The sequence below is a fragment of the Myotis nattereri genome (genome assembly GCF_964212035.1).
Source record: "Myotis nattereri genome assembly, chromosome: 12".
Taxonomy (NCBI): Eukaryota; Metazoa; Chordata; class Mammalia; order Chiroptera; family Vespertilionidae; genus Myotis; species Myotis nattereri.
This window is the reverse complement of record NC_138087.1, coordinates 76,355,955-76,496,460: the sequence shown is the minus strand read 5'-3', so window position 1 is coordinate 76,496,460 and position 140,506 is coordinate 76,355,955. Positions and strand designations below refer to the sequence as shown.

General features: G+C 55.3%; 1 protein-coding gene and 1 long non-coding RNA gene across 4 annotated transcripts; both read right to left on the bottom strand.

Moving 5' to 3' along the window:
- Positions 1–13,020: 13,020 nt before the first annotated feature.
- On the bottom strand, positions 13,021–18,164 carry LOC308528201. Its single transcript, XR_013996680.1, has 3 exons — positions 17,860–18,164; positions 14,767–14,903; positions 13,021–13,107 (listed from the first exon to the last, which is right to left on the bottom strand). It is a non-coding gene; the product is annotated as an uncharacterized lncRNA (long non-coding RNA).
- Positions 18,165–56,294: 38,130 nt separating this feature from the next.
- On the bottom strand, positions 56,295–130,145 carry LMX1B (LIM homeobox transcription factor 1 beta; the record flags this gene model as incomplete). 3 transcript variants are annotated; one of them, XM_081103741.1, is made up of 8 exons in its annotated part: positions 56,295–56,452; positions 56,758–56,901; positions 58,364–58,466; positions 58,593–58,670; positions 58,840–59,021; positions 59,614–59,846; positions 128,986–129,172; positions 130,007–130,145. In XM_081103741.1, the coding sequence occupies 8 exons, from the start codon at positions 130,143–130,145 to the stop codon at positions 56,295–56,297; spliced, it is 1,224 nt and encodes a 407-aa protein (XP_080959867.1). The 3 variants fall into 3 exon arrangements, with proteins under 3 accessions (XP_080959867.1, XP_080959868.1, XP_080959869.1); XM_081103742.1 differs by having other exon boundaries at positions 56,737–56,901; positions 58,400–58,466; XM_081103743.1 differs by having other exon boundaries at positions 58,400–58,466.
- Positions 130,146–140,506: the final 10,361 nt, after the last annotated feature.

Here is a 140,506-nt window from a genome sequence, read left to right as displayed (position 1 = left end):
TGTTTTTTTGTTTTTCTCAAATCCACTAGGACTTCTAGTTGAGTACACCCCTGAAGTGCTTTGTCGCTTTTATTTTCTTCCTGCCTCTAAGCCAGTGGTTCTCAACCTTCTGGCCCTTTAAATACAGTTCCTCATGTTGTGACCCAACCATAAAATTATTTTTGTTGCTACTTCATAACTGTAATGCTGCTACTGTTATGAATCGTAATGTAAATATCTGATATGCAGGATGGTCTTAGGCGACCCCTGTGAAAGGGTCGTTCGACCGCCAAAGGGGTCACGACCCACAGGTTGAGAACCGCTGCTCTAAGCAGACCTGAAGGTTGGAAGTTCAGTCACTATCATGTGCTTATGACATGACAAGCAAATGCTAAGGCCAGCAAAGCAGAAAGTGTGAGAGCACCTAGGTCTCATATGACATTAAGCTACAGTCCCAGGTTTGAGCTGCTTAGGCCTGGATGTTTTGTTCTTTGATCCTCATAAACTTCTTGGACTACATTTCTAGCAATATTATATCTGCAAATACCTGCAAATATAACAACAACAAACTATAAAATTACTAGGAGAAATATTGAAAACACCCTTTTCAATGCATGGACAAACTTGTGAGAAAGTCAGAAAAATCATCTGAGGCCAGGAAGAAAGCAGAAACACAGGCCTAGGAGGTTACACAAAGTTGATATTCAGAAGTTATGCACAGGTACCATCTGGCCAACTTGTCCCGATTGGCTGGTCCATGGCTGAGAAGTATTTTGAAAATCATTTCTGGAGGTAGGTAAACTATGATGCTGCTGCCACCTGTAGGGGTATCTGCTTGGGTCCAGGCAGGATGAGAGCCAAGAAGGAATATATCTTCAAGGGAAGGATAAGCTATACAAAAACCAACAACACCGTTCAACCGTGGTGGCTCAGTGCTTGAGTGTTGACCTATGAACCAGAAAGTCACGATTCGATTCCGGTCAGGGCACGTGCCCAGGTTGTGGGCTTGATCCCCAGCGGGGGCGTGCAGAAAGCAGCCGACCGCTGATTCTCTCTCATCATTGATGTTTTTATCTCTCTCTCCCTCTCTCTTCCTCTCTGAAATCAATAAAAATATATTAAAACAAAACAAAAAAACCAACAACACCAACATTTTCCTCGAGAGGTAAGCAGCAAGGAAAGTTGTCTTTCTCTCTGCCTTGGCTCTGGGTGAAAGGGTAAAACATTTCCCTAGTAGATACATAGCCAAATTCTGGCCACACCGTTTGCATGGGCCAAGACCCACAAGCTGAAGATTTCAATCTAAAACGGACCGTTTTCAATCTAAACGGTAGATAGTATCTATGGGACTTGGCGAAAGCAAACACAAGTCCTCTCTGGAAGAACTCACTGTCAGCATAGGTTTCATGTAATTCCCACAGATAGGCTTCCAAAGGAAATTAAAAACCACAAAACCCATGGGGAAATGAGCAGAGAAGACACACAGCAGAATCAGATCGATTGTAAATGTATAGCTCATTGGAAGGATTAAATACCAAATTAGATACAACTGAAGAGAAATCAGTAAATTAAAAGGTAGATTTGAAAAAAAATAACACAAAAGGCACCCCAGAGAAACAAGAAAATGGATAAGACAGTCCATCATATGCTTATCAGTTATGTTAGAAAGAGATAATAAAGTTGTGAGCAAGGCAATCCTATATAATAAAGAGCTAAAATGCTAATTAGACTGAACAGCAGAATGGCCCTCTGGGCGACCTTCCAGACGAAGCTGGGGCTGTGAGGGCCAAGTCCCTTGCACAAATTTCATGCATCGGGCCTCTAGTTGTCAAATAACGATGGCTGAGAATTTCCCAAAATCTATGAAAGAACCTCAGGAGACACAGTGAATTCCAAGTAGGATAAGGAAAAAGAAAGCCCAGGTCCAGTGCAGAACACCAAGGCACAAGAGCTGCTTTTAAAGGCAGACGGTGAAATGACAGTGACACCAACCCCTGACTGTTCAACGACAAGAATGGGAGCAACAGTAACAACAACAGAATGAAATAACAGCCTTAATGCGGTGAGAGAAAATAACTCTACCTAGAATTGTATACTTAGCAAACAAGGTTTCAAGAATGAAAACACAATACTTGACAGATCAACAAAACTAAAGAGTTACCACCAACAAAATTTAACTGAAGGATCTTCTAGAAGATATATTTCAGAAAGAAATAAAATGATTCCAAGAGGAAGATCCAAGGAACAATAAGGATTGGTGGGCAAATAAAATAGCAAATGTGGGTAAATATAAACAAACATCAAGGGCAAAAACCAAGAACGGTTTATAAATGGTGGGATTCTAAAAGGTAAAACCCAAATAATGGAATGATAGTATGTAAGTATAAGAGGATGGTTGAAGTTAAAACATTATAATGTATGCATCGGTTATATATTGCATAACAAGTGGCCACAAAACCTCAGAGGCATGCAATTATACTTGTTTATTGCTCACGTATCTGGCATCTGCTTGGGTGGGTTAGGAAGCTCTGCTGAGGTTGGCTGGGTTTGCTTACAAGTCAGGGATCAGCTGATCTATAATGGCCTTGGCTGTGGGCCTTGACTTTGCTCGATGGGTCTCTTACTCACCAGCCAGGTAGTCTGGACAAGTTCTCACGGCAATGGCAGGGACACAACAGAGCCAATGGAAACGCACAAGCACATTCCCAAGAGTCTTCTTACATGTCATGCCAAAGCAGGTCACGTAGCTGAGTCTAGAGTTGTAGTAGGAGGGAGCTGTGAAGGATTATGGCAAAGAGTTTGCACTCAGGGAAAGTGAAGCATTGGAGCCATTAGTTCAATCAATCTAACGTCTTTGTACTGCCCATAAAAATATTGATTAGCGCTAGACTTCTAATGAAAAATGAATGTTAAGATATTTGAAGTTTACCAGTGAAAGAATAATTATTGTCCAAACCCGAAGAAGAAAAAATAATATTTTTAAAAAGAAGGAAAAGGGGAAAAAAAGGAAGGAAATAAAAGCAGAAAAAAAAGAACATAAAAACTGAAAAGAAAAAAAAAATACAGCTCAGCCAGTGTAGCTTAGTGGTTGAGTGTCAACCTATGAACCAGGAAGTCATGGTTGGATTCCCAGTCAGGGCACATGCTCGATCCCCAGTGCAGGGCATGCAGGAGGCAACCAGTTGATTCTCTTTCATCATTGATGTTTTTATTTCTCTGTCCCTCTCCCTTCTCTAAAATCAATTTTAAAAAAACTAAAAAAAATACAAAGCACAGGAAGAAGTGGAAAAATAAATTCAAATGTATCAGTAATCACAATCCTATATAATAAAAGCCTAATATGCTAAGTGTCCAGTCGTCCATTCAACCAATCAAAGCGTAATATGCTAATGATATGCTAAGGCCACTCAACTGCTCACTATGATGTACAGTGACCACCAGGGGGCAGATGCTCTGACTGGTAGGTTAGCTTGCTGCTGGGATCTGGCTGATCAGGACTGAGCAAGAAGGGCTGGACATGCCCTGGAGCCCTCCTGCGGTCCCTCCCTGGCTGGCCAACCTCCCACATTCCTCCCCAGCCCCCATTGTGTACCGGTGGGGTCCCTCAGCCTGGCCTGCACCCTCTCACAATCCGGGACCCCTTGGGGGATGTCAGAAAGCTGGTTTTGGCCTGATCCCACAGGCCAGGCCCAGTGATCACACTGGTGCATGAATTCATGCACCGGGCCTCTAGAAATATATATATTTTAAAAACCCAAAACTTTCTAGTTAAAAGACAAATTGTAACATCAGATTTTTTTAAAAATCAAACTATACACTGCTTAAAATACAAAGACAGAAAAATTGAACTGAAAGAATGGTAAAAGATTCTGCTGGGTCTGTTAGCTACATTAACATCGGAGAAATAGACTTGAAGGCAAAAGGCATTGCTAGAAACAATGTGGTGAATTGTGCCATTGTTCTCAATAATTTGCTGCCAGTCCCTGGAGGAGGCCTCCACTTCCCAGCGGGGGGACTCAGGCTTCCTCACTGAAATGTGAATGGCAGTTATGTGTGCAGTTCTGAGCGGAGAGTTAGCATCAAGAACCATTGCTCTTTCTCGGCCACAAGACCGTGTTCCCGATGGAGATACGCTTTCTGCCTGGATCCTTGAGTGAAGATACCATAGAACGAAGAATGGGTAGTGCGACAGATGATCCACAAAGGATGAGTGAAAAATGAGCCCTTATTGTTGTAAACCACTGAGATTTTTTTATTTATTTTAAATCCTTGCCCAAGGATATTTTTTCCATTGATTTCTAGAGCGAGTGGAAGGGAGGGAGGTGGGGGAGAGAGAGAGAAACATCGACATAAGAGAGAGCCACTTCGATTAGTTGCTTCCCCCACGTGCCCCTACCGGGGTTGGGCAACCTGCAACTGAGGTACGTGCCCTTAACGGGGAATTGAACCTGTGTCTGGAAAGCCAACACTCTAACCACTGAGCAACCAGCCAGGGTGAGATTTTTAAGTTAGGTGTGGTCATGTGGCTTTCTTTGACGAGTGTACTGGACAGACTGGCCCTAGCTCTCCCCTCGCTCTGTTGGATGTTTTGGTGTGCTCTCTGCAATCACCATGTCTGCAAGTGGCCGCCAGAAACTGGATAGAGCAACCACTCTTGGAGAATGTGTTCCCCCAGCTATGCTGCTGGGCCTGGGGTCATGTCACTGGCAAGTGGCAGTGGGGACGGGGACAGGAGCCTGGCTGGACCGACCCTCTTGTTCACAGAAGCTCCAATTTCATGGCCGCTGGATTAGTCAGCTCTGGCGGCCGTCACGAAGTACCACAGACTGGTTGACTTCAGCAACAGAAGTTATTTCCTCACAGTTCTGGATGCTGGAAGCCCAAGTTCAAGCTTTGGTTTTCCCTGAGGCCTCTCTCCTTGGCTTTACCCACGGCCGCCTTCTGACTGTGTCCTCATGTGGCCTTTTCTCTGTGCACGCATGTGCCCCTTGTGTCTCTCTGTATGTCCTAATGTCCTTTTCTTATGAGGGCACCAGTCAGATTGGATTAGGTCTCACTCTAGCGGCCTGATGTTAACTTACCACCTCGTTAAGTTTCTATCTGCAGAGGCGGTCACATTCGGAGGTGCTGGATGTTAGGGTTCAACACGTGAAATGTAGGCAGACACAGTTCTGTCCACTGACTTGAGGTAATGCTACTGAGACCCACAGACCTGGAGAATCGCTGGAGTGAGAGGTCTCTGAAATGCACCCCACCCTCCACAGGGCACAGAGCTGGCCACTAAGACATGAAAGGGGAAAGGGACTGTGGGTAGGGGTGGAGCTGAGCGCAGCCCCAGATATCTGAGTCCCCCAAAGGCTCCCAGCATCCATGGCCTTCTTCCCACCAACAGTAAGTTGATTTTTGGGGGGACCCCCATTTTCACCCTGTGATTTGAGAAGATTCAGCTCCAGGGATGGGCTTTGGTTTGCTTAAGGAGGTCAGCTTGTCCCATTTCCCTGCCACCATGGTGTGTGTGGGGACAGGCATGTGACCCCATCTGGACACCCCAGGACTTGTGAGGGAGCTAACAGAAGAGACCCTCTTTTGTGGGATGGCGTGGGAGGACGGGAGGCGAGAACTTTTGTAGTCATTTTATTGCTATGAGAGGAGGGCCTGTGGTTGCAGAGGCCCATGTGAGGGGCTGAAAGTGAGCTTGACAGCGAGGAAGATATGAAAAAGAGCCAGAGGAAAATGTTTCTCGGCGAGAGTCTGCCTGTAGACCTGCAGGTTCCCTTAATTGTTTGTCAGTTCCAGGCTTTGCTTTTGCTTTTTTTACAATCAAGACAGTCTAGCCGGGACCGGTTTGGCTCAGTGGATAGAGCGTCGGCCTACGGACTGAGGGGTCCCGGGTTCGATTCCGGTCAAGGGCATGTACCTGGGTTGCGGGCATATCCCCAGTGGGGGATGTGCAGGAGGCAGCTGGTCGATGGTTCTCTCTCATCGATGTTTCTAACTCTCTATCTCTCTCCCTTCCTCTCTGTAAAAAATCAATAAAATATATTAAAAAAAAAAAAAAAAAAAAAAAAAAAAAAAAAAAAAAAAAAAAAAAAAGACAGTCTAAATCGACACAGTCTGTGCAGCAGTTGCTGGGGGAGCCCATTGGATCACCATTAACCATCTTTTTCCTCTTGGGGTGTGTGTGGTCCGGGAGAAGGAGAAGGAGAAGGAGAAGGAGAAGGAGAAGGAGAAGGAGAAGGAGAGAGAGAACTCATGGACATGGACAACAGAGTGGTTATTGTGGCAGGGGTGGGTGGAGGTGGAAGAGGGCATAGAGGGGATAAATGGTGATGGAAAAAGAAAATAAGATAGAAAATAAATTTAAATAAAGGATCTTGGTGGCTCATATTGTGCCTGGGAGGGAGGGCTGGAAAATCAGGCTTGGTGACTATGCAACCATACCCACAATTGGGTCACAGAACTGGAGTGGCCAGGATGCTGCTGCCGCCACCACGGCCACCACCATTGTCACTGCTGATGTCACCACCATTGTCACCCAGTCTGCACTGTTGCTGCCCCTGCTGGTTCAGAAGCCAATCTTTCTGCAACTGCCTCCCTGAGCCTCTAGTGACTGATTCAAAGTCCTCTGGCTGCCTTCGCCTGGTCCTGTGCCTGCTCCCTAGCTGCAAGGGAGGCTGGGAAAGTGGCTAGCTGGCCTTTTGGGCTTCTACAGGGGTCTGTCTCCCTCTGAGGCTCATAAAGTGGGGAATTCCTTCAGAGACCCACAGGATGAGAGTCTATGCTGGGCAACCCAAAAATAAGTCACACAAGATAGGGCATAAGGAATCGAGATCAAATGGGGACAATCGCTTCAGTAATACTAATGGCAAATCTGAATTGGAGGATGCAGCTTGAACCTGGGGCTGAAGTGAGGCTTCTGACTTCTCCCTCCCTGAGTTTCTCCCCCCACCATGGGGGAGCCATTCAACCAGGCAGCCCTCCCTCCTCCCTCAGGGCAGGGGTGCTCTGCCTTGCTGAGCTACCCTACAGCAGCAGAACAGACACAAGGAATGCGCTGTTCTTGAGGGCAGTGTCCAAGCTGTGACCTGTCCCCCACCTTCCCACACAGATGAGGGGAGTGGCGAGAAGGACGGAAGGGTCTGATTTCTGATGCTGTTTCCTCTTTGGGGAATGGATGGGAATCACCTTGCCCAAATGGAAATAAAGAAGGGAGTGGGCTGGGTGGGAGGGGTGAGCGGGGAAGGGGCTGATGCAAAGTCAGGTGACTACAGGGACCAAGAAAGTGATGCCAGTGAGGGTAGCGGGCCAGGCATTGGCACATTAAATGCGTAAGAATACGTATTCTTAACTTCCACACGAGTACATACACACTCTTATATTTCTTTTCTTGAACATTTGGTGCTCTGCGTGTATTTTTTTGCTGTGCCACTTGGATGGCCCCTGGGCATGCTGGCTCTCTCCCATGCGGCCCTTCCCCCGATTCTCTCTCTGCCTCCCCCGCCCCCAACCCTGTGTTCTGGAGGCTCACCCACATGGACTCCTTCGTCCTGGGCTTCCAGTTGGTGTGGCCCATGGGGTGCATCTGAGGAGCCTGGAAGGGGGGGGGGGGAGAGGGCCCTTGGAAGGTTCTGCAGCCCTGGCCCCAACCTCAGCTCCGTCAGGAGCGCTGCCCCTCCAGGGCCACCCCTTGCATCACGTCAGACCCAAGATGCTAACAGCTCCCGGTGTTGTACACTGGAGGCCCGGGGCACTCCCTGCTGCTTTTCCCAAAGCTGCCCAAACCTCCGTAAATAACCCCGTCACTAAACTGTCCTCCCGGCGCCGGCCCTGCGTGTGCTGTGTGTCTCCTGCTGGTCCGCTGAATGACAGACACGGGATGGGGAAACACCACAGCTCGAATGCACTCACAGGCAGGACCTGAGTGAGTTTCGCACTCCTGACTGACCGCCAGGGGCCCAGGAGGGAGGGGTAAGGACTGTGACACACCGGAAAGCACGCGACCTCTCGCTCCAGCCTTCCTTTTAGCCAGGACACCAGTCCAGTGCTGCCAGCCCTTCCCACTTTTCAAAAGTAGCAACACATCCAGATGTTTAAGTGAGGCCTCCCGATTCTTAAATGTTGGCCTTGGTGTTAGAGATCGAGGCGTGGGCAAGGTTCGCCATCAGTTGGCTGCACGTGGTCCTTGGAGACCAGTTTTCGGTGTCTGCTCTCAGCACACAGTGTCCTGCCAAGCCCTGCATCCCTCAGGGGAGACCCTGGGGGCCTGGGGGCGGGGAGGAAGCCTGGCCAGGCCCCCTCTTCCATAAAGAGGCTCAGCAGCGGAGCCCCCAGCTCATGTCCCCAGCGGGAGCCTGCAGCCTTGCGGTGCCTGCCTGGCCCATCACGTCTAATACGGGTGTCAGCAGAAAGTAAATTAAATCCGCGGGGCTGTAATTCGCAAACAAAACATTCTGTGGCAGTAACTAAACAAAGCATTATGCTTTAATCGGCCTTTTAAAGTGTTGTTTTAAAAATCATTTTATTGTGCAGAAGCTGGTATCCTAAGAGCTATAATTCCTTAACTGACAGAACGCTAGTGCAATACCCTCTGGTCTAGATATTCTTACCAGCGGGGGCATCTGTCTTGCTGCTCCTAAACCGATCCATTTTCAGAGTAAAAGTGCTGCTCTGCCTTCCAGCCTCTCCGATGGGGAACCCCAGCGGCTGCTTCTCTACAGGGGCTGCTTTCGCTCTGGCTTCGAGAGAGAAGCAAAACAATTCGTCGTTCTCTTATTCCCTCCATCTACCTTCCCATCTATCTACAAACACTTGTATACTGCTAGGCACTTTGCAAACATTCGCCCAATGAATTCTCCTGCCAACCCTTTAAAAAGGTGTTATTCTCATCCTTTTTGTTTTTAGATCAATTTTGAGTTAGTTTTTGTATACGGCGTGAGGTAAGGGTGTGGATATCCGGTTGTCCCAGCACCATTCGTTGAAAAGACGAAACTACCCCCCACTCCCCGTGAATTGTCTTAGCACCTTCGCTGAAAATTAATCGACCATAAATATATAAGTTCTTTTCCGGGCTCTCAATTCTGTTCCATTGAACTATGTGTCTGTCCATCTGCCAATAACTGGAGGGCTTTAGACAGAGGAGTGACACACCCACTTTGTGTTTTAAGACCGAAAGGGGAGAAACCTCTGAGGAGGCCACTGCCCCTGTCCACGCGAGAGATGCTTCCTGGGGTGGCCATGGAGATTGGGGGGGGGGGGCGGGGCATGGGAGGGTTAGTTAGGAGGAAGCATGAACAGGACGTGGTGAGTCCCGAATGTGGGAGTGAGGGAGCGGGAGGAATCTGGGTGACTCCTGGGGTTTTGGCACTGGTGACTGGTTCAACTGGACGGACGGGTGAAGGTGCCACCCACTGGAGGGGAACATGGGGTAAGGACGCTGGGTTCAGTTCGAGACGTGTCGACTTTGAGGTGCTTGTGGGATATCCAGATGGCCTTGTCTGGGAGGCAAGTAGGTATGAGATTTTGGGGTTGAGTAGCAGATGGAGCTGCAGCCAGAGATGTAGGACCCACCTGCTCCCAGGGGCCTGAGAGGGGAGGATTGCGGCAGCAGCAGAGGAGCGACCCTCCTGCTCTCCTTCTCCACTGGTCTCTGTGCCTCTCCCTGGGCTGAGACCACACCGTCCTAACACTGCAGCTTTGCAATAAGTCCTGACACCTGATACCTGTCGTTCTTAAGCGTGTCTTGGGACTTTGGGGGTCTTTCTGAGCCTGAGTGTTTTCATCTGTAAAATGGACGTGCAGCATGATACCAGCCCCCACAATGAGGTAGCTCATTAAATCATGTCGTCCAGTGCTCAGCACATACTTAATACTCAAGGGACAGGCCACCACGCTGACTGAGCACACCCTGGTTATCATGCCGGGTTGGGTCCCCAGAGACTCACGTCTGACTCTTATTTATTTCTTGACCCTGGGGAATAACAGAGAGAACCATTCACAACTTAAATTGTGTTTTTAAAATGTTTCCTAAAGCACTAGGCCTGATTTTCCTTGATCTCCTCTCTCTCTAAGCCCAGAGCTCAAAGTTGGCCTTTGCTGGGCTCTGCAGTTCAACATATGGCCAGCAGATGGCGATAGAAGCTAAGGGAAGGCCCCCCCCTACCCCCACCCCTTGGGGGGCCCCCCCATCTTCGCATTTCCAGGGCCAGCTGTTCCCAGGCTGCCTGTGCATCAGGGGTGAGTGGCCCCAGGCCCAGCCCTCTGCAGGCTCCTGGGAACACAGACCCGTTCTGGAGAAGAAGAAAGAAAGTCTGAGACCACGCTGGGAGCTCTGAATGACCCTACACCCTGGACACCTCCCGACCTCCACGCCCTGCCCTCCCAGGAAATCACTTCATAAATAGGGCAGCGTGGGTCCCACGTGGGAGGGAAATTGTCCTCAGGAGAGCCACTTCCTCTGTGAACAAGGAAGCCAGGGAACCTCTGAGAGCAGCCCATGCCCTCCCTGTCCATCCTGTGTGAAATATGAAATAAGAGTTTTAATTACCAAGCTTGGAAGCCAGCCGACACGTTGAATATTTAATGTCTCCGATGCTTGTGCCCCAGGCCTGCTGGCACTGACACCATCGGGGGTTCCCTTGGGTTGGCTCTGAATGTGCTTGGAGAAGGGCCAGGCTGCCCCCTTCCCCAGCACCTGCGCGCCTCCGACAGCCCCTCCTGGGCTCGGCCGGCCCTGGGCCTCCCACTCCCTGAGGGACTCCTGCCAAGGCGGCCAGGGGCCTGTTGCCCCCCGTGGGGAGGACTCTCAGTTCTGGCAGAGGCCGGGGTCCTTGAGGTCAGGCAGCCCGGGAAGATGGAAACAGACAGACCTGAGTTTGGATCCTGCTTTCCTGCCAGTGGCTCAGCCTCTTGGAGAGTCACGTTTTTTACTTTGTAAACTAAAGAATGTATTTCCTACGTTATGGACAATTGTTGTTAATAGACGGCCATTTTGGGGGGTTAGCCTGTGCCTAGAACCCTGCTAAGCACTCCCATGTAGCTCGTCTTTGTCATTGACAGCAGTCCTGTCAGGCACTAAGAGGGGATGTGAGCCCAGGACATTCTGACTTCAAAACCTGTGAGTCTGAAAACCTCTATGCACAAGCACTTCAGAGATTTGGGGGGATGTGAGCTTGAAGGAGACACTGCCACCCAGTCCCACACCCTAGTTTGTCCTACACCACAGTGGCCCCTCATGCCTCAGAGACAACCAACAAAAGTGCTAGCGGGGATCAGGACAGCAGCCCCGACAGAATCACCCCCAACGCGGTGCTGGCCACACATTTCTACTCCCTAGAGCAGTGGTTCTCAACCTTTCTATGCCGCGACCCTTTAATACAGTTCTTCATGTTGTGGTGACCCCCAATTTCATTGTTACAAATTGAACATAATTAAAGCATAGTGATTAATCACAAAAACAATATGTAATCATATATGTGTTTTCCGATGGTCTTAGGCGACCCCTGTGAAAGGGTCGTTCAACCCCCAAAGGGGTCGTGACCCACAGGTTGAGAACCGCTGCCCTAGAGAGGTGGTGTGCATTCGATGGGTTGATTTGGCATCTCAGGATGGAGGGGCTTCCAAGGGCCATCTTGGGATGGTCCACGCACCTTGGTATGTCTATAGCAGCGGTTCTCAACCTGTGGGTCACGACCCCTTTGGCGGTCGAACGACCCTTTCACGGGGGTCGCCTAAGACCATCCTGCATATCAGATATTTACATGACGATTCATCACAGTAGCAACATGACAGTTATAAAGAAGCAACGAAAATAATTTTATGGTTGGGTCACAGCCTGAGGAACTGTATTTAAAGGGCCGGAAGGTTGAGAACCACTGGTATAGGCTCACGCACCATTCCTTGTCCAGCTGGCTGTGTCTAAGGTGGCGCTTTGTGCACGGTGATAGCCAGTGACGAGGTGCGGGGTCACCTAGCCGTTGGAGCCACTTGTCTTGAAGTAATGAAGTCCCTGGTACATAGGAGGCCTGCCGCACGCCCAGGCAGGACAGCTCGGGGAGAAAGGGAGAGGGAGGTGACAATGAGCTCCACTTTGAACCATCAGGTGGGCACATGGTGGTGAAGATGTGGGGACCCGGGAACCCTTGTCCTAGTGGGAGTGTGAAGTGGGGGTGGGCCATGGTGGGGAGCATGGACCCCACACCCCAGCAATCCCACTTCTGGGCACACAGTCCAGAGCGTCTCTCGCCGAGGGAGACAAGGAAACGTGCCCAAGGATATTCCCCGAAGCCGTTACTGGCAATACCCAAGGGGTGGACACAAGCAAGATGCCCACTCACAGAGGAGTGAGAGACCGCAGGGGCACATGCAAATGATGAGCACCATGCGATGCGATGGGATGAATTAGAATGATGTGTGCTAACACAGGCAGGTCGTAAAAATGGAACGCCAAACAAGATGTCTGGCAAATACTACTGAATACGCTGCAATATATATTTTCATGGCTACACACACACATTCGCACATTGACAACATTAAGGATGTTTGCCTGTGGGGAGAAGGGAGGAGGGCGGGGGGTCCAGAAGGGGGACGAGAGCGACGATAACAAAGCAAACAACTACGCAAGAGGCGTCAGGTGTGTCCCTAATGTTGTGAGTTGAGCTGATGCTGGTGAGCAATTGAATTCTGTGTCTCTGAGTCCAAAGCCCCCCCCCCCCTCCAAAAATGCAAAGGGCGGAAGGAAAGGGGGCCAAGGGCCTCTGTGAGTTCATAAGCTCCACGAATTGTTGGTTGTTTGGGGACTTTTCACACCAGGCACACAAGCGTGTGACCCAGCCTGGGAACGGGCCATGGGCCATCTGGGTCTGCTCTAGGATTATCTCACCCTATCCTCACAGCCACCGGGAGCAATTGCCAAGCGCACTTGACCTCAGGGCTCAGAGAGGTGATGTGGGCTGCCCAATAGCATCAGCCTGCAATTGTAAACCTTCCCACCCCCAGCCCGCCGCTGCCATCCTGCCTCCCAGCCAAAAAGACTAATCAGGGCACCTTGCAGGGTTCAGATGATGCATCTTTCCGCGATGGCCTGAAGGTGGCGCTGTTGCAGTTGGTCCTGGACAGGTGAGTGGCTTGAGCCTGTGGGGGTAGAGGGAGAGGACGTTCAGCCTTTGGTGGATGGAGGGCCCTTCTGGCTTGGAGTGAGGCCTGCTCACTGGCGTGGGGGCCAGTGCAGAGGAGGGAAGAAGGCGGGAGCACGGATCACCTCCCGGGAGAACATCACCTGGATGGAAGGCTGCCTTCCACCTTCCACCCTCTCCTGTCGGGGGAGCGAGACTGCACACCTTCGGGAGACTGGAAAGACCGGCTCTGTGCAGAGGGCTCAGGATCAGGATTCCAGGGGGGAGCAGAGACACCTCAGTCAGCTTAGAGTGAGTGTTTTTCCGGCTGCTCACCTTCCCCACAAAGAGCTGGCCCCACCAGAGGACCGGCTGCCCAGCCCAGCGGCACATCGGTCCTGCAGGTATGCAAAGGGCCTGGAGGCCAGGGGGTCCCTCAGCCGCCAGCAGCACAGTCTGAGACAAGTGGCTTCCTTGGGACGTGACCCCAGGAAGCAGGTGCGATGGGGCTGGGAGGTGAGGGAAAGGCCATGTCTGGAGGCTTTGCTGAGACTGCAGCTGTCCGCAGCAGGGCCGACTCCTCGGGGCCTCGGTGCAGGGTACAGAGCACCCCCTCATCTCCCCGAGGATGGGGGCAGAGCACTGATCCCTTGGCTCCTGTCTCCACTGGGGGAGGATGTCCACGGGCGCACTAGCTCCCTGCACTTCCAGGCTGAGCACAGGCTGGCACGGCCATGGCGCTGGAGGAAGGAAAAGACATGATGCTCCTGAGGTGGGGCGCTGTGGACAGGAGGGGAGGCTGAGCTTGTAGGGAACTGTCCGTCAGCTGCAGCTGACATCAGAGGTGAGCGGGAGAGTGGGATGCAGGGTCCTGGGGTTCCTTCCAACATGCCCTCTGCAGCGAATGTCCCCCCCCCTTCCTTAACTGCTATTGCAGCCCATTCCTTCTGGAACCCAAGTCTCTCTTCTGAGCTTCAGACCTGCAAACACCATTAACCTTTGATATCTGACCTTCTGGATCCCTCAAACTCAAAGAAGCCAAACTGAGCTCATCACCTTTATGCCAAGCTAGTTTCTCCTCCTAATCGCCCATCCCAGCACCCAACTCGTTCCCTCTAATCCTGCTCCCTCTCTGGAGCCAGAGTGACTTTCAAAACACAAATCCAATTCTGTCCCGAGTACATGGATGCTGGGCCTCGCTCCGGAAGCCACCAGCACGGCGCTTTGCAGTTACGGGTGTGTTTTTCAGGAGAAGAAGGGAGTGTCCACATCTGAGTGGACAGTCCCTCCCAGCCCGCCTGAAACCCAGCAGAGCCCTCCAATGAGGAGAGCTGGCTCCCTTGGGGAGCGCCGCCATGTGGCAATGGCTGTGAGTATTCTTTCATTAATTCGCAGGCATTTGCTGAGCGCCTACTATGTGCTAGTCCATGCCTGCTAGTGGGGGTGGTACCACCCTGCAGGGGTGAAAATTCACTCTTGGAGGGTGCAAAACCATTTAGCTATCCGTGTGTTGTGGCCCTCCAAAGCTCAACCCTACACAACAACACCTTAGTCCTTAGTATTTCATTTCTCTCAACGGGAAGAACTGAAATTAAATTAAAATGTTCTCCTTGGAGGAGCAGTAATGAAAAGGAAGGTTGGGAAACACCACGGCAGGCTACGGCGATGCGGTAGTTACCGAGTCAGACGTGGTTCCTCGCTGTGCACAGCTTCACATTCTGGCAGCGAAGACACGGGTCAGATGATCTTACAACCACGCAGTGGAAGAAACCAGACTGGGAGGCCGAACCCTGCAGATCCCATTGACATGACGTTCTGTGAAAGGCAAACCTGCAGTTGCAGACACACCAGCGGGCCCTGGGCTTGGGCCGGGGAGGGGGTTGACTCTAGGGGGCATGAGTTTACTATTTACATATTACACTCTAATAAAGCTGCCTTAAAATTGTTATACAATAAGCGACGTGTTCAACATTGTGGTGAGTGCCATGTAGAATTGGCAACAATGAAAGCAGGCAGCTGGCCTGGTCCGAGCAGGGGGGCTTCCCTGGTGAATTAATGTTGAGCTGAGCTCTAAAAGGTGAGTAAACATTAACTGGAAGAAGGAAGGGTGGAAAGAGCTGCTCCTGCTGCACAACTCTAGGGGGCGACACTACCATAGAAATCATTGCATTCCTGGTTAGTGCAATGCCATGGCCCTGGCAGAGCAGCTGGGGAAGAGGGAACATGATGTGCCCAGATGCTGAGGCAGGACAGCAGGTGGAGGGAGGCCCAGGGGTCAGGAGTCCAGAGGACAAGGAAAGAAGCAGCTGGGGATGGGCTGGTGAGGTGGGCTGTGGGAGGTTTTGGAGGGGGAGTGACTTCATCATCCAAGGTGCCCCTGTTTTGGCTGCAGTTTGCTGCCTCCTGGTGGTTGTTTGCTGCTATGACTTATATCCATGGAGACCATTCTGAGCTCTGCGGCTGGCTAAGACTTTTAGGATAGAAGCAGACATTCTGGGAATCCCTAGGTCAGTGGTCGGCAAACTCATTAGTCAACAGAGCCAAATATCAACAGTACAACGATTGAAATTTCTTTTGAGAGCCACATTTTTTAAACTTACACTATATAGGTAGATACATTGTTATTAACTTAATTAGGGTGCTCCTAAGCTGGCCTTTGCTAAAAACATCCTCAATCTGATTGAGGTACGTTCGCCGAGGTCGACCCCTTCCAACTCTCCCATCCACACTCGTCTTGTATACTTGTTTCGTCTATCTCCTTTCCGAAAACCGACTTCTGCGCATGGGCCACGAAGTTTCCATCGCACTGTACGTGCGCGCCCGCACGTGGTATTTTGTGGAAGAACCACGCTCAAGGGGCCAAAGAGCCACATGTGGCTCGCGAGCGGCGGTTTGCTGACCACGGGTCTAGGTTATGTGATCCTAATTACTAGTTATGTCCTGAGGTGGGGGGTGAGTAGGGGCTGGGAGGAGGCGAGGAAAGATGGGAAAATGGGAGATACCTGTAATACTATCAACAGGAAAAAAATATATTTAGAAATGAAAAAAATAATTATCTCAAACCAATCCAGGGAGATTGGGCTGGAAGAACCCCGGGAACACAGAGACACTCCTCTGCCCCCTGCTCCTTGAGGGTCCTGCCCTGCTTCCTCTCCGCTCTTCCCACTCGGAAATGAAAACACTCAGTTGACTTTGTTCAAAAACTTGAGCTGAGTGGAGAGCGCACGCCAGTTGCATTATCCAGGGGTTTTGAGAAAGCATATGAAAGTTAATACTCTCTCTGGCCATGGTTGAGCGCCTTCTGTGTACCCAACACTTGGCGAAGCTCTTCAAATGAATTGTTTTAATTTAATCCTTGCATCCCTTTGAAGTAGGCATCATTATTATTATTATTTACATTTACAAACTGGAAGACGACCACAGAGACATTCCACCACTTCCCGGGGTCACTCAGCCACTTTCTAGGAAGTGGTGAAGCCAGCTTCAAAACCTGGACGTTTGCCTCCAAAACCCACACTCCTGAGTTAGACGAACCTTGCCTTCCGAGAACAAACCTGGCAATGATTTTTAAATTTACTTGATTTTTAAATTTACCAATATATTATGTAGATTTTTTTATTTGCTGCTATATTTTTATTGGCTGATATATTTAGGTGAGATTTTTCAACAACGTTTTTATTTTTGTGCTTTATGTGCTTTTGGTATCAGCACTATACAAACTCATAAAACGAACTGGAACTTTTCCATGTATTTTAGTGCATTTCAGTGCTTTGAAATTTTTGGAAAGAATGTAGGGAGTAGCTATTCCTAAAATGTTTACTAATTCATCTGTAAAACCATCTGGACCTAAGGCCTTTGACAGTTGCCTTAAACTTATTTGCTACTGTATTAGCTTTTCTGGTTTCTTCCATTTGAGCCAGACATATTTTCCTGAAATGAGTATCCTATTTACCTAGACAAGTAGATTTTTTTTAGCATAAAGAGATACATAGAATTCACTTATAATTTAAAAATTCTATTCTGTATTTCTCTGTTTAAAAAATTCCATCTTAGTCATGATGCATTTCTGTGCTTTATTTCTTTTGTTTTCTTCATAAGACTTGTCAGACATTTAATAGTAACAGTAGCAGAAGAAATACAACAGCACACATTTATGTAGTGTTTACTCTGTGCTGCGTACTGGTCCAAGTTATATTGGTTCATTTGATCTTCATAACAACCTTGTGAGTCATGGACTATATTCTCATTTTACAGATGGAGAAACCGAATCACAAAATTAGCAAGTGACTTGCCTAAGGACACACAGCTAACAAGTGGTGAAACTGAGGTTTCAATGTAGGCAATTGGCTACTTTTGTGTCTACTAACTCTTTCCTCCTCCTGCTTTTATTTTTCTTCTTCTAAGCCTTTGAGTTTGATGCTTTGTCTCATTGACTTGTATTCTTTCTTGACTAATAAAAGCATTTGAGGTCAGAAAGTGAGTATGGCTTTGGATCACTCCGGGGCTCTAACAGTATTTATCTTTCCAAAGAACCCGCTTTTGATTTCATTAGTTATTGTTTTTCTGTTCTCAGAAAAGATCGAAAGAGAGAAAAGAGAGAAGGAGAGACGCCGCACTCTGGCTCACAGAGGCCTCTTTTTCCAATTCTCCGTCCAGGAAAATGGGTTTCCTTTGGAGGGTTTGCTACCTGCATTGCTGTTTGGTTTTGAACTGGGGTCACCCTCGCCTGAAAGCTGGATGATAAAAGAGAAACAAAGTCCTGAAAACTTACCCCATAAGAGTCTTCAAGTTTTGGCCCTTTTAGCAATCCACTTGCTCTTTCCAGTCCGTAGACAGTTGCCTTTTGTGTTTTGTTGCAATCAGCGAGGGATGGGCTGCCGTGACCAACACCAGAATCCAGCGTAGATTTTGCAAATTGAGTCGCTGTGTCACATAGTCACATATGTTTAAATTATTAATTGACACTTCCAAAAGGTCCTTTAAAATGGCCGTGCCAGTTTATATTCCACCAGCACTATACACAATCCTTCCCTATCCTCTTATCAACAACCGATACAAATTTTCAATGGTCCCAACCTGTTGTGCAAAAATAAAACAAAATAGTACCTTGTTGATCTGATTTCCAGTTCCATGTTTCCTAGTAAGGCTTGGACACCTTTTTATATATTGTGGGCCATTTATATGTCCTCATTTGTACATGACCCCTTCCTATATCCTTTCCCAGTTTTCTATGTGGTCATTTGTCTTTTAATTATTGATTTGTAGAAATTGTAGTTTCTACTGTTTGGGATTTATTGAGGTTTACTTTGAGACTCATTACTTAATCAATTTGTCTTTATGTTCTGTGAGCATTTGAAAAAAGGATATTCCCTGTAGAAATGCTATTTGGATATATTAACACAATCTTGTTAATTTTATTAGGTTGTCTATATGGGTTTTAAAATAGTTGATCTGTTAAATTCTGAGACAGATGTTTTTAAATCTCCTAATCTGCTTGTGGTTTTGTGAAAGTCTCATAATTCAGTATTTGCTCTATTATTTATGGTGTACTTATCCACATGTCTGATTCAGATTCATAATTAATCAATTCCTCAGTGATCAAGAGCAGGAACGCTGGTATTCGGTCACCTGAGTTCAAATCTTGGCTCTTTCCCTTACAGAATGTGTAGAAGTGGGGTTTACTCAATCTCTCTAAGCCTCAGGCTCTTCGTCTGTGAAATGGGGCAAAGAATAGCACTTACCTCACAGAACTGTTGTGAGATTAAATAGAATTATCTGTGTGAGTGTTCAATAAGTGACTACCAGAACATTTTCTCGATGAATAGACATTTCATCAGTTAAAAAATATCCCGCAGTTCCATTTAATGCTTTCCCCCTTGAATTATGCCCTTAAAAATATGATTACCTCACTCTCTTAATGCTATTTGAATTTCCTCTGAAATACATTTACCTGCTTTAAATATTTCATAATTATGTAACGTTAGGTGGATCTCTTGCAAAGCACATGGAGGGAGACAGTCTCCAAAGGGATGGCCATAAATTCCTTCCTTCCTTCTAAGCACAGGTGGCCCCGCCCACTGGGAGGTGGGGTCTATTTCCTCTCTTATTGAATGGACTAGAGGCCCGATGCACGAAAATTCATGCAAGAGTGGGCCTGCCTTCCCCTGGCTGCCGGCACCAGCTTCCTTCCGGAAGCCAGGACCCAGGCTTTGTTCTGGCTGCCGCCACCAGGCACCCGGGACCTGGTCTGCTTCCCTCTGGCCTCCACCACCAGGCACCTGGGACCCGGGCTTCACTCCAACCCAGCTTTGTCTGGAAGGACGTCCGGAATGACACCCGGAAGGACATTTGGTCTAATTAGCATATTACCCTTTTTTTATTATTATAGATGACTGTGGATCTTGCTTTGACCAATAGGAAGCAGAGGAACTGACAGCTTTAGCCTTTCCATAAGGGGCCAGGTAACTTCCACCAGCTGCCTCACATGCAGATGTTCAGGCTGTCCTATTAAATGAGACAACAGCCTTGGCGACAGAGAGGCCACGGTGGGGAAGCCATGAGGTTCACCCACGTGAGTGACGTCGCCTTGGACCGTGTGCCCGGCCCAGCCCCCTGCAGAATGCGGCAGAGTGAGTGACCCCGCCACGCCCCTCCTGAGTTTTGGGGTGGTTTGTCCCTCAGCAGGAGATAACTGAACTAAGAACAAAGCTAGAGTTTCCTTTTTCACTTAACCTGAGACTCTTTTGACTTTTACTAGAATTTAATCATTAAAATTTTATAGCTGTTGCCCAGCCCATGTGGCTCAGTGATTGAGAGTGTCGACCTACGAACCAGGAGGTCACGGCTCCATTCCCGGTCAGGGCACATGCCAGGGTTGCAGCCTCGATCCCCAGTAGGGGGCGTGCAGGAGGCAGCTGATAATGATTCTCTCTCATCATTGTTGTTTCTATCTCTCTCTCTCTTTGCTCCTCTCTGAAATCAATAAAATATATTTAAAATAAACAATAAAAAATTTACAGCTGTTAATAACTGGTGTTATTTTTGACATTTTGTGTTACACTTTCCGTTTCTTTCACTTTTGTACTTTTTTCTTTTTCTTTAATTGACTTTTACTGGCTTGATCTTTCTTCTTTTGCCTTCTGTTTTGGACAATTCTAGATGCTTTTCTACTAGTATTTTTAATATAAAAATTAGTCAGCATTTAAAATCATATTGCTAATAACAATGTCAAAATTTTAAAGTACCTAGAATCTCCAAACAGGATTTGGCCTTTAGAATGTTTTAGTGGCCCTTTCCTTACCACCCAGACTTCAGAAACATGATTAAATTAACATAAAAGGTAAATGATGCATTACTATTGACTTTTTTTTACTGTGTGTCTGTCTTATATTCCAAAAATCCTTTTTGAGAAATTGCATTAAAAATTCACATTGTCAAAAAAAAATTCACATTGTCACCCAGGCATGGTGGCTCAGTGATTGAGCATTAACCTATGGTCAGGGTTCGATTCCTGGTCAGGGCACGTGCCCAGGTTGCCAGCTCAATCCCCAGTGGGGGGCGTGCAGGAGGCAGCTGATCAATGATTCTCTCTCATCATTGATGTTTCTATCTCTCTCCCTCCCCCTTCCTCTCTGGAATCAATAAAAAAATATATTTAAAAAAATTCAAATGGTCAACCATTAGTTAGAATTAACGAAAAACTTACAGTGCTTAAAGAAAACCAATAAAACGCACCTGAGTCATCAAAACAGAAAAAGCTTCACAGGTTTGATTTCCTGCCCTTGTTCTTGCAGACCGCATTTTACAAAGTCTTTATCCTGACCACATACTTCTTTGAGTCACTTTTCCAGAAAGGGTATATTAATGATACAAGCCTGAAATTGCCTTTTGTCTTCTTATCTGAATGTTATTTTGCTGGGCATGGGTTCTAGAATCACAATCCTTTCCCCTCAGAACTCTTCAATGTTTTCTACTTCACACTCGTGTGGTAAATAAGATGTCCGCTGAGAAGGTGTTAATCTTTCCCTTGTCATTAACTTACTTGATCTCTCTGGACATTTTTAGCTGTTTTCCCTGTAGTTCTGGTTCTCGCCCGTGTTGCTATTCCAGTAGCACGGTTACAGGAGGACATTGTTGAAATGGAAGTTTTGGCCGCGCCCTAAGCAATAGACATCAGATACCAATAGGAATTAGGAGACCAGATACCCTATGGGACCTGTGTGGAGTTGGTAGTGAGAAACTGTTAGACAACTTCCTAACCTCTCACCACACTGAACGCATGAAAGGAGCAGGATGGTAGCCCCTGAAAGAGGATGTGGGGAATGGCTTTTGGAGAGAGCTGTTGGTGCGATGGTGAGGGGGGTCCCCCTTCTCAGCGGGGAGAGGCTGCGGGCACCTGTCTCTTACCTGAAGCTGGCAGGAGAGTTTTCCATAGAACAACCTGGAGAGCCTGAGAAGCAGACCCTGACGTTATGGCCCAATGGGAAAAGCATTACATTGAACTGTGGGGTGTTTTTAAAATACTTGATCTGTTAAACTCTGAGACAGATGTTTTTAAATCTCCTAATCTGGTTGTGGTTTTGTGAAGGTCTCCTATTTCAGTGTTTGCGCTTTTATTGTCAGAGTACTTATCCACATGTCTGATTCAGATTCATAACTAATCAATTCCTCAGTGATTACATGGGTGAGTTTTAGGGTATGTGACGTATATCCCAATAAAGTTGTAAAAAACTTTGATATTGTAAAATGCAAAAGGAGAAGGAGGAGGAGGAGGATGAGGAGGAGGAGGAGGAGGAGGAGGAGGAGGAGGAGGAGGAGGAGGCATGAGATAGCTTCGGGCAGAGTAGATTTAAAGAATGAGCAGACCTCCAGGTGGTATCACCAGGCGCCATGACGGGCCTCACCTGCATATCTAGGAGCAGGCAGCTGCCTCACCGAGTCCTAGACAGGCCTTGAGGGCAGGCGGTCTGCTCCCGTGGTTCCACCTTAACACGGGAGTGGGGCTCTTCAACCTGGCACTTTGAAATGTAAAGAACGAACGGAAGTAACAACAGCAGAAACCACACCGAGACATAAACATTTTGCAGTGCCGCCCAGCCCACCTCGATCCCTTACTGAGCCCTTCCCACCCTCTACCTAAATAGGGGAGGCCCAGAGGCCATGGGCACGAAGGACTCCCTGGCAACAGTTACCTGGCCCAGGTATGGCCAAGGGCCTCTCGATGGACCTGGGAGGGTGGGGAGGCACCAGCTTGAAGAGCAGATGGCCTTGGGAAGCCTCGCCGAGGCAGGCAGTCCGGGTGTGGGTAAGCCTCCTGCTTAATCGAGAAGCTCTGGAGACGTCGGGTAGTAAAGACCCCATAAGTCCGTTTTCTCCGAAGCTGGTTGGAAGTGGGCGTCTGCCATTTACAAATAAGTCTTAACTGAGACCATGGAAGTGGGCGACCTGCATGCAGTTTAGGAGAACAGCAGTTCTCAGGACCTTCGCGTCTCGTGTCCCCTCACGGGGGTTGGTGGTGGCTTCCAGCCACCTCAGGCAGGAGGGCAGGAACGGGGGGCAGTGGGCCAGCTGGGCCAGGAGGCCGGAGTGGCATCAGGATCATGGCTGGGTGTCTCCTGTGAGTCGCTGTCCCCGGGATTGCCCCCTTGTCCCACGTGGCTTTCCTGCAGTTCTCTCCCCTTGTCGGCCCCTCTGCATTTTTCAGATCCCTGGTTTCAAACGCACAAGGTCCGTGGCCACACTGTGGCCGCTGCTACTTTGCTGCTGTTACTCCTCTGTCTCTCCCACTAAAAACCGTTTCGCTTACAGAAGAAACACATGCAGCAACATTACATAGTAACGGAGTGTGAAGAATAAAAGGCAAGACCCCACGCTCAGTCCCAGGTAACCACAGCGGGCGGTTTAGTATGTTCTGTAGGAATGCTGTCGACACACACAACGCTCACTGGCTTTCTTTTCCAAACTTGGGCTCATCCGACTTCTCCAGTTGCGCGGATTCTTTAATAACTTAGTCATATACCGTGACCACTTCCCCAAAGGCGTGCTCAGACCTACCTCATGCCTTCGGAAGCTGTGTAGCTTTCCAGCTGTGCTTAAAGAACACTGCCCCACAGAAATGTAATGCGAGCCCCACTTGCAAGTATCTGTTTTCTGGTAGCCACACTGAAAAAGAGAAAATGAAACAAGAGGCATGCATTTTAGTAATATATTTGACTTAACCCAATAGGTCCGAAATACGACCATTTCAACTTATAAACAATACGGAATAAGGAGATAGTTTACATTATATTTAAATCTGAAATGTCTGAATCCCAGTGTGTGTTTTACCCTCACAGCACATCTTAGCTCAGACTGGCCACATTTCCAAATGCGGAGTAGCCACACGTGGCCAGTGGCTACCGTGCTGGGTGGCACGGACCTCAGCCACAATTTATTTCGCTGTGCACCTGCTGATGGGAATAGAGATTGCTTCCAGTTTTTGCTCCGATAAGCAACGCTGCGATGAACATTCTTATGCTTATCACATGACACCCGCAAGTGATTATTTCTGAGGGACAGATTTATAGACGTGAGCTTTCTAGGTCAGGGACTTTATGCATTTCCTAGTAAGAGAGCTACAGCTAAATTACTCTCAATCGGGCTAAACCAGTTCATCCTTCCACCGACAGCCCATCAGAACGATCCTTCCCCCACACTCCTGCCAGACCGGATGGTAGGCCTTAAACATGGTTTCATCGCGCTCTGCCTTTCCCCATCTGTGCACCAGGGCCGGGCATCGCGTCACAGAAGGGGACCCCATTTCAAAGCCGCGATTGTCTCTGTTGGCTGCCACTCGCGCCCAGAGGGAGGCTGCGTCTGGCTGTGTGGGTAACGGAAAACTCAGCAAACAGTGGCTCAAATAAAGACTTTATTTTCTCATGGAAAATGAAGTCTCGAGAAAGGTGGCTGCTGTGGTGGCGACCCAGTGATCGACAACGGCTTAACGTTCCCTCTGTCCTTCTAGTCCAATATTCTTGGCAGGCGGGCTTTTCTCTCTCATGGTTGTCATCTTTTTAAAAAAAATTGAATCTATTGGGGTGACATTGGTTAACTAAATTATAGAGGTTTCTGGGGTACAATTCTAGAATACATCATCTGTATATTCTATTGTGTGCTCACCACCCACCGTCTAGTCCAGCGGTTCTCAACCTGTGGGTCGCGACCCCTTTGGCAGTCGAACGACCCTTTCACAGGAGTCGCCTAAGACCATCCTGCATCTCAGATATTTACATGACGATTCATCACAGTAGCAACATGACAATTATGAAGTAGCAACGAAAATAATGTTATGGCTGGGTCACAACATGAGGAACTGTATTTAAAGGGCCAGAAGGTTGAGAACCACTGGTCTAGTCTCTTTCCATCACCATTTACCCCACCTTCCTACCTGTCCCCGCCCCCCTCCCCTTCTGGTCATCAGCATGCTGTTGTCGGTGTCTATGAAGTTGAGCTACGAGGTGGCTCTAGCCTATGAGTGACCTTGAGCCAGAAGACCAGATAAGCCACGCCTCGTAGGAGTCCGGACCTACAGAAGCTGAGTTAAATGTCTTTGCTCCAAGCCCCTGTGTGTGGGGGCAATTTGTTACGCAGCAGCAGATAACTGATAGAGCGAGCGCTGCTGGAAGATCATCTCCTTGGGAGCAGCCAACTCCCGTCTCTGTATCATTTTCTTGTTCTCCAGGAACTCACCCCTTCCCACACGACGACAGGGCAAGCGCAGCTGCGATTGGCAGGAAAAGGGACTTTGCAGGCATTCAGAGAGCCCAGGAGTCCTGTGCACACCTTCCCATCCTTTCCCACTTCCTGATGAGTTTCTTAGATGCATCTGAGGGGAGAGGAGGGGAGGGAGACACTCTCACTGCTGTGTGGACTCTCATTTCCCGGAGGAACACTCCTGGCTCCTGTCTGCATCCCTCACTGATTCTGCCCCAGGGGAGGTGAGACTTGGTTGCTGCGCTTGCGGGCAGGAGCTGAGCTGTCTGGACCCATGGCGCTGCCTGCAGGGAGGTTGCATGCTGGCTGGCCTGCCCCTGGTGGAGTGGTGTAGGCTTCCGGGGAAGGCTCTGCCCCTGCAGGGCACGGCCTGTAAGCTGAGGGGCAATTCAGTTCGGAAGGTGCAGGAGGAGGCCCACTGAGTCACCCATCTGCCAAGCCCTCCACAGCTGCTGTTAGATCTGTCCCTGTGTCTCATTTCTCATTGGTTCCAAGCTCGGAGGGAAAGAAGGGTTTTATTTGTTGTCTCCATCCCCAATATCTACGATATATATCCAAGATAACTGTGCTTTTTATGAAGATATAAAGCAAGTGGCAGCAGGGAAGGACCAGGTTCTGGGTTATTGTGGTTGGCCGAGTGAGGGGGGTTGGGACAGGAGTTGGAGAGGGTGTGTCTTTGGAGCTTCGTGTCCCTAGGTGAGTCTGTGTGTCTCCGATCTTGGGGGTGACTGGGAGCATGTCTACATCCCCCTTATGGATCCTGGGGCGCTTTCAGGACTGGCTTCCCCTCAGTGGGCAGGTCTCCCAGGGCTGTGGAGGGTTTTGATCCCACGTAGGGCCCTCAGTGAGGCTCTGACCCCACAGAGAGGGCGCTGCTTCCCCAAAGCACCTGCTGGTCAGAGCCCCACCTGGGATGGCACGTGGGGGTTCGGATCAGCGCCCCCCAAGCTGCTGCAGCCCCTGCTGCTTCCCGGCATCCCGATCTCTGTTCAATGCGTGATTTTTTACGATCGATCTTATATCCGGCACAATCAGATTTATGGCTCCTGCATCTTATGAAATTACACAGATGTTGCTGCTCTGCTTCTCTCCAGGACAGTAAAAGGCAATAACATTCTTGCAGATTTCGACAGCAGGCAATTCAATAAAGGGCCATGTATATTTTATAAGTACAATAAAGACAAGGCTCTCTGCCCGCACCGCGGCCCACCAGGGCCCGCACTGCGCCGGGCGGCCCGGCCCCCCTTCCTGTCTGTTTGTCGATCAGGTCTCTCCCACTGTCACCCAGGGGACCGAGGAGATTTATCCCCTTTCTGATCCATTATTTAACTTTGGCTCCAGGGACCCTGCAATGGGGCTGTTTAAAATTTAAAGGTGTTTGTGGAACTTAATACTTTCCTCCTCCCGATTTGCACTATAAAATTTTATCTATATTTTTGTTGCCCCATAAAATGTTTCTATCTTATCGGGATGGCTTGTCCTTTTACAGGCAAAACCATAAATACCTGATGAGGTACGGGCTGGCGGAAGGTCTCACAGAGGAGCCCGGGCGGGGGGTGGACAGGAGGAGCGAACTCGTTCCTGCTCTGCCCACAGCCTGGGTGGCCGGGGTGGCGGGAGGCCCCAGATCTCTCTCAGACGCTGTTTCTTCACCTGCAAAGTAAGAAGAACCAAAGCACCCACTGCACAGGGCTGTGCTTGGAAGATTCAGGGACATGTGGCACCAGAAGTGGTTCTTGGGTGCCTGGCACAGCATGTGCAAAGGCCCGGGGGTGGGAGCAGCGGAGGGAAGGGTGTCCCTCTCCAGGGCAGGGCTGCAGGTGCCAGGCTGGGCTGAGAGCAGAGGTCTGTGCCAGCTCGGAAGTCACTCATCTCTCTGTGCCTCGGCTCCCCCACTTGTACAATGGAGACACTGAGGCTCCCATGCCCTAGGGTTTTGTGTGGATTGGTGACTATTGCCTGCCAGGGTCGAGTCCAGTGCTCTGCCCATGGCAATCCCTTCACAAATGCCAGGGGTGGCTGCTGTCATTGTTATTGTTACAGGGCAGGGCTGGGACTGAGGGACTTTCAAACTTTTTTTACTTTGTAGAGGGCAAAGTAAAAAAACATTCTGATCAATCAACAGAAGCAAAAGTGTGTGCGTGCATGCGCGCGTGCGTGGTTGTGAATAAAGAGAAAAGCATGCCTTGGATGAACCTGGGGAATATTGTGCTAAGTGAAATAAGCCAATCAGAGAAAGACAAATATCACATGATCTCACTTATTTATGGAATCTAATGAACAAAATGAATTGACCAACAACGTAAGACCTGAAGCATGGAGGCATGGAACAGACTGACATACCTATTCGTTGTGGGGGTGGAGGGGCAAGGAGAGATAAACCGAAGAACTTATACACTTTTACGCATAGCCCATGGACAGGGACAATAGGGTGGTGAAGGCCTGGGGGTGCGGGGCGGGGATGCGGGGGCCGGGGTAGGTACAGGGGCTGGGAGATAAGGAGGAGAAAATGGGAGACATCTGTAATACTATCAACAATAAAATAATATATATAAAATAAACTCTAAAAATTAAAAAAAAAAAGAGGAAGTCATGCTGATCAGTTATCTTTTGCTGAGTCACAAGCCAGCCCAAAATTTCGTGGCCTAAAACAACATCAAAACATGGTGAACCTCAAGGGCATTATGCTAAGCGAACTAATCCAGACACAAAAAGACAAATACTGTGTGATTCCACTGATGTGAGGTACCTAGAGAAGTTAAATCTGTGGAAACAGCAAGTAGAATGCCGGTTCCCAAGGGCTGGGGCAGGGGAATGAGGCGTTGGGGACTGGGTGGAGAGTTTCTGTTCCGAGAGATGAGAGCGTTCTGGAGATCAGATGCCCCCAGTGTGCCTCTACCTCACACGACTTCCTCACGCAGAGAAAGTGCGAAGATGGTAAAAAAACACAGTCCGTTTACTTAGCTCGTGATCCTGTGGGCCGCGGCTTGGGCTGGGCTCAGCGAGGCAGTTCCGCTCATCGGGGCTGCGCTCATTCACGGTCTGCGGTCAGTGGCCTTGCTGGTGGGGGGCTGGCTGGCCCCCGGTGGCTCAGCTGGGACAGCTTGTCTCTGCCCAGGCAGCACGCACCCTGGAGCAGGCTAGCTCAGGCAATGGCCGGGGTCTCAAGAGCGAGGGCCAGGCTCAGAGCAGGCAGACGGCCACCCCACTGGGTTCCCCGGCTGATAGCAAGCCATAAGGCCAGCCCAGATTCTAAGGGTGCAGACGAGGGCGCTGCTTGGTGAGAGGAGCTGCAGAGCCACTGGCAAAAGATTTCTGTTTTCCATTTGCCGTGCCATGTGCATTGCAAAATGGGCACAATTTATTTACCGCCCCGTGTTTCCCCCATTTTTCAGATGAAGAAGCAGAGACTCAGAGTTTCAGTGATTTGCTAGAAGGTCCCACAGCTCATAAAGATAGACAGATAGATGCCAGACAGATAGATGATAGATGACAGGTCGATGATACATTGGGATAGATAGATAGGTGATAGACAGATGATAGATGATAGACAGATGATAGATGATACAGAGATGATAGACAGATAGATATATAGAAATGTAAAAAGTCACAGAGAAGCATTGAATTGGAGGAAAATTGAGGAGGGGATAGAGTGTGAACTGAAAAGAGAAAAAACAAAGTGAGAAGGAGAGACGGCGAGAATCAGGCAGACACCGCGATGGAAAGGAGGAATGTAACATAAAGGCAGAGTGGACAGAGCAGAGAGAGAGAGAGGACAAGGCCTTAAGAAGGAAAGAGGACAGATGGCGACAGAGATAGGAGGGAGGGAGAAGGAGGCAGCCTGGGGGGTGGGGGGGGGGCGGATTGCCATTGCTCTTCAGGGGGCTGGCTCCAGGGGTGGCCGACTTCCCCTCCACTGGGGGCGACCCTGCCCCCCTGGCACCAACTAGAAATCTAAGACAGGAGGTATTTGGGTGCAAATATTCCTCATTCAGAACAGAACCATTAATATATTCTAAAAAGCTTTTTAGCTGTGGCCTGCTCTGCATGTTATTAATTTCTTTATTACAGATCTTGTTATTTTCAGAGGTCCCCGGGGACCCATTAACCACGGGCTTTTATGGGAAAGAAGTCGGTTAAAGTGGTGGGAATAACTGCTCCTCAGCCCTGAGTCAGTAATCGGAGTTGCACCGAGGATAATGTAGGCTGTTTTAATTTCCAAAATAGCAACAGTTCAGACATTTAATTGCAGTTTTATGCCCTTTTTTCATGTTGCTGAGTGTGAAATATGTGACCAGTAATATATAATGGCTAACCACTGAGCCACGGACGCCCAGCTTCCTCATCTCTCCTGGAGAGGGGCCCAGGGAGGGAGGGAGGGAGGGAGGGAGGGAGGAGAGGGAAGAGAAAGTGTAAGGAAGGGGGGAGAGAGGAAAGCAAAAAGGCCCTGGGTGCACGTCACTGAGCTCACGCCACTATGCAGTCAGTTCAGCCTCCTTCACCTTCTCCCGACCCTTTCTCCAACTCTATTGTAAATTTGAAAATTTCCTCCTTTTTCACCTGCTGCCTCAACATCCTCAACAAATGGGCTGTGGGCACCCGGCTCAGGTGGGCACAGGTGACCAGGCAGGCGTACTAGTGCGGTAAGTTGGCTTCTGTTACAAGTTCCCCTTCCTGCCCTCTCCTGACCATGACCTTCCCATGCATCAATTAAATGAATATAAAGCCCTGGCCTGTGTTGCTTGGGGGTTAGAGTATCAGCCCGCGCACTGAAGGTCCACTGGTTCGATTCCCGGACAAGGGGCATGCGGGAAGCAACCAATTGATGTGTCGCTCTCACACTGATGTTTCTCTCTCTCTCTCTCTCTCTCTCTCTCTCTCTCTCTCTCTCTCTCTCTCTTTCCCCCCTCCCTCCCTCCCATCTACTCTCTCTCTAAAAAAGAAAGAAAGAAATGAACATAATGAACACACCAATGAAATCCCCTTTTACCTTTTCTAGCACAGCCCACCTTGATCCCCTGTAAAGGCACTGGCCCACAGGTGCTTGGTCTCTGGACAAGTTAAAATGCTATAAATGACATGAAATAATAGTGTTTCTTACAATTGATGACTCTTAGATTTGATGAAATATGGTGCATCTGAGCTGTAAAACAACTAAGTAGCTAATGTGAGAATTAAAAATGGTGACACTAAATGCTAGACAATAAAACATAGATGATGGAGCTGATATATAAATGTAAAATATTAGTCCTTATATTATTATGGAAAATGTTGGCGATATTGGTTATTAACTCACCTTTGTTACATCAATGGTTCATATATGTTAAGATGTGTAAGGATAATTACACAAATAAAATAGATAGAAAATACAACTTATGAACCAATAAAAGGGAAAAGGGAAATGACTAAGTCAATTGAAGGCAGAAAAGAAGGAAAGAATAGAGGAAAACATAGTGAAAAATCATACAGATGCTAAACAGATGTTATAAATAATTACAAATAAAATAATAATCACAATATGTACAAATAAATGTGCCCATTAAAAGACCGAGTTTTTCAGGTTGGTTTAAAAATATCCTATTTTTAAGAGACAAACCTAAAGGAATGAAATGGACTTAGTAAAAGTAGAGAAAGAAATACACAGTAATAAGTAGCTACTGAGCTAAAGGGAACTAGTACAGCAATGTTAATACCAAACAAAATAAACTTTAGAGAAAAGAGCAATATTAAGAAAAGTAGACGATAATTAATGCTAAAAAAGACAACTTCTCAGGAAAATATAACACTGAACTTGATGTAGCCTAGGGTACATTAATAAAAAAATTGACAAATTCCCAATTATTTTGGGAGATTTTAACACATTTCAGGTGGAATAAGAAAAACAAAACTAGTAAGGATAAAGAAGATATAGAAAACTAGACAACAGAATTAACAAGCTTAATATAAAGAACCCATGTCGAATTCTGAATATAGCAAATAACGAAAACATACAGTCTTCATGCATATGTGGAATGTTTATGAATATAGGCCCATTCTAGCACATAAAAGACTCAAAAATAACAAAGAAACACTATTATACAGGCCTCAAGAAATTGGAATTTAATAATAAAAGGCTAGCCAGAGTGGAAAACACATCTCTAAATAACTAACGAATTAAAGAAAATTATAACATCAATTACAAATATTTATAATTGAACAATTAAAACGCTACATGTCAACACTTGCGGGTTGCCACCAACGTGGAGCTTAGAGATAAAGTTATAGCCTTAAAACACCTTTATTAGAAGAGCCCCAGTGACTGAAAAGAGTTGAACCAAATTTTCAACTCAAGAAAGTAGGAAAATGAACTAGAAGGCAAAGCAGTAGAAATTATCAACAAAATCAAAAGTTAGCTCTTCCAAAAGACTAATAAAGTAGACATCCTCTGGCAAAGTTGATGAAAGGGGAAAAAAAAAGAGAGAAATTTTAAGACAAACATAAATACAAACACAGTAGAGATGAAAAGGATCATAAGGGAATCCTTTAAACATTCTATGTCAATACGTTTAGAAACTTGTCTGAAACAGACATCTGATCAATACTAGTTTCAGAAAAAAATAGAACATTCAGATAGAACTATCACTGCTTGAGAATTTAGCCTATCATGGAAACACATCAGAACCTGGAGATTTTTCTGGTGAGTTCTACCAAAATTTTAAGACAGTAACTCCTGTCTTAAACTGTTTCATGAGTAGAAAGAGAATAAACCCCCACTCCCATCTCTTCTTATGTGGCCTAGATAACCTTGATGCCAGAGCTGTAAAAAACTGTAAGAAAAATGGTAGACCAATCTCACTTTGGATCATAGAATCAAAATTTCTTTTAAAATGATGACAAAATGAATCCTAAATTTTATACTAAATATACACCAGCACTAAATCAAATTTATCCCAGGAAAACATGATGGTTTAATATTAGTAAATCTGTTGGTGAAATTCACTACATTAATTGATTAAGGATAAATCTCAGTAGAAGGAGACAAACCAATATTTAATCTCTTAGAATGCTATGAAGACTTTTTTTAAACTACTTTTTTTAAACTACTAAAAACCTGCCCCAATGATTGCAAGTGGTGAAATGTTAGAAGCAATCCCTCTGATTTTGTACTAAAAAAAAAAGTGCAATATCAAAGACATGACTCACCAAAGAAATAATTCATAGGCTGGACTTCATTAAAATAAAACTTCTGCTCTGCAAAAGACAATATCAAGAGAATTAGAAGACAAACCACAGACTGGGAGAAAATATTTGCAAAAGACACATCTGATAAAGGACTGTTATACAAAGAAGTCTTAAAACTGAATAAGGAAACTGACAACCCGATTAAAAAATGGGTAAAAGGCCTTAATATACATCTCACCAAAGAAGATATACAGCCCAGCTGGGCGTGGCTCAGTGGTTGACCTATGATCCAGGAGGCCATGGTTTGATTCCTGGTCAGAACACATGCCCAGTTGTGGGCTTGATCCCCAATGTGGGGTGTGCAGGAAGCAGCCAATCAATGATTCTCACTCATCATTGATGTTTCTGTCACTCTCTCCCTCTCCCTTTCTCTCTGAAATCAATTAAAAAAAATTTTTTTTTTAAAAAAAGGGGGGTCAGGCCCTAACCGGTTTGGCTCAGTGGATAGAGCCTCGGCCTGTGGACTCAAGGGTCCCAGGTTCAATTCTGGTCAAGGGCATGTACCTTGGTTGTGGGCACATCCCCCGTGGGGGGTGTGCAGGAGGCAGCTGATGGATGTTTCTCTCTCATCGATGTTTCTAACTCTCTATCCCTCTCCCTTCCTCTCTGTAAAAAATCAATAAAATAAAATATATATTAAAAAAGGGGGGGTCAGGAAGAGAAGTGATATGGCAAAATGTTAATGATTGCTAAATATGGGTGATGACCACAAGTGTTTTATTATATCACTTTCTATTCTTCCATATACATTAAATGCTTTATATTTAAAGCTAATGAAATCGTTTCTAAAAGTCCCAGGGGAGGATTCCGCTTGCTTTCTCCTGGGTCAACTGCCCATTTCTGGATCAATCAACTGAGTCATGGACGAACACGGTAGCTCTCGGGATAGCCATGGGGAGGGAGATAGCATAGACAGAGTCAAAGATGCCTCAGCAGCCTAGATATCCTGGATTAGAATCCTCTGGGAGCTTCTTGCAATATTCAAACCCAAGCCAGCCGACTTGGGCTTTTCCAGGCATTCACCTGTCAAAAAAGCCCTCCGTTGGCTCTGATGGGAAATTCGAGTTGCAGAGCAGTGATCTAAAGCCTTGGGTTCACATAGCCATGCGAGTGAGCCTTGGCGAGGAAGGCCTGGCCTTTGCGCAGCTGGCATGTCCCCACGGGGCGACTCCTTTCCTTCCAGGGGCAGCCTGGGGATAAAGGAGAGGGTGCACACAGCTGGACTTACTTCCAGGAGAAACCCACTCCCAGATTTCATCCTCCAGTAATATCCTTGGTTCTAACCACCTGCCTTGGTTCCTTTGGGGGTTGCATTAGGAGGTAGGTCAGGGAAGAGAGGAACGTGAGCTCCTCCTAGAGGCCCAACGTGTTACTGTTGGGGGTTCTCCAAAGCGCCTTTGCGGGGTTAGAAATGAGGAGAGTAGAAGCCACTTGCACAGCACTTGCTGAGGTGCCAGACACTGTGCAGAAATGATGCGCCCAAGGCCCCCGCCCTCAGAGGTGGAAAGTCAGGATCGGGTCCAGGTCCGTCAGCCTCCGAGAGCCACGCCACAGGGGACGCTGGTCAGTAAAGATCCGTCACTGTGTGGCAGCGGGGCGTCCTTACTGCCTGCCCTGCCAGGGAACGTCCTCTTCCCCCAGCACACGCAGCACCACGGGGCGGCGGCGAGGCTGTCGATGGCTTCGTGCCTGTGTTTTTATTGTCGCCCTCCCTGCCTGGCGTCCCCTGAGCCTCTTTTCTACCAAGCCATCTCTGTGTCAAGGCCTCATGGCTCTTCAGAGCCCTGCAGAATGTACTCGGTGGTGGGTTGCCCTTTCTCCCCAGGGTGGGCGCCGCCTTACTCATCTTTGTGCCCAGCTGAGGAGCAGAACGAGGGGATGAGTGAAAACACGAAGGAGTGAAGGAGTGAATGGTGATGGCAAGCAAATGGTAGCTCTGCAGAGGGGGGGGGATGCGGTGTCTGTAACCATGGCAACGACGAGGTTGTGAGATGGTGCTAGGAAGATGGTAACCATGGCAACACTGAGGGGGGTGGCGCCTGTTTGGACAGTACCAGCACTGCCCGCTCTCTCTGTTCATGCCAAGCCTGGCCTGTTCAGTGGTCAAACGAAATCATGAACGCAAGAAGCAACTGTTGTCCCGCTCCCGGGCCAGCAGCCCGGTCCAGGGCTGAGTTTCACGGTAGCCACGCCCTCTTCCTGCGTTGGCCGCAGAGACTGACTCTAGAGAATCTAGATTCTAAGCATCGTGTTGGGGGCGGGAGGGTCGCGCCTGCCTGGATGTGCGCCTGTGCACAGGCCAGAGGCAGTCGGATGGGCAAATGTGTAAGGTGTGGCGTGCGCTCAGGACAGTCTTGTGTGAGTGCCAGGGCAAGGGCGTGCTGTGAGCGTGCCAGGGGACGAGGGACAGTCCCTGATATGCCGTGGGCACGGCCCGAGCGCTGGGGGCGCCAGGTGTGCGGGGCGTCGGCCTGCCGCGTGGGTGGCCGCAGGGCGGTGCTTCTGGGAGTAGCTGCGTGTGCGTGTGCGTGTGCGTGTGTGTGTGTGTGTGTGTGTGTGTGTGGTGGGGGCGGGGTGCCGGGCTGGGGGGCGGGACCCTTGGGCCCACTGCTGGGCGGGGGCGGGTGGGGGAGGAGGTTGGCTCGGTCCCATCCATCACCGGGAGCGCTGCGAGCGAGGCGGATATCACCGTGTCGGGGCGGCTCTGCGCGCAGATCTTATCCTCTTCATTTCCGCCCGAGCCGAGCCGCCCGCGCGCTCCCCGAAGGCTCCATCCATCACCGCGCTGCGCAGGGGTGGGCGTGGGGCTCGCCGATGGCGCGGAGGGTGTGCATCAGGAACCAGAAGCAGCAGCGGACACCCGGAAAAGCATGGGGGGGCGGGGGTCTGGGCCGCTTTTCTATGCGGGGGAGGCGATGAAGGACAGGAAGGGCGGGGACCTCGGCAGGTGCTGGGGTGCAGATCCCTGGGGGCCTGGTCCCGCCCTCGCTCATTGTGGGCAGCGTGGGGAGAGGAGCAGGCTGCGCCCCAGCTCTGAGGAGGGGGTGCTGAGCGCGGGGCCCGCACCTGGACCCTCCGGGGTGACCCGAGCCCGGGCCGCGGGTTGGGGGGCGCCCCGAAGGGAGGCCTTATTTCATTTCCCCGCGCTGCTGAGGTTTCTGCGAAGTGTCTCTCTCACCTCTTTAAATTTTACGGCGCTTGGCTTGCGGCCGACGGCCCCGCCCCGGGAGGAAGCGGTGCTGGGCCTGGGAGCCCTCCCAGCCTCGGGGTGGCCCCTCCAGGCGGGCGCGGATCAGGCCCGGCGCCCGGACTCTGCGAGGCGCCCCGCCTGCAGCCCTTTTCTGGTCCCCGGGCCTCCCCCGAGGGGTCCGAGCAGTCAGGGTCCAGGGGGCGGGGTTTGCTCGGAGCTTCCCAGGTCTAGCCCCACCCCTTTCCGGGCTCCTTCGAGGGCCACACCTCCCTCCTACTTTTAGCAAGAGATAGGGGGAGGGGGGAGGGGGGAGGGGGAGTGAGGAGGTGCTGCTGGAAGAGGCAATAAGAGGAACAGAAATGAATACCCGCGTTGGAACCCCAGTTGCGTTGCCGACCTCGCCCCAGCTTCCCCTGGGGGCAGAATGGTGCCCCCAAGTCCCGAGTCAGGGTCAAATGTACTGGTGCAGCCGTGCAGACCAGCCAGGCATCAGCTCTGGTCCCTGATGGCCAGGCCTGGCACCTGCCTGGAGATCGGTTGGGGGCTGGAGACAAAGGGAGAGGAGTGGGGGGGCCGTTGGCTCCCAATACTGTTGGCTCAGGAGCCTCTGACTCCTTTCCAGGATTAGTCTGGGTGGGGCAGTCGCAGGTGCGGGCAGGAGAGGGGTGTGGTCCCAGGGGCTGAGCGAGAAGAGGGGAGCATTCGCGGGAGATGAGTGTGCACAGGAGAGGGTGTGAGGGAGCAGGAGGGCGAGGAGTGTGTGAGGGTCCTGTCCATGGGGAGGCGCGCGGGAGACATAGCCACTTAGGGGAGAGGCGGGATTTGCACACAGTTCTAAGTCTGACACCAGAGCCACCTTTCTTAGACTTGCTATTGTCACCTTGATTTCTCTCCAGTTTACCTGTTTGTACTATAGTCCCAGGCTACACAGCCCAGCAGCGTGGATATAACTGGAGATAACTTTGTGATAGCACATAACCAGAGGGAGACAGGGTAGGAAACGGAAATTTGTCCTCACCGGCCTGGAATGAGGGGCCAGTGGCCCAGCCGTGGGAGAACCAGCTGCCCCCATTGCCCCTTGCAGGGCTGAAGACACAGGGCTGGTGAGGTTCAGAGCAGGGGCTGTGTGTGGGGGGGAGGGGAGGCGGGGACAAACAGCAGCTGGACCCCCCCCCACCCCCCCCACCCCCCCCCCCGCCCAGTAGAAGCCGCTGAAGCCTCAGGCTGAAGAAGTTCTGAAATGTTCTTTTTCTCCATTGACCTGGAGAGGGACCGTCCTGGGCATCACACTCCAGGGAGCTCAGCCCCTGGCATCTTTCTGAGGAAAACTGGTCACCTCCACATGATCCAGCAAGGGCTGCATATGGCCGCCCTCCCCTGCTCCCACCCCTGCTCCTGCCTCCTGTCTCTGAGCAATGCTCCATCCTCTTCACACTCCTCGCATCCAATCCCTCAAGTCCTGATGATTTGTCCTCCTAAACAGCTCTCAGATCTGCGCCCCTTCCTATCCCTCCTCCTGCGACCATTGCCTCATTGTGGTCTCTCCTTGCACCATTGCAACGGGCTCCCTGCTGGGTTCCCTGGCTCCTATCCATCCCCGATACTGTGATGACATTTGGGCCATGCCATCTGCCTGCTGCTCCCAGGAAAAAGCCAAAATTCTCAGCATCATATTCTAGGCCCTTCGAGCTCCCCTCTGTGGCTGCCTTTCTTGCTGCCCTCACCTTGTTGTACTAAAGTGACCTTGCTCCTCCGTGCTTCTGAGTCCATTGCATGTGGTTCCCTCTGCTCAGAATGTCCTTCCTGCCTTCTCTACTGGGCTAAATTCCCATCAGCCTTTGGGGCCCAGTCCAAGTAGCTCTGCTGTGGGGAGTCTCCCAAAAGGAATCTTGTCTTCTGTGCTCTCACAGCCTCTGTGTGCCTCGTCCCCTGGTGGTAATCGGCTGTTAGAACCTGTCTGAGTTTTGCACTAGGCTGATTGCTCATGGAGGGCAGGGACCCCCATTTGGGGAAACTGGTATTGTTTGGGACCTAGCATCCGACCACCTCCAGTGTGTTTCTGGACTTCCTTGGACCTGGGACCCAAGGAGAAAAGGGCTGGTGAGTGTCACTGTGGACTTGTTTGAACATGACTCCTTCCTACAAATTCTCTTTCCTCTGAGCCCCCCTCACACTGCCCCCAAGGCTGCAGAAGACCTCCCTATAATGAGGACTCAAAAGATTCAGGAATGTTCCACTCACTGCCTGTGGCTTTTGCTTCTCATCGTATAGGGTGACTGGTTGTCATGGAAACCTGAGCGCAGGAAGAGCCTGCTGGCTCCCTTCCCGGGTGGGAGCTGTGGGCTGAGTGCCCCCAGACAGGCTCTGGCCTAACTGGTGCTGAGAAGGCGGCCTGTGCCGGATGGCTGGGGCCTGCCCGCTCTAGGCCCAACTGGGTCATTCTTTCCCCAGCGGAAGCTTGTCTGTTCATCCAGAGTGCGGAGCTGGGCCTGCACCCCAGGCTCCAAGGCTGCACACCTATAAGCACGTTTCTTCTTTGGGGACCAACAAGCCTCTGATCAAACACTGAGACTCAACTCTGGAGTCAGACACACGGGTTCTAGTCTTGACTCTGCCACTGGCTGCTGTATAATCCTGAGCAAGGCACTTACTTTTCTGAGCCTCAGTTTTTCCTCGTCTGCAAAATGGGATAACAACAGCATCCTGGGATTTCCACTTTGTTGAGATAGCAGACTTGCCCCCCCCCCCCAAAAGGCCCTCCCACTAACATTCAAATAGATTCTGCCTGAATTACAAAAGCAAAACAAACACACCATCATTTTTAATGCATTGCTGGGTTTGTTAGAAAGTGAGGGAAATCTCCAGGAAAAACGAACAAGACACTGGGAAACTGAAGATAAAGCACGGAGTGGTGACTAACAGGTAAACAGGAAAGTCAGGCTAAATGTTGAAATAAGCACTGTGATAGGCAAATTCGGTCCAGGGCAGAGGCAAGGTGCGCGAACTTAACTTGACCTTCCTGCATGGAACCAGTGTCTCTTTAAGGTGGGTAACGTACTTCCAGCTAATAGCAGTGCCTGACTCCTGGCAGAAACCAATGCACTTGAGTAGGAATGCATCAGTTAGGCTCTTAAGATTCCCACGGGTTAAATTCAACAACAACAAAAAATGAGCTCACAATCAGTGATCACCAAACTACAAGGAAATGAGCCACTATGAGTGAGAGTCAGCAATATAATAAAAAATATATTTAGATACCTTAGACACACAATTTGGGTATTGGAATTACCAAATACAGGATATACAGCAATCACATATACATGTTTAAAGAACTACAATGTGGAATCACAGGACCACAAGCGCGTGCACGTAGAATAAAAGCCTATAAAAAATGCCCAGATAAGAGGAAGATGGCAGCATAGGTAAATGCCTGTACTCGCTGCCTCCCACAACCACATCAAAATTACAACGAAAATACAGAACGACCATCATCCAGAACCGCTGGAAAGCTGGCTGAATGGAGGCCCTACAACCAGAGAAGTAAAGAAGAAAGCACCCTGAGACGGGTAGGAGGTGCAGAGGCGCAGAACGGGCTGGTCCAGCACCCACGTGTGCCACTTTTTTAATCAGTAGGGAGATCGTCTCTGCGGAGGCCGCTGGAGGAGCAAGGGGTCCCAGCCCCACATCAGACCTCCAGCCGAGGGTCCCAGAGCTGGGAAAAGAAGTCTGTATGGGCTGTAAAAACCACTGCAGATTGGGGCTCATTGACACAGAGGCTGCTAGAGAACCAGCTGTTCCTCATAAAAGGCCAATGCATGAACTGAACTTACAAGGTCCCGCTTCCTCTGAGCTCCAGCACCAGGGCGAGGCTTTGGGGGACACAGACACAAATGAGGAGGAACTGTATTGTCTGGCGTTGGGGCAGGAACTCAGGGGTGGCTTTCTCCCAGACAGAGGTGCTCACAGGGATCATTGTTCCTATGCTGGGAGCTCCCTGGTTATAGGGCTGACTGGCAGCCATTTCTTTTTTCTCCACCCTGGTGATTCCCTAAGACCCCGCCTCGTCCAATTTACAACCCCACCGAAGCTGTGTGCAGCCACTTTTGCATATGAATGGCCTGTCCTTGCTCAGGCTAAAGTCTCAAACAAGCTGCATCTGGGTCAGGGAGCCCCAAACCTATCAATAAAAGACCCAAGACCCAGCAACAGCACCAGCCTGCCTTGTTTCATAGCTGGGACTCATCTGGGTACTTTCAGACCCAATACAAAGAGGAGGAATCTGCAGATCTCTCTGTAGCTCTTGCTGGGTGGTCCCAGGCAGTGGCTGACTTTGCACCTCCCTGGAGACCCAAGAGCCAGTGTACCCAGTAGTCAGTTTCAGACCATATCAGATTACAACTCTACACATCCATAAGCAACACACTCAAGGGGCAGACTCAGTGAGCACCAAAGCCCCACTGAAGCAAGTCCTGCTCCATAGGGGTGTCTCCTGCATAGCAGCTCTCCCACTGTAGTTGCAGCTGTTCTTCACAGCCAATTGGCCTGGAGGTCAATTCTTCCCAGTGACACCAAAAGCAAGTCTTAACTACAACAAGACTGTGCTCACAGCCCACAAAGGGGTGCATCTAGATTTCCCAGCTCAGGTGAATGGGGAGGCTGAGCCACTGGGCCCTATATGACACTTACTACACAAGGCCATTCTACCAACTCAAGGAGACATAGCAACTCTACCCAATACATAGAAACAAACACAGGGAAGCAGCCAAAATGTGGAGACAAAGAAACATGTCACAAATGAAAGAAATGGGAGAAAGCAAACTACTGGATATAGAGTTCAAAACCATGGTTATAAGGTTACTCAAGAATCTTCTAGAAACATCCAAAAATAAAAATAAAAATAAAACAAAAGGAAAAGGGCCAGTCAGAAATTAAGCATACACTGATTGAAATAATAATATACAGGGATTCAACAATAGAGTAGAGGATTCTAAGAATCAAATCAACGATTTGAAATATGAGGAAGCAAAATACACCCAATCAAAAAGCAAAAAGAATCCAAAAATATGAAGATAGTGTAAGGAGTCTCTGGGACAACTTCAAGCGCACCAACATTCGCACCATGGGGGTACCAGAAGAAGAAGAGAGAGAGCAAAATATTGAAAACCTAGTTGAAGAAATAATGACAGAAAACTTCCCCTACCTGGTGAAAGAAATAGACTTACAAGTCCAGGAAGCACAGAAAGTCCCGAACAAGAGGAACCCAAAGAAGCCCACACCAGGACATCATAATTAAAATGCCAAGGGATAAAGACAGAGAGAGAATCTTAAAAGCAGCAAGAGAAAAGCAGTTAGTTACCTACAAGGGAATACCCATACAACTGTCACCCTGATTTCTCAACAGAAACTATGCAGGCCAGAAGGGAGTGAAAAGAAATATTCAAAGTGATGAATAGCAAGGACCTACAACCAAGATTACTCTGCCTGGCAAAGCTATCATTTAGAATTGAAGGTCAGATAAAGAGCTTCACAGTCAAGAAGAAGCTAAAGGAGTTCATCACCACTAAACCAGTATTATATGAAATGTTGAAGGGTATTGAAGAAGAAGAAGAAGAAGGAGAAGAAGAAGAAGAAGAAGAAGAAGAAGAAGAAGAAGAAGAAGAAGAAGAAGAAGAAGAAGAAGAAGAAATATGAACAACAAAATGGCAACAAATACATACCTATCAACAATTGAATCTAAAAATCAAAATAAATGAATAAGAGCTCTAATGAACAGAATAAACTGGTGAATAAAATAGAATCAGAGGCATGGAAATGAAACAGACTGACAATTCTCAGAGGGAAGGGGGGTGGGTAGCAGGAAGAGATTAAACAAAGGTCTTATATACATATATGCATTACCTATAGACAGACAATAGGGTGGTGAAGGCCTGGGATGGGGCAGGGAGGGGGCAGGAACCGGGTAGAGAGGGACAATGGGGGGAAAAAAGAGGGCCATCTGTAATAATCTCAACAATAAAGTTTAAAATAAAAAAATAAATGTCCAAAATTTTGAAAAAAAACTAAATAGAATTTTTATAAATGAAAATGATCCTCAATGGTATAAACATCTCATCAGATGGATGAAATAGATTAGATACAACTGAAGAGATGAATTATGAACTGGAAAATAGATCTGAAGGAATTAGCCAGAATGCAGCACAGACAGCAAGGGAGATGTAAAATATGGAGAGTTGCTTAAAAGATGGAAGGAAAAATTAGGTCTACTATGCAACTGAGACCCGCAAGGAAAGAATAGAGACAGCCAATGTGAGGTAATATTTGAAGAGACAATGGTTGAGAGCTTTTCAGAACTTTTTAGAATCCACACCTAGACACAATGTAAAAACTTTCAGAAGACCAAAGATAAAAAGGTCTTTCACGCAGCCAGAGAAAAGAAACAAGCTGATTACAAAAGAAAACTGCATTTAAACTAACAGCAGACTTATCAATAGCCACAATAGAAATCCATAAGAAATGGGAAAAATATCTTCCAAGTACTGAGACAAAATAATTATCCACCTAGGCTTGTATATTTAGTATAACTATCTTTTGAGAATGAGAACTAGTCATCTTCACATGAACAAAAACTGAGGGAATTCACCACTGTCAGGCTTTTACTGAAGGAAAATAAAGGCAAATGCTCTCAAAAGGAAAGTCTGATACACAAGAAGAAATAATGAGTAAAGAGTGCTGAATATGTAGGTAAATCCAAACAAAAAGTGTCTTATACAATAGTATTAATAGCAATAATAATGTCTACTTGTGACCAAAAAAAAAAAAAAAAAAAAGGGTAGAAATCAAATACTGGTATTCAAGTTGGAAGGAGTGACTGGAATTATGTGATTTAAGGTCCTTGAATTATTCAGGGTGGGGGTTAAGTAATTATTAACTTTAGACTTAAGTTTGAAAGATAAAAATGTAAGGGTAATTACTAAAATAATGAAAAAGGAGTATATAACTACCAAATGTGTAGAGAAAAAGAAATAAAAGGGGAGGGGGGATTCTTTAACTTTTTTAAAAGTAAGAAAGAAGAAACAAGAATCATAGAAAAGATAGGTGTTTTAAAAAGAAGCACAAAGTTAGATGGCAGATACAAGTGAAAATGTATCACTAATTTTAAAAACAAGTTAATGTGCTAAACTCTCTAGCTAAAAGACAGAAATGATCAGATATACTATTTTTAAAATTCAGCTATCTATGGTCTATTAAGAGCCATTTCTAAAGCACAAAGACATTAAAAGGCTGAAAATAAGGGTATTCAATTGATATGTCAGAAAAATACCAAGTGAAGGAAAATTGGGGTGGTGTATTAGTATAAAAAAGTCATTAAGTTAAATATTATTGTAAGAGATAAAGGAAGTTCCTAGTAATGATAAAACTTTCAGTGTGCCTGGAAGATAAAATTATTCAACTAATAAAATAGCCTCAAAATGTCCAAAGCCAAAACAAACAGAACTAGAGAGAAAATTTGAAAATATCCATGATTATTATAGAAGACTTCAATATTTCTTGCAGTTATTAATATCTTGAGCAAAGAAAAAATTCAGATATAGAAGATTTAAACTACACAATTTATGTACTTGAACAAATGGATGTTGATAAAATCCTAAACCCAACAATTAGAGAGTACACGTGCTTTCATGCACATGGAAAATTTATAAAGAGTGACCACATACTAGAACATAATGTAATTCTAGTCAAATTATAACAACTGGTATCATACAGGTCATATTTCTATAACCTACAATACAACTAGGTTAAAAGTCAATGATAAAATGATAAGTAAAAAATTTTTCATGTTTTTAAATTAGAAAAAAATCACACTGGAAAGTTTTTAAAGTACTTAGAACTGAATGAAAATATTACATATCAAAATTTGTGTAAGGCATCAAAAATGGTAGTTTGAGGGAAATTTAGAGCCTTTAACGCTTATATTTTTTTAAAAAAGAAAAGCTGACGATTAAGGAGCTAGTATCCAACTTACAAAATTAGAGATAATACAACAGAACTCAATGAAAGTAGAAGAAAGGATACCACATAATGAAATGAAAAATAAAGACACAGTAGAGGGAATTAACAAGGCCAAAACTGGTTCTTTGAAAGACTACTAAAATAGATTTTAAAAAAACTGGCAAAAATTTAAAAGATACAAGTTTAAAAATAATATTCAGAAAGGCAATAGTGTTACAGATAGAGCAGAGGTTAAAAAGATTAAAAAGAATATCTTATACAACTTTATATTAATAAATTTTGAAGCAGGCAGAAGGCACAAATTCCTTGAAACATTTGTGCCTTTATCAGACTTATCAAAACTGACTCAAGAAGAAATAAAAATCATCAATAGTCCCATAGCCACTAAACATAATTGACTAGGCAGGTAAAATATTTCCACATAGAAAACATCAAGTCCAGATGATTTCAAACATTAAAAGAACAGATATTATAATTTTATACACACTCTTCCAGAGTATAGAAAATAGGGAACACTTTGAGAAATCAGTATAACTTTATACCCAGACCCAGACAACCTCACCCATATGCCTAGATAAAAATTAGTAGAAAAATGAATCCAATAAAACATTGAAAAAATCATGACCAAATGGGTTTATATCAGCAATTTTCAACCAGTGAGCCATGGCAGGCACACCGGTGTGCCACAAGAATTTTTAAAACATGCAATATCCGACTATTTAGTCAGGGGCACTGACCTCATTTCCCTTAAATTGTCAAATAAAAAATGACAACAGCCTACACAACAATAGTCATCCAGTGTGAATGAATAAAAATTCTACCTATTTTTTTGTCAGATCGTCAGAAAATATACCATATTTTTTGTGTGCCACAGAATTTTAGTAATTAATTTATGTGTACCATGAGATGAAAAAGGTTGAAAATCACTGGTTTATACCATGGATATAAGGGTGGTTTAATAACATATATTATATGTTAATATAATCAATATGTTATAGTATATGATGTATAATAATTATATGTATTACATATTATATATCATGAATTACATGTTATATGTTATTTATATATAAAAATGTAAATATATGCAATAATAGGTTAAGGGAGAAAGGTCAGATGCTGAAAAAGCATTTAATCAAAATCAACATCCTTTCATGATTAAAATTCTTACTAAGAATATAAGGGAATTTTCTTAACTAGCAAAATGTAGTAAAATCATAGTGGTAAAATGAAAAAGCATTCTTCTTAACAAAACATGACAGGGACCCTAATTAATATCCTCCTAATCAATATTTTAATGGAAGTCCCAGACAATGTGTTTAATACAAAAGAACAAGGAAAAGAATAAAACAAAGGAAGGGAAGATGGAAGGAAGGAAAGAAGGCAAGTTGTCATGTTTAGAAAAGACATATCATTTCCAGATGATATGATTAGCTACATTAAAAGTCCAAAATAATGTACTGAGATGCTATTAAAATTAGTAAGATTTTATCAAGGTGGCAGGATATAATATTCAAAATTAAATTTTTCTTCTCCATTCTTGCTTGTAAAACAACTCAAAAAAGACAACATTTAGGATAGTGACCAAAAGGAATCTGAGATTTATTATTTTTAAAAAATATATTTTTTTATTGATTTTAGAGAGGAAGGGAGAGGGAGAGAGAGATAGAAACATCAATGATGAGAGAGAATCACCGATCGGCTGCCTCCTGCACGCCCCCTACTGGGGATTGAGCCCACAACCCAGGCATGCGCCCTGACTGGGAATCAAACCGTGTCCTCCTGGTTCATAGGTTGACGCTCAACCACTGAGCCATGCTGGCCAGGCTGAAATTTATTTATTTTTTTTATTTTTTAGCTCATCCTCACCCAAGGATATTTTTTCATTGATTTTTAGGGAGAGTGGAAGAAGGAGGGAAAGACAGAGAGAAACATCGATGTGAGGGAAACACATTGATTGGTTGCCTCCTATACGAGCCCTGACCAGGGTCTGGGCTGGGGAGGAGCCTGCAACCAAGGTATATGCCCTTGACCAGAAGTGAACCTGGGACCCTTTGGTTTGCAGGCTAATGCTCTATCTAGTGAGCCAAACTGGCTAGGGCAGGAATCTGAAATTTAAATGTGAAAGTCAAAACTTTAAAATTTAAGAAGAAAATAGAAGAGGATAGGGAAGGATTTTGAAAGTAAGACCAAAGAAACAGCACACCATAAAAGCAGGTGGACACTCACTGCAGCCTTGCTCCTTCTAGCGGAAAACCGGAAAAGCCCAATGTCTGCTACAGGAGAATTAATAAATAGATGGAGTGTTATAGATCAATAAATGATGGCTACATGCAACAAGGTGGGTGAATGTGGGCAAAAATAAAACATGAATAAAAAAACGAACTAGCAGAGGACTATGCAAGTATGATATCATTGCAGAAAGCTCAATAACAACCCACATGGAATGACATAGGGCAGCGGTTCTCAACCTGTGGGTCGCGACCCCTTTGGGGGTTGGTCGAATGACCTTTTCACAGGGGTCGCCTAAGACCATCGGAAAACACATATATAATTATATATTGTTTTTGTGATTAATCACTATGCTTTAATTATGTTCAATTTGTAACAATGAAAATACATCCTGCATATCAGATATTTACATTATGATTCATAACAGTAGCAAAATTACAGTTATGAAGTAGCAATGCAAATAATTTTTTGGTTGGGGGTCACCACAACATGAGGAGCCGTATTAAAGGGTCGCGGCATTAGGAAGGTGGAGAACCACTGACGTGGGGGATCAGGAATTAGCCAAAATGCAGCGGGGAGAAAGTCACAGGAGTTTGACTTACTGTTCTTTCTGCTCAGTGGTAGGAGAGTCCTCTGGCCTGGGCAGCTTCCCCAGTGATTTGGAAAGGGATCCGGGGTCCCAGCTCCTGCACCGGTGGCTTTCTGGCCGGCAGTCTCCCTTCCTCCCTGCTTCTCTTGTCCTGGCATGTCTGAGCCAGCGTGCTGGCCAGGGCCTGGGGAGCAGCTTAGGCCGGGCCATGCAGCTCAGCCCTGCTCAGTCCTCTCCTGGGAAGAGGCCTCCTCCTCCATTCCTGGGCGTGGAGCCTGGTCTGGCGAAGCCCGCCCCAGCGCTCAGAAGGGCAGAATTGCAAAAAACATTGGGGCTCTTCTCCGCCTGCCCCATTTACACTGGTAACCTGCTCTCAGGACCTCCCTCGCTAGCTCTATGACCTTGAACAAGCTCCTTCAGGCCTCAGAGCCTCAGTGTCTCCGTCTGTAGAATGGGGAGAATGCTACTTTGAGTGAGAATGAAATGAGGTCGGGCCTGAAGGCGCTGGCCTGTGATGAGTACTCAGCACCCACACAACAGCTGTTAGCACTGGCCTGGTCATTGCCATTCTTACTCAGCGTGGGGCAGGGCATTTCAGAAGCAGAAAGAACAATCACCCTAAGTTGCCTTCTCCCAGAGTTTCAGCTGCCCTATGCTCTGCAGAGCGTGACTCCCATATTCTGCCCTTGTCACAATCGCCCGGTCTGTGGACATTTTTGTGAGGGGTATAACCTGATCATTTGCTTGTTAGTAACTCAGCACCAGTAATTCACTTTTTCAACTGAAGTCTGTTGCTTATGGAGTACCCCACTGCCTGGGCCCGTGGCACAGCCTCCCAGTTCCAGCTGTGGGGGGACCGGAGGGGCGTGTGAGACCAGAGGGGACCCCACACCAGGCGGGTGCTCCTGGCCACCAGAGCTCAGATGGCAGGAACTGCCCTTGCGGGGCCGGTGTGTGGTGCTCATTGTGTGTTTTACGGCGACGATCATTATTTTCATTCGTCCTCAGGAATCTCTGACAATATCCAGTTGAATGGAATCTGCAGGGGAAAAAATGCCCCAAACAATGTCTCCTTTTAAATACCAGCTCAAAGTCTGTGCCTGTGAGGTAGAGTTTCACAAACCACATTGCTATAAACAAAGAGGGCAATGTTGCAACCGGGGGCGGGAGGGATGCGGAGGCCATTACTGTGCTCTGTTGAGAATCATCCTAGCTCCTTTTTTTTTTCAGTACTGATTTTTATGCCAGAAACGTGGAAATATTATCTCATTCACCCAATAACCCTGTCAGATGGCGTGGGTTTTCGTCAGGGCTCTGGTGGCAGGTGACAGAGACTCAGACTGGCTTAAGCAATAAAATACTCTATTAGTCATTTGTCTGTTAGCCTTTTAATGCCTCCATAAACTGAATGGAAGCTTGGGGCGGCCTCTTTCCCTGCCTTTCTCCTTACCTCTCTCTGTGCATTGGCTGCGGTCTCTAAGGCTCCCCCCTGTGGTAAGGAATATAGCAGCCAGCATCCCTGTAACTTGGGATCCAAGGTGACCCACCTTCTCGGTTGTACCATTCACAGGGAATGCTGTGCTCTGGCCAGGAGGCCTGGGCCCGTGGACTCAGGTCAGCTGCCTGGGAGGGACAAGCTCCCACTGCCCCTGCCTCAGTGCCTCCTCTGGCATGGCCCCTGAGGGCATGGGAGCCCCAGGTGTCTGTCAGCCAAAGATCCCGGGGACTGGAAGGCTGGTGTCACAGGGAACATAGCTTCTGGAAGCTTTCTTGGCCGAGAGGAGTGGGGGAGGCTCGCTGATGCCATGGCTAAGGGCTCTCGGGCCCCCGTGGTTCAGTGTGCTGGGCTGAGGGCTAGCCTCCAGGGTGGGCAGAAGTGAGGGCACCTGTGGGTAATGTTAACCCCACTGTTTGAGTGCCTGGGGTCGATGAACCTGTGCCTGGCTCTTACTCATGTGATCCTCATGATGGCCCCGTGCTCGCCCTTCAGCGTATAAAGCAGTGGTTCTCAGCCTTGAAATTCTGAGGCCCAGAAATCAGGATTTAAAAAAGATTCCCAGGTGATCCTAATGTGCAGCCCAGGTTGAGAACCACCGGTATAAAGAAGCAGAGACTTGTCCAAGGCCACGGCCGGGGAGTGGCAGAGCTAGGATTCGAGCTTGACAACACTCACGACCTTCCCCGAAGCTGGGTGTGGTGGGGAACCCCCAAACGCCAGAGCCCCAGGCCCCGCCAGATCAGTTGCCCCCATGGGTAGGTCCCCGTGACTGCAATGATCAGAATGAAACACTGACCCTGGTCAGGGGCTCCCTGCTGTGACCCGCATCCCCTGTTCTGGAAGCATCCACAGGGGCCAGCACGCTCTGAAGTGGACCTGGATCTTGCTCAGGCGAGGGGGCCCCCTCATGTGCCTGGGCAGGACCTGAGCCTGCTGTCTGTCGTTCCTTGAGGAGGGCTGGAGGAGAAGGGGCGGGGCAGGGCTGGGGGTGGGGGCACTCAGTGTTTCTCTACTCACCCTGCGGTCCCCCAGGGAGGGTGATTCCCCAGGAGCCAGGGCACTGAGGATAAGCCCCTCCCAAGGCGTTTGGCTTCCCTAAGCCTCAGTTTCCATATCAACAAAATGGGGGGCGTCTCCCAGGTCCGTGTGAGAAGTCAGTGGGATGAGCTAAACAGGCCAGGAGTGGCTGAAACAAGTGCTCAGCAGAGGCTATGTCTCCCGCCCCTCCCCCTCCCCCCTCCCTATTTTTCCTCCTCCGGTGTGTCCGTCTGTTACTGCCCGGCTCTGCCATTTCCTAGCTGTGTGGCCTCCGGTTACTTACGATCTCTGAGCCTACTTTCCCGTCCTGTAAAACGAGATGCTCACACCTCCTTCTCAGGGTTATCGTCCCCATAAAGCGCCCACACGGTACCTGGCCGTAATCGAAGGCTCCGCGGTATACCCAGCAGCTCCGAGCCCAGCCGCCGCTTGGGCGTTCACCTGCCTGACTCTCGATCGCCACCTCGTGGTCTAACTCCGGTAACTGCAGGTTTAGTAGGAAATTCAAAGTAGTTTCTGATCTGTTCTGGGGATTTAGTAGCAAAGTCCTCCACGCTTTGATAAGGGAGGGGAGGCGTGAAAGTGGGGTGCTGCCCTAGAAAGGCGCCTGGGGGTTCTGCCGCAGGCGGGAGATGTAGGCCGGGCCGCCTGCCACGGGGCACATTCCCGCAGGTTCTGTGCTAAGAACTTTCTGTACATCACTCCTTTCTGATTTGGGCCAGAGTTTCCAAGTGAAGAAATAGATGCTCCTGGGACATCAGGGCTCCAGGGAATTGAGAATGTGCATTCTCTTTATCTAAGGAGTGCGCACAGGAGTTTTAAAAATTATTATTATTCTTTAGGACACAAATAAGTACATTACATATACTCATCTGTAGTATTCAAAATCTTATTGTGGTGACGTTATTCCCAGCTAAATAGGAGGATGTGCCAGGCATCCTCCCACCACCAAGGGCCTGACTGACCCCTGGCACGCACCAGGATGTCACCTCCTGCCATCTCTGGCTCTTGGACCCTCAATACAACCTGGGTGTGCCCTGCCACACTGGTGCCCTGCAGGTCTCACCTGTGAGCACTTGTTCTGGCTGTTCCTTCCTCCAGGAAGCTCTCCTTGATTTCCCAGGCACAGTTGACAAACCCTGTCACCCACCTACTCTGAGTCCTTTATGCCTCTCTTGTCACTTATTCTTATGCGCTGTCCAGGCAGGCCTGGGGCTGGGAGGGTCTGCCACGAACGGGACGAAGATCAAGAGGATGAGCAGTCGGGGCTGGGTAGAGGGGTGTGTGCGTGTGCGTGTGTGTGCGTGTGTGTGTGTGTGTGTGTGTGTGTGTGTGTGTGTGATGGCAGGCTTGGGCTGTCTCCATTTTCCAGTCAAGCCCCAGGGCTTGCTCTGAAGTCAAAGCCATAACAGAGTTCCCCTGTCTGTCTGTCACTGCCCAGAGTCCAGGTCTGCCTGGCACAGGGTCTGGGACACTCGGAGGCCTAAGGGGGCATCGAGGCAGCGCAGCGCTGGCTGCAGGATGGGGGCTCCTGGGGGAACTGGGAGAGCAGTGCATTCATCCGCCAAGTGGACATTACAATTGTCCCCGCCCCACGCTGTGAGGAGAAAGTGAAACAAGATGTGTAAGGCTCAGCACAGCGCGTGGGGCGCGGCCAGTCTCCCCGCTTACAGAGGCCATGAGCGACCCCGGCAGGCTCCTGGTCTCGCCTCTCCGCCTGTCCAACTGTCCAGCAGGCCGGCCATTGGACAGCAGGCCGCTGCATCACTGAGCCCAGGGCAGTCTGTGACTAGCGATGGCCGGAGTTTGGCTAGTGTCTGTCCTGCTTGAGGCAGCCCACGCCCTCTGTCTCCTGAGACTCAGCCTGCATTTCCTCCCCTTCCCATGACTTCACTTTCTAGGCTGGGGGAGAGGCCGGGCAGAGAGCGAAGGATTAGCACAGCCCCTCCCTTCTAATCCCCCCCCCACCACATTTTTTAGTGACAGGATTTTAAGCGGTTGCTATAGGCAAGAGATTGGCAGCCCGCTACTGAGGGGCTGTGCAGGGGGGGCAGGGGGAGGCAGTGGGAGGCTTGGAGGCCACTCTCACAAGCCTGGGCCTGGGGCTTGGACACGAAGACCCAGTTTAGTCCTGTCTCTGTGCTGTGCAGTCTCGGGTCGAGTGACTTAACTTCTCTGGGCCTCAGTGAAGCCACTTTGAAGGCAGGAGAGAGTTTCCTGCTCCCAGGTCCCTGGGCCTGACCTTGGAGGACAAGATGGCAGGGCCAGAGTTGGGCTTAGGGAGGCAGGGGGTGGTGGCAAGGCCCTGCATTCGCAGCCAAACCTGATCTTCAACTCTGGTTCCAGTGACCTTGTCAGCTTTGTCATATGGACCCGGTTGCCGCCTCTTTCTGAGCCTCGGGGTTCCCTCCTGAAACCTGACACTTAATGCCGGCCTCGCAGGGCGTTGTGGGGTGCACAGGAGGCAATGCACGCGAGGGCCTCAACATGCCTAGATGCCCAGAAGCCATGTGGCTGTGAATCACCCAGAGGCCGCAGAAAAGGGTGCAGGGCAGCATGTGCCTCCAGGGGGCGCTGGTGCCCACGGGCAGAGGAAGGGAAGCTGGAGAGGAGCATTAGGGGGTGAGGGCAGGGGGAGAATCTTAGGACATCAGGTCTGTGGACATGAGGCCCAGAAGCCTCCAGGATGCACAAACAGATGTACAATGACAGACCCATGTGTGGACAGACAGACATCCTCGCCAGCACAGACACCTCCATATGCAGATCTCGCCTTGCGGGTAGACCCAGCTGTGCACAATGCACCAATACCTACAGACACCCAGCTCCATGCACAGTATACTGGGCTGACTGACCCACAGAGCTGTTTACACACACACACACACACACACACACACACACACACACAGGACACGAGGAGCCTGGGGACTGTAAGGAACACACTTTGAGAGGCTCTGCATCTCCACCCATTCCCCACCCCTGCCACATCTCCCCTGACCCAGCCCCAAGTCCTCATGATACTCGGGGCCTGGCCTCTGCTTCTTCACTCTCCCGTGTCGCATTCCTTGGGTGAGCTCACCCACCTGGTTGGTGAACACCTGGGTGCTCAGCCTCTAGTCCCTTGGGGGCCCAGCCCTGCTATGGGACAGGTCCCCTTGGATGCCTCCAGAGGCCCAAAGCTCCGCACACCCCAGACCAGAGGGCTCCAGGATGGGGTTCCTAGATGTTGCTTTGGCTTCCCTGGCGCACCCACATCTTGGGAATCTGCCCTCTTCTTCCTCCCCACTGTTGCTGCCCTAGTCCAAGTCGTGTCACCTCTCACCTAGGTGAGAAAGGTGACTCAATTGACCTCCCTGCCCCCCTCCAGTCCACCTGACCTAATTGGAGGGTCTAGCCTTGCCTCCAGCCTCATTACTTCTCCTCTGCCCCCCAAACTTAGCTATTCTTGGGGTTTAGGAAACTCACTCGAGTTTGCCTGCCTGTGAGGTTTTGTACAAGTCTGAGCACTCCCAGACATTTCTCCTTCTCATCCAGTCCTGCCATGCTGGATAACTTTGGATCTCAGCTCGACATGTAGCTTCTTCCAGGAAGCCCTCCATGATGTTCCACCCCTCCAGATGAGGTCAGGAACCCTGTAACAAGGCCTTACTGTACCGCAACTGAACTCATTTAACACTCCTTCCTGGAGTCAGGGACCAGCAATCCCTGGTTCTTAGCCTGACAGCTGGCACTTAAGGGGCTCTTCCTATTGATTGGATGAATGAATGAATGAGTGTTGGGGAATGAGATGGATGTGTTTAAGGATGGAGATGGTTCAAGACTGGGATAGGACAAGGATGGAGAGATGAGGATTATGAAATAGGACAAGAGAATGGGTTGGGCAAGACTAGGGACCCCAAGCCCTCCTCCTTGACCTGCCGTCCCTGGCAGCCATCACGAAATCTGCTATTGTCTCAGCCCAGCACAGCTCCCCCCTCCCCCCAAGGAGAGTCACCACAGGCGTGTACAGGTTGGTTTATTTACAAATATACTGATGTCTCATTTTTGTTGTTGTTGTTTCCATTTTCTGCTTTTGTGGGGAGAGCGGAAGGTGAGAGTGGAGGGCAGGGTGGGGCTGGTGATGTGGTAAACGCTAATAAATAATTTAACAATGACAAGTTATTAAATAAAATGTGTCTGGGGATGGTGGGTGGGCAGTGAGAGTCTGTACAAGGAAAACAGAGAATGGCCAGGGGCCCGGTTCCCACACCCAGCCAGGCTGGGCTCCTGGGGGAACCCCAGTGGGGTGGGGGCACCAGCAAAGAGGCTCATTGGAAATGGCCCCTCCCAAGGGCCACAGGCTGGAGGGTCTGTCCTCCTGCTCCCCAGCCCCCAGGCTGTGTGCCCGGGAGTGTGGGCCTGTGAGCCTCCGTGTGCGTCCGGGTGTGAGTGTGCGTGTCCATGTGCGTGCGTGAGCGTAGACCCCTTCCCCACAGGGCACAGTGAGCCCCGGAGCTGTGGGTTCTCCCAGGCGGGAGGTGAGATTCTCACCCCAGGTAGTGCCCAGAGCTCAGGTGGGGCCAGGCAGGGCTCGGCCAGCTCTCCCTCCTCCAAGGTTCTGTGTGTGTGAAGTGAGGGCCGCCAGCTCCAGGTGAGTGGGCAAGGCAGGTGAGCCCCTAAAGGAGAAGAGGCTGCCCCGGCCCCATGCTGGGGGCCTGATCCTACTGATCTGCAGCCCCCACCTCCACCTCCTCCAGGAAGCCTTCCGGGATGCCTAACCCACTTGCACCTACCCCTTCTCTTACAGGCTCTGCGGGACCCCGGGTCTGACCCTGGGAACCACTGGGTCCCTCTGTCCATGGAGAAGGCAGACGAGGCTCTGGCTGGTGGCACTAGCCCACCTCATTGTCCCTCCTCTGACCTCTCTCGCTCTGTCACCTGGGATAGATTCCTTCTTCTCTCCGAGTCTCAACTTCCCCAGCAGCCTCCCGCCTGCCCGCCACTCACTTCCTGCCTCTTCCTCCAGAGACCAGACTCTTACTTCTCTCTTCCCTCGGGCTTCCCCCTCCCCACTCCACCCCCACAGTGATGACGGTCCCTCACCCTGGAGGGGACGGGGGTCCTGACTACTCACTGCCCCCCACGTCAAGGCTGCACTTCCACCCACGCAGCGGGAAGAGCCTGCTCCCCTCGGCCTGCCCAGGCCCCAGCGAGCCTGCCGGCGCTGTGTGCTTCTGCTGGGTGACCCTGAGCACTTGCCTCCCTTCTTTGGGCCTCAGGTTCCTCATCTGAGAAATGGGTCCCCAACAAGGTCTGGGACAGAGTGTGTATGCCTCTTCAGGAGAGAGACCCCTACATCTCCATGCAGGTGGGCCCTACATCGTGCTCATCTGTGTCCCCACCTCCGGCCCAGGGCTGGGCAGAGTAAGTCTGACCCTGGGCTCAGCTCTGGCTGTCACTGACTGGTTGTCAGGGGGCTGGTGGGTCCCCTCCCCTCTCCCAGGGGGAGGGGCTGGACAAGATGACCCATTCCTGAGGTTCCTTCCAACTTAGAGCCTGGGAGAGAAGGGCAGGTGTCCCAGGGGCCTCCACGCCTGGCCCTGCCCTAGCGCCCCCGCCATGGTCAGACTGTGTGGATACAGGAGAAAGGGTGGCATCTCTCCAGAAACCGGCATGGCTGCCGGGACCAGGCAATAAGAGAGGAAGGCTGAGGCTGCAGATGGACCGCGGCCACCAACTGAGGCCCCCAGGGAAGTTGTGTGTGGAGCATGAGCCCAGAAGGGCCAGGCTGGCTGCTTAGCACGAGGGGGGGCGGGGGCGGCGCCTGGCCCCCCTCGGCCAGCTGCCCTGGGGAGAGCCGGGTGAGGCTTGCACACAGGAGCCAGCAGGGGTGGGAGATGGGCCCAGGTCTCGGAAAGGCTGAGGCTTCCCCTGCGGACAGAGGAGCAAAACCACAGAGCAGCGTGGGGAACGGTGAGGATCCCCGAAAGGGCCAGGAAGAGGAGCCCAAAGACAGTCAACCATCGTCCCATTCGCGCGAAGGCTGGACACGCAGGCCTCTGGGTGGCAGCCTAGGGCTCTGAGTCAGAATTAAGGGCAGGGCTGTGAGCACCTGGCTGAGGACACGGGGACCATCAGCCTGACCTCACTTCCCGTTGGCGGGGTCAGAGTCGCGTGCACGGAGGGTGGGGGCTGACATAGTGGATTTGGCTTCCAGCAGCTCGCAAACAGGGCTGGGGGTGCAGTAGGAATGCATCACCCAAGAAGGGCTGGTTAATGGGCCAGCGCCAAACAGGGAGAGGCCCTGAGGGTCCAAATCCTGCCCCCCCCCCACACACACACACAGAAGAGAGAGGGGGCTGAGCTGTCCTGTGTGTGATGGCCCCTGGATTCACTTACAGAAGGGCAGGGTGAGTTCCCAAGGTTATGCGGCCTAAACCATTCACTGGATCTCGGGCCACATTAACCAAGGCAGGGCACCGAACCCTGGGGAGGTGAAGGGCCTGTGCACTTTGGCTGGCGGGTGTCCGTGGGAAGACTGGGCTATCTGTACTCCACGCCTTTAGAAGGAAAGCTGGAGCCCAGCTGTGGGGACAGTTTTAAGAGGAAGAGCGGAGGGAACTGGAAAAGCCTGGCTTGCAGAAGCAAGGACTCAGGGCTGAACAAGGCGGAGGTAAGATCAGCAGAAAAGGGCAGCTGGCTGGGCTCCTGTCACTTGTGAGGTCCTTCCCGCCTGGAGGTTCTGCCATTTTGCCCAGCTCTGCCTGGTTCTGAGCTCTGCCTCTGCCCTTGGAGCTGGCTGGTGGCCGCCCTGTCTGCTCAGGAGACCAGCCTCCTTCTGGGCTGAGGAGGTCCCCATCCTCTCCCCTCCTCCCCCCGACTCCCCGCTTCCTCTCCTTTCACTACACGAGGAGGGGCTCCCTCCCAGCCTGGCCTCTCTCCCCTTCCTGACCCGGCAGGGCTGCTCCGCAGAAGCCGCTATCTCCTTCAGTGTCTACGTCTCTGTGCCTATCCGCACGTGTGCCGTTAGTGTGTGCACATCTGCACGTGTGTCTCTGGCCCTCAGGTCTGCCTGGCTCCGTCCTCCCTCCCCAGTGACTCCCCCCAGGGCAGAGCCACGGTGGGCCTGGCACCTGGCTGGCTCCTCCCCACCTCTGCCCCTGCTCTGGCTGGGAGGGGTGACCCTCAGCCCCAGGCCTGTCCTCAGAGGTGGGGGGGGGGGGGGCGCCCGCACAGGGTACGGTAGTTTCTCACAGGTAACAGGCCTCGCGCGCATCATCCTGGGGCCTGCACGGGGCCCTGCCTTGGCCTAAGCCTGGGCCATGGAGCTTGGCGGGACACAGAGAGGATGTTTAAAAAAATAGAGAGAATTTAAGCTTCCCAAAAAAGATGGGGACAGAGGAGGCGATGGAGGCCGAGGTGGGGCGAGGAGGCGAGTGGCTGTCCGAGAGCTCTGGGTCCCTGGGGATGACACGGTCTGTGTGGGCAGGACACAGCCCTGCGCAGGCTGTGCTCAACTGCCTGTCCGGCTGTGCCCAGCGGGCACTTCAGCCAGGCCCGGCTGGCCGAGGGGAGGGCACCATATGGCTGTCGGTAGAGTCTGTGCGGGTGGCGGGGCCAGGAGGGTGGGGCTGGCCGCTGTGGTCCGCGGTCCCACCCCAGGACCCGAGCCCCAGTGTCCGTGCGGCCAGCTGGCTCTCAGGAGGCGAAGTAGGAACTCTGCATGGAGTAGAGCCGGTCGATGGGGTTCCCCACGCGGGCCTGCAGGGAACCCACGTCGGAGGAGCCGAGGAAGCAGTCGCTGAGGCTGGTTAAGGAGGTATCGCTGTCGATGTCGTGGAAGATGGAGTCGTTCCCTGGGGGGCAGAGGGGCGTCAGGAGGGGGGTGAGGGCTGAGGCTCCTGGGGACCCTGTCGGCCTACAGGCTGTGGCTGGAGGTGAGGGGGCGGCAGGATGACCTGTCAGCAGCTCCTGAGCAGAGGGGCTGGGCCACAGGCAGGGTCTCGAGGGCCCCCTTCCTGTCAGGGGGAGGCGCAGGGGCTGCAGGCCCTGGGGTGGGGGTGGCTGCCATGGCCCCAGACCGCCAGGCCAGGCAGGGGGCAGGGGTGGTGCTGGGGCGGGAGGGGGTGGGGCAGCTTACCATAGGGGTTCATGTGGTCACCTGGCATTTGGGGTGGCGTGAGGCCCTGCTGGAAGGGGTCGCTGCTGCCATAGGGGCTCTGCTCCATGGCCACGATCTGCTGCTGGGGCGGGGCCAGCGGCGTGTAGGAGGCCATCATGCCCTCCATGCGGCTCGACAGGACCTCTGGGGGCAGAGCACACCGTCACCGCCAGGCCCTGCCCACCCTGTTCTGTAGCCCCAGGAGCCCCTACAGACAGGTGCACCCCCAGGGTCCCCACAGACCTCCTACCTACCCCTGGCCACCCACGGCGTCCCTCCAACCTTCTCCAGGCCTCCCCAGGGACACCCCACACCCTGCAGCTGAGGTCGCCTGTGGCCTTCCTGGGCCCACAGGACACGGAGCCCAGTTCTCCGAGCCCCACCCCCCCTCCCCAGACACACACTCCAGCTCCTCTTCCAGAACCAGCTTCTCAGAAGCCAGAGGCGCCCCCACACCCCCATCCTCCAAAGGCCCTGCACTCCAGGAGCTCACGCCTCTGGGAGACACCTAGGCAGGCGGTGATGAGTCAGCGCGTGGGTGCAGTGAGCGCCTGCATCTGGGAGCATCCAGGTGGGGCAGGAACCCCGGCCAAGGAGGCCCAGAAAAGGCTTCCTGGACGAAGGGGCCCCACCCCCGTGTGACTTAAAGAACCACCAAGGGTTTGACAGGCTCGAGAGGGGGCAGCTGAGTCTGGGGGCCCGCTGGGAACCCCAGGGGCACACCTCCTGTGCTGCCTGGGAGACGAGGCAGTGGTTGCGGCCTCCGGAATCCACTGTCCGGGGAGAGGGGCAGAGGGAGCAGCGGGGAAGAGCTGGGCCCCGAGGCCACGGCCTTGAAGCCCTGGGTCAGCCTGGGACACTGGCCCCCGAAGTCCTGAGCGAAGGGCCGGCATCTGCCGGGAGCCCCTGCCTCACTCCAGAGCAGGCAGCTCGGGGTCCCCCCGCCCCCACTTCAGTGCCCCAGAGAGTCCCCGTGCCTCCCTTCAAGGCCTGAAGGTTCCGTGTCCCCCTGAGGCCTGGGAGACCAGCCTGGCATTTTGGCAAAGCCCAGTGTTGGAGGGGCTGCCTCCTGCCCCTTTAACGAGCCCCTCCCCGTCCAGCACGAGCCCAGCCAGCCTCCTCCACACCGTGCACTTTCTCTGGAGACTCCGCTGTGGGCAGCGGGGCCTGAGGTCTGGGTGCGCACCAGCTTAGGAACCCCGTGGAGGCGAGGCCGGCTCTGTCCCTTATTGCCCAACGGGCCCTGTCTCACTGAGCCCAGCCTCATCTGTGAAATAGGACACGGCAACGCCCTTCCTCACGGGGACCTGTGAGAACTGAGATGGAGTGTGTCACGTGACGAGTTCGGTGTCTGGCACACGGTGACAGGGAGCAGAGGACTGCGGTTTTAACATCAGGACGTTTGCCACCCCCCAGCTGCCCACCCTGCCACCCCTCCTGCGTCCTGTGGTCGCTGCCCCCCTCCTGCGTCCTGTGGTCGCTGCCACCTCTCGGCTTCACTGGGCTCAGCTGGTTCCAAGGCAGCTGTCCCCTGAGCTGACGGCCTTGGGGAAGGTTCCTTGGGCGTCTTGGTGTGAGTGACGGAGCCAGGCCCCCTGGTCCCTGCCCCGGTCCCCTGGTCCCTGCCCCGGCCCCAGCTCACCTTGGCCCAGCCGCTGGGAGTTCTGCTGCTCCTGCTGCTGCTGGTGCCGCCGTGCCAACTTCTTCATCTGCGGGAGACACAGTTCATGCCAGTCCCCGCCCCTCCCCCACCTCCCCCATTAGTTCCCCCAGACACCAGGCCCTCTGTCTCCTGCCCGCAGCCCCCTCCACTCTGCCCAGCGGTGGCCTCTCACCTTGGCTCTTTGGTTCTGAAACCAGACCTGGACCACGCGCACGCTGAGGCCTGTCTCTGCTGCCAGCGTCTCGCGGACCTGCCAGGAGAGGGAGAGAGGGAGGCAGTCAGGCCCGGGGAGGTGGTGGGCTGGGGGTGGATGGATGAGCAGGAGGTGGAGGGACATCCCCGTCCCCAGCAGGCGTGGACAGGGTGGTGTCTGGAAAGGCAGCCGGTGTGGTCACCCCACCCCACCCCCCGCCCCTCACCTTCCGGCAGGGCTTGGAGGAGACCTCGAAGGAGGCCTTGAAGGCTCTTCGCTGCTGCGTGGTGAGGATGGTGCGGGGTCGCTTGGGCCTCCGGGGGTCCTTCCCGTCATCCCCGCTGCCCTTGCTCTGGCCGCCTTGCCCCTTGGCAGGCTTCATGTCCCCATCCTCGTCCTCACTCTTCACTGTGGGGGACACAACCCAGCCTGTCAGCCGCCTGATGGGATCCAAGTGCCTCAGCCTCTGCCTCCCGCCAACACCTGCCATGGCCTCTGGCACCCGGAGACCCCAGGCCAGGGGCCAACCTTGGAGAAAACCAGTTCTGCCAGCCCAGCACCAGCCAGGCCCCAGGGCCCAGAGAACCTTCTGGAAGCTTCCAGGGACTAAGAATTGACAGGCAAGGACCGTGCTCCAGATGTTCTCACACAGGAGTATTCATGACCATGACAGGCAGACAGACACACACACGCACACTCACCCACCAGCACTCACACATACAGACTGGCACGTGGGCCCACCAAGGCTCGAGCAATGCAGCTCACAGACATCTCCACACACACAGGCACATGCGCACAGGCAGGACAACCAGGCCGCACGCACACGCATGCAGAGCATGTGTATTCACCCAGAGACACACCCACAATACCATGTCCAGCTGCCACTCCATGCCCCAGAGTTGTGGGTCTCAGAGATGCCAGCCCTCCCCCAGTGCCCTGCCCAGCCCCTCCCCCTGCCGCCCGCCCGCCCCCCCCGCCCCCCAGTTCCAGCCGGGCTCACCGGAGTCAGACTCATCGGGGCTCACAGAGCTGAGCAGGTCCTTCTCCTTCTCGTAGTCGCCCTTGCACAGCAGCTGGCCCTCCTTGAGCACGAACTCATCGCCCTTGCGGAGCTGCCGCTCACAGACGCAGCAGCAGAAGCAGCCCAGGTGGTACACGCACTCCAGCGCCCGCATCACAAACTCGGTGGGGGCGATCTTCTCCATGCAGCCGCTGCACTTGGCCGCGAAGAGCCTGCGGGTGCACAGAGGGGGCACGTCAGCTCGGCTCGGGGTCCCTCCCAGAGGCCACTGCCTATGGAGAGCCTCTCCCACCACCCTGACCCTCCAGCCCAAGTGGGAGGAGCCCTCCCTGGGCACAGAGCCACATGGGGAGGGCCCGTGACCTCAGGGTGGGCACTGGGCATCCTGCCCAGAGGTGCCCTCTCCCGTATGTCAGCTCAGGGCCCTTTCCACTCAGAGACACAGTGGCCACTAGAGGGCAGAGTACAAGGTTAGCCTTAACCTTTCCCAGGTTGGCCCCAGCCTGAGGGGAAGGGCAGGCAACCCACAGGTCCATCCACCCTCGCTCCAGGATCTGCCCTGCCTCCTCCCTGCCCCTCCACCACCCTCACATCCAAGCAGTTCCCACCCTCGCCAACCTACCCCCAGCATGGGCCCCTCCTCTCCTTTCTGAGTGACTGTTCCAGTCCCCTCCCTGGGCTCCTGGCCCCTCCAACCCTTTACCTTCCAGGATGAGAGCCAGAAAGATCTGCCTAAAACACTCACCCGGTCATGCTGCTTCCCTGCTCTAGACTCTTCCATGGCTCCCTAGTGCCCTTGGGAGAACATCAGGTTCCTGAGTCTGGCACTCACAGCCCTTCACGATCCTGCCTCTTTCCCCCTCCACCCCACCTGCTCCCCCAGGCTGTGCCGCTCCAGAGCACCCCAACACTGCCCTTCTTTCTTTCTCTGGCCCTGGGCTTGGCTAACACCCACTTATCCCTCTGTTCAGCTTAAGCATTGCTACCATGAAGTGATGTATTTACTGAGCACGCACAGCAGGCCAGCTGCTGCTCTAAGCACTCTGCCTGCAGAAACACATTTGATCCTCGCAGCACCCCTCTGAGACAGGGCGGAATACTAATCCCATTTTAGAGATTAGGAAATTGAGGTGCTCAGCGCTGGAGTCACTTGCTCAGAGTCACATGATAGTAAACGATGGAGCCGACGCTGAGCCTGGATCTATTCGGGTCCCCCCAGGACAACGCGGATCCCTCTCCCCTCCGGGATGCACAGCCCACTGGGGGCTCCAGCCCCGGCCCCGCGTGTGCAGAAGGGTCTGAGCAGCATGGCCCCTCCTCTGCCCGCACCTACTGACCGCTCCTCTGGCCGCCCATCCCTATCACGTGCTCTGCTCTGTGGGAACTCAGCCCCAACAACACTTTGATGGAAAAATTTATGAAGAATCAAATTATTGCTGCTGGGAGGGAATTAAAACCATTTTTCATTCCCCGTGTCCCCGGGCCACGTCTGTGGGCGCCACCTTGGGAGCGCTGTGCACATCCCATCCCTCTTTATGGCCCGCCATCGCAGGCGCAGATTACAGCTGCAATTCTCTACTAATCGGTTCTGGAACAGCCATAAACGCGAGGCCTGGCCTGCCTCCCTCCCCGGGGCTGCCGTCAGCGCCGCCCACAGCGAGCTGCTGAGATGCAGGGGACAGGGCCAGGCCCCATCTGCCTGCTGCCCCCGGCACCGGCCCGGGCACTCAAATTGGGGGCATCCCCAGCAACCCTGCCACCCCCTCCATCTTACCCTGCAGGCTCCTATTCATCCTGCGATGCCCAACTCCAATGCCACTTCCTCTGGGAAGCCTTCTTTGCTGGCCCGGTCTTGGGAAGGTGGCCTCAATGCTCACCTGAGCTTCTCTGGCCTCAGTCCCCTCTCCCATAAAACAGGGAGTCACAGAGCATCCCTCAAAGGGCTGTTGTCAGAATCCAGTGACACTGGGCATGTAACTTGGCGAACAAGGGTCACGTGGGAGGGACCGCACTGCCCGTCAGCTCTGCGCCGGTTCCTCGGGCAGGACCTCACTCCACTGGGACCTCAGGGAGGCCCTGAGGGTTCGTGACGCAGGTGAGTGAAGGTGTGGGGTGGGCTGAGGCTCCAGGCAGACGGGACCCCCAGCCCACACAGTGGGGGACTCTGCAGGAAGAACCTGGCCTGGTTGTGGGCTCTAATTTGGCCCTTTGGCTGGAAAGCTTTGTTCAGGGTACAACCTACCCAGCTGTCCATGGCAGCCTCAGGCAGAGGCCCCGCCCAGCTCTGCTGAGGGCTGGCGAGGGAGCGAAGGAGCCAGGTTTGCAAACTCGCTGCTCTGACACGGAGGACAAGTCTGTCCTGCCCCCTCACTGTCCCTCTGTCTGGTCCCCACACTCGACCTGGTGTCCCAGGGGCCCCAGTAAGGATTGCAGCCGCCTCTGTGGCCCACGAGTGGACAGGCAGCGGCCACCTCCGTGCCAGCATGGCAGGGCCAGGGCTCAGGCGGCGGTCAGCACCTCGGGGCTCCCCAGGAGGCCTGCTTAGGCGGGGAGAGGGGCTGCGGGCGGGCGGTGACCCGCATTTGCAGGCACTGCCACCGGGCACTGCCACCGTGCAGGCGCATTCAGAACAGCCCTGCTAATGCCTTGGCAGCAGGGGGTCGATTGCTACTTTCTCCAAACTCATCAACACAATCTATTATTAATACTTCTCCAAAGGCTCAGTGCCGCCATTACTGCGGCAGCGCCAGCCACTCGGGGCATCATCTGTTATCTAGATTGCAAAAACTCGGGAAATAAAACAAACGGCGCGCACTTTATAAACCGAATGTGCCATCCGTTAGATCTCTGAGCATCTCTCCTCCCAATAAAACATCAGGGGGGACACATGAAATACTCGCTCCCAATTACGGGGTGCCTTTGTCTATCGTGCAGGGGTGAGAGCTGCGTGGGAGGGGCTGGGGCACCAGCGGGGTCCCCTCCTCTGCGTGAGCCCCCACTCCTTCCCTCAGTCCCTCCCACCGTGGAGGGGTTGTGGCAGCAGCCCGGAGAAGCAGACCCAGCCACAGGAGGGGTGGCACTGGCATCAGACGGGCTCGGGCTCCATGCCTGCTTCCACCACTGCTGGCTAGCGACGGGGCAAGTGATGTCCTCGCTCTGAGCCTCAGTTTACTTACCTGTCTAATGGGCTCGACAACACTGCCTGCTTCTCCGTGTGAAGATGCAGGAAGTTGTCACACAAAGCGGCGAGCGCAGACGGAGTGGTCAGGGGCTGCGCCGGCTGTGTGAGCCAGAAGCCTCTCTGGGGATGTTTCAGATGCGGACCAGAGGGGCAGAGTGAGTCAGCACGGAGGGCTCCCGCTGCTCTACCTCCGCCCGCAGGGGCTCTGGAGCCTGGCCCTGACCTCAGTCCCCACTCAGCCACTCCCTGGTTCTGTGACTCTGACCTTGGGCAAGTCAGTCTGTTTCCTCATCTGTAAGATGGGGACAACAGTCCCTGCTCCTCAGAATTGTGCTGGGGATTCCAGACGGGCGTGCCCCTGCTGCCCGCACTGGGGCTGGGAGGAAGGCATGGGGGGGCCCTGGGGTCAGGGCATGCTGGGTACCGGGAGGCTCCGAAGCTCTGGCCCAGGAGGAGCTGCCTGGCTCCCCCCGCCCTCTGCCCGCCCTCTCAGTGTCCCTCACCCCGCTTCCCCCCTTGCGCCCCCTTCCACACCCCGAATCTAGAGGGCAGCTTTGTGGCCACATCACAGGCACACGGCCTCGCTGGTCACCCACACAGTCCTCCTCCCCATTTTCCGTGTAAACGGCCAAGCCTTTCCTCCCGCTTCCCTACTGCTGGGTCACCATGCCCTGTGCTTCCCGTCTGCCCCAAACACCTGCTGATCTGGAAGGACTTGGCCTGGGTGTCTCCACTCCAGTCTTAGCGATACGTCCCTCTGAGTTCCCTATCCTCCTACCCCCACCCCCCCGCCCCCCAACTGTAGCACAGATACTAGGGACTCTGAATATTTCCAGGTCCACCTGCCCCTGGGTCACCTCTGAGCACCAGGCCCTGAATACAAAAAGGTGAGCAATGAATGTTTGCTGAACCAACCAAGACAGTCCTGTTCAGCCTGCGCAGCAGGGAGAGGCAGTCCCCACCCCCAACCTGGTCTGGTGGGGGCCCCTGGGGCGGCAGAGCCACCTGGGAGGGGCTCTGGGAGGAGTGGGGCTGGAGCAGGCAGCCTGGGGTTCCATCCTGGCTCCATAACTTTGGTCAAGACATTGAACATCTCTGAGCCTCAACTTCTTCATCTGTGAAATGGGAATGCTGGCATCTACCTATGGCGTTGTTGGGAGGGCCGGCACAGAACCAAGGATACGCTCCAAGAGCTGGTGTCTGCCCTTCTCTTGTCCCACCTGGGCCCAACATGCCTTTGTCCAGCCCCCTCGTTGGAGTCTCTGAGATTCCGGAGAGAAGCATCCCTGACACCTGTCCCAACCCCACCTCCCTCCCTCCCTCTCGTGACCACCTGGGTTCTAGGTCGGGCCTTCTCGCTTCTGTGTGGTCTGAGCTGGATTCTCTGTCTGTCTCATTAACATGTCTGAGCACTGCCAAAGCTCCGTTATCATCTCCTGCATCACTGCAGTAAACCCAGCGCCCTCAAAGGAAGACTGCTTCCCTCCCATTTTACAGATGAGCACATCAAGGTGCAGAGGGCAGGTGACTCGTTCAAGGTCACATGGCAGCATCAGTGTATACCCCCTCCCTGCTCCATGCATCCAAGTGTTTCTCTGCTTGTCACCACCTTGCCCTGTGATCTGAGTATCACACCCATGTCTGCCCTCAAGGCTCTGAATGTCGTGGGACAGGGGCCTGATTCATCCCGAGTTCTCATTACTCAGCACAAGCCTGGTGCCCAGTAGATGCGGCTGAGCAGACTTTTCTTAAGCCAAACTGAACATGTTCCCCTCACAAGCAGCCCCCCCACCCCCCCAATATCATCTGCGATTGTGGAGCAAAAATTCCCTTTCCGGAGATGCCACTTCCCTTAAAGAGTCCCAGGCTATAACCTATCTCTAGCTCCTCTGCATTTTTGTTGGTTTATTTATTTAATGCTCAATTTATTAAAGTCCTCGAGCTAATAAGCAAAACTCCAAAACCAATGTTTTCTGGAGCATTTGCACATGGATTACAAATCTGATCCACTAATTTCTCTTCAGCCACTGACGACTGCAGAGATGCGCACAGGATGGCTGATTCTTTCACCTGATAAAACTGGGTTCCTCACGTCCTGGGGGGACTCCCACCTCTCTTCAGGGGTCTGCACACCCGCACCTTGGAGTCCATACAGCATGTATCAGGCCTGGAAACCTGGCGCTGAACCTCACACAAGCTCCTTCTCTCGGAGCCTCAGTGTCTCCATCTGTCCAATGGGGATAACGGCTGGGCACATGAGATAGGTTAAACAAGTGGGGCTCATGGTCCCTGGCATCATCTCTCCAGGACCTCCAGCACCCCGCCCACCGTCCTTGCTCTACCTCCTCCTCACTGCACTGCCCTTCCCATCCCCTGCCACCGAATTGCACAGTTTATGTAGCCCCTTGCTGGGGATTCAGTCTAAGAGCATGCAACCATTTCAGGATAAGTCCAAACACCCACTTACGGCACTCACGGCCCCACTCCGCCTGTCGCCCCTGGCCCCCGATCCTCTGCTACGGCTGCCATGCTCCTTCTTGCTCCTTGAACACCGCAGGTTCCTGCCTGCCTCCTTAACACTCAAAACCCCACCTGCCTCCAAGGCCTGTCTTCTTCCTCCCTTTCCTTTGCTTCTTGTTTAAACCCTTTTCATCCTTTAAGACCCAATGTAAGTGTCACCACCTCCGGGAAGCCTTCCCTGATGCCCACAGACCCTGAAATTTGTGTGTCTGAAGCCCCACTGACCTAGACATCAGGAACTGGGTGCAGTTCGCCCCCACGGCCCTGGGCTCTGGCACTGAGGAGGCGGTCCCTGAGTGCCTGCTGAACGAGTGAACAACCTTGTGGGAAATGGCATGGGCGGCCAGAGATATGGGATATTGGACCTGAGGATATTGGATACTCTGCTTTGGGGCGTCTGAGAATGATACCAGGTGACAAGAGAAATGAACCCGCCCTCCGCTGTCCCGGCCCCTTCGCAACTATACAACCTGGAGCCCAGTGTCCCAACTTTCTTATCAAGGAAGTTGTATACACGGCTCCTGCTGGGCTGGGAGTCCTGCAGCAAACCCCAATAGCCCCTCACCCCGATCACACAGGAAAGCCCCGGGTGCCATGTGCTATTACATGACCTCCCTGACCACTGCAGAATGGGCCAGGCCTGGACACGTGACTTAAGGTGGGCCCATCAGACCCTCTGTCCCGTGTCCCTGCCTTCCCTTGCTCACTCAAGGGCTCTTTGTCCACCCCTCCATCCTCAGACGTGTGCCTGCTCACAGCTCCAGCACCAGCTGTGCGGTCCTGGCTCATTCACATCCCTTCTCTGAGCCTCAGTTTCCTCTTCTGTAAAATGGGGCTGTTGCTCCCTCCTCGGCTGGTGGTTGAGGACCTGGTGAGTTTTAACCTATGTGAGACAGCCCGGCCCAGGGCCTGGCACACAGGGGGGCATCTGGCAGGTGTGTGCTCCCTCCCCTCCTCAGACTCTCACCATGTGGCCTGGTATAAGCTCTGGAACCTTCCCTTCCTCATCTCTAATTTCAGTCTGCAGCCCCTGGTCACGTTGTTCCTTGGGTCTGTGCTCTCCCTGTCTGTCAGTCTGTCTGCCCCTTTGAGGTGGGGACTTCCGTCAGACCCTCCCCAGGCCACACTGGGGAACTGGCAGATTCTGGGCCTGGGTTACCTGAGGGCCTCTCCAGGCTCACGTCCCACAGTCCCTGGAATCACTCCCTCCATGGGGTCCACCAGGCTTGGCGCCCGGAACCCCAGCCCCTCTGTCCTCACTGGCTAACCTTCTTCTTCTTCTTCTTTTAAGATTTGTAATTGACTTTTAGAGAGAGAGGAAGGGAGAGACAGAAAAACACCGATATGAGAGCAGCTGCCTTCTGCACGCCCCCTGCCGGGGATCAAGCCTGAAACTCAAGCGTGTGCCCTGACTGGGAACTGAACCTGCGACCTTTAGATGCACGGGACGATGTTCAACTAACTGAGCCACACCGGCCAGGGCCCCACTGGCGACACCTTCTCGCATTCACCCAGCAAACACCCGTGGAGGCTGGCTGTGAGCCCAGCCCCCAAGATGCCTGGGGATCAGAGTCAGACCAGAGCTGGCTCCCTGGGGTCCGCTCGGGAGCTGGGAGGCAGGGAAAGGCGCGCTGGTCCCTGCAGGAGAGCTGGGCACTTCTTGGGTAAAGGGGCGTGGCACACCGTTAAGAACCTGCTTCTGGAGGCAGGAGGACTGTCCAGGGGTCTGAATCCCAACTCTGCCACCCAGGAGCTGTCTGGAAACTAGGGGCCTCGGCCCCGCCCTCCGGGTCTCACGATCACGCCTCACCCTCTGTGCCAGGCGGCGGAACAGGCCCCTCCACGGCCAGCGCCCAACATCCTGGCTCAGGACACTACTGCTCCGGGACTGTGATGACGCCTGGTGAGGGATGAGCTGGAGTTCACAGGCGCTGAGGGGACAGGACCTGGACACTCTTGGGGGCCCAGCTGCTGCTGCTAGAGTTTGCCTGTCACTTGGGGGAACCTGATGGGGGAGGGGGGGCGGGAGGGGGAGGAGCCGGCCGAGGGAGCGGCCTGGCCTCCTCCCTCCCCACTCGCTGACATCTCCCCCACGTGCCTGTCGCGTCCTTATCATTCCGGGCGTAGCTGTTTTTTATTTTGAGACAAAAAGGGGCCTGTTGATGGGGATCCAACTCAAACCAGCTGCAAACATCTGCTTTGATGCGGCGGCTGCGGCGGCGGGCCAGGCGGGCGGCGGCGGGAGCCGCAGGCGGGGCCCGGTGCGCGCGTCAATCACGCGGCTGGAATGCGCGGCGGGGCCCGGCCCTCGGACCGGCGGCCGCCAGCGCGCGGGCCTCGCAGGGCCTCTGGCAGCCTCGCCGCGACAGCCCGGCCCTGCCGCGAGGGCTGCCTGGCGCTTCCTGCGGGGCCAGACCCAGCTGTGCGGGCCGCCGGCTCCTCGGCCCTTTGATCCGGGCCGGGGGCGCTGTCGGGAGCCCCCAGCCAGGGCTGGAGGTCACGGGCCAGGGCCAGGGTCAGGGGGGACGGACACAGACAGGACCCCAGGGTACCCACATTCCGTGATCCCACACATTTATTGAGCGCCTACTGCGGTGCCAGGCAGTGTCTGGAGGCTGGGGATAGAGCAGTGAGTCAAGTGGACACTCCCCCCACCGTCCTTCTGTTCTACTGGACCAGGGACAGGCAACACATAGATACGGCAGCATGCAGGTCGCATGCAGCGTGTAACAGCCAGTGACAATGTGATGAGGAAAAACCAGGCAGGAAAGAGCAAGGGGCAGTCAGAGGCTGACTGTCATCTGGGGAAGGGGGTATCCGCTCCCCCACAGAGGCAACAGCAAGCGCAGTGGCCCTGAGGCATGGGATATCTGGGTGTTGGAGAAATGACCAGGAGCCCTGTGTAGCTGGAAAGGAGGGGACAGATCATGTAGGCTCTGAGCAGAGGGGGATCTGATCCGACTGACACTTAAAAACTGGGTTCCTCAGCAGCCACGTGGGGGAGGGGGAGGTGGGGGAGCAGGGAGGTGGGTTGGATTATCTCAATAATCCAAGCAAAAGATGATGTCCCTTTAGACCAGCTGAGAGCAGGGGAGGTGCTAAGAGGTCAGACCTGGGTGCATTTGAAGACAGGGGCCCCGGGGGAGGTGCAAGGATAGAGGCATGGGTGAGCCCAAGATCCAGGGGCCTGAGGAAGCAGAGGGATGAAATGAAATGGAGACTGAGGCAGGTGGGGGAGGGCGAGAGCTGGGAGTGCAGGCCTGGGCATGTTACATACGAGCTGCCTTCTAACAGCCATGTGGGCGCAGCTGGGGGCTGCTGCATATATGAGTTCTAAGAGGCCCACGCTAGAGATACTGCCAGGAGCTGCCAGCATAGACACACACACACACACACACACACACACACACACACATACACGCGCGCACACACATGCACGCGCGCGCACACACACATGCACGCATGCACACATGCAGACACATACATACAGACATGAACTCTCTCATACACATACACAAGACACACAGATACACACAGAGAGAGACACTCCCACAAATATATATGCCTATAGACGGAGTTGCTGTGGACACATGGCTGGGCACCTTTGGGTCTCTGACCCTTGGGGGTGCTGGGCAAGGCCCAGGAGTCTCTTTTCCATTTGGAGACATTGGGGTTTCTCCGGTGACGCCAGGGAGAGCCACTGGTCCAGAGTCGGTGGAAGGTGGAGCATCACTTCACACTGACACGGAGGGGCCTCCCACATGCCCTCAGGCAGGAAGAGCTGCTGGGCCAAGAGGCAGGGGAGGACCCCAGAGCTCCTGGCAGGCACAGCTAAGGGCTTCCCCTGCACCATTTCATTTACCCTTGGGTTGATGCTCGCCCCTCTTTTTTCTGCCCTTCACTGGCGAATTCAATTCATGTGCTGATTCACACATTCATTCATTCATTCATTCATTCCCTACTATGAGCCAGGCCCTGTGCTGGGCTCACAGTAGGAGCCTTCTCCTCTCCCCTACTCATCAACCCCCTTTGAACTGACCCCAAGTTCCCGGCTCTCATTGTCACCGAGTCACCAGCTCTTAGTCGCCAAATGCGGCAGCCATTATTATTGCTACTGTTACTAAGTTTATTGAGTGTTTCCGACATACCACACCCCGTGCCTTATTTGCACTCAGACCCCTCCCCCTTGAGACCCCTGAGAGGTAGGCACTGCACCTTCTTCTCACAAGAGAAGAAAGTGATCTCCAGAGGGTACCAGCCGCTCAGCATCGGGCCTGAGGCTGAAGCTGGGGCCTGGGGCTCAGGGCTCCAGCTCCTTCCTGCCTCGCTGCGGGTCTCCTGGACCCCCCTGTGTGTGGAGCCCTCTCCCGCCCTAGCTTCCCTCCCTCCCACCGCTGGAATGGCTCTGCTCCTGCTTGCTCAGCTCAGAGCTGCTGGGCCCAGGACCTGGAACAAGGTTACAGAGGCGAGGGGCTGGTGACACAGGGGGAAGATGAGAATCCCCACCCCACAAGGCGTGGAGACCTTTGAATTTCTCTCCGGGGTCCTGAGTGGGCAGAATAGGTCCTGCCCAGAGCCGTGTGCCCACGAAGGGCTGAGGGTAGGGCCTGATGGGGTACAAACTTGGCCAGGTGGTGGGCAGGGCTGGGATCAGGGAACACTCCCTGGAGAAAGGGGCTGTAGACTGCAAAGGAGTGAATGGGGGACGTGGCCGGGGTGGGTGGGAGCAGGGGTGTGTCTGGATCCAGAGTCCGGGCTCTGTGCAGGGGCAGAGAAGCAGAGACCATTCTGGGAGGGAGAGGTTGGAAAACAGCCCTGGCATGAAGAGATGGAGGCCACTTGCAGGATTAGGGAGGCAGCGGGCACTCAGGCTGGAGCACAGGTGAGGAAGGAGGGGGGTCAAGCCAGAGGTCTTGAATGTTGAGCTAAAGAAGATAGATCGGGTATCTTTTGTTCCCACCTACCCATCTATCCATCCAGCCACCCACCCACCCACTCACACAGCCACTCCATCCATCCATCCACATTCCCATCCACTCACACAGCCACCCCATCCATCCATCCATCCATCCATCCATCCATCCATCCACATTCCCATCCACTCACACAGCCACCCCATCCATCCATCCATCCATCCATCCATCCATCCATCCACATTCCCATCCATCCACTCACACAGCCACTCCATCCATCCATCCACATTCCCATCCACTCACACAGCCACCCCATCCATCCATCCATCCATCCATCCATCCATCCATCCATCCACATTCCCATCCACTCACACAGCCACCCCATCCATCCATCCATCCATCCATCCATCCATCCATCCATCCACATTCCCATCCATCCACTCACACAGCCACCCCATCCATCCATCCATCCATCCATCCATCCATCCATCCATCCATTCATCCATCCATCCATCCATCCACACATCCATCCACATTCCCATCCACTCACACAGCCACTCCATCCATCCATCCATCCATCCATCCATCCATCCATCCATCCATCCACATTCCCATCCACTCACACAGCCACTCCATCCATCCATCCATCCATCCATCCATCCATCCATCCATCCATCCACATTCGCATCTACTCACACAGCCACTCCATCCATCCATCCATCCATCCATCCATCCATCCATCCATCCATCCACCCATCCATCCACATTCCCATCCACTCACACAGCCACTCCATCCATCCATCCATCCATCCATCCATCCATCCATCCATCCATCCACCCACATTCCCATCCACTCACACAGCCACTCCATCCATCCATCCATCCATCCATCCACCCACCCACCCATCCATCCATCCACCCATCCATCCACATTCCCATCCACTCACACAGCCACTCCATCCATCCATCCATCCATCCATCCATCCATCCATCCATTCATCCATCCATCCATCCATCCACACATCCATCCACATTCCCATCCACTCACACAGCCACTCCATCCATCCATCCATCCATCCATCCATCCATCCATCCATCCACATTCCCATCCACTCACACAGCCACTCCATCCATCCATCCATCCATCCATCCATCCATCCATCCATCCACATTCGCATCTACTCACACAGCCACTCCATCCATCCATCCATCCATCCATCCATCCATCCATCCATCCACCCATCCATCCACATTCCCATCCACTCACACAGCCACTCCATCCATCCATCCATCCATCCATCCATCCATCCATCCATCCATCCACCCACATTCCCATCCACTCACACAGCCACTCCATCCATCCATCCATCCATCCACCCACCCACCCATCCATCCATCCACCCATCCATCCACATTCCCATCCACTCACACAGCCACTCCATCCATCCATCCATCCATCCATCCATCCATCCATCCATTCATCCATCCATCCATCCACATTCCCATCCACTCACACAGCCACTCTATCCATCCATTCACTTACCCAGCTATCCACTCCCAACCCCCCCAATCCATCCACCCCTCTCAGCAGCCAGCCATACATCCATGCACCCATGCGTCCATCTATGTTTTCAACACATACTTAGGCCCTCGGTCTGTCTGTGCCCAATCTTATGCCATGATTCCTCCTCTTGAAAGAGAAACTGCCTTTGAGGTTTTCACTGTAAGACTAGCTGATTCTGAAAGCATTTACCAAACAGCCACCATGAGCAAGCGCTGTGCTAGGAGACCAGTGGGGAACAAGACGCAGGGTCACTTCCCCTCCGTGCACTCCGGGTGTCAGGAACAAGGAGGTCTCAGAAGGAGAAATCCGGGGCACCACGGGAGAGCCTAACAGCCGACCCAGCTGACATCTGGCCCCATCATTCTGACCCTGAGGATTCTGGACTCCCTGTGCAGGGACCACAGCATTTTAATCAGGGTTATAACAACATCGATCCACTTCCTCTGAGCAAGTATTTTCTGGAACAAACTCCATTAGGGCAATTTAATTTTTTGATCAATTTCCTTCCTAGTGCAGTTAAATATAATGTACAACTTTTTCCATTTCCATTTTTATTTTACTAAAATTCTTTTCATTGAGAAATTATTTTCCATGAAAATTTTTAATAAAGGTTGGCTCTATCATCTGGTCTGTGCTCGAACTGCAGCTCACCGATGATCAAGAGTTGACTCTCTGGTTAATTTGTAGCCAGTGACACATTTTACAATGGATAGTTTCATCGCTGTCAGTTGTATCTTGTACTGGTTAATTTAGCAAGTTAAATTTCCCCCAGGCACAGGTAGGGCAGTTTTCAATGTTACCAATAAAATTACTACAGTTTATGATCACAAATTTTACCAGGCAGCCAATGTGCAGGGTCAAAACAATACGGACGAAGTGTGCTCCTTGCTCTTCGGAGACTCAAAGATAACAGCCCCTCCCCTGATACCCCCCTCTCCTGGTTAAACCCCCTAGATTCTGGTAGCTGTTTCTCCAAACTCAGATCACAAGTCTGAGTTTGTCCAAATAGCCCTTAAAGCAGGGGTCCTCAAACTTTTTAAACAAGGGGCCAGCTCACTGTCCCGCAGACCGTTGGAGGGCCAGACTATAGTTTTTAAAAAAAAACTGTGAACAAATTCCTATGCACACTGCACATATCTTATTTTGAAGTAAAAAAACAAAACGGGAACAAATACAATATTTGTATTTGCATGTGGCCCGCGGGGCTGTAGGTTGAGGACCCCTGCGCTTAAAGCATAGCACGCAGCAACTCAAGCCTTCAGTGGCAAGATCCATCTCCTCCCTTATTCCCCACACTATACTCCTCTTAATGCAACGACAGAGAACATGACTTTTGTTAACCAAGTCAAGGAGGGTGACACTGCCCAGTCTCTCTCATGAGATCCGGACAAGCCCTCACCGCCCCCCCGCCTCCCCCCGACACACACACCTGTGCTCCTGCTGTCAAGTTTTTGAGCCCCACCCTGACATGCATTCCCAAATGTCAAACTCACAGGAACCAGCCCAGCCCTGTGCTCAGAGCTTCACATGTTAGGGGCCTCGCCAATGCCTCAGGAGCACCCTGGGAGATAGGAGTCTGGGTCAGTGTCTGTCCCCGCCCCCCCCCCCCCCAGCTGAGAGGCCTGAGGTTAACCTGAGAAGTGGGTGCAGCTCAACGCTGGTGGGAGGCGGGAGGGACATTCCGGAGGAGGAGTCCCTGGAAGTGGGGGTGGCATTTGCTAGTGAGTCAGAAGAGGCCCTGGGGGCCCACCGCCTTGGGTCTCTGCTATCAAGCTCCAGCCGGGTGGGGGCGGGCAAGGGGCGATCCGGCGGGTCAGGGCTGGGTGCCCGGGCTCGGCATCTCGGGCACACGGCCGCCCGCCGGTCTGTTTAGTGGGTAACTGATCACCCCGAGCCCCGCCCCAGCCGCCCGCAGCCCGCCAGAGCCGCTTAATCACCGCCCGCCCGGCTGCATTAGCATAGTAATGGCCTTTAAATTGAGCCTCTTTGTTTTTTAATTAAGCTCCCAGCAGGTACAGAGAAGAGCGATTATTGAGGAAGCTGCCAGCGCTAATCGCCCGCAGTCATTTGACAATTAAAAAGCGCCTGGCTTTAACCCTTTCCCCTCGCCTGCAGCAGTTCCCCGAGCATTTATCCTGCGCCGACTGTGTACACACCTTCCCGGTGGGATCCGTGGGCCTCACCCCAAACAACTCGGAGAGGTCCCCGCCAACGCCTCCGTTTTGCTGAGGAGCAAACTGGGGCGCAGAGAGGGAAGGTAACTTGCCCAAGACACACAGCTTGGCGTGGAGGAGCTGGGATTGGCAGGCAGGTTGCTAGCCAGATCCAGCAGCCTGGGCTTTGCGCCCTGCACTGCCCGCTGCATGGAGCACCACCCACCTGTGAATCTGGCAAAATCTTTGGATTCCAAGGCTCAGGTGGGCACCTCCTCAGAATTCCCAGGGCATCCTCTCTCCCCCGTTACTCATCTAGTCCCCAAATACTGATGGGGTGCGTAATGTGTGCCAGGCACGGTGCTGGGCGCCGGGAAAGGCTGCGAGCAAGCCATGGGCTGACAGGCCGAGGAGGGAGACTGGTGACTAGAAAGATAGGCGCGATGCCGGGCTGTGGTGGCTCCGTGGATTGAGCATCGTCCCATGGACCAAGAGGTACCGGGTTTGATTCCCAGTCAGGGCATGTGCCCTGGTTGTGGGCTCGATCCCCAGTAGGGGGCACGCAGGAGGCAGCTAATCAATGGGTCTCTCTCATCATTATGTTTCTATCTGTCTCTTCCTTCTTCTCTGAAATCAATATATATATATATATATATATATATATATTTTAAAAAAGAAGAAAGAGGTGCGACTGCTCCTGCTCCACCCCAGGGGTGTGTGTGGGGGGGGGGGGGCGGGGTTGGAGGAGGGAGTGTCGGAAAGGCCACTTTCCTGGAGACATAAGTTGGGGCTGAGACTGAGAAATGAGGAAGATCAGCCAGGGGAGGACGGAAGTGATGGGCAGGCCAGACAGGAGGGGAAACAGTGAACGCTAAACTCAAAGACCGAACAGCCACCGGCCAGAAATTAAAGGTGCAGAGGGCGTGCGGGGGAGGGGGACGTGGAAGGGAGGAGGCTGAGCCAGCTGGAGTGTGCAGAGTCTTATGGACTTCAAAAATTTGGTATTTTAGTAAGAGCTGAATTTCTCTTTGAATAGGCAATGGTTTAATACTCAAACACACAAAGGTGTTCGCTGCCCTCGCCATGCAGGGCCCCTCCCTGAGCAACCGGCCTCGCACCTGAGCCTCCTTCCAGGGCACAAGCAGCTGGTGGGCGTCTACTACTCTCCCTCCCGACCTGTTTTTTGTTTTTTGGAAATGAGAACTGGTTGGGGTTTTTGCCCATTTTTGTTTGTTTTCCTCGAATGCTAGTTGACTCGACACACTGTTCTGCATCACCCCCGCCCCTCCCACCTGCGGGAGTGCTGGAGAGGACCCCCCTCTGGGCCTGGAGCACCGCACTGCCAACCCCGCCACGTGGGCAAACCCCAATTTATCGACCCCGTGTCCTGTGGGCGGCCTTGTGGGCCCCTGAGAGGATGGTCGTCTGCATCTCCAGAGCAGCGGGAAGCCATTGAAGCATTTTAAGTGGGGAGTGGCTTGGGCGACTGACATTGTTAAACCATCATTTTGGCTGCAGAGCAGGGACCGAGGGTGGGGGAGCACGGGAGTGGGTGACCAGCCGAGGGGGTCCGGGCTGTGGGAGTGGAAGGAGGGGGTGGGCTTGGGCGTGGGTGGGGAGCCTGGGTGACTCCCTCGACCCTTTCTGGGGCCTGGCGGATGGAAGAGCAGGGGCTGAGATGGGGTGCATGGTGGCGGATGGGGGCCCCCGGGGAGACACGAGGTGTGCAGTCACCCAGAGCAGCATCAGTAGCAGCATCGGGTCGGGGATCCCCCAAGTCAGGCTGTCTGGATCTGAGCCCAGCTCTCCCTGCCCCCCACCAGTTCAAGCCCCATCTCTGCTCACACTTCAGAGGGGCCTGCTGCCCCGAACCCCCCTTCCTCCACTCCAGGCTGAGCTGGCGTCTGTGAGGAGCAGCAGCTTGGCAGCTGGCTTTTTAATAAACTGAGGGAGAGGAGGCTCAGGGCCTGGGGTGCGGGTGAGGAGCCTCTAGACCAGTGGTTCTCAACCTTCCTAACGCCGTGACCCTTTAATGGAGGTCCTCATGCTGTGGTGACCCCCAACCATAAAATTATTTTCGTTGCTACTTCATAACTGTAATTTTGCTACTGTTATGAATCGTCATTTAAATATCTGATATGCAGGATGTGTTTTCATTGTTATAAATTGAACATAATGAAGGCATAGTGATTAATCACAAAAACAATATGTAATTATATATGTGTTTTCCGATGGTCTTAGGTGACCTCTGTGAAAGGGTCGTTCGACCCCCAAAGGGGTCGTGACCCACAGGTTGAGAACCGCTGCTCTAGACAGACAGACAGACAGAGGGACAGCTTCTGTCCCTGCTTCTCAGCCCTGGGCTCCCTGGTAGAGGGGGGGCAGACTGTCCATGTCCCCGAGCCCTCCTCACCTTGTCCCTCAGCCACTCACTGTCCCGACAGAAGCTGGCGGGGACAGCCAGGACCAGCCTCGGGCTGGGCTCCGCGCACCCAAAGAGGGAGGCAGCCAGTGTGCGGCACTGCGGGCAGCGAGGGGTTAAGAGTCTGCCCACCCCCATCTATCAGCCAGCATCTCCCAAACAGAGGGACAGGCGAGAGGCAGCTGTCCAAACAGGCCTGTGTACCTGGCCACAGCCCGAGGACAGGGCAGCGGCTGTTTACTCGGCTGCCCTCCCCCAGTGGTCACACTGGCAGGGCATTTCCATGCGTCTCCCTCGGGCTGTGCTCCTCCCGCCCCCCTAAATGCTCATGTGACAGACAAGGAATGTCCTTGCTCAGGGCTCTGGGCTGGGGTCTCCAGGAGATGGTGGCAGAAATGCTGACCGGCCCAGCTGGGCCACAGTCACCACGAGCTCCAGGCAATGCCGCCCGCCGCACACGCTGCCCAGAGCAGAGACCGAGTGTCTCAGAGCGGGGACCCAGTCTGGGGACCTGGTGAAACTGGGGTGCCTGGGGAACCCCATCTCAAGCCACTGCTTGGGAATGTGTCTGCTCAGGGCAGATGTGGCACCAGATGGGGACTCTCAGGGCTTCCCAGGCCCCGAGCCCGCCCTGCCCTCGCCCCCTCCTCACACCTGCCTCAGGAGACGCTGACCTCCAGACCTGTGTCTCCTCCCCGTCCCCATCTCCCTGCGGCCACCAACAGCCACCCTCACCACTGCCTGAGTGACTGCTAGAGTCTCCTCCCTGGCCGCTGTCCCCACACTGGACCCATCACTGGTTTACGCAGCTCTGGGGTCTGACCCTCCCACTGGAGGTGAGCTGCGTGTGGGACCCAGTAGCTTAGGTACCCACATGCCCAGTCACCAGCATGCCACGCCCTCCCCCTTCCTGTCAGTGGCCCCCTCACTCCCCCAGATCCCTTCAAATGCCCTTCTCTTGCTGCCCCAGCACGGACAGCACCAGCGGTGTCTGAGCGCCTGCTGTGTGCCTGGCTCTGGGCCCAACTCAAGCATTATTGACCCCATTCCCCCTCAAATCTACCCATTTCACAGGTGACAAAACAGAGGCTCAGAAAGACAGTGTGCCAAGCCTCCAGCCTGCAAAGTGCCAGCGCCCCCAATAACAGAGGGCCGGGGTGTGATGTGGCAAAGGACCAGAGAGCCTCATGCTTGGTATGTGAGCAGCATTCCGAGCCCTGTGCCGGGCACAGGCGGGCCGTGAGAGGTGCACGATTTTGACCAAGTGCCTGTGCAAGGCATTCCCTGGTCTGGGGACCTCACCATGACTCGGCTCTCACCTGCCTCAGAGCTGGCATCCCTGGGGCGAGGGGGTGCAGGATAAAGCAAACACTCCCGCATACCCAGCACGTCTGTCCTGCTTACGGAGGGCACTGAGGCTCAGGGAGCGAAGCCCTCCTCCAGACTCATCAGCTGGGACAGTGCCGCTGGGACTCATCACTGGCTGTGCACCACCCCCAACCAGGCCAGGCCCTGGATCCCTCCTCGGCACCCTCCACCCTATGTGACATCTTTACGGCACGTTCTGGGCCTGCGTAGGCCTGGAGGGGCGAGGGGGAGGCAGGACACCTCTCAAGTAACGGATTGTAAATTCCTGGGCCCCCGCTTTCCATCCCTAACAACCTCCTCCCCAGCTCACAGCGCCTGTCCCTTCGCAGCCAATTTAAATGAGGGGTCCCAGACCCTGGGCAGAAAGCATTCCAGACTCGGGAGAGGGGCAACTATTGTTTCTCTGGGAAAAAATAAAATAAAATCAACCGGCGCTCTGCAGCTTCTAATCACTCTCACATGTGCTGTGTGGTTCCCGCCAAGGACGGCCCTCCGCAGCGCGCGCCCTGAGGGCACAGACCCTGCTTCTCCCCAGAGCGGGGTCCCCATTATACAGTGCAAGAAACTGAGGCTGGGGGAGGGAATAGAGAGCTACCATGTGCTGGTCGCCCAGCTTCATTTAACGCCCCCTCATACCCTCACACTGACAGATGATGCCCATTTCACAGCTGAGACAAGTGAGCCCCTGGTCAAGGTCACCAGCCAGTGCATGGCCGAGCCAGGATCTCCGCGGGCTGACCAGCCCCTGGGATTTGAACCCGGAGCTGATGACCTTGGCCCAGGGCAGTGTGGCCTCGCGGAGTGAGGAGCATCCACTGTCCCTTGGAAGGGGCCTGGTCCCAGCAGCCCCACCCCAGGGAGGGCCCCCCGGAGCCCCAGCTGTGGCCTAAAAGCATCAAGACTGGTTTTTATTTTATTTCTTTATTTTTTATTATTTAAGGTATTACAAATGTGTCCTCATTTCCCCCCCCATTAACCCCCAAACTCCCCCACCCCCGCACACTCATGCTCCCATCCCCCTGTTGTCCATGTCCATTGGTTTGGCTTATATGTGTGTGTATACAAGTAAGACTGGTTTTTAATAAGGAAGATGAATTTGTTTGAAAGCCCGGCTTGGGAGGAGGCAGCGGGGCGGCGGACCAGGACTCTCTGTCCTTGTGGCCGGGGAGTGGAGGTCTGGCCAAGTGGTCTCTGCGCTGGGGGCCCGGGCCGAGGGGGGCGCTGCCCCGGCCTGGAGGCCGCTGGCTCTGCGAGGCCCGGGCTCTCGGTAAGCCCACAGGATATTGCACTGCCTTTGTGTGCTGGTGACCCAGCTGCTGGTTATTGAAAAATTCCACCGCTCGGAGCGGGGCAGGCCCATTGACCCCTCATCCCGGGACGCGCCTATCTTTCAAAAGATACGGGATTAGAGAGCCAGACCCGACCTGGAGCCAAGCCCTGTCTGGGGTGTCTGTGTTTTCGTGGCCTCTCGGGATACTAGCTGGAGTGGGCTCTTGGCGCAGGATTTAATTAGTTGGAATCAGCCTGCGATTACTGCGGCGACTGTTTACCCAGCCACTCTGCAGTCTGAGCCCTGCTCGGAACAAAGATGGGCCCCTCGGCCCCGCGGGCCAGGCCAGGGGCCCCGGCTGAGCCGGCCCAGCTGCTGGAGGGGAGACTGCGGCCTGGCAGGGCCTGCTGCTGGCGCACCTCGTTTAGCCGATATTTGTGGATTTTCACAATGCAAAGCATCTACTTGGGGCTTTTAAAAAATTAAAGCATCTTGAGAAATTTATGGGCGAGTTCTGTGCGTGGTCCCCTCCCCCAGCTCCTGCTTGGTGGTGGCGGTGGCAGTGGTGGCGGACAGAGCCACTGTAGTGGGACTGAGCTCTGCCCACAGCGCTGATGAGCCAGGCATGGGCAATGTGCCCAGACGCCGAGCTCTGGGAGAGTTGGGAAGGTGCCCACGCCACATGTGTCCCTGGTGCCCACTCTGCCACCTTGGATGCCCACTGGCTGTGTGTATGTCTGTCCAGGTAACCACAGGGGGAGCAGCTGGCGTGGTCAGGGAGAATAGGTCTGTGCGTGCACACGCCTCCTGACCCTCAGGTCCACACACCCATGTGAGCTCACCCGTTAACATGACTTCCACCACGGTAATCACCTCTCCCTGTACATATGTGTATGCTGGCACTAGCCATGCACACATCTGTACACACATGTATAGCCACTCACACCTATCTCTGCTGTCCAGACATATGCAAACAGGAGCGTCCGTGCCCACGTGCACACGGATACTGTCCACACATACTCACGTGCACACTGACACGAGCTACCTTTAGGACTGCACCTGTGTACACCCACGTTTACAGGCTGATCTCTGAGCAAGTTCACACATTTATACCCACGCATGACTGCGTATAAAGCCGTGTGCACATGTGATCACCTGTGGGGACAGCCGTGGCCTCTACCCAGGTAGTCATGTGTCTATCCATGGGGGGGGGGCCCTCGGTGCAGGGGTCTTCCCCTAGGAGGGTGTCACCCTGATGCGGGGTCAGCCAACTCGTCTGGGAGACCCCGTCCTGCGGGCCTACATTCTGGGAGGTTGAGACTCAGGACAGAGATCATACGCTGGGCATTCAGATTGGGGAGCTGGCCCAGGGCCAGGTTTCTGGGAAGGATGACAGGTTGGGGTCCAGGGCAGGGCTGGGGGCCTGGCCCCTGTCAGTCGGGCAGGTTCTGCCCACAGTTGTCATCAATCTCTGGTGCCCAGGAGCCCTGCCCTCAGCCTCTCTGAGGGCTGCATCTCCCTCACCTGCCCCCCACCTCTGCCGTGGTCGCCGTGGTCACCGTGGCCTTGAGTATGTGCGAGTCATCCTGGGGCGGGGGCACGGGCGTGGGCGCCCTGGATTCCGAGGGGCTTTGGGCTCCTATGACCTCTCTCCCTGCCCTCGTTACAACTGCAGAGCCGCCTGGCCTCACACATACATAGACACGCAGGGGAGAAGTACGTAACACACATGTATACCTGTGGACACACCCATGTGGACAGTCACACAGATGCGAGGTTACACAGGGAAACACAGGCACCTGCAAAGGTACACACAGGGACCTGCAGACACAGTGTGTGCACAGACACAGGAGCACAAAAGCCCAGGTACACGCTAACACACCAGAACACAAGAGATGCAGGACAAACACGGACACACAGGCCCACACCAGGGACATATGTGTACACAGCACACACATACATGCACAAATACACACACATTCACACAGGTACGAACTGTAGGCGCAGGGGCAGCTCTTGTTTTGGAGAAAGTGTTTGTCTAGGAGGGTTCAGCTGTCCTGAAAGTGGCTACTGGGTCACTGCCGGGTGGGGCAGGGGATCCAGGCAGACAGGAGTGACTTGTCCACAGGCAGAGGTTGCTGGTGGCTAGGCCGCCCCTGCCCCTCCTGCTCCTGCTCGTGGTCCTTTCCTGGCCAAGCCCAATATTCCCTCCATTCTCGTATCCAGAGTCCACCTTCTGCCAGCCAGGCTCCAGGCCTCCGGCTCCCTGGCTATCCTGTCTCAGGCACCGGGAGTCCTGCTTCCTGCTCTCACCACCACCCCTGCAGTCTGCTGCCTGGAATGCTCCCATCTTCTCTGCTGTGCTTGCCCCACTCTTCCCCCCCCCCCCCCGCAAAAAAAAAGAGCTCCTGGCTGGGCTGACCAGGCCCATCACTGTCTCCATGTCCATTTGTAAACGGCAAACACATCCGATGGCATCTGGTTTCCTTCCCCAGGAAAGCATCGCGGTGGCCTCTCAAAGGAGGAAAAGCAGAGAGGCTTTCCCTATGCATGGGTAAAGGGATGTTCGCTGGGTGGAGAGGAGGGGTAGAGGGGTGGAGGGGAGGGGTGGAGAGGAGGGGTGGGTAGAGGGAAGGGGTGGAAGGGAGGGGTGGAGGGGTGGAGGGGAGGGATGGAGGGGAGAGGTGCGGGCTTCTTGGAGTCTGGAAGATGTGGGCTGATCTTAGTTCTGTGTCCTTGGGCCCATGACTCACCCCCAGAGCCTCAGTTTCCTCATATGTAAAATGGGAGGCTGTAATCTGCATTTGCGGGGCTCTGGCGGAAGTACAATGAGATGGTGACCATCCCCCAAGACTGAGGTCCCTAACCCTGAGCCCCAAACTCCAAAGTACTTCCCTCAGGGTCTCCTCCTTGTCCTCCCTCTCTTAGCCTGGCAGGACACTCCTCGACCTGCCCACCTCTCCCCTTCCCTGGCCAGCAGCTCCGCTCCGGGGAGAGTCTGTCCACCAACACCCCCTCCAGACCCAAGGGCCTCGTTCGTGCGTTCATTCATTCATTCGATCCCAGCCCATGTTCACCGAGCAGCTACTCTGCCAGGCACCTGACAGCACCTGGTCTTGTCTCTCTCCACATACTGGCTGGTTCCTGGTTCTCCGCCTGCTTACAGGCCAGGACCCCACCCCCGGGGCTCTGTCCTCTTATGGCTTCAACTGTCACGTCTGTGCCAAAAGCCCTGGAGCCACCGCTTCTAGTCTATAGCACCAACCCTCCTTCAAGCCCCCCCCTCCCTGGGCCCCGGACCCTTCACCCGCCTGCTTCCTGGGCTGCTCAGGAGCCCCCAGGGCAGCACAGCCCGATGTTTACACCCCAGTTCCCCGCCATGTGGCACATGTGCGGGAAGATACATGCACCAGGACGGTACTGATGTATTGTGTGTGTAACAACGAAGCGCTGGCCACGGCCCAAAGGGCTGTCAGTGGGGAAATGGGTTCATAAATCACCGCTCTACCCATTCCCTGGACGGCTATGCCGTGGTTGCAAAGACAAGGTAAGTCCATGTGCACTGCCATGTCCTTAGCATGTTGCTCAGTGGAGTGAGCAAGTGCAGAGCAAACGCAGTCCCATAGGAAGGAGTAGCAACTGCACGCGTGCAGAACATGCTCACATGCTCTCTCTCTCTCTCACACACGCACGCACACGCACACGCACACGCACACGCACACACATGTAGGAAAGGCCTGGAATGTTACCTGTCAGTCAACCGACTGCTCTGGGAAGGGGGCGGGTGAGAGGGGAGGACTGTCCCATTTGACTTTCCTCTGCTTTGTATTGGTCCACAAGCAAGAATGACTTTTATAACAGAAAAGAGAAAGAAAATGCCCCACCTGTCATGTCCTCCTCAGCCCAGCTCCTTCTGGCCAGCCCCGCTGGAGGTGACACCGCTGTACGCCCAGGGCCCGCTCCTCTTCTGCTCAGGTGGCACCACTGCGGACCCTCATCCCTGGACCCACCCTGCCAGGCTGGCGCGGCCTCCTGGCCCCTCTCGGCCTGCCTCCCGACTCTCTGGGAGTGAAAGTCAAACTGGCGCCTGCTCAGAAGTCTTCAGGGTCCCTCCCGTCAGCAAGGGGATGGAGCGGCCCCTGCTATTAGTGTGGCCCAAGTCCTCAGCCGGCCCGGCCGAGAGCGTGTGCACGGAGCGCTCCGAGTGGTGCCGGCACAGAGGAAGGCCACACACATGAGCTGCGATCGTCAGCATGGCTGGTTCTTACCCACGTCTCTGTCCCACTCCCTTCTTCCTTTTGCCCCTTCCTTCTCTGCCCTCAACACCCCCCCTTCCCATATCCCCCCCACACCCCCGCCCTCTTGCTAGAGGAACCCGTCCTCTTTCTGGAAATGCCTGTGAGGTCCCAGCCACACAAAGGCCGGCTCTCCCTGCTCTGGTCCCGCTCACTGGGTTGGCTGCTCTGTGCTCAGGAGTCCTCGCTGGCCCACCTATGTCCTCTGCTCCCAGCGTCCCTCTGCCTGGCCTGGCCCGGCCCTGCCCCTCCGGTGCTGCAGGTCGAAGGCTTTCCATCTTTCAGGGCGCTTCCTCCAGGGAGCCTGCCTGAGCCCCCCTCCTCTTGCGGGGCCACCAAATCACCCTGGGCTCCTGGAAGGTGGAGAGTCAAGCAGCTAGACCTGGGTTCAGGTCAAGTCTCCCAAATCTCAGTTTTCCCATCTGTAAAATGGGGCAAAAACCGTGGTTCCCTCCTCCAGGTTATGAGGATTCCTGGGTTCCGGCTTAGCCGCGGAGTACAGGCCCCCTACACGCTCTAGCTATGATGAAGTGATTCCTTCACCTTCACCCCTCAATGTGCCGTTTCTTCTGGTTTTTGGTTGGCGTTTGCATTAACCCTGGAGACAATGGTGCTCCCCCCCCCCCTCCCCCCCCCCCCGTCGCTGGCTGTGTGTGGTGGCGGCGGGTCCTCTGTGAGGGGAGACACAGCTGAGATGCCCCGGGCTGGCATGGGCCAGCCCCAAAGAAGAGGTGGGCTACCCAGGGGCTGGTGGGGGGCAGCTGCTGCCTGCTCTGTTCAAAGGCCAGCGATTCTCCACGGCTGGTGAGGGGCAGGTGGGGGTGTCAGGCCAGCCCTGTCCCCTTGAGCAGACGCTACCCAGGGGGAGGGGGTGGTCCAGATCAGAGACTTTGTGCCCCGCCCCTGCAGCCCAGCACAGGGGGCACCGGAGGGGCCTTTGTTCCGCTGGAAAAGAGGGGCCGCCTCCCGCCCAGACCAGCCCTCCCAGAGCAGAGCAGCCGTGCTGGCGAGCAGCCCTGTGGAGCCCGCGCTGGGCCAGCCTTTTTGCCAACACTCAGTAAATACTCAATACTGCATTAAAGCAATAAATAGTCATTTTAAGGAAACCGAGACTCAATTTAGCCAGCAGAGTCAGGAGCAGCGGTTAGCAGGGCTGCGGAATGTCACCGCACAGCTGGTGGCCCCGCCCCCTGCCTCCTGGCCGGGCTGAAGGGGGAGGCAAACAATGGGCCGTGCCAGGCTGAGCGGCCCCTCCCCCCAAATCAGGTTACCATGGGGGGGGGGGGCGGGAGGGGGACTGGGCTCAGCCAGCAGCTCCCAGAGCTGGAGGAAAGCAGAGAGGCAGGAGGGCATGGTGGGAACACCCTACCCCTTCCTGGGCATGAGAACATCAACAGAAACACTATCGGGAAGAGGAGTCCATCCCCACTGAACAGCACTGGCAGGGGCCAAGCACTGCGCTAAGTTCTGGATATGCATCATCTGGTTTAAAGCTTCACCACCGACACCTGTATTCCCATTTCCCAGGGGAAGAAACTGAGGCTCAGGAAGCTGGATTACTTTGGGCAGGAACAGGAAAGCGTGTGCACAACTTGGGTGTTTAATAAGCACCTATTAATAATGTTCTATTTCCTGACACAGCCCCATTCTACGAACAAGGCAAGTGAGGCTCCAAGTGGGCAGGGACAGGGAGGTGACACCCCCGGGCTCCCTGTTGACAGCTGCTCAGCAGGTCACCCTGATCCATCTGATCAGGTTGGGGAGTAGGTAGGGCTGAGTAGGAGATATGGGGGGCCAGGCCTGTGACTTGGTCTCCAGAGCTCTGTGGGCAAAACAAACAAGGCTCCTCTGTGAAGGGCTGGGGGATTTGTGCTCATTGCCATGGAAACCACACAGAGCGTGGGGGGAGGGGAGGCTGCTGCCCAGCTCCCCTTCGCAGATGTAAGACCCCCACAGCCTCAGACCTGGGGCCGCCTGTGGGTGGCCTAGAAGCCACTGGAGGCAAATGCGGGGTGGCTGGACAGGTGTCCCTTCCACCTGGAGACCCTGGCACAGGCATCAGGCCAGGCCCCGTGGGCGCTGCTGGCACAGGAGGGCAGAGAACCCTGTCAGTCAGGACGTGCCAAAAATACCAGGCAGAGATAAGAGCAACTACTCCTACTCACGCTGCTAAAAATAGCTGGTGCTGGGTGGCAGAGGCTGGGGAGGGGGGTTCCCCATTGGCAGCCTGGCCTGCTGCCCTGCCTCGTGGGTGGCCTGGCCTGGGACGAGTCCATTTCACTGGCAGGGCAACTGAGGCCGAGACAGGGGAGGAGCCCGAGCACGCTCTCTCAGAAAAGGCACGTTCCAGTATGATCACCGCTCTGTGCCAGGCAGTCCGGTCCATCCAAAACAAATCGATGGCAGTCACAGTGGCTATCGGCGTTAGTGCTTCCTGCACACGCATTATCTGCCAGGCACCGCTCTACGCAGCTTAAGGTTCATCTCGTTTTAGAAATGAGGAGAGGATTATTACCAACCCCACTTTATAGGTGAGGAAACCAAGGCTCACAGAGGGCCCTTGCCAAAGCCACACAGCTGTAGGAACCGCTGGGGTTTGAACCTGTCCCTCTGACCCCAGAGTTCTCAAACGGTAGGCTGTTCCATGGAAGCCACTGAGGCTCAGAGAGGGGCAGCCACCTGCCCCAGGTCACACAGCAACAGAGTCAAGATTGCAAACCCAGGTTTTCTGACTCCCAGGTCCAGGGCCCTCCCCAGGTTCCGAGTGAGTCATCATGGCCAACCGCCGTCCTCGCCAGCAGTGTCTGGATTGCGCTTGTTGGTTCTTCCTGTTTGGCAGCCCTGCCCCCACCGCAGCCTCCCCTGTCTGAACCAAGGGTACCAGCCTGTGTCTGTGGTACAACCCCACCCCCGGGAAGGCCAGGCCAGGGCCTGGGGCTGCCCTGTCTAGACACTTCTCGAAACTCCACAGCGATGGTCGCTCTTGAGGGCCTGGCCCGGCTGGGCCCAGCAACAATGGGCCCTCTGTGCCCAGCTCGGGGCCGGCTTCAACAGGCTGCCCACCGGCTCCCAGCCCAGCCCCAGCTCCACACACTTCCGCAGTTCCTCCCCAGACCCGGTGCCCACCCTGGGAGCAGGCATCCTTCCCCTGGGGCAGGGCGTAGGAGTCCCACGTGGCTAGACCAGGGAACAGGTTCTGCAGAATTCCCAGAGCTGTGCTCCCAGGCTGGGAGCCAGGAGGTCTCGGGGCAGAAACCAGACTGGAGGCTTCCCACAGGCTGTGACATTTCAGTCCCTGCCACCACCCTGAAGCAGAGGGTCCTGGCCCTGCTTTACAGATAGGGAAACTGAGGCGTAAAGGGAATGTCCTGGGCAGGTACAGTAATGGTAATTATTCTTAGGCCCCTATGCCAAGCACCGCACGTGAACTACCTCTCAATCAGCACAGCCGCTGAGCACAAGGCACTGTGTTAACCCCATATGTACAGAGGAGGAAAACGAACGCTGGGAGGCAGTCACTTGTGTACGGGCACAGATGGCAAGAGGCAAAGCAGGGACTGGCAAAGGCACCAGGTCTGCCTGACTCCAGATTTCCTTAACCAGCAGGGTGCCGGGGTGGGTGGGGAGGGGTGCCGAGCGCTCTGCTGCCCCGCAGGTGCCCCCGTGCCCGGTGGGCCGCGCTGGGAGAAAGTCCCGTTCTGGGCCATTCCGCCTCCACAATCCCTGCATTGTTGATTCATTAGGTAATTTCCCTGGAAGCACCAGCTGTTCGGAGGGTGGGGAAATGAGTGATTGAGGTGGCTGGGGGCTTCGGGGGCCACTGGGCTGGGGGTTGCAGCCTGCCTGGGCTGGGGCAAAGGTCATGCCTGGCCAGGTGTCCTCTCTCCCCACCGCTCTGGCCACACCTTGCAGGGAGCCCTGGGGCTCTGAGGACAGTAAGGGGGAGGCCCAGCCCCTCCCACCAGGGCCTGGCATTTCCAGGTGCCTGCTCAATGCGGGGCCTCAGCCCCAGCGCAGGCTAGTGGGCGGGGAGGGGGTGGGCAGGGACCCCGCTGGGCCCCACAGAGCCCCAGGCTCCGGGACCCAGCTGAGCTAGAGCAGTTGGGGCAGGAGGGAGGGCCCCAACCGCCCCCCCCACCCCCACCCCCCATAGCTCCTCTGTGGGCCGCCTCGGCCTCTCCATGGCCTCAGGCTGGCCCATTAAACCTGCTCGCTGCCCAATAAACAGACAGCAACCATGTGCTGCGGCTCAGCTTCAGCGCCCCCCACGCGCCAGCCCTCCACCCACCACCCGGAGCAGCTGCCCTGGAGACATCTGCCTGCTCCATCCTGGGCTGCCCATCCCGGCCTCTCAGAACCCACCCGGGCTTCCTGGTGCTCCTGGAGAGAAGCAACAGGACCTCAGAGTCACCCTGCATCCGGTGACCACACTGGCCGCAGAGGAACCTACACTGGCCGCAGAGGTTGTCCTATGCGGGGAAATTCTTCCCCACTTCTTCTCCAGGCTCTCTTTCCCGTCCCAGATCGTAGTTCTTGCTATTTCAGGGATGTTTTCCAAGGGGTCCCCTGACTGGCGAAGCGCTCCTGTCCTTCACTGTGACACCTACCAAAGACCCCAACACCGCCTGTTTTGTCATTTTTGTCCCCAGTGCAAGCCAAGAGCCGCAGCGGGCCTGGACCACAGCGGGCTGGGCTGCAGTGCAGCCCTGGCCCTCACCAGGTGCTCCTGTGTTAGGGGACGAAGGCAGGGGCAGATAGAGCCGTCGAGCCAAGACTGCCCAGCGTGCGCACGAGCCTCGCCATCCCTCTGAGCTACAGCATGCCAAGGCTGCTCCGCACTCACTGTGTTCTAGGCTCTCGTGCACGCGCTTGACCAACGTTAACTCAGTTAACCCTCCCAGCGAGCTGGAGGCGGGTACTGTTACGACCCTGGTTTCAGATGAAGAAACTGAGGCACAGGTAGGTGAGTAACTCGCCCAAAGTCTCACAGTGGCTGACCCCCCCCCCCCCCCCCCAGTCAGATCTAACAGAGTCCCTGCCCTGCCTACACGTGGAAGGGATGGATGGGCAAGGGTGGGCCCTGCTGGGGCGAGGGGGGGTGGGTGCCTGCGGGCCTGGCCCATCCCTGGCCCAGCTGGGGCACAGGAGGGCCTGCCTCCTGGGGGCAGCGGCGTGAAATCGCCATTCTCTACTGAGGGGCTGCTGCCAGAGGGAGCCTTCCGGGCCCAGCTGGGAGGGAGTCGGCAGGCGCCCCGGGACACGTTCCGCCCAGGCCGGGACCCTCCTCACCACCTGCCCAGCACTGGTGGCCAGGACAGGAACCAGACAGGCCCGGGGAACGATTTGCCTGAAGCTGTCATGCTCTGTCGGGGCAGGGGGTCCATTCAGGCCTGTGACAGGTCCCTTCTGGGGCAAACAAAAGGCACCAGCTCCCAGCACATCGAGTGAGTGTGCCCGTGTGTGAGTGTGTATGCGTGTGAGCTGACATGTTTACATGCATCTGTGCATGTGTCTGTCTGCATGTCTGCATGTCTCTGAGCCTGTGTAATCTCTGTGCATGTCTGAGTAGATCTGTGTGTATATGAGGGAGAGGGGGCCCAGCACACCTACCCTCAAACACCCCAGCCCCAGCCCCCTGAAGGCCTTCCCCATCCTGCATCCCAGCCTGGGTCTGGCCCACCCTGTCCCCTGGTGGGGCCTTTGGGTGCCTCTGGCCCCAGTGAGGACTTCCTGCCCCTTCCAGGGCCTCCCTTCCCACTCACCGAAGAGGCCCGGGAGGGGCAGGGGCTCCCTGGGTCCGGACGCCTGGCCTCTCCTGCTGCAATTAGTGCCAATGATTTTCCGAGGTTTTGGCTTGATAATCTGATTATTTGTTTGGCATTTATCTTAAGCAAAGTGGATGACAAATAACTGCAAACTAATGTGATAAAAACCATTTATAAAGCTGCCTCGTTCGGGGGCCTTCCCCTAACTATTTATGACAAGGTAATAACGCCGCCGCGTGCGTCCGCCTGACTTTAAATTGGTTACTTAGGGGCATGATGGATGAGGGGCGAGGCACCTTCTTCCGGGGAGAGCTCCTGATTTCTGATCTCATTTTTGAGGATAATGAATTATATCTAATTAGTCCTTCCCAAATCTAATCAGGAGGTGGGAATTTGGACCGGAGGGAGGGGGCTGGCAGGCGGCAGGGAGGGCACAGGGTCAGCGGGCAGGGTGCCCCCAGGTCCTGGGAGGCCTGGAGGAGGGGCAGGCTGACATGGAGGCTGGCTGGCTTCCCATCCACTCCCGGTGCCCTGGCCAAAGGGACCCAGAGCTGACAAGTTTCTTCCTGGCTTAGACGCTTCCTGACTCCCTTCACCCCAAACTCCAAACCTGGCATTTGGTGCCCTTTGCAGGCTCGCCCTTTCTGCCCCCTTGGCCTCATCTCTCGCCCTTCACCCAACACAAGAACCCGGCCATCCTCTCCCCAAACACAGAACCCTTATTCATGCCCCCCCGCTGAGAACTCCCTCTCTGCCCCCCCCCCCGCCCCGCCCGCACCTAGGAATCCCAACTCCGCTATTGGGTCTTTTAAGCCTCTTTTCTGAGAAGATGTCTCCCAGCCCATGAAGGCGGCGGGCCCCTTGTCATCCCCGACGGCGAGCCCACACGGGACCTTGACGCTATGTGCAGGCGGCACCCCTTCCTCTGGCCAGACACAGCCCCGTGCCGGGGGTGGGGTGGGGGGGACAACGTGCAAAGGGATTCCAGTCTCCTGTTCCCTCCCTTCGCTTGTGCAACGAACAACCTGCACATCAGCTCCCGGACAGCCGTGGGGGCTCTCGCCACAGGGGAGCTCCCGGGGTTCTCGCACGTGTGTTTGTACGTTTCATGCCTAACACAGTGGCCGGCCTGCAGCACGTCCTCACTGGGTGCCTGCTGAATGCCTGCCTGAGCTCCCCAACTCTGGCCCAGGAGCTGCAGGGCCAGGGATCCAGGCTCCTGTGGACGTGGCCAGGGCTCTGCACTGAAGTTGCCCTGCCAGCCTCCCTCCTGAGGCTTCTGGGGTCCAAAGCCCACGTGCCTCTCCCTCTCCGAGCCCCCCCCCCATTCTCTGCCTAAGGTGGTCCGGAGGCGCGGCACCTTGGGCAGGCGACTTACACAGAGTTCTGTCTGCGGTGGACAAGCTCAGCCAGATGCCCACGTGCACTCTGCCTGTTCGCGCATCTCATCTGTCAGGTCACCACCTGCCCCGGCTTCAGAAACGCTCTCTGGCGTTTCCACGCACGACGGTGCCCGTGTCCTTTGGTTTTGCCATCCCCCTTCACAGCCAGACAGTCTCGGGTCCCCTTGCCAGCTGGTGGTGTCCATCTCTGTGGGGAACACGCTCTTCCGACCAGGAGGAGTGCTTTTATTTCCCACTTGTTTTATTGTTGCAAAAGCTCAGGACACAATGTAATGAAATATTTAAAAAAATGCACACGGGTTGCTTAAAAAGGTGGCAACGAGGCCAGGTGAGCAGCTAGGGGGTGGCCGGTGCTATGTCAGGAGAGTGTGACTCCTTCTGTCGTCAGGTGACGCGTGAAAGCCGGGATGGAGGACAGTTTGGGGCACCGGCGATGACGTCTGCAACGTGGCCACACCAAAGTGTGAGGTCAGACGGCCTGGGTCCCTCCAGCTCAGGCGTCCCCTGCTGGGCCGGGGGACTCCAGCCGGGTCCGGAGGCATTTTTGATGGGGGGAGGGGGGTGGTGCTAGTGGCACTGTGGGGGTGGAGGTGGGTGCTGCTGACCATCCTACCAGGCACAGGACACAGAAGGATCCCGCCCACATGTCCCTAGGCCCGAGGCGGAGAGCCCTGCAGGTCCAGCGGCGGTTTCGACTCGGGTCAGCGCTCAGCTCTACCCGCCAAGGCCACGGGGACCGAGGGTGGACAGGAGCACCGCGCCACCACCCTCCTGGGCGCCTCAGCCCCGCTGTCCCCATGTCCCTCTAGTTCCCTGGAGCATCACATCCCTTCCTCTCAGGTGTGACCCCCAGAGATGCCTTCTCCACGCGGCTCCTGAGGCCTTCGTCGTGGTCTGTTTGAAACCATGAGTGGCGTGAGACGGCCTCCGCGCAAGGCCTCACTTAATATTTCACTTCACCAAAGTCTGGGGTTTCACACCTGCCTATTTCTCATCCTTCGTATAAGGCAACCGCGAAAGAAGGGATTCGGTAACGGGAAAACGTCTTTGCCAATGAGCTCGTCAGCCTCCTGTGGTCCGGACAATGGGAATGCTCTCCTCCATCCTATTCCCACTCCTGTCTCGGCTGCTAGGATGCTCAGAGCTCAACTGAATCCTCATCGTGGTGAGATACTGGCCAGGTGCTCCATTTACCTCCCCTGCAACCTCTAGCAAGCATGTCAAACTCGAGACCGGCGGGCCGCATGCCTCGTAGGAAACCCGGCAGCTGCCTCATGCACTCTTAGGAACTAGCTCTGTGGACCCTGAGCTGGGAACACACCACCATCCAGGGGGCAGGGCGAGCCGGCACGTGGCGCCCCACTCGCCCCACGCGATCGCTTTCAGTGACCAGAACAGCAGCATTCGACCTCGCGCAGTCACCAAACACTCGGAGATGGCGAATTTTATGCGATGTGAGATTTCACGTTATGTGAAATAGATCTAAAACAGAACGGCCCGGCAGCATCATATTCCCATTTTCATCTGAGGCTTAGAGAAGCGAAGCGATTTGCCCAAGGTTGATTCATTCATTCGACAGATATTCTTTGAGCAGCTGCTATGCACCAAGCACTGTTCTAGGCGCTAGGGATGCGCTGGTGAGCAAAGTAGCAAAAGCCCCTCCCTCCAGGTTGCTCTGCCGAGCGCCTCTCAGCAGGTAGCCGCCAAAGCCAGGATTCCAGCCATGATGATGGTCATCTGGTCATCTGGGGGCTCCCCTTCCTGCCTGCCTGTCTGTCTGTCCTCTTAGGACAGAATTCCTGTGTGCTGGGCAGGCAACCCCAACTTCTAGCACCCTGGCCAGCTCCCTTGGTTCCTCCCATCATTGCCCCCATCCTGGTTTTCCCCTTCCAGACAATCAGCTGGGGGCTGGGGCCGTGAGGACACTTAGATTTCCCTCCCTAAGGGGGCCACGGCAGGAGGGCTAAAGGGCAGGGCTCTGGGGACCCTCAGGGATGAGCTGGGGACACCCTCCTGGCTTCAGCTCCCGGCCAGGGCACTTTTGGGGGCTTCCAGAAAGTTAATTAGCCCACAATGAACACGCAGGGTTCTCGCACTCACACCCACCGCTTCCCTGGCTCCTCTAGGAAGTGCATTCGGAAGACATCATCATCACCCCCCCTTTCCCAGGGTGAAGGGACTTGCCCAAGGTCACACAGGGCGAAACCAGACCCAGGGTTTCTGTCACCACTCTCCCTACTTTCCCCACGGGCCCACTCTGTTCCCTGTGGCACCCTCCGAGCCTGGCATCCAGAGGGCACTCCATAGTTGTTCCTTTGTTCTCTTCTCCAGAGCCAGCTGCGCAGGCCTTGGCTACCAGGTCACAGGGAAGAAGGCAGAGGTCACAGGGGGAGGCCCTGTTCCGGGACGTGTGGCTCCAGGTCAGTAAGAGCGATGCAAACAGTCTCCCTCCATCGACTCCAGCCCCTGGCTGCCTGTCCCCACCTGGAGCGGGAACACCAGGCCAACTCGGGTACCTACCACCTGCCCACCCATCGTTCACTGTCCACGCCAACCAGACTTGGGCATCTGCTCCCACCACATAGACACCAGGCTCACAGTGCTAACCCAGACACAGTCTCTGCCTTCGAGTTATTTGCTGTCTCTGGGGAAGCCTGGCGAGTAAACAGACCGTGACAATACATGGATGGGTCTGGGGTGGGGGAAGCAGAGTGGGCTTGGGGGGCCCCGGGGAGGGGCAGCAAGCCGACAGGAATTTGGGAAGGCACCCTGGCGAGTGCACGCCAGCTGAAGGGGGTGCAGGATGGCTTGGTAGCGTGGCATCCCGAGGGGGGCAGGCTGCAAGTAGCTCCGAGTGGTTGGAATGCAGAGTGAGAGAGAGCAGAGGCTGCAGAGGGCCAGGGCAGAGCTGGCTACGGCTTCTATGTTCGAATCTAAGAGTGGGGCTGCGGGAGGTCTGTATGCAGAGGGCGTTACAGCACAGAGGGAGGTTAGCAGGGCCAAGAGTGCAGGGGGAGAGCCTAGGTACAATGGAGAGACGAGCCAGGGCAATGGGGGGGAGGGGGGGGTGAAGAGAAGGGGGGAAGTTCCGGAAATGATTAGGATTAGGGGAATACCCAGGCTTGGATGACTGGATGCATGGGGTGGGGAGCAGAGATGAGAGGTACCACGACAATGCTGGGATCTCCAGCGTGGGAGCCTGGTAGATAGAGGTACCCTTTCCTACACAAAACACAAAACCCCAGGGACTTAGGGATGGGGTTCCCAGGGAGGTGGGTGTGGCTATAAAAGGGCAACAGGAGGGACCCCTGTGATGGAACTGCTCCCCATCTTCTCTGCGGTGGTGGACATGGAACTGACACGTTATAGAACTGCATAGAACTACATTGCGTGCGCACACACACACACACACACACACACGCATGGGGCACTGGAGAAAGCTGAATAAGGCGGGTGCACTGTATTGATGTCAATATCCTGGTTGTGATGTTGTACTTTCATTGTGCAAGATGTTAATTATATTGAGAGAAAGTGGGGGAAAGGGAGAGGGGATCTCTCTGTATTATTTCTTACAATTGCCCTTGAATCTACAATTATCTCACAATAAAAAGTTTAATTTAAAAACATGTCCTTGGCGGGGGGCGCGGTGAGGGGACGGGTGGGGAGAGACAGGGGGAGGGTTGAGTCTCAAGCTAAGTCAGCTCCTGGCACAAAAAGACCCAGGCCCCAGGCCCTCTTGGGCCAGCCCCCTCATGGGATTTGGCCTCTCCTAAAGGTTCTTTCTTCTCCAACAACATCCCATCAACAACCTCAGCATCGTGTTCCCCCTCCTCCTCCCTATGTCCCCGTGTACCCGTCGCCTTTATCCCACAGAAGGCACCGGGCGGCAGGGACCAGCATCACCAGGGCAGCTCAGTCCCAGGCCTAGATCTGAGCCCCTTCCTTTGTCCCCTGCCCAGAGCAGGTCTGTCCTGCGTCCGTCCACACGCACACAGTGACACACAGGTGAGGGACGTGCACTCTCAGACAGACACAGGCAGCACACAGCCCGGTGCACGGAGACAGTGGATGCTCTCAAGGTGTGTGTGTGCTCCGACCCGGGACGCACGCACCCTGCAGCCAGACCCGCCCTCCACCTGCAGGACGGCTTCCCGGCCAGGTGCAGCTATCACGCCCCAAACAAATCCCAGCTGATAAGGACACCGCCTTTGAACAGAGCCCTTCCCTCGCTGTGATCAGATAAGCGGGCAGAGAAGAAAGAGAAAATCCCTGCCTTTTCTGCTTCTCAGACTCCCGCTGCGCTGCTGCTCCACACAGAGGGGCTGCCTGGAGGCCTGGAGCCCCCCTCCCCGCCCAGCCCCTCTCAATCACGCCTCGGATCACAGGCACCGTGACAGCCGGCTCCTCCGGTTTGGATTTCAATCCGGGGGAGTTGCAGCCTCGGGCAGACAAGCTGGGGCCCCTACACCTGGGTCTGAGGGGCCAGTGGGGCCTCTGTTATGGGGGCCCTGGGAACCCCAAGCCTCCTGAGGTATCCCACCTAAGGGACTCTGGCTTATGGTTTTGTTGTTTTCTCTTTGATGTCTCAGGATCCCCACCTCAATGACCCTGATTTATAGGATTCCCTCATTTTGTGGATCTCCCAATCTTGGCTTGTGGGGTCCCCTATTCAAGCTAGATTGTGGAATCCCGCATCTAAGCTTCTGACCTGTAGGCCCCCACATCCCCCGCACGCGCGCAGTTTCTGCAGGAGCCTTCCGTAGACACTCTGGCTTGTTGAACCCCCAGCTCACAGGGCCTGGCTTCTGGGGATCCCCACCTCAGAGATGCTGGGGGCGTGGGTTCTGCTCTCTGAGCACCCGCATTTCAGAGCTGGCTCTCCAGGCGCTGACACCCAGGAGACCTCAGGAGTGGGTTGGGGGACGGGTCAGGCGGGCAGGTTACAGGGGCAGCCTTCCCACGGCCCTGCCTGGGGCTGAGGCGTAATTAGAGGTCTCAGGTGTGTGTGTAGTGGGGCGGGGGTGGGCTCCAAGGCCCTTCACTTTGTTTATCCTTCACAAAGACCCCCAACAGGGGGCCACCAGCCCCCTGAGAGAGCTCTGTGTCTCAGCTCCGGCTTCCCCTAATTCCCTGCATCCCCCTCCCTCCCACACACACAGACACACCTGCCAGCAGCTGCCAGGAGGACAGCAGCCCTCAGGGGCTCCGGGGACCTGCTTGGGGTCTGTAGGCCCATTGGCCAGGCTGCCCTGGAGCTCAGGATGGTCAGAACCCCTCCTACTCCTCCAGGCCCTCCTTCCAGGTGCCTCCCCCGCTCAGCTGACTCAACAGAAAACCCCATGATTTATTTATGCCCAGGAGCAGCCACTGCCCAGGATGCAGATGGAGGAGGATCCATTCAACCCTGAGAGAAGCGGGAGATGGAAAGAGGGAAGGGAGAGAGGAGTGAGGGAGGGAGAAAGAGAGACAGAGAGAGGGGAGGGGGAAAAGAGATACTGAGTGAGCAGGGAACAAGCCTGTCTCCACCCTGGAGCCCCATCCAGGCCCCTGTCCCCACGTCCCCACATCCACTGCATCCTGCCCCATCGCTGCCTCATCTGGGCCGTAGCAGACCCAATTACTTATAATAAACAATTCCGTTTATCTTTATCAGAATCATTATCTAAATTGGCTACATGACACATACTGTTCTCTAAGTGCACCCTGGGGAGGAGGGGCCATAAAAGCTGGGTTCTGCACTCCGTAATTATCCCTCTATGGGCCATAAACCACTACACTGGTGTTTAAAATAGGTATGGCGAGCAGTTTCCCGGCCTGTGGAGGGCCGCCCAGGGCACCCACGAAGAGGATGCGCTGGAAGTTTTGCTGTGGCCGACAACTTGCAGCGCTGTCCCCGGATGCGCAGGGCAGGGGGACAGGCCGAGCACTGGGCAGGCCGAGCAGCCCGCGAGCAGGTCGCAGGGCACAGAGGGGCCTTCCTGCCACCCTCCTGGCTGATAACGTCCTCCATCCAGGCCCGCCGGCCGCTCTCCCCGCGGCTGCTGACTTGGGTTTTCTTCACTGTTTGCAGAAGCGCCTCCACCGCCCTTGGAGGGCTGGTCTCCCCCTAGCTGCCCCCGGGGAGGCCCACGTCAGCATCTCACTCGTGATTAAAACAAAACACTGGGCCGCCCTGCCTGCCTTCCAGCTGACCGGTCAGAGGCGCAGCTCTGGACTTGTCTTCCCAGAGGTCTCTGCTCCCGCTGGCGTCTAGGAGGGCCGGCCTGGGTCTGTCCTCACGAATGGTCCGTCCAGACCCCTGGCAACTGGATCCTGTGTTTGAAATGCCAACACACGGGGCCCCTGCGCCCTTTATCTGAGGCCTCCTGTGCCTGGACTCAGTGGTCATTCCCAGCGGTGTGGACCAGCAGGGCCCGGGGGCTGTCACAGAGGGGCTCTGGGTTAGTCTCTGCTTAGGGAGAGGAGGGGGAGGAAGAAAGAACATTCTTATCAGCAGGCACAAAGCTTTGGTGACAAGAGTGAAACTGATAGATAAACAATCCAATCAAAAAATGGGCAAAGGACCTAAATAGACACTTTTTGAAAGTGGACATACGGAAGGCCAAAAGACATATGAAAACATGCTCAAAGTCACTAATCATCTGAGAGATGCAAATCAAAATGACAACGAGGTAACATCTCACACCTGTCAGACTGGCTATCATCAACAAATCAACAAACGACAAGTGCTGGTGAGGATGTGGAGAAAAAGGTACCCTCACCCTAGCTGGTTTGGCTCAGTGGATAGAGCGTTGGCCTGCAGACTGAAGGGCCCCGGGTTCAATTCCTGTCAAGGGCACATGCCTGGGTTCTGGGTTTGATCCCCGGTAGGGGGCGTGCAGGAGGCAGCCAATGAATGATTCTCAGTCATCATTGATGTTTCTATCTCTCTCTCCCTCTTTCTTCCTCTCTGAAATCAATTAAAAAAATTTTTTTTAATGAAAAAGAAAAAGGAACCCTGTGCACTGCTGGTGGGAATGCAGGCTGGTGCAGCCACTGTGGAAAACAGTATGGCATTTCCTCAAAAAGTTAAAAATGGAACTCCCATTTGAGCCAGTAATCCCACTTCTAGGACTATATCCCAAAAAAATCAGAAACACCAATCAGAAAGAATATATGCACCCCTATGTTCATAGCAGCACAATTTACAATAGCCAAGATTTGGAAATAGCCTAAGTGCCCATCAGCAGATGAGTGGATTGAAAAACTATGGTACATCTACACAATGGAATTCTACACTGCAGTAAAAAAGAAGGAACTCATACCATTTGCAACAGCATGGATGGACCTGGAGAGCATTATGCTAAGCAAAATAAGCCACTCAGAGAAAGATAAATATCACATGATCTCACTCATTTGTGGAACATAATGAACAACATAAACCGATGAACAAAAATAGGTCCAGAGACAGAAAAGCATTGAACAGACCGCCGAGCCTCAGAGGGAAGGCAGGGGAGGGTGTGTGTGTGTGGGGGGGGGTGGTGCGGGAGGGGGGCGGTAAGCGATCAACCAAAGGACTTGTATGCATGCACATAAGCATAACCAAAGGACACAGACAGTAGGGGGGGCAGAGAATGTGCTGGGGCGGGGGGTGTGGACGGGGAGAGGTCAATGGGAGAAAAAGGAGACATGAAATACTTTCAACAACAAAGAACATATATATATATATATATTTTTTTTTAAAGAGTGAAACTGAACAGTGTACCATGTTGTGCACCTGAAACAGTGGTCCTCAAAGTGAGGTTCCCAGAGCAGTGGCTTCCGTATCACCTGGAATCGTATGAGAAATGCCAATTCTCAGGCCCAAAAGGAACGGAATCAGACACTGCAGAGTGGGCAGCTGGACAAACGAATTCATAGTTTGTACGAACTGCAGCTTGCAATTTAACAGCCCTCTGGGGGGTTCTGACGGCAGCTCAGGTTTGAGAACCCTGGTGCCAGTGCTCACAGGAGGGGCTGGGAGGGGCAGGTTCCATCCAGGAGGCCCTGACTTCCCAGGAGGGTGCTGGAGAGCACCGAAGGCTTGGCAGCAAGGGAGTCAAGGTCGGATGGACACTTTTTAAAGTTCACTGACTCGGGGTGGAGGGATGGGGGTTTTGGGTAGGGAGGTACAATGGGGACACGGAGAGAGGGTGGTAGGGAGGCCAGGTAGGAAGGCCAGGAAGAGACTGTGTAGTTGTTCAGGGGAAGGATGGGGGGGCCTGGATTGGGGGGTGGCCAAGGGGACAGGGATAAGACGACAGATCTGAGTGACAGTCAAGGGGTCCAACAGCCAGGATGCAGGAGGCGAGAGTGAGGGGCGGCATCAAGGAATCTGACCTAAGCACTCAGAAGATGACGGGGGTGGGGGGGTAGGGGGGGAGAGGGTGCTCTCGCTGAGACGGGAAGTAGTGCTCTGGATGAGTGGGGGTGGGGACCATGACTTCAGATCAGGGGTCTCCGGACCCTGCAAAGGCCTCATATGCACAAGTCAAACGTCAGCGGCGCCCCATCCTGGTGTGGCTTGGGGCCTGGAAGTTGTTGGGGGCAGGAGGCTGGGACTCATTGCCTCCCCCCACCCACTTACTTGGTCCCAACTTGCAGTCCTTACATTGCAGCCTCCTCAGTGTCCGGTGCCCAGAAGCTGCATGGCCCTGGGCGGTCCCCTCACTCACTCTAGTGCCTCAACTGGCAGCCCAGCATCTGTCCACCTGACTGCAGCCACCGTCTTCAGCTGGAGGGTCACCCACCCATTCGCCCGCCCATCCATCTCCCTGAGCCACGCCTCTGCCCAGCCCTGTGCCCCTAGCTTTACAGTCATCATTTCCCCGGCACTCCCCCACTCCCTGAGCAAGGGGTGAAGAGCACCTTTTTACAGATGACAGATCAGAAAACGAAGACTGCGAGGCCAAGTCACCGCCTGAGGGAACACAGCAAACAAATGAGAGCAGCTGAGATCTGAACCCACGTCCTGCCCCCACCCTCCACCAGGATGGCACCTGTGTTTTCCTCGGGCTGCATGCAGAGCTCCAGGCAGGCCTGGTTCTCCGAGGGTGGGAAGGAGCTCGTGCCCACAGCGGGCAGACCCCGGGGGGCTGGGACCTGCCTTTGAGGGAGGCCCGGGAGCCTCGGGGCCTCCTTAATGTGCCCATTACTCATTCCCTGGGTTCACTAATGTTCCCGGCTATTAGTGCCGGGCACAGCTAAGCAAACTACAAAATATTCCTCCGACTCAACAATCAATTTCCATATTGTTACAAATGGAGTCCACGCCTGCCACGGTTCATTTTTCTTCAAGGGCCTTTTTTTTTTTTTTTTCTCTTTCCCTCTCTTTACCCAGTACAGTGAGGAAGTCATTACCGGGGGTTATGAATTTCACAACGTGCTGAAGAAATAAAAATGCATACCGCACAGAGTCAGGCACGAGCTGGAGAGCTGCCCTTCGGTCGCCCAAGGAGCCACCAGGGTCAGGAGAGCAGGGGGAGGGCAGAGCTGGCAGCTCCCCGGACAGAGCAGGACCGAGGGCGGGGAGCAGATACCAGATCTCTGGGGAGAGAAGTCTGTGTCCCCATGGACTCCCCCAGTCCATGCCCGGGACCACCCGGGGCTGCCTGCTCCTAAGGGGGCGGGGGGGGGGGTTCCCTAAAGGACACAGACTGGCACGTGGAGCTGGGCCTGGGGTTGTGCGAAGACTTCTGGGTTTCTGGGACAGGCTGGCATCCCCACGCACAGGCCAGAGCTGCAGAGCCTCCTCCCCTAGGGTGGCTCCCTGAGGGATCAGCCAGGCTGCGCCTCCCCCGCCTCCCCCTCGTGCACACAGCTCCTCAGGCCCCGGAGCTGCGGGCTAGTTCCCAGACCAGCCAGAGCTGCTCCGCCTCTCCGGGTGTTTGCGTAGGTTTTCCATCCACCCACAGTGCCCTTCCCCAGGCCCACCTGGTGGTCCCCGACTCTCCGTTCCCAATGCACAGCGAACCCAGTGCTTGTGCATCTGTGCAAAGCTCTTGTGCCAGGACGCTCACCGCAGCATTACGTGTAACGGGGAACATTGAGTGCAAACCTCTTCCCCGTTAGGGGCTGGGGAAGTGAGCGCTGGGCCGGCGGACAGACAGTGAGGACGAGCGGAAAGCGTCCACACGAAAGGACCTGCCTCCTGAGTGAGGAATGCAGGCTGCCACACTGTGTGCATGGCATGGCTCTATTTTGTCCCGAAGGTATCAGCATGTAGGACTGAAGGTAAATGTGTAGAAAAATGCCTGGAGGAATAGCTCACCTCTAAGGAAGTTTACCTCCTCAAAGGGGGTGTGACTTGGGGCACACTGTCACGAAGAGCTGGACTCTGCTCAGCCCCCAGAAATAGCACCCAAGCGCCAAGGAGCCTGTCACCTGCCTACTCGTATGTCTCCCCTGCTGGGCTGTAGTGAAACCTATGCCTGTAGGTTTCGCTGCTGTGTCTTCATTTGGCCAACGCGAGGTCCGGTATGCAGTGGGCCCTCAGTGGATAATGGATGCATGGATGGATGGACAGATGGATGGGTAAATTCAGTCCTTGCTCAGCTTGCCAAGCCACATGCCCTGTGGGGAGGCTGGATTAGTGGTTCTGCTCCCTGCCAGGCCCTGGGACATCCCTCAAGCACAGTCTGGTATCACCGGAGTCCAGATCTGTCTCCCTTATCAGACTGGGTGCTTCCACAGGCCGGTCCCGGTCTGAGTCTGCCCGGCGCCCTCCACAGGGCAGATGGGGCCAACAGGAGGTGCTGGTGAGGGTCTGCCGAGGGCTAAGTGCCGAGTTCTGGAGAAAGGCGCCCACTCGATGTGTGAGAGGGGTCTCTTTGGGAGGTGGGCGCCCTGCTCTGAGGGAGGCTCTTCGCCAGGGGCCTCCACCAGGGTCAGGCCGACCCAGCCACTGAGCACAGGTCAGGAGAGAGCTGGAGGAACAGCAGGCTATAGCCAGGTCTGGCAGGGGGAGGGGGAGGAGAGGAGCAGAGCGCCTCTCCGGGAAGACAGACAGCAGGTGGGCTGGGAGGGCAGGAGAAGCCCCCAGGCCCCATCCCTGTCAGCTCTTGGCAGGGATTCTGAGAAACTCAACATAATTGCTGAAAGGGCCTGTCTTGCTCCCGAGAATCCCAAGTGGAACATGCGTGTCCACCAGCGCCTGGCTCAGGAAGGTGCGTGCACCAGGAGCTTCCCTCTGCGCCCGCCTGGAGCCCGGCTGGGTGTGCGTTGGAGTCTCCTGGTGCCCTGAACGGGGCAGTGGTCCCATTTTACAGAAAAGGAAGCTGAGGCTCAGGGAGGGGCTAGGAAGTGCAGGGCAGGATTCTGGCAGCTCATCTGCAGGCAAAGCCACTCTTCCCTGCCCGGCTTCATGGGTGCTGCTCTGCGCATTTCACACCACAGTCCTGCACGGCAAGGGAGGACTGGGAGCTTTGGATGCAGCGAACCATCCCCAGGGGTAACTGTGCTGAGACTGCAGGGGCAGATCCCCCAGGGGAGGGGGCTGCCTTGATGAGGCCCAGGCAGGCTGTTTAGAGACAGGAATAGGCTGGGGTGGGTGGGAGGGGGGAGGTAGGGGTTTGAGTTAACATTTCCCTCTCCCATTTCTGCGCCTGACCCACCATCCTCTGTCCCCATTAAACTTAAATGCTGACTTGGGAGGAGCCTTCCAGTCAATCAATAGCTCACCCAACAAACAGGTTTTTCAAAACCGCAGTTTATGGATTTCTTTCCCCATCTCGTTCTTATTGCTGACAGCTGCTGAGCCGATGGGGGACCCTCCAGCCTGGGAAACCAACTCTGCGGATGCCCTGCTGGTGGGGTGAGGACCCAGAGGGCCCAGGAGCCTTGTCGGGGCCGGGAGGCCTGTGCGGCCGTTACCTGGCAGGATGGGATGGCTCCCACCTGGCCTCCAGATGGCCCTTTATCAGCCTGGCCCCTCTCCTCTCCGCGGCGGCGGGGGCAGAGGACGGGCCTGCCCTGCTGGGGAAGTGGGTGTGCTGTCCAGGGAAGTGTCTCCTGCTTGCGAGTTGATCAGATCTGCTTCCTGCCCCTTCCTGTCTGTGAGACCTTCGCAAATCTCTGAGCCTCAGTTTCCTCATCTGTGAAGTGGGCATAAAAATGGTATCTGCCGCACAGGGTTATTGTGACACTTCCATAAGGAAACGCAGTCCCTGGCCTGGGGTAAGCGATCTGTAAATGTTACCCAGCATAGTTTTAGTGTAATTTGTTACCGAGTATAGTTTTGCGTATCCCTTTCCAGACCTCGCCTGCCAACAAGCGCTCCCTGACATACCTGTCTCTGACCTGTCCTTAGCCCATAGGTGACCTGGGATAGTCCTAGTTTATACCTGTGGTCCCAGCATGTTCTTAATACCATCCATGTTCACTCTGAACGTGTCTGGGATTGGACAATAGGAATGACATGGTTCCCTAATATGCCGAGCTACTCCACTGTGTCAGGGACAAACCGGAAGTCACTAAATCTTGTCAACAAGCCAGGAGTGGTAGGGGCTGTGCTCCCAGTCACAGGAGGCAACTGAGGGTACGTGACTTGCCCAAGGGCACACGGCTGGGAGGTGACTGAACTAGGCCCACACTGAGCCGGCCCCACCCACTGCACTGCCCACTTCATCCCTTCTCCTGGGTGCCATCGGAGTCAAGGATCGAAAGTGGGAGCTCTGGGGGGCAGACAGAGACCTTAGGACCCCCGTTCCCCCTGCAGCTGTCTCCACATGTACACACAGCCCTCACCCCTTCACAGGCAGGTCACCCAGTACAGACCCAGCTACCTGGAGCTGCCCCAGCCTGGCCCAGGACAACACACACCCAGGACAACAAGCTGTGAAGATCTTATCAGGCCCTGATGGCTGGGGCTGATGCTAGCAGCTGTCCCTGCCCACGGAGCCCAGCCTCCTCCCAGGCCGGGAATTCTGTTTTCTTTCCTAAGTGGAACATCAGATTGCTCAGGTCTGATTTCACTGCTGATTGGGGGAAGGAGGGTGGGAGGCCACTTTACACCGACAGCTCTCAGGACGGGTGAGGCCACCAGGGGACTGCTGGCCCATCACCCGCTGACAGTGTCCTGTCCACACTTGGGATCGACAACGTTTCAATCCCTTTCCCTTCCCGCCCAGGATGGGGGTGTCTGCGTGCTGTCTTCGCCCTCCTGATGGGCAGGGCGTCCTCTGAGGGGACAACAGCCGCGTTTCCTTCTTTTACTCACCCATTCATCCGGTGTCTGTGCTCTCATGGCACAACCTCACCGCCAGGTAATGCCAGGGCAGCGGGGACAATGGCAAAGCCATGCGCTGAGGCTGGGGCGGCTGGGGTGCCCAGAGGAGGCGGGGCCAGCCCTGCAGGGTGCTGTGGGGGCCGCCAGGGTCTTATAGGAGGTGCCTGGTGAAGGGAAGGGAATGCTATTCTTGGGGGAGGAGACGGTGTGGACAGGGAAACAGAGGCACGAAAGTGAGTTGCGTGTCCAGAAAGAGTGAGAATTGGGGGTGAGAACTGGGCATCTGGGGTGGGGCTGAGGGGCTGGCGATGGGACCTGCGGGGTATATGTGGAAGGACAACTGTGTACAATGCTGGCACCTGGGTCCAGCCTGGAGTCCCTCCTGAAGGTCCCAGGGGATCTTAGAATGGCCGTAAGGACAGGGCCAGAGCACGGGCTTGGGGCTTCACTTGTTTATCCATCCATTTGTTCAACAGACTCTCTGGGACCTGGGGTGTGCCAGGCCTGCCGTGGCCGCAGACAGACGATGAGTAGGACAAGCCCAGTCGCTGCCCTACCGGGCGTCCTAGGCTGGCTGAGGACACACATATGAACACAGTTGCCGTGACATTCGGTGGCAGGAGACACACAGGAAAGCTGGTGGGTAATACAATTGTTCTGGTTCGGGGGGAAGCTTTGAGTCTCACTAGGACCCTAGCAGGAATGTCCTCTCTGAGCCTCAGTTTCCTCATCTGTAAAATGGGGATATGCATGGTTCCTACCTCGTGGAGTTGTGAGAGGATGTACTAGTATGTGAAGTGCTCGGCCCAGGGCCTGGACTGGAGCAGGGGCTCTGTGAGCGTGAGCTGTTCAAGTGGACGCTATGGGCAGCAGCCATGTGGAAGATGGATTAGACACAGCAGAGACCCGGGGCAAATGGCAAGGTTGGAATCCCCCAGAAGGATGGAGAGGGCAGCCATTCCTTTCCAAAAGTCACAAAATTCCCCCAAATACAGAGCGAGCCTACCTACTGTGGCCAAGCAGCAGCCCGGTGGATTATGGGGGTAGACTGGCTCAGGGCCAGTGACGCTGAAAGAAGGGAGAGGAAGAGAAGGGGGAGGAGGAAGAAGAATAGGGAAGGAAAGGACAGAAGAATAAAAATCCGACAGGCTGGGGAGGGGGGGGGGGTGATTGTCTCTCCCTGAACAGGCCAGCCCCGGGAATACCATGCTGTCAGGCCTCTGAAGGTACACTCCCCTGGGTTTACATCCTGGGCCTGATTAGCTGTGACCTCAGGCAGGTGTTGTAAAACTCTCAGAGCCTCAGTCTGTGCCTCTGTGAAATGGGGACACAATGGTACCTATACTTCCTGAGAGATAATGGGAGTGTCCAGGAAGGGCACCTTGAATTATCTCTGCATCCCCCCAAGTCCTGGAACCCAGGCCCCATCGTGCTCCAGGAAAGGGGACCTCCCAAACCAGAACTTGGGGTCCACAGGCCACAGGGAGCCTGGACAGACCCTCCCCGGAAGGCCTCGGGGTGAGCTCCCTCATCGTGCCCCATGCAGCTGCCCGGCCTGCCCAATGGGGTCCTGGAAACCAGGACAGAGAGACGTGGTCCACCGGCTTATCCCATTTTCCCGGCTCGCTTCCAGGCAGGCCACTTGGCAGAGGCTCCTGAGCCTTCCCAGACTCTTTCCCAAGAAGACGTTTTAGAAAATCCAGGACAAAGGCCGGGAGTCTGGCCCATGCGGTCCCGCCATGGCAGGCAGCCCCCGAGTGTCCTCCATGGCCCCACCCTGCTAACCAGGGGCAGACGGCCATTCCTGGCCACCTGCCCAGCCCGAGGGAGGGCTCACTGTCAGGAAGGAAGGTGGCTCAGCTCGGGGAGCTGCCCCAAGGAGGCAGGGACCCCCACTTGCTCTGTGGACTTGAGCGTCCTCTCTGCTCTAGTCCAGCCTAGAAAAGGCCTACACAGCCTCTAGGAACCCAGGTCTGGCCATGCCTCCCAAGGAGGCCAGGAAGGGAAGGAGAGGCACAGGGAGAGGCGAAAGCAGAAACATCCCTGACCTGGGACTTGGGAGTGGACACATTGGGTGAATGTGGCTGAGGCCCCACCGGACTTGTGAGATGACAGGCATGTCACAAAGTCACCCCCAGTCTCAAAGGCCTAGGACTGGGGTAGCCCCTGCCCTAGATACAGGTCACAACAACTGGTGGCAACAGAGGGCTGGCCTCCCTGACTCCACAGCTGCTCAAAACTAGACAGGGCATGCCCTGGCCGGTTTGGCTCAGTAGACAGAGCATCAGCCCGAGGACTGAAGGGTCCTGGGTTCAATTACCGGTCAAGGGCATGTACCTTGATTGCAAGCTCGATCCTCAGCCCTGGCCACGGTGGGTGCAGGAGGCAACCAATTGATAAGTCTCTCTCACATTGATGTTTCTCTCTCTCTCTGTCTCGCCCCCTCCCTTTCACTCTCTAAAAATCAATGAAAAATATCCTTGGGTGAGGATTGAAAAACAAACAAACCAAAAATAAAAATAAAAAACAGCAAAAGAAATTAGACAAGGCAGAGACCTAAAAGCTGCCTGGCGAGGTCCCGTGACAAGGCCTACAGACCATGGAGCTCAGGACACGGGGAGCCAAGGGCTGCCTGATGGCTCCTCGGCCTGAGCCCTGGGTGCTACCATCACCCCGCATCCTCAGCTCCCGCTCCTAGGCAGCCAGCAGAGAGCCCCAACCCAGAGGAGGCAGGCACCTGGGCTCCCCCCCACCCCCGCACCCCCCCCCCAAGCACGCAAAGGGAGCTCTCTCTTCAACGGACACCTCCTTAAACACATACGAGGGTGTCCTCTTCTCTTCCCCCTTCTTTCTATACATTGGGATCTAAAATCTGGGCCATCCCGCCACCCGCATTAACTGCGTTAAGGAGGAATTATAAAAAGAAATCAAATTTCCCATAGCATTTGAACGCCATTAAAATGCCAAACAATAAACTACCAGGCTGCAAATTAGATCAGTGGAAATATCAAACACATTGAGGTATAAAATCCATAATTGCATTTAGTGGCAGCCGTCCCTGGAGAGGCCCTGCTAAAGATCATCACAGCCCCACATATGAGAAGCTATTGACAGAAGAATAAAAATCGACAGGCCAACCAAATAAACCACACACGCTTCATTAAATATTCAGCAACAGAAATTTGACTATCCTGGGCTGCTCCCCTTGGTCCCCTCCTGAGCCCTTCCCTGCCCAGCTGGAGGGTTCAGTCCGGCGGTGGGGGGGCCTTCTCCCCAGTCCCCAACAGCTTGCACAGGCAGGACCAGGCCAGGGGCCAGGTGAGGGGGATGGGGGAAAGGAGGGGCAAGGCTGCAGCAATAACGGGGGGTGGGGGGGGGGGGGGAGGAAATCCATCGAGATTATTATTGTTGGGTGGTGTTATTAGCTTTCACCCTGGAGTAGGTGCCTCCCCCCCAAGTCTTTAATTAGGTCATTAAGGGGATCATTTCCAGGGAGGTTTTAACTCCTTAGCAGCTGACGAGTCTCCAGCCAGAGTCCGGAGGCCCAGGGGGTGTTAGGCCAGGTCCCCCAGTGGGTCCTGGATGGTCCCGGGAGAGGGGCCGGGCTTTGTTGCAGGTCCCTAGAGGATCAGGTTCGCCTGCCCAGGACAGTAGACAGATGCTGAGGGGCGGGCTGGCCAGGGACCATCCTCACCCTACCCTGGAGGGCTGGCCCGGATTCAGGGGGACCCTCATCAGGCAAAGCAGGACCCCAGCCCCACTGGGCTCCAGCCCTGGGGACCCGACCCTCCTTGGGGTGGCTTAGGCTCTGCTGTCGCCCCTCCCCCAGCTCTTCTCTCCCCTCCCTGCCTCTCCCAGTTCCTTCCCCTCCTCACTCCTTCCTTCTCTAAACTCTCTTTCTCCTCCCCTCCCCTCCCCTCGCTCCCGCCCTCCCCGCCCCTCCCACCTCACCTAGGAGCCCTCTGCCATGTATAATGCATGCAGTGGAAGCACCCAATAGGATTAGGCACCTCCGCCCGTCTTTGAGGAGAGAAAGTTTATGTAAATGACTGATGACAGCGCTATTGTGTGAGGAATATCAATGGAGTAATTACAGTTACATCGGGCGCCCGCGCTGCCGGCCCGTGTTAATTTTTCACCGGCTCCCCCGGGAGAGATCGGAGCGCGCTCCGAAGAGCACAGCTAATAATGGGAGCTCGGAGCGGCCGCTGCGCCACGCGCCCCGAGGTCTTTCTGAGCAGACTGCTAAGCACTGGCTGTCTCCCCCGAGAGCCGAGAACAGAGATAAAATGATTAAAAACTGCCAAGCGGGCCTGGCAATCACTCGCTCCGCTGTCAGCCCGAGACAAGACAAATCTCTGCGATTTTTCTCTTCCCTCCTCTCCCTTTGTGCGCCCCTGAGCTGGGACATGGGGGCCTGGTGGGGTCAGGGTCAGCTCCCCAGGGGGGCAGGGCCTGGGGCCAGGCAGGGGCGGTGGTGGCAGTGGCCTCCAGGCTGGGGGGTGGCTGCAGAGGCCAGCAGGTGGGCTCCACCCCTCAGCCCAGAGAAACTCGGCGAGTGTACACCTGTCAGGGCACACCTGTTGGGGGCCACGGGCTGGGGCACACCTGTGAGGACACACCAGCTGGGGCCAACCACTGGAGCACACCTGTCATGGCCCACCTGCCAGGGGCACCAGCAGGGGCTCACCTGGGCCGGGGCTCCTTGGGCTTCAGGAACCTTCCCCTGCCTGGCACTGCCGTCTGACCCCTCCTCACTTCCAGGCCCAGAGACCTCAGCCTGGGACCTGACCACAGGCCCAAAGCAGAACCTCTAGTGGAGGCCACGGAAGAAAAGGGGGATCGTGTGTCCCCTCCCAGGGGCTGGGCTCCACCTGGGGAGGCTTCCTGGGTATCTACACCTTTGGCTCTGAAGCTAAGCCTGGGCCCAGGGCTTGAGAAGAGGGAGGAGGAGGAAGAAGAGGAAGAGGAGGGAGGGTAGGGGAGAAGGGGAGGAGCTGCTGACTGCTCCCACCTCAGAGAGAGAGTGAAGAGGGCACCCACATTCTGCTGCTGCCTCTGTCATCCATCATCACACCCCACCCTCCACCCTCTGACTCTGATGCAGGCGAGAGGAAATTCCTGCCTAAACCCGGGAGCCAGCCACAGACGTCACAGGCCAGGAGGGGCCGTCCGCTGCTCCTGTGTCCAAACATACACACATGGTGCCTCTCTGACACACGTGTGTGCACCCTCCCATGCCCTGCCATCTCAACCCACATGGCCGGGGCCTGCACACACACAGCATCCCCAAGACAGACACACACTTATCACACACCACGGAACTGCCCATGTCCGTGTACACGCTGAGATGCAGGCAGCACGCCCTCCCTGCTGACACAGATACAGGCACAGGCGACACATGCATGCACACTGTCACGGGCACATGGACGCACCACAGAGCAGCCCATCCGGGCAGAGTAGCACATGCAGGGACACACACACTGACACAGGCACTGTCCCGCCCCACTGCCCCAGCCCCTCCACTGCTGGCACTGAGCATTTGGGAGAGTAAACGTTGGGTCTGGCGATGGCTCTGAGCCGCCTCTTTGGATGCTGCCTCCCAGCTCACGGTGCCCATGCCCACCGCCCGCCACCCAGCAGCTCAGCCGCAGTGAGCCGGCAGGTACGTAGTGATTAAACACTTTGGGACGATTTACAGCGGTGATGACCCCGTTACGGACAGCATGGCACTAAAGCTGAGCAGAGGTGGGGCTGGAAGCTTCCGGCTGGGGAGAGGGTGTCGAGACCCGCTGGTAGCTACACTGGGTCTGGCGGGTTCACCTGAGGCCAGCAGCGTTCTGCCCTCTTGCTCAGGGCTCCCTGGGCTGCTCCCGGGCAGCACGGCTGGAGAGAGGCTGCCATCTCCCAACCTGCCACGTGCACACATACACCAATACCCGTGTTAACACGCACTGATGAACCCGTTAACAAGGGAGGACAGCTACACAGACCTGGGCCCAGATGCACGCACACACGGGCACGGACGGATGCCTGGTGCCCACTGACGTGTCCCACACACATTCACTGAGCATCCACCACAGGCCAGGGCCTCGCGAAGCTCAGGTCTGTTGACACCCATAGAGACACGCGTGCCCATCTGAATCAGAGCCATGGGCACACTGAGCAATGCTTTGCCATGCACCCTCCCCACCTTGACCGCTTCCTCCCTAGCCTTGCCCTGCTCGCCCTGCAATCCACTCAATAGTCAGAGGGAATTTCATGCTCAAATCTGACCGTGCCACTCCCCTAGAAGCCTCCCACTGGCTACCCCTGCAGGGCCGGCCGCCCACAGGGCAGGCTCTGGCTCTCAGACTGCCTGGCTTCAAATCAGGTCTCAGGGTCTCATCTCCTTCCTAAGGAGGCAGCACCCATGACACCAAGAAGTGCCCCCTTGGCGTTATTAGCAGTCAGGCCTGAGTGCAAACCCCCCACTTCCCAGCTGGGTGACCCCTGAGCAGCCGCTTAACCTCTCTGGGCTCCAGTTTCCATTTGTGAGATGACGGACGAGGACAGCAACGATGATGATAAACAGCAACTACCATTTCTTCACTTGCTGGAAAGCGTGACGTGGGTGTTCAGACTGCCCAATTTATGGGGGAAGAACCCGAGTTAAATGGCAGAAAGTGATGGAACCAAGACCAGCACCACCAGGCTCTGAAATGCACGTTTTTCCTTTGAACCTGCAAGGTCACGGATGACTGTGGTGGCATCGGGCACGCATGGGGGATATAAGTATGGTCTGGGCTTGTAGCCTGTACGCCTTTGCCCAAGCAGTGCCCCCCGCCTGGCGTGCCCTTGCCACAGCCTCTCCTCCAACTGCAAATGGTTTTTCAAAAACTTCTGACATCTACTTCCCCCGGGGACCTGTTCCAGATGTCCCCCCATCCCCGAAGTCCACCCCCGTGCCTTTGAGAGAGCCCAGGATGTTCCGCCTGCTCCCCGTGTGACGATGGTGCGTGGGCCATGAGCAAGGGGATGACAAGCATGCGTCTGAAGAGGAGAGTTGGGGCGGGCAGGGAGACGCAGGGGCTGGGGTCAGACTTGGCTGTGATGTGGCCATGGGAGGTGGTGGAGAGTTGGCAGAGGATGCCAGGGGACCCCCATGACCTTTGCTCACTTCCTGCCTCTGGGAGGGCACTGGTTTTGATCTCCCATGCCCCATTCTGGCTCCCACTGTGGGCAGCCTGGCCACCACATGGGTTTCAGGGAGAGGGGAAGGACCTTGGCCCAGCTAGAACGTCCAGGATGGGCCAGGTGTCCTCCCAACCACCCTCAGATCCACGCTTGCTGCCAGCCCACCCGTCCATCCAGAGCCACCCACCACCCATGCCACGCCATGCCAGGCAATGTGTCTGGCCACGGGGAGATGTCCACCACTCTGGGCCAGGCTTGGGGATACCCTGGGCAGAGGTTCTCGGCCTCAGTGTACACAGGCACCCCCCCCCCCCGCCCCAGGGCCTGCTAAGGATCCCTAGGCTTTACCCCAACAGTTCATGCCCGTCCACAGACCAAGGCATCTGCATGTTGCACAAGCCCTGCAGGACAGACCCAAGTCTTGGGGAAGGGGTGGGGTATGAAGCCAGGGAGACTTCTTGAAACTGGTGCCAAGCTTTCAGTTTGGGGAGGGCTTTTCCAGGGGACATACTGCACAACCACGATCGCCTGAGCAAGACATAGACGTGGGCAAGTGTCAGAGATGCGCGGGGAACAGAAGGTGAGCTCGTGGCTGAGCACAGAGGATGAGAGGGGGTGGGGCCTGCCAGAGGGAGGCCTGGAAGGCCAAGCTGATAGCCAGGAGGAAGAAGCCATTGGAGAGCAAGGCTCAGGCCCACGGAGCAGGAAGAGTTCCACTCCTGCAGGCCTGGTGCGAGCTCAGGCCACCCAGGCCTCTATTTCCAGAGGCCAGAGCCCGAGACTCAGGGAACTAGGACCAGGTACCTCGTTTTCAGGGCCCGGTGTGAAATGAAAACCCAGAGAACGCGTTTGGAAAGTATTAAGAATTTCAAGCGGGCGACAGCAGAGCATTAAGCCGAGCAGAGTCCTGAGGGCAGGGCCTGGGCGGCTGCACAGATCACATGCCCCTGAAGCAGGACCCGGCAAGGACGCAGCCAAGTAGGTCACCCTTGCTGGGACCAGCCCAGAGCGCCCAGGACCTGGGGTGCCCTCACCCCCCCTGCAAGCCCTAGCCTCTTTCACTCTCCCTCTGCCCATCCCTTCCCCTCGGTCCTCCAACTGCCTCCTAGATTTGGCTTGAATCTGTCCCCTTTCCAGTCCCCTCTACCGCCCTCACCTCCAAAGTGGCAGTCTCCAGTCTCCAATCCCATGCACCCGCTGCCAGTGTCATCTCCATAAAGCGCCTCTCCACTCCTGTCACGCCCTGTCCAATAACCTTCGATGGCTCCCTCCTGCCCACAGGATAAAATCCAAACCCTGTTGCATAGCTACCATCCCCCCTCCCTTCGGCAGCCCATGTCCCAGCAGCCCCTAGACAGCCCCTCCAGCCAGACTCACTGTCCCAGCCCACTTTTCTCAGGCCACCAATTTAACCCTCAGTAGTCTGGCTACCAGGGCCCCTGCGTGCACTGCCCTCCCCAAATCCTCCTCAGTTCCAGCCTCCCGTCTCACAGGCAGCTGCCCAGGGTAACCCAGGCTCTTGCTGTCTTGTGTTATAACCAGATCCCTGCCCTGGGTCTTCCCACACACAAAAATAACTCACATTTACTGATACGGCTCTTTGCATTCATCACTTCATTTAATGCAACAATCCTAGAAGCTGGGCTCTTTGATTCTCCCCATTTTACCAACAAGGGAACAGAGGCTCAGAGAGGGTAAGGAACTTGCCAAGGGTCACACAGGTAGAAAGAGGCTGAGCCTGGAGATCAGCCCAGCCTGTCGAGCCCCCAAGCTATTCCCTTATACTAACTGAGCACCTACTATGCATCATGCCCTGTTCCAGCCAAGGCATGGTGCAGAGAACTCTAGCAAGGAGACCGCCTGACACACATAACCAAAGTCAGATGCCTGCTCAGGCCCAACACAAAGGATTATGGGAGCACCAGTAACAATATCAGCAAGAACCACACACTAACATGAGGACACTGCACTGCTTTCTCCTTTAAAGCTCATCACTGCCCTAAGGCAGGTGTTTGGTCCTCAACAGATTTTTGAGGGAACCGAGGCACAGAGAGGTCAAGCATCTAGCGTATAGTCACACAGCTAGTAAGTGGCAGCGCCTAGATCAGTGTTTCTCAACCTTCCTAATGCCGCGACCCTTTAATACAGTTCCTCATGTTGTGGTGACCCCCAACCATAAAATTATTTTCGTTGCTACTTCATAACTGTAATGTTGCTACTGTTATGAATCGTCATGTAAGTATCTGATATGCAGGATGTATTTTCATTGTTACAAATTGAACATCATTAAAGCATAGTGATTAATCACAAAAACAATATGTAATTATATATATGTTTTCTGATGGTCTTAGGCGACCCCTGTGAAAGGGTCCTTCGACCCCCAAAGGGGTTGCAACCCACAGGTTGAGAACCGCTGGCCTAGATGAAACTCTGAATCCAAAGCACTGGCATCTTGCCTCTGTCTACATGGCTAAGCATCTGGTTGAGTTTCGGCCTCCCAAGGAATCAGCTCTGGGATCATCAAATCAGAGAAGAGGCCAACATTTCCAGGCACAGGGGCTGTGCTGGCATGATTTCTGCCCCAACCGCTCACCACACCAGCTTCACCGGGGAGCTCTGAGGGCAGCTTAGCCAGGACCTGGTTGAGCCACTGAAGGCCCCCTGGCTGGGTTCCTGGTGATTAGCTGTGCAGACTCCACAGCAGCCTCTTACCTGATTCCCCCCTGACCTCCGGCCACGAGCACTCACCAAGCAGAGCACATGGTTGATTCCGTGATACTCCCTATGCCCCGGGCAAGATGTTTCTTTTGACCAATTAGTATTATTCGCACTAGTATCACTGTTGTTGTAATTTAAATCTTTGACATCCAGGGAGCTGTGTCTCTGCAGACAAGGGCATGTCTGTGGGAGGATGGCACCTGGGTGACTGGCCTGAACTCTGGCATGTGGCTGGTTGGACCAGTGGGCGGCCAGCTCCAGCCGCCCCCAGGGGTCTGCGCCGCTCACTTATCAAGCTGACATCCCACAGGGGGCCGCCGCCCTGCCTGCCCTTCTGGCTCCAGGCCTGCCAACTGGAACCAGACCTGGAGGGTGGGCGGAGGGGGCACGTGGGAGGGGGCCGAGCCCTCACCACAGGCCCCTTTGCAGTTCAAAGTGACACACTCAGGCGGCTATCCCTTCAAAGGGCAGACAGCGCCGGCCCTGAGCCCCAAAGGCAAGGCAGGAGTAAAGGCGGCCCGTGAGGGCTGGCCGGCTTGCATCGGAGGGCTGGGCCTGCTCCCCTGTCCCTTGTCCCCTGCCCAGAGCAGGCGGACTGTACGTTGCAGTGCAATCCTGGGAAAGTCCCCTCCCCTCTCCGAACCTCCCTGCTGTCATGGGGTATTTGCCAAGCACTCAGAAGACGCCCAGCAACGGTCATGCCTGCTGGCGACAATGCTGGTGATGAAGACTCAGAGCCCCTCTCTGAGAAACACCGCCCCAAAGCCAGAGCACCTGAGTGTGATTCCCATCAGCTCACTGGCTGGGTGACCCAGGGCAAGTCACTTAAGTTTTCTGGGCCCTGGCTCCCCTTCTGTAAAGTGAGGCTACAGTGGGATGATGAGGTAGGTCCCAGGCACACTCCTCCCCTCGATGCCGAAATCTGCCCTGTCTAATGCCAGGGTACTTGTTCAGCCCAAGTGAGGCCCACCAAGAAGGCGTGGTCCCAGTGCTCCCCTGAGCCCAGGCCCCTCAAGGCCGAGGAGGGTCCAGAGGACAAGGCTTGGCACCTGGGGACGCTGGCCCCAGGAAGGTGCAGCTCCTACTGGGCTGTGTGGATCTGGGTGTCTGGCTTCACCTCTCAGAGCCCCACTTCTGCCACCTGGGAACCAGGGTGAAGAACAGAGCTTTCAGGAACCCTCTTCAAGATCTGGAGGGCTCAGGGTAGACATAACAAGTGCCCAGAGGCGGTAGCTCTTACCATTGCCATCCGAGGCTGTGTCACCTCGGGGAAATAACTGCACCTCTCAGGTCAAACTTCAGGGTGGCAACATGGGAAGTAATTATAATGCCTGCCCCGCGGCAGTGAGAAGATTCAATGAGCTAGTCCCATCAAACCTTAACCACAGGCAGCATGCAGTGAATCCTGGCCATAATTAGCAGGCATTCATTCAACAGACCACATTGGGCTCTGGTGTCCAACCTCCACCGGGGCACGGAGCTCAGCAAGGGGCCAGAATCTGCCCTCCCCAAGGACCGCTGACAGTTTTCTCCAGACAGAATGCCTGTCCTCCAATCCCAGTTCCACTTCCTAGCTGTGTGACCTTGGGCACATTACTCAACTTCTCTGTGCCTCAGCTGTCTCCTCCAAAAATGAAAATAACAATGGCACTTAGGTCATGGCACAGGTGAAGGACGGAAGCGCTTGGAGCAGCAGGCGTGACAACCATGTACACTCATAAGCATTGGCTGTGAGGATCATCTTTGCTGCTGCTGCTGTCCTGTGCTCTCCCGGCTGGGCCTGCCTGTCAGCAAGCCCCCTGCAGCCAGGCCCCCTTCTTCAGCTCACAGACTTGGGAAGTGTCAGCTCCCGAGAGGCGCCCCGAGTTCCCTGCAGAACAGAGGCTTCCGTGGGCTTCCTCCCGGTCTGTTTCCCCAGCAGCTGGAGCACTTGGAAAAAGCTCCCAGCCTGCTGGGCTTGTCAAAGCAGGGCCAACTTTACTAGAACCAGGTTTGGACGGTAATCTTGCGGTCGTAAGAATTATTTTCTTTACATACTGCTATAGAAAGGGGCACTCCCTGCTCCTTTTTTTTTTTTCTAAACCTAAATGAAGACACCATCAAGGGTAAATGTGCTGCTGGAGTTTTTAATAAAAACATGATGGAGGAAAACATTCAAAGCGCAATCATCAGAAGCAATTTGTGTCGTGAGCAGAGATGTGTCATTCCCACCCTCCACCCCCTTGGCTGTGCTCCGTGCGCGGGACCGGCTTTGGGGTTGGCGACTTCAGACCTGTGGCAAAAATAATGAACAGCAGTGCGCTCGGAGATAGCCTGAAAAATATCCCGGGAAAGAAAAACATATGCCAAGGAGTGTGTTGTAAAAGTCATATTTCATGCCTGACTTTAGAGAATGTTAATAAGGATTAGAACCATACTCCAACAGAACAACTATCAGTCAAGGCAAGGTAATTAATTCTGCTTCAGATCTCTGCTTGAGAAAATGAAAGCGGCAAGTGTTGTTTCACAGCACAGAGATTCCGTCGCACAGAACGACCCAAGAACTTCCACAGCCGCGTGTCCTGATCCCGGCTGAAAGGAACCTGGCCGCTGCTGGCGGCCTGGGCTGCTCTCTCACCCTGTAGACTTGGGGGATCTTCTCCAAATCGTAACACTATCAAACTTTTTTTTTCTTTAAATTTCAGGATTGGCTAATAAATATGATTAAGATAACACATCCCAAACCACATGTCCTCAGCCTGGCCTCCAACATGTGGAAGACAGATGTGTCTTCCATGTACAGATGACCCAGCCGGCTGCTCCCCTGAGGTAGGGACTCTGGAAGATGGAGTCCCGAGAGGTTCCCCACCCCCCTCATGGCCCCTTCACCCCCTCTCGCCCAGGGTGCTTGGGAGTCAGACATCGGAAGGATGAGGAGATGGTGGGATGTGGCCCTGTGCTCACCTGGCTCCTGTCCCTCAATGTCCTAATTTAGAAGAGAAAATTCCCAAACCCACATGTCCCCTCAGAAAAGCTCCCAAAATATTTCATCATGGAGGCTTACCTATCACCCCGTCTCAGGAGCCACAACCGAAGGACCAAGAATTCTCTGCTCCGTGACCTCAGTCCAGGGAGGACAGAATAGGCCCGAGTGGGAGAGGGTTCTAGAAGGAACTGTGGAGTTGACACATAGAAAACCCCTAACCCGGCAGTGGGCAGACTGGGGTTCCTGCCTCCATTCTGCTACAACCGAGTGAGCTTTGGGGCTAGTCCTGGTCGCCCCTCGGCCTCGTTTTCCCATTTCGACAAGGACCTTGAAGAGCCTTCAGCTGGGCCATTCTAAAGCAGCGGCTGGTGGGCTGGTGGGTGTGACCCTGCTGCACCCTCGCGGGGGTCACTGAAGAGGGTTCTTGGGCGCCATGGAGAAAGCCAGGACCTGAGGGTGAGGCCCGAGGGGCCTGGGCCTGTTGGCATCAGCAGCCAGCAGGGCTCCAGCTCTAGGAAGAGGGGGCAGCAGGCTCAGAGGCCAATGAGGCATGGAGGCCAAAGGTATGGGTGAGCGTCCTTCTTCTTATCATTCCCTTGGGTGAGAAGCAAGAAAGGAGAAGAGCCCCTCAGCCCAGGCCAGGCAGCAGGGCTCCAGTAGGCAGGGAGGAGAAGGCTCCCACCAAGTGATAGAATGAATGAATGAATGTCAGAGGGGTGGGGGCTCCCCTAACCCATCAGAGACGGCAGGCTGAAGGCTGGAGCCTCCTGAGAAGAACAAGGCTATTAAGGGCCCCTGGGGGAGGGGCGCTGTGACCAGGATGAGCCCAGCTGCCCCCTGGGCAGGGGTGGGGTAGACAAGACCACTTGGCAGCGGCTGGAGGGCCTCCTTCCCACCAGTCGGGGCTCAGGGGCGGCCTGGGCAGACCAGAGGGCCAGGCTCCTCCTCAGCTGGAGGGGCGCAGACCTCCGTGGAAGAGCTCGGTGCCTGGCGCCCTGGCCTCCCTTCGGCTGCGGCAACTGGCACTGACTGCTGCGGTCCGGCCCCTCACTCAGGCCTCGGTCTCCCCTGAAGACCCCGGCGCTCCCCGCCCAGGAGCCCGGGCCGGCGGGCAGACGCTGCGAGTCCTGGCCGGCAGGGCTGATAGGAACCATCTGCGTTGTCTTAGGCCGCCCCTCTGCCCACTGTCCCTCTGAACTCGGCCGGTTCCCGCGGGCCGTTTGATGCCTCGCAGGGTCACAGACCCCCGCACACAAATCACCGCCGCGGGGCTGGGGGTGGGGCGGAGGCGCTGAAACCTAATCCGCAAAGTTTGCTCCGCCGCAGGCTCGCCCCTTCCCTTGCTCACTGCCCCCCCCCCTTTCCAAACAAGGCTTATTTTTCTTGCCCAAAAAACAAAGTTGGTATCAAGTGTTTCGAGGGAGAAAGTCTCTCCCCCGCCCCCCGGCCTGGGAGGCACGGCCGGGGCTGTTGGCTGCGCCCGGGATTGCAGAGGGGGCTCCGGGAGAGGAGAGGACAGGACGGGCGGGAGGTGAGCTCCAGATCCCGGCCCAGGGGCCGTCCCGGGCCGTCCCCTTCCCAGCTCCGGTCCGTCCCTGCCCGACGCTTCACAGCGGCGGACCCCAGGGCCTCGGACTCTACCCTTCCCACCCCCCTACCCCCCGCCCCCAGCTGTCCTCCACCCAAGTCGGGCTCCCTCCACAGGGGCTCTGGGTCCCAGTGTGGCCAGAGATGGAAGCATCACTTCCTGCCCCTTCTCCCTCCCCATAAAACAGCCCTTGCCTGTCGCTTTTACGAGGTGACACCCAGCTCTCGGCCCGATTCTCCCCGCGCTGGAGCTTGGGCTCGAGAGGGAGCAGGCTGCGTGCAGCCAGGCGTCCCCAGAGCACTCCCAAGGGCGCACGGGGTCCCTGGCGGCTGCCCCCGAGCACAGCCCGAACCCCAAGAGCTTTCAAAGCCGGCCCAGGAGCCGTGTGTATTAGAGGCGAATTCCCCAGAAGTGCCCCTCCGCCCCGCTGACTCTGCGCCTTCCGTCTACGACCCAGAAGCCAGCCCCGAAGTGGCCAGCCTGGCCCTTCCGAGAGGCGCCACGCGGAGGTGTGGGGACGCCTTTACCGAGTGTTGGTTTTGCTTTTGGTTTTTTTCAGCCGGTGCAGCGACCCGGAACGCGCGCGGCTGCTTCTTCGAAGCCCCGGGTTTCCCCGCTGCGCCCGGAGGCGAGCGCCCGCGGCTAAAGGCCGCTCCCGCAGCGGCCTCTCCGCTGGCTGGAGTCGCGGGCGTCCCGGCCCGCAGCCCGGCTCGGGCCAGGCGGCCACGTCGAGGGGCCGGGCGGCGCACCGGCTGGGTCTGCGCGGCCCGGGCGCAGCGGGGACGGTCTGCCACTGCGGGACCAGGGTAGCGAGAGCGGTGGCGGTGCTGAGAATAAAGGCGCCGGGCCGGCCAGCGGAGGAGCGGGTTTCCTGGGGGGGGGGGGGGGTGTTGAACAAAGGAATTCACCCTCAGAAGGAACGGGCTGAGCGAGCAGCGGAAGGGTCAGCCTCCCAGACTCGCAGGAGCACCAGCGGAGGAACATTCGTCCCGGCGGGCCGTCCAACCACATCTGCCCCGCGGACGACCCCAGCCGGGCATCTCCATGGGCCCCTTGATTTTGGTCAATCCCGCCCTAATGGGGATGGTGGGTGGGCGCCCCCAGTCCTTCCTTTCCCGGGAAGAGGGAACAGCGCAGGCTGTGCTCTCCCTCGGTGGACGCAACATTTAAATTAATAAATTAAAATAAATGCCCCCCCCCGCCCCCAACCAGAATCCTCTGTGGTGGGGCCGTTGCCCCCATTTCCCGGAAGCTGACCATCGAGGCTCCCGCAAAGCAACCCCTTCTCCCAGCCCTGCTTGCAATGCTTGACCAGCTCGGGAGACCCTTGCGCCGGGGCGAAAGGGCCGGAGCCCCCTCCTCCTGCCCTCGGAAGGGGTGGAGGGGACACGGTTGTAAGGTGCTCGCCTTCTTTTCTCTGCTTGACATGAATAAGGGGATTAGGACGGCAAGTTTCCGTCGCTCGCCCGGCGGGACAAAGGGCCCCGCGGTTTGAGCGGCGCAGCCTCTGATTAAACGACAGAGCCCTGTCACTCAGCACCCTCCTAGGTACTTGTGTTCGTGACATAATCTTATTAGAAGATAAAACCGGTGAAATCCTTTTCATAATGAAAAGTTACATTTAAGGGCCGGACTCGCCCCCCCCCACCCCACCCCGACCCTGCCCACCTCCCCCCCGTTGCTGTTGGATATGGCTGGCCTGTAATTGGCATTTAAAGCACCAAGTCCGGGAGAAAAAACGGGGTTTAGGTTTTTGTAATCCCCCTAAACTGTCTTTGTTCGAAATCTCCACAGATACAAGTCTGTTAAGAGTAAATATTTGTGGATTGATACAATCACGTTCTCCCCCTGCAAACCAAATCTGAAAAAATGCCGCCCTCCCGCCGCGCCGGGGCCGGGGCCGGGCGCAGGGGTGGGGGCTGGGGGCGCGAACCTCCGCACCGAGAACTCCGCTTTCCGGCCGCCTGGCCGCCTCCAGGAGCCGAGGGACTTTGCACATTTCTCAGGCGGGAAAAAGGTCTTAGGCTCTTTTTTTCAATTTTCTGTTCCCTCAATAAACAAACCTCCCGAACTCGCCGCTTTTGGGCCTGCCCGAGGGGGTCGGGTCGGCGGGAGGGCTTGGGGAGGGGCGCGGCTTTGCTCCATTCCAACGAAAATGCGAACCCCTTCCGCCAGCCTCACTCCCTTCCAGGAGGCGCAAGCGGCTCCAAGGGGACTCGTCCTCCTGCGCTGTGGGAGGCCCCACCCGCAGGACGCCCCAAGTCCAGCCCAGGAGAGCCCCCGGAGCCGCCAAGGGCCCCCGCAACGCGGAGGAGCACGAAGGCTGCCGCGGGGCCCCGGACTCCCGACTCCAGCCCAGCCCGTCCCGGGATCGGGTTCCTTCATAAATCAGCGGCTGGGTGAAAGGGCTGCGCTTTAGAAAGGGCAGGACCGTGTGCGCGTATTAGAGCGCGCGGTTCCCAAATCCGGGCTAAACCCCTGGTGACACCGAAATTCATCAACCGCTGCAGGCGCCCGCGGCTTGGCTGAGGGGCCCGGGAGCCCCGGAGCCCTTGCACCGCGCGGTCCCCTCGGGGGAAAGAAGACGAAGGGGCAGGACCCCTCCGAGAGGTGGGCCTGGAGGAGGGCGCGGGTGGAGACCGCTGAGAGCCGCCTCTGCGCGCACGCACGCCAGGGCCTGGAAGGAAGCTCTCCCACCGGGAGAAAGGCAGTTATTCTAACCTTTTCCCGACGCTGGCAAAGGCCACCCCTACAGGGCATTCTGGCGCAAGGAGGGCAGCGACCCCTACCCCAACCCTCCAGCCCTTGGACAGCTATCCCCGCACACCCTCCAGGTTGGGCAGTCTAGGGAGAATCCCAACTGTCCAGAGCAGAAATCTGGGCCTTGGGGAAAGCCAGGACATGAGGATTTAGGGATGCGAACAGCTCTGGGAGTTGGACTTGCCTGGGGGGGGGGGGGAGAGGCGGGAGAGGGGGGGGATCTGCTACAGAGTAACTGTGGACCTGGGGGAAGGTAATTCCTTAGCCTCGGTTTCCTCGCCTACACGTGGAGCTAGAGCGACAAAGGTCAATACACATCACAGGCACTCAACAAAGGCCAAGTCCTTTTCCTTCTGGACGCACTACGGCACTACCGTGGCCTGCTCCTCTGGGGTCAGTCAGGCTCCGCTCCTGTGAGTTCACATCTACACTGGCCACGTTCAAGAGTCTGTGGGAGAAAAAATGAGACCCAGTGCCTCAGTGGCACTGGAGGGCAGTCCGCGCACCGCCTGCCTCCGAGGACCCGCTGGTGACAGCCAGCCTCTCCCCATGCCCTTTCCCAGGGAACATTTCAGAACACAGGCCCCAGACCTGGCTGGGGAGCAGGACGGTGGGCGAGGTCCCTCAGGGCAGCCTGTCTTGGAGGCCGCACTCTCTAGGCCTCCCACGCAAGGCAGACAATGCATTCCTGCCAGGCAGGGCGTCTCCGGCTCACGTCCCTGGCAGGCGGGCAGGAAGGAAACATACATTGACTGCATGCCCAATGCAGGCTGGCACCTTCGCGTTTGTTTCACTTTATTCTCAGAGACTTCCTCACTTTATCCTGTGAGACTGACATGATCACCCCTATTTCACAGAGGAGAAGACTGCGGCTCCGGAAGAGCCATCTGCCCTTCCTGAGAGGCCACTGGACTGTGTCCCTGGGAGCCAGTGCAGGTCCATCCCTGACCTGTCATTGCAATCTTGCTCTTTCCTTCGAGAAAAATGTGCCCCACGGAGGGGGACCTCCATTCCGAGGAGGTGTCCGCAGAGCGCGTCAGTCCTCTCCATCCCCGCAGGCTCCGGCAGCTCCTGGCCTGGGCGGGCCCCCACACCCTGACAGCTCAGTAACTATGGCAATTCAGGAGTCACATGACAAGTCCCCGAGTCCCTGAGGAAAGCAGGAGGCAGGAGCAGGAGAACAGCAGTCACACCCGCTCCAGCTTGCCCCGGCCCAGTGCCGCTCCGTCACCGCTGCTGCAGCGCGGGGCAGAGGCACCTGGGGGCGGGGAGGGGGCTGGCAGCGCTGTGTTCTTGCTTGCATGCTCACTGGGCTCTCTGCATCTACCCAGCAGCTCTGTGTGCTCCTCACTCCCACCAGCCCTGGTGGGCACCTCTGTTGCTCTGGGAAGCCCTCATAGCGCTCCCCGGCTGGCACCCGCCTCGCAGTTCCCAGGGAAACCTCTTACAGCGCAGGCGGGCCAGGAAGCAAACGTCTTTGTTTCTCCTGGAACTGGACTCCAGGAACCGGGTTTTTCCTCCAGCGACACTTCGCCCAGTTCACCGGGTGCAGGGCCAGCCAGGTGCTCTGCCATCAGCCAGCACTCTGAGTCCAGGCCTGTCTGAGCCGGGCTCCTGATTGAGACAAAGCCCCCCTGCACTCACACATCCTCCGGACCCGACACTGCCCCTAACCCCCCCTTCAGGGCCACAGGGCCCACCGGGCAGGTCCAGCAGCCGCCAGTCAAGAAGCTGAGCAGAGATGGATAGAATACTGCCCCGGGAATAACAAAGGAAGGGCCCACGCAGACATTTATTTGTACTGGTCGGGAGAAGCAAAGGTACAGGGCAGCAAGGAAGTGCTGTCAGCCAGGCCTGAAACCCAAGAAAGTTGCCATTCCGAGCACAGTGGCCCCTTATACCCACCACTCCACCACGCCGCAGTAGTTAAAGCAAACACAGGCCCTTCACTGCCCCGTCAGTTACACCTTCCCCCCAAAATTACACAAACTTTGAAAGATTTTTTGGAGAGAAGATGGATGCTTCAGGAGACTTGAGGTCAAGGCTAGGCTGTTTAAAGTATATTATTAACAAATAAACATTTACTGCAAAAAAAAAAAAAAAAAGAGGAGAAAAACCCTATAGGCCACCGGGGAACCAAATCATGTTGCTTTTGGCTTCAAATGACAGGAGACATTTATGACATGAATGGAGAACACCAGCCGGTCGATGAAATGGCAAACGTCTGCCACTTTGCTTCCTCTGCCTTGTGAATCAACTTTTTCAAATATGGTTTTCAGCCTGGCCCTCCCCTCGCTGCCACTGCCTCCTCACCCTGACGGCGGGGGCAATAAATATATATATAATTTTGGTTTTGCTCTTAGCTGCCATCAGCACAGAATCTAGGGGTTGGAGAGGGCTGGGTCAGTTAGAGAGCCAAGGGCCTCGGGTCCTCCTGCACCCCCCATTGACTGACAGCTCGCCCAGGCTCCTCCAACGAGCTGCCCATCCCTCTCTTCCTCCCTCCCCCGAAGCTGAAGCCTGACTGTGGTGTCCAACAAATTGGAAGTTATAACTCATGTCGTTGAGAGCATCCTCCATTCCTCAGCCTAACTAATGCCAAAGTAGGACCTGGTGGGTTTCCCCCTCCCCCTTTTTTGGTTTAAAAACCTCACAGCCACAGGAGAGAGGAAGTTCTCTGCAGAGGTACTGCCTTCCCATCATGGACCAAAAAACCTCTCTGGGATGGAGGATCCTCTGACGCCTGGCCTGGTGTCTCACCTTTTAAACCTCCTCTTCTTTCTGAAAATTGCAGACCCTTGGATCTCTCCTCCGTACACCCCCCTCTTCTGAATCCCACCCCCCAGCCTCAGAGATGTTGGTTGAGCTTTATTTTCTGTCACGCGAATCACAAAAACAAGAAGCATGGGCATTTTTCTAAATATGAAATAATAATATTGAATATGCTTTTCCCAGCTAGACCCTGGAGATTCCAATGGTTCCCCAGGGGAAACATCCACCCACCACAGCTCCCAGGAAGAAACTGGCCAGTACGCCACCCAGCCCCACCCTGTTGCCTGCCCTTCCTGATGGTGCCCCGTTGGCATCTATTCTCACCCCAACTATCAGAAGTTTTTCTGCCTCCCTGGAGGTGCGGGAGAGGATACAGGATCCCATGGAACACAGAGCAATCACGGAAGCTCCCCCAGTGCCCTGTGTCACCCTCACAACTCCCTAGGAAATGACATCATCACCCCTGGTTTGCGGATGGAGAACCCAGGGCTCAGAGGTGGGCAGCCCGCTGGCTCAGATCACACAGCTGCCGAGTGTGGGGCTGGGGGTGAACCAGGTCTGCCTCAGAGTCTAAAGCTCTCTTCATCAGAACCCCCCCCCCCCCCAGTGTCCCAGGCAAAGGGATGCGTTTCCCCAGCGGCGCCCCCCCCCCCCAACCTTCCCTGCAAGCCTCGAATTCCAGCTGCCCTTTCCCCGTGGGCAGTTCGGTGTGTGTCCTTGAAGACGAGGCATTCCTCGCCACGCTGACGGTGGGAATAGTAAGAACAATAATTTCCAGGCAACAAGATGCCAGGTCCTCTGGGGCACATTATCTCGAATCCTTATAAGAATACTTTCCCCCAGGTGGGCATGTCCCCATTTTACAGAGGAGGCTCAGGGAGGTGCCAGGGCAGTGTGGCCCTTAGCCTGGCTCCAGTGGGCAGGGAGGGCGGGAGAGAGGGAGCTGAGGGTCACCAATCACATACCCCAGAGATCCTCACAGCCCGCTTCCCCCACTCGAGAGAAAAAAAGCGGCAAACAAATTAGGCTACGCGAGCCCAGAGCCTGGGGAATACAGGGTGAGCCAGGAGTCAGCTGTGAATAATGCCTCCGTTCAGCGGCAGACGACTGCAGCCTCGCGAAGGCCGCTGCTTCCCCTTCCGCCTGCAGCCAAGGTGCTGGGGTTAAACGGAGAGGTGCCTTCCCAGGGGCCAGAGGGGCCGGTCCCCAGGCTTTGGGCTGGCAGAGTGAGCCCTGCAGCCCTCAGATCCCCAGGAGAGCGGTGCGGAGGCCTTTTTATAAGGCAAAGCGCTGGCCTTCCTTCCAAGGGGATCCATTTCCCGGACAGGCCCTTACCCCCGGCTGGGGGCAGGGTGTCTGCAGCCCTGAATGAGTGGGGGACTCTGCCAGCTGGAGGACCCGCGGGCCGAGGGGTCCTGCTGGTGACTGGCACCCTGCAGTAGGGCCTATGGGAGGCCCTGCACGCTGGGAAAGGCAGCAGCGGCAGAAAGGGCTGGGGCCGACTGCTCTTCCCTGCACCGCACCCGGCTCTGCCGCTGCCGGTGCTCGGAGGGGAGGTGAGCCTCCCAGGAAGGCCTTTCCCGGTGTAAACACTTCCCAGGAAAGGAATGTGCTGGAAGAGTGGGGCTGGGCCCCTGGAGCTTCACGCAGCCAGCTGGGGTAAATTTAAAAAAAAAAAATCACCCAGGGACTCAGACGGCTTTTGTGAAACTCAATCAGAACCTCGCTGCCCCCCTCCTGCCGAGGCTGGCGCATCCTACCTGGGCAAGCGAGCCCCGGGACCCTCGCAGGCTCAGCGGGGCCCTGTGACTGCGGCGGGGAGGCGGGGAGGCGGGGAGGCGAGGGCGCCCGGGCAGGCCCTGCTGGCTGAAGGGCGCCCAGCCCGGAGGCCGAGGTGGGCGCGCAGCGGGCGGCAGCCCCGCGCCTTTCTGCGCCCGCCGGCTCCCGAGGGCACCACGGATCTCGGGTCCCCAGACCTGGGAGCTGTCTTACAAGCGATTAGACTCCATTTTGTGACAGATTTTTGGACTCTCCCGCCAACCCTCCCCCCTCCCGGGGCCTCCTCCAGGAATTCGCCACCTCCTCAGGATAGAAACCCTTTCCAGGCGTGCGACAGAAGGCAAGAAAAGAGTTACATAATTCTGTTCGGCTAAGCCGCCAAGGAAAAAAATGGGGGCCACTATGCTGTCACTTTCTCATGTGTTCTCGGGTGGAGGAAGGAGAGGGGGTTCCTGATTTTGGGTTGGGAGGCGCATCTCCTCCCGGTTTCTAGCTGGACCTGCTGTCCGCAGAGCTCGGGCTGCCCAGCGGCCAGAGCCTCAGGCACAGGAGAACAATCCCAGGCTTTTGTTTTTTTCCTTAAATAAGCAGGACCTCTCCCCCAAAAAACACACAGGAGAAAAAGGAGACTTTCGAGTTATGCATGAAAATGCCAAATGCCGCGGGGCCCCGCTCTTTCTGCCCGTGCAGGGCGTGCCGGTGGATTTTTTTTATCAAATGCTATTAAATTCGCCCGAGTGTCGATTAATTACCCCCGTGGTGCGTAAAATAATGCTGCTCTTCTGGGTGTCCAGGAGCTTTGAAGACAAGTCGAGTGGAGGAAAAGAGCTTAGGCAAAACAGCCCCTTCTTTCTAAGCACCGAACCCCGCTGCTCCCCGCCGGGAGGACACGTTTCCCTAAAGTTGCACTGGTGGGGGGTTGCTCATTTCCCAACGCTGCTGACGCACAGACCAGGCAAACCCGAGAAGGCACGTTTGTGTGCCCACTTGCCCGGATTCTCGTCTGAAAGCATTTACGCACAGATGCAATAAATATGCCTCTGCGATCCTCAAAGAAAAAAAAATAAATAAATCGTGAAATATATTTTTATTGTGAAAAGAACATTGCTTCCCAGTGAGCCCCTGCTTGCCTGGCGGCGCTGGCTCTCTCCTGAGAGATGCTGAAGCGACGCCCCGCGCCCGGGAATCCGTCCCCAGGAGCGTCTTGCTAACAAGCCTTCCTCAGACCCCCTTAAACAGCCCACCTGGAGCAGATACCTAATCGGCGTTGCTGGAAGAAAGAGGGGGCGAGAGAGGAGGGGGGCACCTTGAGGGGATGGACGGTGCCCACCTGGAGGCTGCTGCCCTGCTGAACCCAGACTGAGATTCGCCCCATTCCAAAATTCACTTGCAAACTCACCCGAAGGCACTGGAGAAGAAAGCTCTTGGGCGCCCTTTTCCTTTTTAAAACAAATACACTTTTGACAAAGCCGTCGCAAACGTTCAATTGTTTTGTAAAACGAGGGGGTTGGACACTCCGCTTGAAGGGGGAACACCCAGGTCAGATTTTGTGACTTTACAGTCCTGTGCTCTGAAGAACCAGGGGTACCCTCTCCTCGTTTTAAAAAGAAGCCCCATAAACGATTGGGGGGGAGGAGGGTAAGAGTGGGGGTAGAATGAACAGATTTGCACGAGAGGTTGGAAAGGTTTTACGCATTTTCCAATATATAAAAAAATTTTCCAAAACCTGCCCGAATGACTCGGAGACCCACTTGCAGCTTCCTGAGCCTCCTGCCCCCAGGTGTGGAGTGGTCCAGGCCAGGGGCTGAGCTGAGTGGGAAGTGGCACTGCCCCGGTCTAGCTCGGGTTGGGCAGGCAGAGCAAGTGAGGGCTGCGGGCAGGCAGGCCGTGGGTGGGCTGGAGACCGGCGAGCCCTGCGAGGGGCTGCTCCCCGGCCGGCCCAAAGCCGCCAACCACATTTACCCCAAACCACCTTCCCTGTTTTATTTGTGCTGCCCTATGCCTGCCTGTGGCTGAGCTGACTGGTGGCCTCACCTTCTGCTGGAGCTAGAATCCCATCAGCTCAGGGCACGGCGCAAAAGGGGATCCCCGGCATTGTGCCTCATCGGGGGTGCTCCAGACAGTGGGAGGCCTTGGCTGGGCTCTGGGGCCAGTGGAAGAGCTGGCTCTCCGAATCTGGCTCCAGCTCCTGCCCAAGAGCCCCCAGCCGACAAGAAGAACAAGGCACACAAACCAGCTCTTGCTAGGCCCCCAGGCCAGGGAAGCAGGCCAGAGTAGGCCCTAGGATGGGGCTCACCCAGAGCCTTTCAGAGTAGAATCCCATGCCCTCTGGAGGGCTTTGACTCCAGCCAAGTAGTTGGAGGGGCAGGCCAGCCACTCGGGGTTTCATCAGGGCCTGGGTTTAGAGACAGTCTCTGGGCAGAGCGGGTAGGCTTTTCCCAGAGCACACGCAGACCCTCTGAGCCCCACACTGCCCGAGCAGCCTACTCACCCTGCAACCCCATCTGAAGGAGTTTTCCAGGCCTCACTAGAAAGTTGTCGCAGGCACCCACTTGCCTCTGCAATGCTGCCCTGGGGATCCCCACACCCCTCTTTTGGCTGTTGCGCCTCTCTGCCTCCCTTTCAATCATACTGCCAGGCACAAAACCCAAATGGAAGGGGGGGGGGGGCGAAGCCACATCTCTTATCTGTCCCAAGCCCCTTGCCAAACACATCCAGAGTCTCAGCTAAAAAACAAAAGTCAGCAGGTAGAGCTCAACCCACAGCCTCTGGCCTCAACCCCTGGAGTTACACCAGGGCAGAGCAGGCTGATTTGGGCAGTTCCCCATCCCCATGGGGAGCCCCAGATTGTGGTTTGCCACCTCTTGAGGTCCTCCTCCTAGACACCTTCTCCAACCAACAAAAATTATAAGTGCAAAATGCCCCCATGGAACGGTTCTGGGGACGATGGACATCCTTTTCTCTCCATCAGGGACTAAAAAACGCAGCAGGGATCATGGCAGGAAGCGGGTATGGGGGGCTGCTCAGGCAGCTCAGCACCCCTGCATCCCACCTCCTTGCTCCAGGAATCCCAAACCTCCACACACCCTGCCTTTGTGCTGGAGAAGCACACCACTAGGGCCTCCCTCCCTAAAGCACTGCTTTCGTTTAGAAATCAGTTCTTGGTCCCCAATTCAGGCCTCCCAGGACCGTGGCATCTATCCCCCGGTCGGCTCAGGGCCTTGTTCTGCACCCCAACTCAGCGGCCCAGCGCTGGTTTTCCGGACAAAGGGCGGCAACTAGGAGCTGAGGCTCCCGGCCACCCCACCAGTGTTGGCCCGGCTGGGATGGCTCGCCCCTGCGGGAGACACGCAGACCGCGGAGCCCTCGGAGTTGATGGGCCCAGCGGCGCACAGAGCCCAGCGGCGGCCGGGGGGACGCGGGCCCGGCCTGGCAGTGGGGGCGGCCGGGCTCGGGTGCCGGGCGGCGGGGAAGGAGGAGGGCGAGAGGCGCTTACTGTTGGTAGTCTTGTTTGCAGTACAGTTTCCGATCCCGGAAGTAGCAGCTGGTGGTGAGGGCTTGCTGACACGCCGCGCACTGCAAACACTCCTCGTGCCAGGACGACTCGTTGACTCGCATCAGGAAGCGGTCGGAGATGGGCCGCTGGCAGCCCTCGCAGACGGCGGGATGCGGGCAGTCGGAGCCTGCAGCGCACAGGGCGAGAGCCGGGCCGTCAGCGCCGACCAGCCCGACCCCAGCGTCCCGGCCGCTGGGTACCCGCAGCCCCGGCGCCAAGGGCGAGGGCAGCCCGGGAGCGCCGCCCGCCGCCAGCGCTCCCCGGGCCGCCGCGCAAGGGCCCGGCGGCAGCCTCAGCTACTCGTCCTGGTCCGCAGACTCGGGCGCGGAGTGTCCGCAGGCCTCGAGGCTTGGCTGGGCGCTGCGCTCTCCCCTTCTCCGGAGATCCAGCGCTTGGTATTAACACGTATGAGAACGAGCGCGGCGCGGGGTAGCCGGGTGGGACCCACACAGGCGAGGTGAGGCTGGGGGCTCGCTGGCTTATGCGCCCCACAGTGGCATTCGTGGTCTTCTGTCCCCAATCTTCCCCAAATCTGTGATTTGGGGGACTCGGGGGACACTGTTCTTTTAGAAGCTCCCCTCCCCAAGTGACCTGGCACTACTTTCCAGCTTGCCAAGGTGACTGCTTGTGTCCTCCATCACCCCTGCCGCCCGCCTCCTACCTCCCGTCCAGAGTGGCATCTCTAGGTTCGAGGCCCGATGAAGATGGGGGTGGGGTGGGTGGGGGCTGGAGCTGCCTGTCCTCCCTCCTCCTAGGTGAAGTCCCTGCATACCTGTCCCCGCAGGACGCCTGTCTAGCTTGCGGCCCCTCTAGTATCACTCCGGAGTGTTCTGTGTTGCCCCACACTCCCACGTCCTGCAAACCATTTCCTTTAGCAGTTGGCCTAGACGCCTGCTTCCACCTCGGGACGAGGCCCCTGTCTCCTGCCGTGACCACCGGGGCGTCCCGACCCCGCACTCACCCAGCAGCACCCCCAGAGTGGCCGGCCCGGGGCGCAGGGCGTGCTCCTCCATCTTGATGCCGTCCAACATCTTGGCGCAGTCCGTCTGCCCGCGGGGGAAGCACCTTTCCAGCGACTCGGGACCTGTTGCTATATCCATGGGACGCAGGGCGCGCTGCGGGCCCCGCCGGCCAGGGTGCTCGCCCGCCCGCCCGCCCGCCCGCTCGCCGCCGCCGCCGCGTCCCCGGAGCCGGGGAGGCGCGGCTCCCGCGGGGTCGGGGCTGCGGCTGGGGCCGCCGGTTGCCCCCGGCGAGCGTGCAGCGGCGACGCGCTGGCCCCGGGCCCCGGCGTCGTGCTGGCGGGCCGGGGCGGCTGCAGTCCGCGCCGCGCTCTCCCGGGCACTCGCAGCCACGCGCGCCGGCTCTTCTGTCACCTGCTTGTCAGCCCCGGAGCTGGGCTGCGGCCGCGGCTGCAGACGGAGCCGCGGGGAGGAGACGGCGGCGGCGGCGGCGGTGGCGGCGGCGGGCGGGGGAGGGGGCGGGGGTGTAGGGGCGGCCCCGCGGGCGGGGGGGAGGGGCGCGCGGGCTGCGCAGCGGGGTCCCGGGCGGGGCGCAGCGGGCCGCGGGGCTCCCGGCGCGCTCCCCGCACTACTCCAGTGCCATGGTGCGCCCGAGGAGCCGCTCGGTTTAGAGCTGGGGCTGGCGGCGGAGGGATACTCCGGCCGGGAGCCGCCTCACCCCTCCTCAAACTTCCTGACATTTGAACTCATTGGCGCGCCTCGTATCCCTGCGCCGGGATGAGCCGGCGACTCCACGTCAAATAGTGCCGCCGCCGCTCCCCCGCCCCCTGCGGGAGGGCTCCCCGCGCCCCCAGCTTGCGCCCCGCGTGGCGCCCGGCCCCGAGCGCGGGCTCTGGGGCCCTGGCCCGGCCAAACGCCCCGTTGGCCCCTCTCAGAAGTTTGGCTTGTCCTCGAAACAAATCCTTCTGCCCCACCCCCTTGAAAAATTGATTTGGGAGTTGGGGAATGAAGGCTTTCTTTTTTCTTCCTTGCCTTCTTCGTTATTAATATTTTGTAAAGCTCCAGCGCTGAGAGGAGTGGCCCCGAACGAGGCCAGACTGCGCGGACGGCGGGGAGCGCTGCAGCTCCAGGGGACGGCGCCGTCCGGGGACCCCGACTGCCGGCCGAGGTAGGTCGCACCGGGCTGAGTTCGCGTCCCCGGGCGGCGGCGCCTTCGCGGGGCCGGTTTGATCCGCAGAGAGGGCTGGCTGCCGGGCTTGAGGGAGGGGACCGGCGGGAGGGAAGGGGACCCTGGCCCCGGGTGGGCCCCCGGATGTGGGATGAGGGTCCGGGGAGCCTTCCGACGTGGCAGAGAGCGGGTGGAGGGGTGAGCGAAGATCGCGGAGGGGCCCCAGGATCAAGAATGGGGGGCACTGGACAGGCGAGGAAGGCGAGGCCGGGGTCCAGGCGACGGAAAGTTTAGAGGACGATTAGGTCTGGGGAACGGGGTCCCCAGCTAGGGTTTGGGCGGGGGCGATGGATGAGAACCCGGCCTCGCAGGATTTGGAGTGAGGCGCACGGGTGGGGCTGGTGGCCCCAGGTCGGGGACTGGCAGTCCGGCACGGTGTGTATGTCGCCGCTGGGAGGAAACCCGACTGGCGCTGGGCTAGGCGACCTTTGGCGGGGAGGCACCGGCGGGACCGTAGGCCGCGCCCGGCAGGGACGGCGCGTGGCGGGGCTGGGTGAAGTGCCCACAGCACCCGGGAGCGAAAGGCTCCGAGACCCCGCGGCCAACTCCGCCCGGCGCCCGCGAGGCCTGGCACCGCAGGACCTGGCACCGCGCTAGGTGCGCAGAGCGCCGCGCCGGGACCCGCTGCGTCTTCGGCTCCCGGGTCCCCACGGAGGCGCGGCTCGCGCGGGAGCCGGGGTTGGGGCGATGCGGCCCCGGGGCCGGCGCGGGCTGACCCCGCGAGCTGGGGCGGGCGGGCCCCGGCCCCTCCCGGAGCGGAGCAGCGGCGCGGAGCGGGGTGAAGGCGGAGGGCACGGGGGGCGGGTCCCCTGACCCCGCTAGAGGCGAGAGGGCGGATCGGATTTGGAGCTCAAGGGAGGCTGGGTCAGAAGTGGCCCCCTGTGCCGTGGGGCCCCGCGGAGGGGCCCGGCTTTGTGGAGGATGAGGGCCTCCAGCCCCACCCCAGTACCTGCGTGTGTGTCGGGGGGCGTCTCTGTGTGTCTGTGCGTGTCGATTCTCCCGCCTCGGAGGCTCTGCGTACGTGTGCACCGGGTTTCTGTGCTCCAGCGACTTCGTGGGACTCGAAAGTGTGATTCTGTGAATGTGTATCCGACTCCCTTGCGTGTGTGCGTGTGTGTGTGTGTGCGTGTGTGTGTGTGTGTGTGTATCTTTGGGCCCTTCCGTGCCTCGGTACCGTCCGTGGTTCTGTAGGTCGCTGTGTGCGTCCCTGTGTCTGTGTCACTCTGTGCGGGCACATTTGTCTTTGTGTCATCTCTCAGCCTCTGCATTGTGTCTGGGGTCCTTTTCTGTGTGTGTGTCGTCGTGTCACCGTTGTGTGTGTCTGTGTGTCTCCGAGTTCCTGAGTGATTCTGTGAGCTCCGTGTCCCAGAGTTTTGGTGTGTGTGTGTGTGTGTATGGCTCTCTGTCTCCGTCAATTTCTCCTTTTTGTGTGTGTCGGCGCCCAAGACGGTGGATGAGTGGATGCAGAGTTTTGCTCACACGCCCTTGATCCTCGGCCCTTGAACACCCCAGACCTTGGGCTCGAGAGCTTGGGCCAGGGCCGCCTTCTCCGGGCATTTGGGACGGGGCGGCCGCTGCCGGAAGGAGCGGGCGGCCCGGAGGCGCACAGCCCGGCGCAGGGCTCGCGGACCGATCGGGCATCCTCTGCCCTCTGCTGGTAGCGCCGCGTCCCTGCACCTGCTGTATGTTGCCGAGGCCTCGGGGGTCCGGTTCCAGGCCCAGAACCTTACCTTCTTCGGAGCGCACTTGGGAATCCTTCCTCGTCACAGGCCCTGGTGACCCGCCTCAGACCCCAGCATCGGGGGCGGCGTTCCATCCTCCTCCCCTGTCTCCCCTTCCTCCTACCCTGTGCCCGGCCTCTTCCTCTCCACATTTCCCTCTTTCTGCAGAATGGGGGGCCCCTGTGGCCAGGCCTCTTAGACTTCGCTGACCCTCGGGGCCATGCGTCCAGCGCTGGGTCGGGGGCTGCCAGCTGTGTCCGCAGCCACAATCCCAGGGCACCAGCCGGCTTGGGCTGCCCCGATTGGATGCTGGTGGCTGGTCTGTCCTGGGGCGCACAGATTTTTGGCAGGTCACCCCGTGCCTTTGTCCACATCACAGCCCACACCACCGGAGCAGACACCGGGAGGGCCAAGGGTGGGGGCTCGGAGCCACCGGAGGCTGCCGAGGTGCATAGCGCCACTTGGGTGAGGGCTACTGGTGCACAAACCTGGAGTCCCCGCTCTGCATGCTCCCTGCTCACTGCCCACTCGTCTGAGCCTCTTCCCGGGTCACCCTATAGATGCCGTTCCTGCCCTTTGTCCCTGCTCCGCATCACACATTCCCCCAGCTGAGTCTGTGGTCCCGGATCCTTCGCACGCGGACGGGAGGAGGCCTCGGTCGCTTTCATGCACAATGGCAACTCCTGCGCTTCCAAACCTCTCGCCCTGCCGAAGTGACTGACCGGACGGTAGAACGGGGCCTGGGCCCAAGTCGGACACAGCCCAGCCCGTGGGCAGCGAGCCGGTGCCTTGTTCTGCCCACCAGCAGCCCGGTGATCCCGTGCGGCGGATTGGCCCGCGCGGTCCTGGGCCCTCGATGCGGGCGCTCTGGTGGATCCGGGATTCTCACTGGCTCGGGACTCAGCAGCAGAAAAAGCTTCCTATTTTCTCCACCGAAGGAAACACCTAGTTGGCTGTGCGAATCGCTGGGGAAGAAGCAAAACCGGAGAGGGAAGCTCTAGGTTGGGAGTCTGGGCTTCCCAAATCCTGTGGATGCGCGGTCTTCACTGAGCCCTCCCCATCCCCATTGCTCCTCTCCTCGGGGCCTCGCACTGCCCGCCCCCCTCCCACCGGACCCAGAGCTACAGCCCGGTGCATGCCCTCCCCCCACCCCTTTCCGGAGCTGACTGACCGGAGCCCAGCCGCTGGGCACCCCTCCCAGTTTACAACCCCAGCTGGAGGCAGGATCCTGGGCAGGGCCGGGGCCCAGAGGCATCAAAGAGGAGGAGGGGCTACACGGTGCAGGGTTCTACCCGGCTGGGGAGCCACTTGGAGACATGGGAGTCAGCCAGACTGGACCTGAGCCGCCCCCACCTGGGCGGGTGAGGTGTTGCTATTCCGGGAGGCAGGAGACCTGGGAGCTCTGGAAGTTGAGCTGATGGCACCGACAAAGGTACCCATACTCTCCTCCCCAGACCCAAGGGTGCTTCGCCCAGGACAGGTGGGTCAGAGGCTCAGCCTCCTTCTCAGCCAGCCAAGAGATGGACGTGTGTGATAAATAGCCATCACCTTCCCGCAGCCCAGTCTTGTGTTTTAGGAGAACTCAGGGGACTCTGAGTTGGGTGGAGGTCCAAAGAGAGGAGTGACTGGGGGGAGGCCCAAGCTGCGGGCTCTCTGACTCAGGGCTGGGAGCAGGTTCTCTCCCTCCTGGGGTTTATTAGGCTGATGGGAGAGGTGGGGGTGTGGGTGGGAGGGTGGGATAGGATGTTAGGTGGAGTTTGCTGGTGAGGATAGTGTGTGTGACTGTGTGTCCTGTGACTGCGGCTCTGTGCAGTGTGGCGGACTGCCCAGCCCCAGCCCAGTCCCTCTGCTCCCTGCAACCCAGCCCCACCCTCAGCCAGCGGGTGGGGTCTCTGGCCACAGACCCATGACTTTGCAGCACAAGGTCTGGGTCATTAGTCATGAGATTCCTCCCTGGTGGGTCAGGAGACCAGGCTCCCTTAGCTCCAAAGGGTACTGTCAGCCCAGGACTGGTGCTTAGGGAGGGACAGTGCCCTGGCCAGGTGGCTCGGGGCTGAGGTCTTCCACTGGCCCAGCAGAGGTTAGGAGTGGTCAAGAGCAGGCCACTAGGAGTCATCCAGATCTGGTTCTGGATCTGGCTGTGGGACCTCAGGAAAGTCCTGCTCTCTCTCCTTGCACCTCAGCTTCGTAATCTGTAAAATGGGTATAAGGATAGCACTTACCCTAGAAGGCCGTGCAGAGGACAGAATATAAATGCTCTCCAGAGTGCCTGCCACAGAGTGGGGTATATAAATATTTGGTAAATTATTGGATGAAAGAGAGTCCCCAGGATGTGAGGACATCACTGCGTCTCCTCCAACCAGAGCCCAAGGAGAAACAGACCACACGGAGCTTAGCCGTCTCTCTTTTGGGTAGTCGAGACTCAGATCCTGGCATCTGTGGGCTGGACACAGGCGACCACCCTCCTCCCCCAGGCAGTGCCCAGACTCCCAGCATGGACAGCCACTGGAGCCCAGGGCCAGGGCTACCCAGGCTGGAAGGGTTCAGCTCATTGCATCGAAACCAACTGGTGGGCTCTCAAGGTGCTGTTAATATTTATTTTTTATTTATTTTTATTTTTTTTATACTTTTTTAAAAAATATATTTTATTGATTTTTTACAGAGAGGAAGGGAGAGAGATAGAGAGCTAGAAACATCGATGAGAGAGAAACATCGATCAGCTGCCTCCTGCACATCTCCTACCGGGGGTGTGCCCGCAACCCAGGTACATGCCCTTGACCGGAATCGAACCTAGGACCTTTCAGTCCACAGGCCGACGCTCTATCCACTGAGCCAAACCGGTGTCGGCTATTTTTTCAAAGGCACTTTCCTCAAGAGTCTTTGCATTTCTTCCCAAATGGACGAGCTGGGTTGTTTCAGCAGCCCATCCAACACCCCGGGCTTCCCTGGGGGAGGACTTGAGCCAGAACAAAGAGACGACCGACCGGGGACTGGATTTGGAACCAAAAAAAGCCCCATTAGGACACTAAGAATAACTCACAGAAAGACATTTTATATGAATTGGACACAAATTCACAAAAGCAAGAACGTTCATTGGCCTCCCCCGGGAGGGTCCAGGCTGGGAGGGGCGGGAGGGGGTGGGTGTGATGTGGGCCCAGCGCCCATCCTATTTGATCTTTATCTTCAATCCACTTCAAAACGCTGGGTTCCAGCGGAGCTGGGGGTTCGCCCCCTTCCTGTAATTATTTGGTGTCTAGTAAAGGTTTTATGAGTGTCTGTGCAAATAAATGCATTCGATGTGCGCTTGTTTTAGCTAGTGCCGCTTTCTATAGGAGGCGTGTGCGCCGTGTGTCGGCCCCCAGAAAGGAAAGGGTGAGAGTGAAAATAAAAATAAAACCAAGCTATCGGACCCAACAGAGGGGCAGAGCCGGGCCGGTCCCCTTCGGACCACCACCGCTCTGACGGTGCGTGTTGGGTTTGCAGCCATGAGGTTTGCTGCATGGAATTGTGGGCTGGGAGGCGGGCTCAGTGAATTCCAGGCTTTTTGGAAACAAAACTCTGCTGCCTTTTTAAAATATATATATTTTTATTGATTTCAGAGAAGAAGGGAGAGAGAGAGAAGGAGAGAGAGAAACATCAATGATGAGAGAGAATCATTGATCAGCTGCCTCCTGCACGCCCCCTACTGGGGATTGAGTCCGCAACCCGGACATGTGCTCTTGACCATCATCAAACCTGGGACCCTTCGGTCCACAGTCTGATGCTCTATCCCCTGAGCCAAACCAGCCAGGGCCGGAACTCTGCTGCCTTTCATTGCTGTCCTCTGGGCATTCTTGGTGAAGTGAAATAAATAATAGATAAGGGTGAGGTTTGGGGGCATCATTTCATCCTGTAAGTCAGTGGTTCTCAACCTTTTGGCCCTTTAAATACAGTTCCTCATGTTGTTGTGACCCAACCATAAAATTATTTTCGTTGCTACTTCATAACTGTCATGTTGCTACTGTGATGAATCATAATGAAAATATCTGATCTGCAGGATGGTCTTAGGCGACCCCTGTGAAAGGGTCATTCGACCGCCAAAGGGGTCGTGACCCACAGGTTGAGAACCGTTGCTAAGTGCAGGGTATGCCTGCTTCTCCTGGATTTGAGCTCAGAAGTAGCTGCCTGGGAGATGGGTGACAGATGTGGCTCCCAGCCCTCTCCCACAGGGCAGCGGGGTGGGCAGGATGGGTGTTCCTTCTGTGTGGTTTGGGAAGCAGGGGTGCTCCGTCAGGGTGAAGAGCCAACCCAGGCCGTTGGGCCGGGAGCGCCTCAGCCCGTCTCAGGTACCCTCCTGTGCCTGGGCCGCTGCCTGCAGGACTGTTTGGCTTGATGCATGCTCACTGTCTCTTCCCCTAGCACTGCAGTCTCGATTTATTTATTCTAAAATTATTTTGGCATTTTTATTGAAGTATAATATATATATAGAGAGAAGTGCTCAAAGTGTAAAGTCACTCTCATGCCCCCAACACCTGGATCAAAAGAGAGCATGTTTGCCCGGCTGGCATGGCTCAGGGGTTGAGTGTGACCTATGAACCAGGAGGTCACGGTTCGATTCCTGGTCAGGGCACGTGCCTGGGTTGCAGGCTTGATCCCCATTGTGGGGCGTGTAGGAGGCAGCTGATCAATGATTCCCTCTCCCTCTCCTTTCCTCTCTGAAATCAGTAATAAAATAGATTTTTTTTAAAAAAGAGAGAGAGCATGTTTCTGGCTCCTGGAGTCTCTAACTGCCCAGCCTTCCTCCAGGAAGCCATGGACCTGGTTTCTGTCACCAGACAGGAGTTTTGCCTGGTTTTGAATTTTATGTCAGTGGAGTCATGCAGTATATACTCCTTACCATACGTTATTTATGAGATTTTGCATGAAAATATGGCTTTTTTTCTCCTGAAAAATTATACGCCTGATATTCTTAGACCCTCATCAAGCAAGGTGTTGATAATCTCTGGCTAAACTGTGCCCTGTCCCACCCCCTAGTTTACCCCCAACCCCCCACCCCAGACCAGACACTTGCCCTCTTCAGTTTGCCAGGGGGCGTTTGTGTTGGTAACTCCTGTGGTAAACCTGCGCCTCTCCCCCGCCCCAGTCCCTCCCCAAGAGGAATCCCTGTAGGTCCTGGGGGAGCACACCCAGAATCTTCTCTCATCCCAGCCCCTCTGTCTGCCTCGAGCATCCTCTGAGGTATAAATCCTGAGACTTTAACAGGTGAAGAAATCAGGAGCTCAGAGAGGTGAAGCCACTTCCCCAGGGTCACACAGCATCGCGTGTCAGATCCTGAGTTCAAACCTAGATCAGCCAGACTCCAAACCCCAGGCCCCTCCCCACATGGCTTCTCCAGGCAGCCAGGCCAAGGCATGAACAACCCCCCCGCCCTCCCCACCGCCTTCCAGCAGGGAGGAAGCTGGACTTCTTCCAAAGGAAAGGCTGGGAAACAAAACCCCAAACAGAAAACAGGGCAGGGATGGTTCCCAGGCCCCAAGGCCCAGCCTAGGGTGATGCAAGTCTGGTCTGGGACGCGCTGGTCTGGGCTGGTGCGACCTCCCGGATGCACCGGGGGAGGGTGGCATATGCCATTCACTGAGTCTCCACCACATATGTGCAGGAGCTCCTCTGGGCTACTCCTGGATGCTCCCAATGCGCCTTTGAAGGAGGCATTATTACTGAGCTCCACTTTACAGATGAGAAAGCTGAGGTTCAGATGGGTCCAATGTATTGCCTTAGACCACCAGTGTGTGAGGGGCCATGCTGGGTTTTGAGCACATTCCGTGTGACCTCAGTGCCTTTGCCCTGTGCCACAGTGGCCCCTTTCTTCCCTTGGTTTGCCCTTTTGTCTGGGCCACCTGCACCCTCCTGCGGTGACAGGGGTGCAGCCAGGGGCTTCCTCTTGGTGCTGAAAGCTTCTGGCGTCTGGCTTGTGGCTTCGCTTCAGAAGCCCCATGGCGGTTCTCGGGGTCTCGGTTCCTTCATCTGGAATATGGGGATGATATCGCTACTTCCCATTACCACGTGGGGGTTCAACTAGGCTGTGGGCTTTTGAAGCTAAAATTGGTAGTGGCTGGTTAGAGGGGGCACGAGGGTCTCTGGGTATGCAAAGGTCCTGAGGCAGGAAAGAACTTGATCCCTTGGAAGCATGGATGGCTGGGTCAGAGCAAGGGCATGGCCACAGGTGTGGGAAGGAGTCTGACCACAGGACATGTGGGACTAGACAAGGGGTGTGGACTTGAACCTGAGGGCAGTGGGGGGCCACGGGAGCATTTAAACAGTGTAGTGCCACAGTCAAGTTTGTTTTTTAGGAAGATCTCTCTGGCTGTGGCTACGGGTGAGACCAGAGGCAGGAGGCCAAGTGACGAGGCCATTGAGTTTCAATATCCCTTTTGTATGGAATGGGGTTGGGCGGTCCTGGGAGCAGACCTTATCCTCTAATTTCCCAGAGAGGTTGTGTTTCCAGATTCAGGGTTTCATGTTACACAGAGTTATTCTTTCTGGAATGTGTCCCCCGAGCAACCCCACTGGACCCTCCTTGGGAGGAGGGGCTCCTCTGAATGTGAGATGCACATTTATGCCCCAAAGCGGAGCCTCCCAGCCCTGGGGCTCGGCAGGGTCTGTCCAGCCACCCGCAGATGGAGCCGCACTCAAGAGGCGGGGCAGGCTGCAAACATCAATAACAGCAATAACAGTAATCATGCTAATAGTTAACCTTTATTGACGACGTACTCTACCAGGCCCTTTGTAAAGCCTCCAACATCTGTGATCTCCGGGAATCCCCAAACCCGCCTGTGAAGTCGCTGCTGCCTGGGCTCCTGTGGCGCAGATGCAGAAAGCGAGGCGGAGCGGGGGAGTGCCGCGCTCGCTCCGAGTTCCTGAGTGTCAGAGCCAGCCCGCAGCCACCGCCTCGCACCATCACCCGGGGGTGCTAGGCGGCCTCCAAGGGGCGGTGAGCTGGTGTGTTGGAGCTCTGTGGGAGCAACTGTTCCGGGTGCACAGAAAAGCCAGAAAATTCCATCCCTGCACCCTGGCTCCCACCTACCCCTCCGCTCAGCCTGCATCCCTGCACCCTGGCTCCCACCTACCCCTCCGCTCAGCCTGCATCCCTGCACCCTGGCTCCCACCTACCCCTCAGCCTCCATCCCTGCACCCTGGCTCCCACCTACCCCTCAGCCTCCATCCCTGCACCCTGGCTCCCACCTACCCCTCAGCCTCCATCCCTGCACCCTGGCTCCCACCTACCCCTCAGCCTGCATCCCTGCACCCTCGCTCCCACCTACACCTCAGCCTGCACCCCTGCACCCTGGCTCCCTCCTACACCTCAGTCTGCATCCCTGCACCCTGGCTCCCACCTACCCCTCAGCCTGCATCCCTGCACCCTCGCTCCCACCTACACCTCAGCCTGCACCCCTGCACCCTGGCTCCCTCCTACACCTCAGCCTCCATCCCTGCACCCTGGCTCCCACCTACCCCTCAGCCTGCATCCCTGCACCCTGGCTCCCACCTACCCCTCAGCCTGCATCCCTGCACCC